At 37.8% G+C, this 142,081-nt stretch overlaps 3 protein-coding genes across 15 annotated transcripts in view; 2 read left to right on the top strand and 1 right to left on the bottom strand.

Annotated features, from left to right (window-relative positions):
* Window positions 1-7,069, bottom strand: part of ppp1r12a (protein phosphatase 1, regulatory subunit 12A) — an 81,607-nt gene extending 74,538 nt beyond the window's left edge. For 4 of the 13 annotated variants that reach the window (XM_069192247.1, XM_069192250.1, XM_069192248.1 and 1 more), the window contains exon 1: window positions 6,761-7,069. In XM_069192247.1, coding sequence (XP_069048348.1) covers window positions 6,761-6,997 — 237 coding nt within the window. In that variant the 5' untranslated portion in view covers window positions 6,998-7,069. The remainder of the gene's footprint in view (window positions 1-6,760) is intronic. The other 9 variants (XM_069192255.1, XM_069192257.1, XM_069192251.1 and 6 more) reach the window with 3 other exon arrangements.
* A 51,153-nt stretch (window positions 7,070-58,222) lies between these two features.
* On the top strand, window positions 58,223-61,814 carry rps16 (ribosomal protein S16). The gene is made up of 6 exons (XM_006633540.3): window positions 58,223-58,277; window positions 58,364-58,415; window positions 59,285-59,386; window positions 59,850-59,946; window positions 60,903-60,950; window positions 61,588-61,814. The coding sequence occupies exons 2-6, from the start codon at window positions 58,368-58,370 to the stop codon at window positions 61,731-61,733; spliced, it is 441 nt and encodes a 146-aa protein (XP_006633603.1). The 5' UTR covers window positions 58,223-58,277; window positions 58,364-58,367; the 3' UTR covers window positions 61,734-61,814.
* A 5,194-nt stretch (window positions 61,815-67,008) lies between these two features.
* Window positions 67,009-141,726, top strand: otogl (otogelin-like). The gene is made up of 57 exons (XM_015352926.2): window positions 67,009-67,363; window positions 68,274-68,316; window positions 69,212-69,260; window positions 70,246-70,327; window positions 71,332-71,424; window positions 77,749-77,903; window positions 78,676-78,797; window positions 80,320-80,525; window positions 81,892-82,016; window positions 82,718-82,824; window positions 86,019-86,125; window positions 88,900-89,025; window positions 89,490-89,598; window positions 90,135-90,181; window positions 90,495-90,640; window positions 93,187-93,319; window positions 95,661-95,838; window positions 97,918-98,042; window positions 98,261-98,470; window positions 99,534-99,699; window positions 100,280-100,354; window positions 100,823-100,866; window positions 101,427-101,598; window positions 103,885-103,992; window positions 104,949-105,087; window positions 106,854-106,988; window positions 107,899-108,045; window positions 108,919-109,038; window positions 109,712-109,828; window positions 110,412-110,568; window positions 111,015-111,041; window positions 111,802-111,969; window positions 114,245-114,523; window positions 117,943-118,060; window positions 118,360-118,439; window positions 119,213-120,276; window positions 121,160-121,337; window positions 123,235-123,377; window positions 124,179-124,202; window positions 124,289-124,381; window positions 124,477-124,666; window positions 125,359-125,576; window positions 126,311-126,452; window positions 126,785-126,970; window positions 128,551-128,763; window positions 129,776-129,880; window positions 131,082-131,189; window positions 131,366-131,467; window positions 131,644-131,748; window positions 132,069-132,109; window positions 132,347-132,410; window positions 132,868-133,046; window positions 133,154-133,258; window positions 133,641-133,760; window positions 134,757-134,802; window positions 140,537-140,616; window positions 141,084-141,726. The coding sequence occupies exons 1-57, from the start codon at window positions 67,288-67,290 to the stop codon at window positions 141,282-141,284; spliced, it is 7,998 nt and encodes a 2,665-aa protein (XP_015208412.2). The 5' UTR covers window positions 67,009-67,287; the 3' UTR covers window positions 141,285-141,726.
* The last annotated feature ends 355 nt before the right edge of the window (window positions 141,727-142,081 follow it).

Here is a 142,081-nt window from a genome sequence, read left to right as displayed (position 1 = left end):
GTTCAACAAAAGAAGCAATACAACTCCCAACATATAACCTCGTAGTGATCTCTTACGATGATCTTAACTGTAAAATCTCACTCACCACTGTGCTTTAAACATTTAAAAACTAGAGCAATATGCTTCTTAAACTCACACTGATGACAGACGTAATGTCGAAGTGAACAAACATGCTATTCCTGTCAGTCAAAGCACCTGCAGATTTTCCAAATTGCAGTTACAAAGGTTTAATAACGACAATGCAATTTGTGGGGGCATCTTAAGAACCTGCTAGTTCTAATTTTAGTTTGGCGGACTGAAGATTTTTGCCTCCACCAATCTATTTTACACTTTTCAGTACAGTGCAAGCCCTGTGGCACACTGCCCTTCCCATTGAACCCTTTGTATCGGGTATTGTCAAGACTGACAAGATCATTTAAATACTTGTCAACACCACTTGCCAAAAAGCGAGAGCTACTCAAAACCCACAGAAATGAGGGGGCCTCCCAAGTGGCCCGGCTTGAGCTCTACGATCCAGGCGCCATGGGTTCGAGCCTGGATCCCGTCACCACACAAGTGACCAGGACTTCCACTTTCATACAACTGCTTGAGCGCTGCTGAAGGCAGGGTGGTTATAGCTGGCTGTCACCGAGACGGTGACCCCTGCGGTCTTGGGTACTCCTAGTCGAGCGGTTTTGCTGGTGACAGGTGCACTTCTTCTCCAACTGGTGCCGCTACTCCTGTACGGGGCTGCGTTGCCTGATATGTGTTGAAAGATGAGCGGTTCAACAGTAGTCTGTCCGATGTTCGATATGGAAAGAAGAGGAGCATTTCAGTACTTATTAAAAACGTCTGTATGATTTGAGCAAATGGAAGCAATTGTATCAAAGTGGAAAACTACAGCAGCCTAAATGAGAGCAAATCCTGATGTTAAACACTCAAACTGACAAACCACAGCACTTTTATGAAAGTTTCTAGCAGCCCCTACAATGCCCATTCAAATTGTTATGAGGTACAATTGAATAATAAGTTCGGAATATTACAAAAGCCATATTTCTATAGCCGATTTTCTGAAAGTGACTGCTGGGAAAAATTATATTTCGATTTCGTAGTTTAATCAGCCAATGACAAGAAATAGATTTCACTCCTAAAAGCATAGCGTACATCACATAAACGGCAAACCTTTTGTTCAATCAGAACAAAGTGCAAAACCAGAGCTCTGTGGAGCTAAAGGAGACAAACATTAACATGCAATGTCTGGATTCTCTTATGTCAGAGACACTACAAATAAAACTTTAAAGTGTGAAGAAAGGGGGCTAGTGCAGAGAAACCAGTCACAAAAATGTTGTGGGGTCTAGCACTGTTCCTATAAGCAGGAATGTTATATATAATTAATTTTAACAGCTTGCAAAGCAGCACATTTCTGAGCTTCTCCCCCTGCGGTAATTGTAATCATAAAGAAGCCAGCCCTGAACCATAAATATTCCACAATTCAGTTTTGATAGTTTGCTTCCTCTGCACACTGTGGTGCAGGGAATCACAGAGTGGTGTAAAAAGATGACAGCTGAGGAATGCCTCCTCTCCCATCCATGGTTTCCACTGAATGTCATTCAAGGAATGTTCACTCCAGACAACGACAGCCTGGAATGCACCCACCCATCAAATATCACCACATCTTACCGTCCTGCTCATTCACAACCTGACGGCCCTAACAATTCTTACATCTCCACTTTTTAAGGTCTGTTAGATCTGTAAGGCAGAGCTACTCGAGATGGTCTTTCCCATCAGTACGCAGCCCCCACAGCAGTGTAATTCAAAAGGTACAACACACAAAACTGAATTGATGTTGTATTAATCACATTAAGGTGAAATGAGAAAAACCTACACTGCACTTAGAGCTACTGAGCAAGCACTTTTACCACCACCATAAGTAGGTTTGCTAACTTAAGATTAGTTTAAATATAATGCTCAAATGTTCGTCTTTCAACTAATGGTGAGGAAGCATTTGTTCTAATGGAAAGAAAACTAAGGATTTCAATATTAACAATATTACCAGACTTTTATAATAATATATTACTACAACATTCTTTTCATTTAAATTTGTGCCTTTTTGCATAAATAAAATTACCACGTAAAAATGTAGTTTAAAAGTTAAACATTCTGTGTGCATACTGTAATTGACTTTTTTCCTATTCCAATACAGTATGCTAACATTTCTGCATCATTTTTGTGCTCTTTAGGGAGCCCCTTAAAAGGCACAAACATCCACCAGTCAACTAATAAACGCAAGCATTTTGCAAAAAACGAATCGCAAGTAAACTTCAGAAGAAGATACTTTAACTTCCAGTAATTCAGTCCAGTATTTCAGTTCCCACTTCAACTCAGCCCTCTGAAAACACAGCTGAAGGTTCCCATCCCCATTCCTGCCCCGCCAGTAAGCACAGTAGCCGAGGGAGATGCAGGAAGTGCTTAATTTACATCTGAATTAAGACCATTTCAAGTTAGCACCATTCCAGATGTACTTTCTATTGGGAATAATTTTATTTCTAATAACATTTTAGCTAACACAGAACAGAAGGGCACGACCAGCGGACATTACCTCTGGGCCTGTGCCAGATTTCAGCTAGAGGGCTGCTGAGAATGTGCAGTGACTCACAGCGAATACCAAACTTAGAGCGATCTACTGAATCAGACTCTAAAGGGGTACTTCTGAAGAAGCTATTTATAAAACTACACTGACCAGTACTACAGACCACAGTGTGCTTTTTCCACAAAGGGGCCGTTTCTTTAGGAGAGCAAGAAAACAGAACAGAAGAAAAATCTGAAACAGTATTCCACCTGTTCCTCAGCAGCGAGTGAAATCTATATCATTGTAAGGTAAGAATCAGGCCACAAGTCAAACATCAAGTTGTATTAATATTTATTGGAACTATTCAACACCTAACTTTACAAAACTAGGGAGATTCACAGCTTTTAAATTTATGAAAAACAGTTTCTCAGGTAAGAGCTGACAAGAAGTTCTAACATTCCAAACCATATATAGCACAAAGCACTGAACTCATGGTACTAATACTACGAGCCTCACACTAACGGCAGCACCATAAGGGATTCTGTACTGAGATTCCCCACAATGGCTGACACTATTGACCACTGAAGCAGGATTTCATGCAATTCCGTCTTGGATAGTGATTCTTGAATAATTAAAAACTGTGCAACATGACTATAAACACCTTTTACGCATAAAAGTTGTTTATACTCAATTGTCAGAACAACAAATCCTGTCGCAATACTCTACGAATTAACAATATGTAGTAAATATACCACTAACATTTACAGTTTGCAGAATTATTCATTTCAATTAACACACAACAAAGCAGAAACAGTATTCAGTGCAGATTAGCTGGGGTATTCTACACCTCTCCTGTAAATGAAGTTCCAGCCACTTCTGTCTTGAAACTTACAATTATCTCAGAAGAATAGCCTATTTAAAAGGAACGCCTCTCATATGAAATTCTATCAGGTGCAATAACTCTATTAGTAGTCAGAGCACAACAGCAAACCTAAACTCCACAACTATTCACTGCAAAGGACATTTGTGCACTAAACTTCCCCCCCACCCCAGACAAAAAGACCACTGGCTAAAGGATTCTAAGAAAGAATTATAAATGACTCCAAACTGATTAACGTGAGGAAGTTCAGTTCAAAAACATGAATAAGAAGACTGCTTTTTCTTAGCACATCTTAAAATCTAGAAATCTAGAAAAGAAGCTTATTATTTTCTTTACATCAATTAATAGCACAATTGCTGATATGTTGGAACCTGTACTGTGAGGTGAATGTAAATGCAACAAGGCACATAAACCAAAATAAAATAAATCAAGAGATCCGGCCCTTCACTAGAAGAGACAGAATGCGTAGCTGTGCTGAACTTCAGATCCAGAAAGACCGACTGAAACTCACTAGTAAGATCCTTGCTCCTTCCACACAATCCCCCAATGATTACAACAAAACCCTGTGTTTCCCCTTTTCTGGTTTCCCAGACTGCACTGCAACCAAACCTGCCCTTATGACAATCTGACAGAAAGGTTCAACTCTAAACAAGGTTGAGAAATCAATTTAAGTGGTAGTTTATGAAGAGATGCAGAGCTTCCAAAACTAAAATGCTTAATATGCCGATAAGGCACTTGCTTTTCATGGATCTTTCAGTGCAGGATTTTTTACATTATTCAAAGAAAATAATTTATATGAAAAACCTAATGATTGATAGCATTTGAATTATACCGACGAAAAAATTAACATGAACACTAATTCTGAAGGTTTTTAAATTAAGACATTATTTTGATTTATTTTAGGGCAAACAGCAAAAAAAAAGGACTAATGATAAATAAAATCCATGTCTCCATTAAGCATATAACAGCAACAACAATTTCCAAGACCTGGGGTTCTGTAGTACATGCCAACATCAGACAAAGAACCTGAATGTCATAAAGCGTACACTATTGTATGATTAACAGTATCTGTTAAAACACCCAGCAGTGGCCATGAGAAATAAACCATGATTCACGGCCCAGAGTTCCATATGAGTAAGATGAGATCATTAACGAAAAGTCACTGTTTAAACAAGTACCAATGCAATGTAAAGAAACATTATCATGTGCATCAATATAATGACTTCCATGAGACCTTTATAGGCTAACAGAGCAAAAGCCTATATAGTGTTACCATCACTAATCCCAAGAGCAAATTTGACACAAGGAAGAAAAAATATTAAGCCTTAAGCTAGTTAACAACGCGGCCAGTGATGTTTATGATAGATCACAGCCTTCCATAAGACTTACATACAAAAACTGACCGGGTTCTAAATACGACCAGTTCACACTGTCAGCCATATATGAATGAGAAACTCTTTAAAAAACAGAAAACTGTGGATTTATACATCAAGCTACAGGGACTCAGGTATATAAAACAATTTCAGGTATTTGTATATAAACAGAAAACAAATAGCCTTTACAAAAGCATGTAAAGGTTTTTTAAGCTCAGCAGAGTATTAGGGCTTATACAGAAGTGAAGATATTCAGACCAGTTTTTTTTTTCTGAACAATGTTCTCCAAATCTCCACAGTGATTTTAGACATGTATTATTTACCAGCTTCACTATTATTGTAATTAAGATGAGTATTACAAAAAGTGCTGCAGAGAACTCTACTTTTTTCTTCTTCCACAGACACCAATTCCAATCGTTCTTGGGTTAGCTTGGACCAAAAACTTAAATTTGCCTTGTTTCTTAAACCTGCTGAAACAAGAAACCTAACTTGACCTCCTAAATGTGCCCTTTTGTATCCTATACTGATCAAGACGGTATCATTTAAAGGATTCTATTACTTGGGGCTCATTTACTCATTGACCACCAGCCTTATTAACAAAAGGGGCAAATACATTTTTAAACAGCTGAACCCAGATTCAGGACAACACTGAGGCTAAAAAACACGCAGACGTATTCCACACAAGAAGACTTTTTAAATGCCAATCAAAGTATTTTTTTTATCTTTTCTGTGAATAACATCAATAAAGGTGCCATGAGCTCTGAGCCCTGTTGATCAAATCCGTCGTCCGTCAAGATCTGCAACACGAATAAAATAAACGCTTCTATATATTTAGTAAAGATGATTTATCAGAAGGGTTGGAACAAGAACAACTTTAAATCAAGGGTGAGCTGGAGGTCTTAGCAATTCCAACCCTGAAATGCATCTAACTGTTGACACTATTTACAAATACAGAAACAATGTTAACTGAAACCAGGAGACCACCCTCCCGCACAGAACCAGCTACGCAGAAAATCTTCCCTTATCGGTTGTGTTGTATCTGTTGTCTTGCTTTTTGTTCAATCCAGACTGCGGCACAGCTAGAAAGCTAAAAATATTGTTCCTGGTGCAACCCCCCGCCCCTAACATTAACACAAGATCAAATTAGAATCAATTGAGGGGGACAAGGTTACAAAAAAATAATACTTTGGAGGTGAAGCATAGAAGAACTTGATTTTTTCCCGAAGAACAGTAACGATTGTCTCGCAATCGACAATTTTTATTTCCACCGTATACAATATCGCTCTGACAGGCTTGACGTCCTGTCGCGTTACGGGGGAAAAAAAAACCCATCAGCGTTGGAATTACGTAACAAAAATCAAGCGCAGCTAAGTTAGACCCTTCTTGATCACTTTCTTGAGGGCTTTAGGCAGGAATTATATTTAAAAAAAAACCACCCAGCTCATCGGCACTTCTCTGTGTTGTCAGTCTGGCCAGACTACACCACCCATCGCTGTCTGCCTTGCAGAGCTCGGCTCGCATTTGACACGAATGATACTACAGCCCGGGACGTTTCTGCTTGGACTTGTAGCGCCAACAAAAGCAACACCAGCAGGACCCAAGAGGAATCGGGTAAAAAAAAAGGAAAAACCTAAACGTTTTTTCCTCTCCCCCCCCCCTTGTAGTTCAAATCCACCACCTCCACCTCCCCTCCCAACCCTCCGGACTGAACTCCCTTCACCCCAACACAACACAACAAGCTGCGGCTCCGCCACCGGCCCTCTGGTTACACCGCTACAAGCAGGGCTGGCAGAGGAAGAACGGCTCCCATTTTCCCGTTTTTCTCCTAATCAAAAGACTCTTCCTGATCCTACCTTCTCTTCTCGGGGATGGAGGCTTTTGTTTATTTTCCCCCCCAAACAACCAAATCTCGACAGGGGAAACGCCAACGAAAGGAGAAGGGAGAGAGAGGTAACAGACCTGATGGAGGGCGGTAAGCCCGTCCACATTGGCGTAGTTGATGTCAGCGCCCCGGTCCAGGAGCTTGAGCACCTCTTCGGTGTCGCCGCTGGAGCAGGCGGCCAGAAACACGGCGCCGTCGTCGAACTTCACCTTGGTCTTCTTCTTCTTCAGGATGGGCGGCTCCAGATCGGTCTCCGAGCCCAGCCATCGCTTCAGCTGCTCGTTCCGCTTCTGCTTGGCGTCCGCCATCTTCATCCCCTCCTGCCTCGGCTTTCTTATCTCTTTCCGAGGGAGGATATACTTTATACTGCCACTATCCCACAGCGCACTGGGGCGGGGGGAGAGGCGGGGGTGGCGTGTGGGATTCTGCTTTCCATAAGCTCGCGAGAAGACGGTGGTGATGCCGCTCTGCAGCAGAGCGGCGTCATCGGCGTGGAGGGGCTGTAAACATTGCGTGTGCGGGCTTTTGTCAGGTTGCTTCAGCTAGTCTTTCTGGGTTCCTGCTTGCTCTGCTACAGCGCGCCTCCAACTTAACGAAACTTTCTACACAGAAGAAATATTTCCACACAACGTCTTCTCCCTCCAAAAAGACGTTTCCCTGTAATTTAAGCGTTTCAAGCAATATGATGTACGGTGCACATTTGTTTCACAAGATACAACAAAGATTAAATTACGAAGGAGAATATGACTGATAATAATTTAAATTATTAAATGAATCTAAATTGTCAGAAATCTTTCAGTATCAATAAAAAAAACATTCTGTTCAGAAACGCAAATGTATCTACAACTGGCGTTTTTCATTTTTTTTTGATTGCAGCTGTCACTGCATAGTTCTTAGTGTATTAAAAAAAACTATTGTGACTGAGAAGAGTTGATGTGATCATTTACGTAACGTGTGCTGTTCATGTCTTCTTTCATTCCTCAATCCATAAAAGGGACGGTAAAGTATGCAAATGTTTTCCTGAGTGTGTAGTTCAATGGGAGCAATCATGCTTTTCCATTGCTTTTCCAAAGCAAAATGTTAGTTTGTTGATCTGGACATCTTCCTATCCTCTTTTCTTACCGTGTCTTTGTGACTTGTATATTTGTAAATGTAAACTTTTAGATTTTCTTTAGTGCATGCACATGTCAATGTGCAAGCAAATTCCTAAACACAATATTATTCTACAAAGTGAAATACATATACAATTCAAGGTTCAGTTCACAATACAGTCATATTTTGTTTCAAACTATGGTACATTCGTTTGATGAGTGCAACGTTCTTCCTTTTCATTTTCTGTGTTTTTGGATACGTCTGACTTTGCTTTTCATATCCAACTTTTTTCATGCCTTTTTCAAAGCAGGATCCTGTGGCATATTTGAATTTCTAGATAAGTGCTTTTATGAAAAGTACAATAAGGCTCTAAGAAAATATTCTTTTATTTTATATTCTATTATCATGGATGGGATGTGTGCAGCACAGATGGGAAGAATAAGATATGCTGCCAGTATGGTCCTCTCTGAACTTTCAGTTGACAGAATTCAGTGTTCTTTCCTTTCATTCCAAAGTAACTACAGTATAATACCATAAATCATCTAGAACAAGTGCCTATTAGTATTATGCTTCCATGTACAGACCTCAGTTTGTATCAGTATAAAATATGGTGTGCTTTAAAAGCACACTTTAAAAGATAGGACTCTCATTACAATATATCTCCTTAATGTAGTTTGAAAATCAACCTATATCTTGAAAGAGATGTAGTTCTTTTCACCAATGTTGAATGTCATGTAGCTGAAAAATATGGAGAAGAGTACCATATGTACTCTTATATGTGAATAATTTTTATTTTACTTTTATTCTTCACTTTTTATGAATTATGTTTTGCAAAGAATATTTGGTTTTCTTCTGGGGCACCCAAGTGTGGTGGCTCTGTGGCTAAGGATCTGTGCCTGTGGCTGGAAGGTTGCTGGTTTGTATCCCGCGGCCAGCAGAGGAATCCTCTGTGCCGTATAAATGGCTGACCCTGCGCTCTGATCCCAAGCTCTTAATATAAGAATTTTTATATGGCCAATAAAGTGACCTCATCTTTTATCTCTTATAGAATTATCTGTAAGTCTTCTATGTGAGAGACGCATTGTATTCTTTATGATTCCAGTGCTTGATTTTGCATACGTTTGGCAGAGCAGTGTGTATACTCAAGTCATGTGACGCCAGGGCCTCTTAAGCATCTGATAGCACAGAGAGCTTGCCATCAAACTCTAAAACCAAACAGCTATAGTTTTTTTTCTATAGTATCTCTCATTTGGAAGAAGTTAGCAGTTCACAACAGCCTTCCCATTTGTCGCACTACAGTAAGATTAACCTTGGAGGACAGCAAAAGTGATAGTAGGATTTCCACCCTGAAGTCTGATCAGACACTCAGCGAGGGTGGGCCTCTATCAAAAAATCAGGTTGCTGTTGTACATGCTGCTAGTAGACCAGTTCGTGGCACTCTTCACTCTGAACCAGAATTTTCGGAACAACACCAAAGTATGATGACCACGGACACAAATCATTTTTGCTGCGATATCAAAACCAAGTCAAAGACAATTGGTGTCCCGTCCAGGGTGTACCCCCGCCTTGTGACTGTTGCTTGCTGGGATAGTCTCCAGCTCCCATATGGACCTGTATTGGATAAAGCAGTTCTGCATTGCTTTAAAGATTAGGAGCATTACAGAAACAAATTACTTTGAATAGCACTTTTCTTCGCAAGGATCTCATAGCATAACCCTTATGTACTAGCTAAATTATACCTTGAGCTTTACCTATTTGGCATACCAATTTTTCTCCCTTCATTCATTTACTAATTAAATTAGTGATGCCATTTCTCACTCTGCAGCTTAATTGTTTCATAGTGGGGCGGCTGACACATAATGGCTGCTGTGCATTACGCATTTGAATGCTGCATTTCAGTGGTGGTTGAAGTTGGTCTACTACTATATACTAATTATTATTACTGCATTTCGTGAACATTAAACACACATTGGCTGATATTGGGCTTAATTACCAAACTAACCAGTCCTGAAAAACAAACCATGGCCTGCTTCTACTTCTTGTCTATGGTATAATCTGTCTTAAACTAATGCTGACCTAGTCTCTGATTGAGCTGCAATATCTTTTAGATATTCAGCAAGTGAAACCATTTTCTTATGTCCACTGCTTTTCTTTTTGTCTCTGAAGAAATGGAATATGCACCGAGTTATAAATAAAAAATGAATGATTAGTTTCACTTGAAACCATGAATTAATGGTTTGCAATGGAAGCTTGATTTAATAGTTACCTTCGTTTAAATGATTTGTTTTACATAAGAAGACTTCGGTTTGTTGCCCTGCGATGGACTGGCATCCTGCCCAGGGTGTATCCTGCCTTGCACCTGTTGCTTGCCAGAACAGGCTCCAACTCTGCCATGACCCTGTATTGGATAGTTAGAAAATGGATGGATGAATGGGTACAGTTTGTACCTTAAATCTTGAGCTTAAATAAGGGGTAAAGTTATTAAACAGGCTAATGTCATTTCCTCAAGAAAACAAATGCTCAATGTCGACATCTTTGCTGCTACATAACTTTTACATGTCCAGTTACTTTAAAGATTGGACTTAATTGAACTAGGATTATATCTTAAATTACAATGTAAAGTTTTTAAACAGTTGTGTATGATTTGTTTGGATATTCTGCAATGGCCACAAAATCTCAGGAGGTAAACAGTAATTTATAGAAAAATGTAATGGAATATCTAGATGTGTTTTTTTGTTTTGATTGATTTTCATGGTAAAGATTTTATTTATAGTTTATAATTGTCTCACAGTAACTATAGAAATAAAACTAATATTCTGTTTTTTAAAGAGAAAAATGTCTTTACTTGTAGCACCAGGGAGATGCTGTAGATTAGTTATTAAGAAAGGCCTGGTTTATGGCAATTTAATACCCATGTTCTTTCCATGGGAATTATATCCTTTCTTTTCAAGAAGAGCTCATTAAAGCTTCAAGCCTACATAAAGAAGCAGTAAACATGACAGATAAAGAAAAAAAACAGAATACTTAATTGTTAACTTTTAAATTGAAGCAGTTCCAATTAAATAAAACGGTTTAGAATATTTGTATTGGTGCTTTATTCATTCTTTTGCAATGGAGCTTTTAACCTAAAAGCAGATTATCTATCTTCATTAGAAGCAGTATCACTTCTGATTAGATTATGTGCACTCATGCTGATATGACACAGTGAACACTTGAGTGTTTGCTCATAATTGCTCACACACAATTGCAGCTTTAATCCTGAAAGGGAAAAATGTCAGTACCAAACACTGCCTTCCAACAGAAGAATCCCTTCCAAACCAGCGGGCATGGATTGGGGCTGTTTTGTTGCCTTAGGACCCCAATGGTTTGCTGTCATTGACAGTACCATGAATTCTGCACTGTTAGCAAATTCTGGAGGAGAATTGCAGGGCATTCATTTACCAGCTGAAACCCAGCTGTAAGTGGGTCATGCAGCAAGACAATGATACTAAATATACTGTATAAGCAGAACTGCAGCTGAATGGTTAAAGAAGATGTTTCACAGTTTGGATCAGCCAAGGCAAGGGCCGCACCCAAATCCTGTTGAAATGTCATAGGAGCCCCTGAAGCAACATGGTCATGCAAGGAAATGCCCAGATATTACTGTCACAAAGCAGTTCTGTGAAAAGGAATGGGTCAAATTAATACAAGCCACTGAAAGATACTGATGAATACTTACAGGAAATGTGTAGTTGGTGTCACCACTGCTCAAGGAGGTGTCACCAATTACTGAATGGGGGGTTCACATACTTTTCCACATGAAGATATTTGTTATTGGGTCAGTGTTTGGTTTAAATAAACAAATAAAATATAATTACTCATCTTTAAACATTCTTCTCACTTCATACAGTACTTACATCTTTTTTAAAGAAGTTTGTGAAGATCTTTGTGAAGATCTATCCTGGAGTCCTTGCACTGGCTTCCGGTCAAATTCCGCGTAGACTTTAAAATCCTCATGCTCACCTACAAGGCTTTACATGGCTTGGCACCTCAATACCTGTCTGAACTTTTATCGCCCTACTCCCCACCTCGCAACCTCCGCTCTTCAAATTCTGCCCTCCTTACTGTCCCCCAAGCCCGTCTACATTGTATGGGCGACAGGGCCTTCTCCTGCTATGCCCTCAAGCTCTGGAACTCTTTACCCAAGGATATTAGAGAGTCACCTTCTCTAAACTCCTTCAAATCCAGACTCAAAACTTTCTTCTTCAGTAAAGCCTTTACTTAACTGGTTCCATTCTTCACCCCTCTGCTCTTCTTAATACCATCTTCCACGGTCTCCTCTATTGTTATTGTTGTATTGTTGTAATTATAATTGTGTCCTGTCTTGTGAAATTTTCTTATTTATTGTTGTAGTCTTCTTATTTATTGTTATTGTCATCCTGTAAAGCGCTTTGAGAAGCCACCTTTAAAGGCGCTATATAAAATAAAGTTTATTATTATTATTATTATCTTATTATGGGCAAGACAGAGCGGGGCTAGGGATTCTGGTCCATTGCAGGGATCACACACGTATTCAAAAGCACAAGCACACAGGTGTAACTTAGAGGTGCCAATTAAACCAGCGATCTTGTCTTTGGAAGGTGGGAGGAAACATGAGCACCGGAGATCTATATGGAGAAAGAAGGGCTAATATTTATTTTTTTATCACAGGGCAGTAGAAGTAGAAGGTCTGCAATATTTTCTTTGTACCAACCGCAGTGTATTAATCAGATTGCTTGGAAGTTCAATGAGAGGGGAGTTACAGTAATTGATTTTTGCAGACACAGCGCATGAATCATGATCCTGGCATAAAGAAATTACAGCCAAGGTACAGTAGCAGCACTTTCAGATGGTAGGAAGAGAACTGGCACAGTCAAGCCAACGTAAACACACAGGATCAAGCCCAGTTTGTCGTGATTTAAAGTTAAATTAGAAGCTTATATTGTGCCAAAGTACATGATAAAACCAGTCTTCTGCTTATGTCAGAACATCCTCAATAAGATCATTAGCATATCTCTGAGGTCATGTACAGTATGGTGAATGACTTGTGACTGACAGCGTGCTCAGAGCCAGCAGCTGTTTTGTCTGGTCTTTATATATATGAGTATATCAATATGTACCCATAATTTTATAAAAAGTGCTGTTACCCAGTGCCAAAAAATACTGCATGATTCCTGCAGGACATACAGTATGGGAATAGAAGAGGTTTGGTAAAATTCAATATACATTCTTACCCATATACGTAAATTCTTCAATTTTCCTAAAGAACTCCTTTAAAATATAACATTGTTATTTTTAAAATGATTACTTCAAAATAATTTAATATCTTCTTATTTGGATTTTTTTTTCGCATGCAGAAACTTGAAACTCTTGGCTGGTTTGTTGCTGTTGTTGTTGAGTGGGTACTTTTTTATTATGCAAACAAAAACCTTAATATCATGACAATACAAAAGGTTAACACGTTTCATCATGTCCTAATGTTTCATAGTGTCGGAAGCATATACAAGGGTAGTATAACTGAACATGAGGAAATTGTTCTTCCTCCTACCACAGAGAACATCATTTCACAATTTGAGTCTCAGACTCAATGTTCTCTTTCTTTGAAAGAAGGTTACTATAAGTTGCATTTTATTTGTTTTTAGTAATAGAGAGAATTACAAATGCATGGGAAAAACAGAGAATTCTGTACAATTTCAGTCACCATGTTACAAAAAAATCTAAAGGAAAATGACCAGGCATTTTCCCAGTTTTTAACAGATAAGAATACGAGAATATATTGTAACGCTTACGGCCGACTATCACTGTGTGTAAGAGCCGGCGTACCAGAGCGGGTGACGTCACCGCCCTTCCCTGTGATAGCAGGACCACAGCTACTGGGCTGTAAAGAGATCTCTCTTTAGCTCACGGGGCTAGGTTGCTGCAGAGAGACGCGGAAGTCCCGGGTTCGAGCCTCCAGTCGGGATGGGGCCAACCAGATGCGGCAAGGGCGCCCGCCTGAGCCCCCGTTGCGTTACATTGGTATCAGAAGCGGGGTGGGATAGCCCTTCGCCGGGGACGGCGATTTAAGCGGGGGAGAGTGTAACGCTTACGGCCGACAATCACTGTGTGTAAGAGCCGGCGTACCAGAGCAGGTGACGTCACCGCCCTTCCCTGTGATAGCAGGAGTACAGCTACTGGGCTGTAGTGAGATCTCTCTTTAGCTCACGGGGCTAGGTTGCTGCAGAGAGACGCGGAAGTCCCGGGTTCGAGCCTCCAGTCGGGATGGGGCCGACCTGATGCGGCAAGGGGGCCTGCCTGAGCCCCCGTTGCGTTACAATATGATTCTGGTATTCAAAATTCTCAAAGGGAATCCCAAAATCAAGTACCAGGATGGATAGTGGAATACAAACCAGAGGATTCAAGTGTAAACAGGAGTGCAAGTGTAAATTTTGAGAGTGAGAACAGATTAGTTTTTACACAAAGGATTGTGGGAATCTGGAACAAACAACCCAGTACCCAGCCATGTCATCAAACTTGATTCTCTGACTTCCTTTGCAAAATGGCTAAATCACTACCTCAGATTAATAACCTACTAAACTTTTAACTACTAAGACCATACAAACTAGACATGCAAAATGACCTTCTCCTGTTTGTACCCTTTCTTGTATTCTCAGAATCAGAAAACTGATTGGGCATTCTTTTATCTGCATTAGTGACCTCACAAATCAAAATAAAACTTTATATATTCATTAATATGAAAAGAAGAGTTCAACATTAACAATATTCATATACCATCAAAACGTTTTAGTTTAAGGGGTAGCTTTCATTTGGTGTTTATATTAAGTTCATGTGATGAATTTGGATACATTTAAAAGAAAAAATCAGTGTTAGGAACAGTCCTTCCTGATTTTGATGCGTTAATACCATAACCCTCCAAAGCGATATGGGTTTAATGGAAATTTCAATCTAGATTGCTGAATTGGGAGAACAGAGAAACTCACTTAGAACAAGACCATGAAAGAGTTATTGCACTTCTATTGCTATTATAAACTACAGCTACTGAGGTGGCATAAGACTTGACTTGATTTACACCTCCAACTCAGTAATTCCAGGAAGCCTACAAGTGGTCAGTAGTATATTCTTAAGGATACAGGGGCCTCCTATCCAGGGAAACTGTCAACCCACTGTTTTGTGTCTGCAGCTGTCAGCACTGTAAAAGCCATTATTTGAATCTGTCACATGACCCTAAGAGGTAGTCAAGTGAGACCAGAGATATAACCACATCATTCACTGACACATCTAATTCCACAATGAATTCTACATTCATCAATTCAGTCAGGGATTGTAATACAAAATGAAAGGCATCCCATGAGTCACAGATTCATACAGTCACCTCCAAAATTATTTGGCACCTTTGATAAAGGCGAGCAATAAATGCTATATAAAACAAACAACACTGGTAATGAGCCATACTGTAATTTTCAGGCTTGTAGAATATATTTTACCTCTTAAAGATCTGATGAAACCAACCAAAATTGCACATTTCTCAAATTATAAATGTATTTCCAAAAAGATAAGTGGCACAATTTCTCAAATACACATGAGTTGTCTACAAGACCACCCATTTTTGTAATAATTGCCCTAATAGTGGTAAGTGGTATATTTTTATATTTTTTATTTTTGTATCCATTTACAGTATGAAGGTCATAAACCATTCATCTCTTTTCATGTGTAAGTTCTCTGCCTTGGATGATAAAAGGATTGTACGTGTTACCTCCTTTTTATACCCCAGTGAAACAGGAAGCCATGGAAGACCATAATATAGTTCCTTAAGACTGAGATGAACATAAAGAGTAGAATGTTTATGCAAATTTAATTTTGTTTGGTTTTATTAATATGAATCTTAATTGTGACAATAATTTGACACCTATCTTTTTGAGGAATAAAATTATTACTTGTTTATAAAGACCTTTTTTCTCTGAGCACTTGCATTAGAATACAAGAATACATTTTTTTCAATTTTTTCTGAGCAATAAACTATAGCTCATTACTAGTGTTATTTATTTTATACAGCCTTTCTTGTTCATCTTCATTAAGAGTGCCAATAATATTGGAGGTATGCATGAAAAGGTATGTTCATCCTCTCTATTTGTTCATCTACAAATTTGCACTTAAAGATATAGACCTCACATTCTATATCCTGAATATTGTGCAGTATTAAAAGCTGTGACTGCAAGATCTAGTATGAGTCTTCCAAAAGACCAAACTGTTTCTGTTGTGTTCTGGAATCCAAAATATTCTTCCAATTCAATGTCACACTTTCTCGAGTCCTTCCCTCTGATCTGCCTTTCAGCACCCAATTTCCCCTTCTCAGCAGATGCCATTAATCAGAGGATGTTCCTGAGCTGCTGACTTTAAGACTCCTCCCAGACACTTTCCATGCCAGGAAATTAAGAGGAAAAGTTCATTAGCCATTACATCTTTCCAAAAGTACAAAGCCTCAAAAATGGGAAAGGCAAGAATGGAATTGTATGTTGTTACAATTTTCCATCATCTATAACGTAGATGTAGAGATCATGAACAGTAATTTACAGGAAAGTTGGAAAGCTGGGGAATTATAAAGCTGAGATATTCCATTTCTGCTAAAGAGCACTGTCTGTCCACTGTCTGTTGTCACAGTACTGTATATCATTTCATTAAGAGTAATTTGTTTTGCTCTCCTGCCAAAATCACATGTTCTTATTTATATGTGTTAATATTTGTACTATTTAATACCTCATAATTGCTGTAATTGCTATGTTTTCCACTTGGGACAGATTATTTACAAAAAGGTGTTATTCAATGAGGCTATTGCGCTGAATTGATTCAATGTATAGACTGTGGTCAGTGCTTAGCATTTCTGCCAATATTAATTACTTTCCATTTGCTTATGTTCAGGATTATAGTTGACACACCAGTTTGATTGACGAGTGTGCATACTTTACTCAAACAAGCCATATGAAGAAATGTCTAGTCTGAAACTCGTCACCGGAGGTTAAAATTATGTGACACCTAAAACATAAAGAAAACCCATCTAAAATGTATCTTGATTCTGGGGTTGAGTTTCTAAAGCATTTCAATGTACTATGAAATCTGCACATATCCAAAATATTGGCAAAAGTAATCTACAAACAAGAGAGTATCCATTCAACTCTTCTTCTTTTCAGTTGGTTTATCTTTGATTGAATATTTCAACAGTACAATTAATCTTTATTGATTGACTGCCATGGGGGAATTCTGGTACAACAACTGCCTTTTAGAAAAACTTTCTAAATGTTAAATACATTGCAGACATAAAGGGAGGATGAAAACACACTAGCACAGGTCATGAATAAATGCAGAAGTCTGACTAATAACAAATGGAAAGCTGGCACTGGGAAGTGCTGATATTTGAGTGTATGAATCAAATTCTTCTGGATGACTTAATAGTTTAAGTCACAGTCTAAATGTCTGAAAAGTGTTTTTCTACATTTTAAGTAAGGCGTATTCTTATCTTGTAAAAATAAAAGTTTTGACAACTTTTAATAGCATATTGCATATTTCATTTGGTGAATTGTTCAAATAAGGCACAAATAGATCAGCATGTCTTTACACAATTTGTGCTGATTAATGAACATTACTGTCATATGAAGACATACTGTACAATAGATGTATCTTACAGAGCAGAAGGTTGTTTCTAAGTAATTATCTTCAATGACTACTGCTCCGAGAAAACACTGTAAGAGAAAAGGTGTGGGAAGCAGTCAATAAATGTGAAAGATAAGAAGTCAGGAAGTCCATAATGTCATGATTGTAGTCCCTCCCCCTTAAGGGCGCTCTGGCTTGTTCACTTTTTAGTTGATTTTGTGCTCCTGGTTCCTGTTCCTGCTTCCCTACAAAAGCCAGACGCTCACTCTGTTCCAGGCTGCGTGGGTTTCCTGTACCAGCCGAGCCCAGGACATGGAGCGCCTGGACCACGCCCCCCGGGGCACCTTCGTCACGCTCTCCCATCCCCCCCCCCGGTTCCTCTATCAGCCCAGTTCCTCGTCTCCTCCCTGTGTGTGTTCACTCCCTTCCGGATTTTGTCCTCTGCATAGGGTCCTGAAAGAACGCTTCCTAACAGATAAGCCTTGTTTTAAAGATAATACTATAAAAAGGAAAAATGAATATTCTCACAACCCGTCACCAGGGTACTGTGCATATTGAGATCAGAGAACAAATGGATATTGGATCTACCCATTGGTAGAGTACAAAACACTTTAGGATAAACAATACCAGTAAACTTTGCCATGTCCTTTCCTCTTGTTCGTCTTTGAAAGGTGTTTCTGAAAGCTTTAATTAAAAAAACCCTATTTGGTAATTGTAGACAAGTAATGGTCTAACCAGAATAAAACAACCTAAATGTTTAAATGCCTTAGCATCTATGCAGCCTTACAGTTTTGGAATAACCACATAAGATGGAATGGTCCAGTTTTTCCTCAACAATAAATAACGTAAGAAGGGCTACAGATGAGAAGAGGTCTTAGTTTGAAGATTCCAGGGACTCTGCTTCAGCAACACTGAACAATTTTTTCCAAAAAGCCAGATCTCATGTTTACTATTCAACTTGGTTCTAGAATCAGTGATAGGGAACATTGATATCAACAGAGGAGGAACATTACTGAATAGATTGGGACAGTGTTTAGCATATGTGGATGACGTCGATTTGTTGGGTAGTAACATTTGGACACAAAGAAAACTTTATTCAGCTGGAAGAAGCATGGCTGGGCTGACCATCAATATGGCGAAGACCAAATACATGGTGATGACCAGGAAGGGCACCATCACCATCGATGCACTGCTCGAAATCCAGGGCTACCAGTTTGAGAAAGTCAGTGCTTTAAATACCTGGGTTCGCTGATCTCAGAGAGAAATGAAAACATCCTGGAAATTAGAGAGAGATGTTTTCTGCAGGAAATCAATGCTACTTTAGTGTGAAAGGACCTGATGATGACCAGAAAGACTTTTGTCGAGGAGGGTAAATATCGATGATATATCGAACTGTTATCCACCCTGTGGTTGCCTACGCAGCGTAAACATGGGTGCTGACAAACTCCTTAATACGTGGGAGAGAAAGATCCTCTGAAAGATCTACGGGCCAGTCCAGGAAGCAGGAGAGTGGCGAATAAGAACCAACATCGAGCTCTACGAGCTGTATGAGGATCCCTCAATAACCGCTGAGGTAAGAGCGGCACGACTACACTGGCTTGGGCATCTAGAGCGGACAGACGACACCAGAGGGGTACGGTGAGTCTTCTGTCAAAAGCCGGAAGGAAGGTGGCTTCGGGGGCGTCCCCGCAAGAGATGGATGGACGATGTTGAAGGAGACCTCAGAAAGTTGAGAGTGAGAGGATGGCGAAGACGGGCTCAGGGCCGAAATGCGTGGAAGAGGGTTGTGGAGGAGGCCAGGGCTCTACAAGGGCCATAGCGCCATGGGGTTAGGTTAACATAAACATCTAACTTCCTTTTGTAAGTTGCTTCAAGAGCAGGACCTCCCATCTTGTCTATTTCTGCATGTCCTTCTGTATTTAAAATTTCCAATACCAATGGTATAAATATCAGCACTGCATTTTGCACAGTGTCTGCATCATTGACAGCATGATGGACAAGGCCAAGCCATCAGATACTACCATGTTTGCTTCTGTTCCATTTCATCCATTCTATTGTTTAGTATTGTATTGTATGTTATTTACATGCTAATTTTAATGACAATGATTGGGATAATGGCAAATCTATAGGCAAATGGTAAGTGCAGAAGATATGAAATATGTACTCTTTTATAACCCCATTTTCAGCTCAGGAGTTTTAAACTGACTATAAGGTGTTTTACACCGGTATAAAAATGTTCTTACTCAGGCTGAAGACTAATCCTGTAGAGCCTGCCACACCATCCAGTGGAAAATTTTAAAGCTATCTAAATCTGTGTTCTATCGTCCCTCTTATTTACAGTGCAACATGGCCAAACAAGGCCCTTTTTTCTGTTGCCATGTATTGCCATCACTCAAGTTTATTATACAGCTGCACCATTACTGAATCCTTTATGACTGCAAAGATAACCAGGATCAAAGGTAGGAATCTACAGTATGTTCTTCTGGTTTCTCTGGAGTCATGCTACCCATGTCTGTGAGGACATCTATTCTGAACAAAGCTGAATGGGCGAGGCTGCTTGTTTTCTCAGTTGTTTGCTGTCCTTTTAATTCCATTCTCTGAGGGATCAAAGAACCCAAAAACGCAAACCAGTTAAGACAATTGTACCCATGAAATCCCTGCTGTTGGCTGATTTGTAGTAATGCATTAACTACATCAATTGTACAAAATACCCCCTTACAATACACACCAACTTTTAAAGATAGCTCAGGTGGGTAGCTGCGTCAGCATGCGCAGGCTGCAAAGGAACAAGTAATAGGTTTATTCCATGCTGAAAAGAGAAGAAAGAAACACAACGTTTCGACCTCGGAGCCTTCTTTAGGTGTGCCTTCTTCACACACCTTAAGAAGGTTCCACGGCTGAAACGATGTGTTTTCTTTCTTCGCTTTTCAGTATGGAATAAACCTATTACTTGTTCCTTTGCAACTTTTAAAGATGTGCTTTATATCATATTCTGAACATTGTCCATATATTTCATTCACTTGTTCCTTATCCTGTGTTTTGAGTGATGTGTTGTGTTGTGCTATTGATCCTCGGATTATGATTAGATTCTGTTTTTGCTTTTTACTACTTTCCTTTAAAATTTGAAAGCAGTAATGGACAAAAGAACTTGGATCACCACTAAGGCCCTCCTGTCAGCACATGATGGATGCACATTTTCTTATAAAACATGTACTGTCAAGCCATCTGCCTTGTTTCACACAGCAAGTCCCACAGTACCTAATGATGGCCTTAACTGTTATTAATTCTGCAAACACAGGCAATCCATGAGATCTGGGTTTGCACGGCAAGAAAGATACTCTGTCTGGCCCAAGCCAGTGGCATCTAGCCAGATGTGAACTGCTGCTCCAAGAATCCTGCCAGCACTTAGCAAATAACACACACCAAGCTTAAACCACACGCTTTGGATTTTCACCATGATGATTAATGATCCATCCCTACGTCCAACCATTTTCTGCTACTTTATCCAATTAATGGTCAAGAGGGAACTGGAGCCCATCCTAGCAACAGTGGGCGCAAGGCAGGACACACCCTGGAGGGGGTGACATACCATTAGAAGGCATACACAGACACACACACACCAGGGCCATTTTTACCAGAACCCAATTAACCTATCAGCGTGTTGTTGGGCTGTGGAAGGAAACCAGAGCACTGACTGGAAGCCCACTTGAACATGGGATGAACATTCAAACTCTGCTCAAAAAACACATGTTTGGAATTAAACCCAGGGCCCCAGTGCTGCAAGGCAGCAATGCTAACCACTGCGTCACCATTCTGTTTTGATCATTATTTTAGACAAACAGCCATATCACCCTGCAACTCACTTGATGTAATGAAAGTGTTTGTAATACACAGAAGTTGATAGTCTCAAGTAGTCGATGGAGAGGCTAGAAAAAGAAGAGTGGTGGAGGATACACTGACTGTGAATTTTAGTGAAGGGTGAAATTTGGTGAAATGAACCAGGTATTACTGTCACTGATTGTAGAAGTTGGTACCAGCACTGGCAGTCATCGAGTATTGTTTGTAGAGATAAAAAAGCAAGCCAGTACAGGGGGCAAAAATCTATTCTTCCATTTGGCCGACAAAGATGTTGGCATACCATGGTACTATTTACATGCCCATGGCAACTCCACTGACATGTGGGTGGAAAAGGGGGTCAAAATGGTTTGTAGAAATGCATTCAGTGTGAGAACCATTGCAGCTAATCATACAAGGGTATGGGTAGGGGAATCAAGCACTGTGTGTTTTGTAGGTGTGTGCCTGAGGGCTGTGAGATCCTTGTCATGAGGAATGATGCTACAGAGGGATGTGATGACCATGGTGAAAATTAAACATTCGGGACCCTGAAATTGGAAACTGTCATAAATCTGGTTGGTGTTCTTAACATATGAAGGACACACTTCATAAGGCCATCAAGAAAAGCTGGTGGGGCAGGAATGTCTTTATTACTGGTGGAAGTACCCAATTACTGGTGAGCAGTAAGATGGTGGATATAATGTCCTTTTGGTAGTCAGTGAAAGGATCCTGTTGAAGAGGGCAGTATATAGAAGTTTTATTTTGTTGTCTAGAAATGTCAGCGATATAGAAGTCCTTTTGCCACACTACAACAGCACTCCCTTTGTTTACTGCTTTGATGACAATATCATTTCTGTTATGGAATGACTGGCGTGTCAGGAGTTCTCCTTTGGTGAGGCTGGACATGTGTTTCCTGAGTGTGGAAAAGGGTTTGGGAGCTTGGTTATTGCATTGAATGATTAAGTTGTCCTCTTAAGTACAACAGCCAGCAGGGTGAGTCCAACAACTTTGTCTGGGATTAATGTTGTTAATGATGTCAGTTACTGGGCTGTTGTCAACTGCTGGTGAGGGGATTTCATTAGAGAAATGTGCTCTGAGATATCCTGTGGTAAAAAACTTTTTTTTTATTGCACCACAGGGTACAATGATAAGGAGAAATCATATAAATAGATATCAAGTGTAAGTAGAGTATCATTTGGATTCTCTTTTAAAGGTTTATAATTTAGTAACAAGCAAGAGCCAAAGAATATGTGCTCTAGATAAGTTCAAACATAGGATTGACACAAAATATATGGAGCATAGAATTCTTTCACACACCTCGTTCATGCTCAGCTTTATCAAAAGTGTATTAATGAGTTACCATATAGTCTGGCAAAGAAAAAAAAAGAAAGAGTGACAGGCAGTTCACACTTCATAAAGGCACTGTTCTCCCATCTCAGCCCTGTCTATAGCTACAGTGAAGTTAACAGGTCATGTAATACAATGAGTGTTTGAATCACAACTGAACAAATGAAATCTGAGATTCAAGAAAGAAATCAAACAAAACAAAAATAAATCAGCCCTCTGTGAAATTATGATATTTTCACACTTTGTCTCAGTACAGACAGTCCTACCCAAATTATGTTGCAGTGAGCTTCATTCTAAGAAGGGAGATACGTGTATTTGGCACCTCTTTGGTAGACACAGAGATCTTGATGCCAAAAAGTGCGTGTGTCTGAGCTACCAAGCGCATGATACAATTTCACAGTATCCCCGTTGCTCAGGATAATAATAGCATCTTGACCTCCATAACAGTCACATGTGAGCAACTGCCATTGCCTTTATTGTAATCTAAATTGGTCCCAATAGAGCCATTTTAGCCTTTTTTAACAAAAACATGGAATCAATCGTCATGAACTTTTAAGGTTAAAATAAGAACATTCCAAAAATCTGAAGTTTATTAAGAAATACTGTACAAGGTCAATGGGTTTATTAAGCCCTGTGTAGCATTGAAAAAGTCCAATACTGTCTGAGTCCAATACTAGTCATCCGAGGTCTGGGAAATGATGCAAACATACACCTTGTACACATTCGGAAGGGAGGCATTCTGCTGAAAGAAGTTGTGGTTAAACTTTGACAGGCCAGGATTGGTTGTCCTGAATCACTTGGCTCTGCTGGCCTCTAACAAAGCAGCCCTTCCAGATTCTGTCTGACTCTCCAGTTCTCACTACCTCTTTGTTGGATGAACTCAGCGAGTCACCTGTCTCAGTTACAATGCTTGTATAACTCCCTTGCTTGCAAGTCACAACATTTTTTGCCTCTCGCTTTGTCCCCGATAAGGGCCCTAGCCCTCATCAATGTGAACCCCTTCTCCTATGAGTCATCCAAGCTTTGAACAGAAAATGAGCTCCTATAGACTACGAGCAGAAATACAGGGAGGGTTTAACAGGTTAACCCTTTACCATGTCTTCAGAAGCAGACATCAGATTCAGCCTTCTACAACAGCAGATCATGGATCTTGCCCACAAATCAAAGAAAAACTCATATAACCAGAAGTGAAACAGTAATTTAATTTACTGATTAACAACTTAACTTTTTTTAACAGCAAATAGCTTCAGTAATGGGGCGCCACAGTGGTTACATTGCTGTCTTGCAGCACTGAGGCCCAATTCCTATCTGTGGCGGAGTTTGTACTTTCTCCCTGTGCTCATGTGTGTTTCCTGTGGGTGCTCCATTTCCTCCTACAGTCCAAAGACGTATTGGTAAGTTAAACGACTTCTGAGAAAATTGGCGCTGGCGTGAGTGCATTTGTCTTTGTGTCTGTGCGTGCCCTGTTGGTGCTGGTGTACCATCTGCCTTGTGCCTGTTGCTTGCTGGGATAGTCTCCAGCTTCTCCTCAACCTTTTATTGGATAATACAAAATGGATGGATGGATAGTTTCACTAAAATCTGGGTCACCTTTCCTTCACCCCAGGCCAGTGTTTTTCAAGTCCTTGTCCTGGATTACTCCTGTGTCTTCTGGTCTTCATTCAATTTGAACTTGATTAGATTGGCTCATCAAACTCTTAAATCAAAAGTGCCAGATGCTGGGCTTCCCCCCCAAACTTCGGTTTCTTTCTTCTGTAACTTGTTTGAACTGGACCAACAGGCCTAAGCAGATACATCAGCAGTATAGTTGTTTTATTTTTTTCAAATTTAACAAGATTAAATATGGAAATTATATCTGTATTATAATTTTACTCAATTTAATGTTTTTCTTTGTTTTTCTGTTACCATGTGCATTGGATTTGGCAGGGTATCAGTATGTTTCTGAATGATACTTGGCTTGGTTCTGCAAAGCATGGACAAGTGGGCACTTCAGCTGCTCCGAGTTAGCGGGCACTGCGTGTCCTTGAATACTTGTCCAGAAGGTACCATATGCATTCTATTGGGTTTATATTAGGGCTTGGTGGATCTCAGAACTTTACTTCCTTTGTTTTTCCTATTTCACATGGTTCTCATTTTAGCTGTGTGGCAAGAGGCACTGTTTTCCTGAAATGTATGAGTAGGTAACTATAAACCCCCAAGAAGATGCTTTTGTAAAATAACGCTATAACCCGCAGCATTTTAAATAACTATGAATGGGAAAAATCAGTGTTTTAAACTATGCCCAAAATGCACCCCACACATGACACTGACACCACCAAATTTGACAGCTCTCTGCAAACAAGGAAGAGGGAGGAATTCATTTTCAAAATCAATACACATCTATAGGAGCTGAAGATCTGAAAATGGGATTCAATGGAAAACTCTGCTGTCCTCCATTATATCTCAGGATGTTGACTCATTTCCCTATTACAGGAAAATTGTTATCTTTAATGTTCTGTAGTCAACCACAGCTTTTCTCCTTGCTACACACCTTTAGTAACCAAGCTTGTGAACCAATTCTCTTACCTGCTGTTTCTGGAACATTTGACAGGCTCTAATAATTGCTGATGCAGAGGAGATCAATTTATCTTTTCAAACTGGAGGGCAGAAGAAAAGTCAAAGATAATACCAAAATCTATAAAGAAATTCAAACCAAGACTAGAAAAAATGCTGACACAGATCCTGTCTGAAAACAGGTAGTTTTTCATAAAAATGTTTAGAAGGGATTTTATGTAAGCATGTGAGTATGTTTAGTCTCTTTCAGTCTCCCGGCTCTTTGCTTCGTGAAGTATTTGGAGGGCCATTTGGCACTCAAAGTCCTACTTGCGGTTGCTATAGTAACAGTGACAACTCTTTCAGCACAGGGGATTCTCTCTGAGAGTGTATTTACCTTTTTATTAGCAACAATAAGTACATCTTCTTTTTTATTTGAAACAGTAAAAACAATCACAGTTACCAACTCACATCAGGTTATTTTTCCTACATTCTGCTTTGTTTTGTCAATTTTTTGTGCTTTATCTATAACTTGTCATCCATTGGCCATTATTATAATATTTGTATGGGAATCTTTAATGACATGTAATTATAAGACTAATTATAAATACTGTTTTCAGACTAATCCTTTCTTGCTCTGCAAATGGTTATTTGATAGCCTCTCCATCTTGCTGATTGATGATTCCAATACAAAAACCTATTTTCCTGCAAAAGTTTGAAGGGGGTTGTATTTTTCCTGACGTGAAATTTATTATCAAGAAGACTTGAAACATTCTGTTATTTAACCTTGTGGACTTTGAAAACGCCATGTTCTTTGGACGTTTCCCCTGCAACACCACATGTCATTTACCGGAGCCAACCTGGCAAATGAGAGACTTTTTGACCTATCTCCCACCATACATAAGCTCCATCTGTTTGTGTTTATTGTGGTTTTTTGGGTGGGGTGTCGAATGACAATGTCAAGATCAAGATGGTGTTTTGAATAAGAGAGATGTTAATACAATAGATCCAGCCATGGTTTCAAGCAACAATTTGTTGTGATACTGGGCTCAAGAGTCAGTTTGTACATGAGCCTTTTATTGGAGAGTGTTGAAATTTCCTGGCTAAAAAAAGCAGAACTGACTCATAGATACATGATGATTTTAGTAATATTCCGAACTAGGAAATCATAGTTGATACTGGTACTGTACAATGAAAAAAATACTCTGTCAAGTTATTCATCTTTTTCCATTATATTCAGATATTTCAGATGTTATTAGTGGAGCTATCTACATGGTAATATAATTGAAGATAGGTTATAACCTTATTTTGCATTTTAATAAATACATCCGACTTCCCCTTCTAGCAAAATCAGGAAGTTAAAATATGCTGTGAGGCTATTCATGTCCTGCAGAATAACACTCCAAAAAGCTGTCATTGAAACCTGTTCACCTATGCAGAACATTGATTTTAATCACACCGGTTGCCAATATTTGTTTTTGAAATGCAGTCACGCTACCTTTGGATCTTTTTGACGCTTTATACCTATAGAAGCCTGTTTTGAGTCAGAGGTCTTGCACTTTACACAGGAAGCCTGCAAGCTGAAGCGACAAGTGTCTGCAAGATGAAGCAATTCTCAAAGTTATAAATAGAGATGTCTACTTTCAGTACATTTATTATTGTGTTCACAGTGGCGAAGGAGAAAAGCTGAGCACAATTTCATTATACTGGCATCCTTTTTCTTAAAAGTGTGCAAATGATGGTCAGTTAATGTTAATAATAGTAAAAACAATGATAACAATACCCAGTCACAGAGGGACACAGAGGTATATTAAAGCTAATTCTGTTTAGTTTTGAAAAGAGTTCAAGTTAGTTTTGGTTGCTAATAGCTAAGTTTGTTTAGCTAAGTGATCCACATATATCCATGGGAGAGACATGTGGAGAGACTAATCATTAGAACTCAGATTTATATCGCATTTGAAAAATGAAGCGTAATAAGTCAAAATATTGTGTCATCCTTTTAAAAAATAATAATGGCAGTTAAAGTGAACCAGTGACACAATGAAATGTTGCCCCTTATGAAAACTATGTAGAAAGCAGGACTTCTTTGCTGATATCAGAATATGTTGATGCAGCCATGAACGGTAAAAACACAGAAGCTTATTTCAATCGGCAGATGGAGACAACACTGTCAGATAAAAATATGGTCTCTGTGTGTCTCCATGTTTCCTGTGTGTAGAGGACAGGCTTCATTTTACAACTGAGTACAGAAAAAACCTAATTGCACAGAAAACCTGTTTTTTCTTAATATTATTCTGTTCAGGATGAATATAGACATCAGATCATCCCTGATTAATCATTTTGTTGAAACATCAATTATATTGTTTGTGACATGGCCAAAATCATTACTATACATTACTTATATTACTAAAATATAAGCAAAGTACTAAGTCATTTCTGTCTCTCCTGCCCTCCCTCTAGTAAGCATAAAGGAGCATACAGGAACATACTTCAAGATATGGAGACAAACTTTTTCTCGTGAATTCTACGTCTACCACTGTCATGCACTGGTGGGGTTTTTTTGCACACTGCTTGTGCTGATTTTTATTTCTTTTGGGTGCGATTTATCTTATTGTTGCTACTGTAGTTCTGTGTATAAGATTGTTTTTTCCTTAATGTCTTTGTATTGGTGTTTACTGTACATACAAATGAGCATTTGTATACATACAAATAAGCATTTCATTGCCATTGTGCATATGACAAATAAAGTGAACTGAATGATTTTGCACATTTAAGCTTCTATATTTGTTGAATATTTTATTCAGGTTTTCAGTAAATTATGTTTTAAATTGCTTTAAGAAAAAAACACTCTCTGTAATCTGTTTAAGAATGGTTTTAAAGTCTGTTTAAGGGAAAGAATGGCAGGTTGTATTATTGATGATATATTTCATTATGATTTTTAAGATGCTGAAGTTCAAGTAGCAAAGCAATCATAAAAGATGGACTGCTAAAATCAAACTCATTAAACTGAACAATTAAAAAAAACTATATTACACCTCATACTCTTTGAAACATAATAATTTCATCAAAACAAAAACAGACTTTAAATTATGTACATTTCTAGTAATTGGTTTGAATTATTCTTCTCAATCAGAATTCAATCCTTCTGCAGACACATACAACATGACAGCTATGATCAACAATAATTAACTTTGAGAACAATATTGTAGGTTGCTTTTATGTGGGAGCACAAGATCTGCAGCAATTCCAAAACATGTCTCTGCCTCAGGCATGTTTACTGTCACTGCGCTATAAATCAGTAATAGTGACTGCATTCAGAAGTCATCCCAGATAAACACTGCACCACTAAGCATCTATAGTATATTGTTTTTGAGTTAGGATTAAAGGTATATTTTTTTAAAAAAGGAATATTTGATCACTTTGTAGTGGCTGTGCTTGGGTGTCTTGAAATTGTTGGTTTCCATAAAGGTCAAGAAGTCATCTTTCCGGTTTTGCACTGTAAAATTAAAGCAACAAAAACAAACAACAAACTCAACCTGCTCCTTATGGTAGAATCCATTCAAGTGAAGGGTAAAACTGCAATACATTGTACAATGCACATGATTATACATTTTGGTCGTCAGTGAAAAGCATCAAGTTTTGAAGATTAATTTGTTGGGAAAAATACCAATAGTAGCAGTATCAAAAATGTGTATACACTAGAATGGCAATATGCAAAGAATAAAGTTTTTTGGCATTGATTTGTTCATCAAAATTGTATCCCTGTTTCTCAAAATATTAAGAGTCAGACCTGTACACAAAACATTCTACAGATGATGTCAAAACTTATTTATAATCCTGACATGTTTCAACAAGAGATGTGTTAGTCATGAGTGCAAACCATAGACATCTCCTACACGGCAAAAAATGTAATTTATGGTTTTCCAAAAGAGAAACTGCAGACTGCAGGTGTCTGAATCACTACTGGAAACCATACCTAATCCACAGGCTCCTGGTTTTTTCAAACTCCAATTCACACTTGCTGCCCTAAATCACAACTAGGATCTCCAAAAGAAGTAGTCATGAATTGTGAAAACTTTAATCTGGGTAAGAATACTTTTTTGTATACTGCTCTAACCACAGTTTATTTGTTTTAATTTATTTACTTTGTGCAGATAACACTTCCTTCCACGTGTGTTAATATTGCATCTCCTCTAGATAGGCTAGGCTGTCTATTATGTGGAAAAATGAGTACAGTATGTGAGAGAGGCTCTGAATAACAACAGACCACTACAGAGCCAATCTGTCCTTGTGCAGCTTGTTGCTTACGAGTCCATTTCTCAAGTGAATCTCGCAGTTGCAAATGAAGAAAGCCAACTGTTTTTATATCTCAATAAAATCTGGTAGTTTTACATACTAATTAAAGTGTCTTACATTCACGGCTTAAAATAAAAATGAAACATTGCAGAAGTGGCATTAAACCATTTTTTTCTGATTCATAGCATGACATCATAATAACAACTCTAACAGAAGGCGAAAGCTAAAAATAGAAAAGACGTCAACTTACTGGTACATATATGTCCAGAAAATGTGAGCAGCATTCCTAAGATATCTGCAGATGGTTCACAGATTCTGTACTGTGAAAGAACAACAGCCTGCACAGTTTTAAACAGCTCTTGTAAACCATTAGGTTTAGTACTTTATCTATGTTATTGCCCCTGAATCACAATATTGTAGAAAAACTGGTTTAATAATAGGAGCAGCTTAGCTTTGGTTCGTCTTATGGGTTTATCACCATAAAATTGACTTTCTCTTTAACCCAGGTAGCCTTTTCAGTTTAGTTTGGTTTTCAAAATGTATCTACCACTGTATAATACATCCTCTATGAATGAATTCTGTCTTAGACAATCATAGATTCCCTTGGTTGCTTCAGAATATGGAAACATAGGCAAAGACAAAAATATTCATCCAATAACAATATGTGGGGGCAATGCGTGACTATAAATTAATTGCCAAAAATATTAATTTGTAGTTTTGTTAAATGCCTATAGTTTTGCTGAACATTTATGCAAATACGAGTGAAGGAATGAGTCAGCTAGCCAATTATGCATGACATTAAAAGGATACCACTGGTCTGTCATTTTTAGAACCAAAACTGAAAGAAAAGATATGTTCAAATTATAATTTCCCTTACATGATGTTTTTTTCTGATATGAGTGTGTCACATGAAACAGTGCCTTCCAAAAGTATGGGAAAAGTAAAATTCAAAATTGGATTTTTGCTATGAACTCTAATAATCATTTCTCTTAAAGGAAACAAAACTTGACTGATAAGTACAACTCCCAAGCGGTTTCTTTTTAAATAAAGTCAATTAAATGTTAACACTGATTGTGTGGAACTTCCCTCTTCCAAAGAAGCAACAGCACCAGGAGAATAGGCTGACAGGTGTCTCTTGTTGGTCCAGTGCTTATTAATTGGTAATTATGCACTCACAGAAAACCTGTGGACTTCATTTAAATCTTGCTTTCATTCCAATGTTTCAAAATCTTGCAAAATTAAAATCAAAGTGAAAACAAAGAACTTCCTATTAAAGAAAAACAGACAATTCTGAAGCCAAAAGAAAATAAAAAAACCATCAGCAACTTTCAGAATGCGGAAAGTTTGCAGAAGACCGAGAAAGCCGAATTGGAAAGGCCGCATCACAATATATGAGCCTTTCATCAGCACCTAGAACAGAAAAGCCAGACTGGAGTTTGCCCAGAGGTACAAAGATGAGTCGGGAGAGATATGTTTTTGGACAGATGAGACCGAGACCAAATTTGAATGATTTTAGCATTTGTTTATATAATCTGCAAAATGATGGAAATTAAGAAAGCAGGCTCTCAAAAGAACACCCCCGGATCCGTGAAGCATGGTGGAGGTACTGCTAATGTGATCACCTCTGTACCAACTCACTCTTCTTTCTTGATGATGTACAGTAACCAAAAGGCTGGCAGCAGCAGAATTAACTGTGAATATAATTGAACTGAACTAGAAGGTGCAATGCAGAAAAAGTTACATTCACTGTGAAGGTATTTATAGTAGTGTAGACCAAAGGATTCAACCACTCTTTGGAGGGGAACCCAATTTTGCACTCTTTGGTCTCTGCCATTATAGGTTTGAGTGATGATTTCTCCCTGGTATGATATTTTCATTATACAGATCCAGTCAAATAAATGAAGCAAAGTCAAGTAAAATGCATTTAGATTTTGCATGACATTTTTAGAAACCAGACAAGAGCTAGTGACAAAAATCCGTTCTAGATACAGTGCCATTCAATGTTATGCATACCCCTGCTGAAAAAGGAACACAAAAACATCAACTAATGGAATAACTAATGAAAACCAAAGGGTCTGTGGAGTTGTTCATCTATTTTCACTCTGCATTGTTAGAACCTCATAGTCACTTTTGGAATATTGTATTTCCTTCCAGAGGAGGGGTGTGAATAATTGTGACCATTGTGTTTTCTGGACATAAAATATTTTTTATGGCAAATATGCTTTGCATTTTTATTTTGTTGTAATCAGGAAACAGTATCATCTGTTATTTGATGAAACAATCTGGAGGGCACTGAAATCTTTATACCGTACTGTGTTCCTAAATTGTTGCTTTATGTGACAAATATAACATTTGGGCAGTAAGTATTATTAAAGGTCCAACTCTACTTCATGTGACATAGAAAAAAAAGAAGAGTGGGTACAGCAACAACTGCTTGGGACCCCCAGAAACCTGTTCTCTTCTAGTGAATAGTTTCATTTTACACCATTATGTGCTTACTTGATACGAGGTGGTGAATATTGATAGTAGATTAAAATGTGTGCATTCCAGTTCAATTTACAATTGAAATCCATTTAACTAAAGTGACAATAAATAATGTAAATCCTAAACTATCGAAATCTAACCCTAAAATCATAGTAATTTTCTAAAAACAAAGAAGTGAGCAAAATACATTGTGGATTTCTTGTATGACTTGTATTATCCACCAAAAGGCCTTGACTTGAGAGTTCCAGCTCTCTGCTGTGGCCCTAATGTCACTTTAAAAAAGAACGGCAATGCCAGGCAGATTCAAAGAATCTCACAGACATGGACTGAAATCCATGTCAGGTCTTGTAGTAGGCCCTATGCGATGCAGTAAGAGCTGGGAAAAACAGGAGGTGTGGTCAAATGAAACACACAGGGGTTTAATAGTGCACAAAATAATAGTGATAATCCAGGGAACGGGGAAGGCAAAGAACGGCATCCAAATCCAAACGGGTCCAAAGGCAGGTCAGGGTACAGTCCGAAAGTCCATCAACGAGAAATCCATCCTGGGACGTGACCTAGGTTAAAATCCCCGGAAGGGGGAACACCCGGAGCGACAAGACATGGAGGTCCAAGGGTGACAGGGTGAGATCCTCCAGACCCCGGGCTCAGGAACCGGGAGGTGTCGGGGATAAGGCCTATGCCCTCAGGAGACGGACGTAGGGTTTCCTGGTGCCAGGCGGGCCTCGCAATATCCTTACCCTAATGATGAGCGCCGAGGACTGGAGGAGCTTGTCTTTAAATAATAAAGCTAAGAGGGTACACCTGGGGAGCATAACAATCACAAGGACAATAATGGGAGCAGTGGTGCGCCCTCTAGGGAGGGATGTCGGGCGTGACAAAGAACTGCCCTAATAGGCTTTAGTTAAACTCCACTTTAGTTAATTACGACTTAGCTTCAGTGGCTCCATGGTTAGAATGGGAGAAATGGCCTCCTCTCATTTGTAACCTTTCTTTTTTGTTTGAATTTCGGGAATGCAACATTGTGTCACGAAGCGTTCTTTCAGGACCCTATGCAGACAACACAATCCAGGGGGGAGTGAAGAAAACACAGGGAAAAAGGCATGCAAGGGGGCTGGAAGGAAAACAGGGGGCGTGTCCATGGTGTGCTGGTGTTTGAGGGAGGTGTGGCCGAGGCAAACAGTCCAAAGGAGTCCGAGGCAAATCCATGAGTGAAGCAAATGTCCAAGAGCAGGTAATCCATCCTGACAGACAAACAGAGTTAATAGCCGGAGTGGGATCCGGCGGAGGGTCAGGGGAATAAAGGGGGTAATGGGACAAGACGCTCCCTAATCCCGGACTCAGTAGGTCAGGACCCCATGATGAAGCCTATGCCGTTGAGACGCTCCTGGACTCGCCAGAAGGCGGGCTTCTGGAATGTCTGGATTAAATAGCAGTGCGGGCTGGCAGGTGTGGGAGATGAGTATAAAACAAGGAAGGCTGGAACGTCCTTAAGAGGAGGGGTTTATGATCGTGACACATTGTCCAAACCAAATTCATTACAAACAAATACATTTTGCAGTGCGTTTTTACATGCGGTGCAGTGTGGGGTGGTGCGGTGGCTCTGTGGCTAAGGATCTATGCCTGTGGCTGGAAGGTGGCCGGTTCGTATCATGTGGCTGGCAGAGGAATCCTACTCCATTGGGACCCTGAGCAAGGCCTTTAACCCCAACTGCTCCAGGGGTGCTGTATAGATGGCTGACCTGCGCTCTGACCACAAGCTTCTCTCCCCGTCTGTGTGTCTCAAGGTGAGCAAGTTGGGGTATGTGAAAAGACAAATCCCTAATACAAGAAACTGTATATGGCCATTAAAGTTATCTTATTATGTGCCACACTATATATCCTTATTATAACTGTTGCAAAAATGCAGTATTAAAATGAAATCAGTGAAGCCAGACACCAGTTAGTGTTTTACTGTAGGCAAAAAGGCACTGCAATCCAAGAAGCAAGGCTCTTCCTGCTGGCCCAGAATACAGTGCTCTCAATGACTCACAGGGAGGACCCTCAATGCTCTATTACCCTGCTAGATCAGCCAGCTCAGATATACCTGGAAAAAAACAATGGAAATGCCCCTTGTGATATATCATCTAGCCTGCAAATCCTGGCTCAACGCCTCCGTTTATCCATGATCATACTTTCAGTGTAATTTTGTAGTCCAAAATAAACCCAGTAATGGAACAGAAATGCAGGGCCTGCAGGAAATTTACAGGTAAATGAGTTTCTCTTCTAACTGATCTCTGTCTGTTCCAGAGTCCCCAGGAGAAAGAAGGTGATGATTTCCCCCAGCTGTCCAGCAATGTGACACACATGGGATCTTCAGGGTCCTAACACAAGGGACTGAAAGGGGATGGGAAAGCTGTGGTTGTAGTGAGAATTTGGGAATTACAATAGAATATTAAAGGAAACCTGATTACCTTTTGATATCACACCTGCCTCATAAACTTAATTATATATGGCCATCCACACTTCAGTATTTAACACTCCTTGTGAGAAAAGAACACATTTTTTTTTAATTTATGGTAAATCCTTTAAAATGATGAGGGTACAGTACTCTACATACAGTTCTACATACAGAAGGGTATTTTTTAAACAGTCAAAGGGTTCAAAGAATTCTTGGTTAAGTGGGCTTTAACTATGCAAAAGTGAAACTGTTATGGTTTCCTGTAAAAATGCATGGCTCAGTGCCGAAACACAGTGGACATGGTTCTCCTGACTTATGTTTAACCTGCACATGATACTTGTGAAAAAACATTCTTGGAAGAGGGGAGGGTGGGTCACATACAGAAGCAGCACAGAAGTGCATTCTATTTGAATTCCACAAGCTGAGATAGGTGCTGATATTTGTCATATTAATTGTGCATCGCATTTGGGAGAGCAAGAAGAACTCAATTTTTTCCTAGTTATGACAACCTACAGTTTAGCCAATCAGCTTCTGTAAGCACAGCTGTTGCTTTTGCAATATTTCCTTGAATTAAATATGCTATTTTATCCCAGACGTTAAGATAACAACACAAATTGCAGTTATAGTGCCTTGCAAAAGTATTCAGACCTTTCCTTTGGAGTTTGTTTTTGTCATTTTAATATTTTATTCAAAACCTGGATGCACAAACTCACGTCTTCTAAGGGTAAGGTACTGTAATTGCCAGCAAAAACCAAAGAGAAAAAAACTGAAATAGTTGATTGCAGAAGTGTTCAGACTCATGAGCTCAATTTGGAAGCACATTTAGCAGCAATGACAGCTATTAGTGTGTTTGGTTAAGTCTTTACCAACTTTGCACACTGACTTGTTGCAATTATAGACAATTACTTGGTCTATTCAGGTTGCTTGGAGATCTCATATGTACAGCAGTTTTCAAGTCTCACCAGAGATTCACAATAGGAAATAGTCGTTCTTATTCTTAAGTCAGTCCAGTATAGCTTTGGCTTGTGTTTTGAAACATTGTCCTGATGAAAGATTATTTCTGTCCTAGCTTTAGCACTGAAGCAGGTTCCTTAAAGATCTGACAGTACTTTGCTCCCTCTATGTGCCCATCAGTCTTGACAAGCTGCCCAATCCCTGCAGATGAGAAGGATCTACATTACGCTGCCATCACCGTGCTTGACAGTACGGATGGTGTTGGCTGAATGATGCATTATGGTAGATTTGCTTCAGATGTCAAGCTTTGCCTTCAGAACAAAGAGCTTTGTCTTGATTGATCACAAAACCTGTGTTTGTAGTATCACTTATATGATTTGATATGGTTTTTGCATTGTGTTGTGCATCGGTGTGGCATGGCGGAAACTCAGGTTAGTTGGGAAGCTTTTGTTCTCAGGTGAATGAGAAACCATCAGTCTAGTACAGATGCCAAGTGGTCCAGCTAACCCCAGGGAAGAAAAAAACAAAATAAGCAGTCAACCCCCTTTCTTGAAGTTGTGCCTTCCTTTTTGTGGACAGCAAGAAAAGTCACAATAATAAAATCAACATATTTCACAGTAATTTACAGCAGCATGTTTAAGTCTAAGATATTATCCATTTGTGCTTTTTATACCCTATTACCTGAAGCCATTATGAAGGTGAAAAATGGTGAGCTTGTGTCTTATACAATAGCCAGAAGAATATGAAACTTCAAACTGGTACAGAGCAAAGGAATGAAATATGATGAAGATAGCTAAATCGGGTACCAGAGAAATAAAACACACATACAAGCATTTAGGATCTGACAAAGGGGATTCAAATTAATGCAAATTAAATGGCAACAAGACCGCAGCTTTCAAAGATCAGAATTTAATTGGCTAGCGAGTATGGCAGCCATGTTTTATCTATTGTAACAAACATGCTTGTAATTTATTTCTTCTAATCTTCTATATGTTTTGCCAAGCTGTACGTTGTTAAGCTGCCACATCAGAGCGGAGGCTCAATATGGCAATTCAGGGAGTCTGTACATTTCTGTAACACAAACAGGGGCTATATGATGAATTGCTTTTTTTTGTGCCAGCAGCAGAAAAAGAAAAAAAATGGTGGCTGAACTATTGGGCATTCTCTTTCCCATAAAGGAGTACATGTGCAAAGCCATTCTTGGGTCTTGGAAAGGTAAAGATAGATAGCATCTTTGGAATCCATATACAGATGCATGACTCATCCAAATATTTTCAGTGCCTACCTTTCCCTGACATTTATAAGAGCGCTGCTGAGTCGAAAGTGTTTACAGTAGCCGCTTCAGGAAGGGCCACCTGGGTTGTTTTAATTACTGTCACAGCCATCCTCAAAGCTCAGAAATATGTTTTCATGTGCCTTTAGGTATTTTTATCTTTCGCTGACACCCTTGACTGCCCACACAGCTCACCGCACAGACCCCAAAACAGTCCCCCTGTATTGTGCACAGTCTGAATCACTGTTACAACGAGTCCCTTCCCAGTCCGGCCTGGCACCGGGAGCTGCAATGGCATTGAATGGCATCAGCTGTGGCTGGAGCCAGGTGGCATCTTTCTGCTCCTCTATTTATAGTGCTTTATTCCCGTTAAGGCATACACACCAGGAGCTACAAGCTGCCCTGCCTTTGTTTTGCATCGGAGATCTGCTCCATGTTCTCCCCTCACACCACTACCCTATCTCCGGTCTAACCCAGAAGAGCAGATCGACTTGGGAGTTAAACCACTGCTGGCCCAGTGGGTTTGGATAAGCAGGAGTGTTTTAAGACCTGCTCACTGAAACCAAGAGTTATTGCTTAAGATGTTCGTGAGAGAATAACAGACTGCAAGACCGGAGTGAAGAGGCAGTTATCTATCAAGTGTCGATACCTGGAGCTCCACAGCTGTGAAATAATCATGTGTCCTCAGTCCAGTGGAGGCAAAGATAACATTTCTTTCAAAATTAGTTTGAGACTTTTGCATTTTTATTTATGAAACTTTATATCTATTAAAATGTAAGCAAGGACTGGATAATTAAGGAAACGTGCAGTTACATGCAATTTTGAAAGCTACAAAGTTGAAATTGCTGTTAAGATTTTCTTGTGGAACGTACTGCAATTTAATAAATGATATACGTACATGAGATCAATAGATATTCTCCTTAGAACAAAGGCTGCTCTGAGATTACCCTGTTTGGTCTAGCAAGAACATGTCATATAAAAAACAAAAGAATGATGTTAAAGGTCCTAATTTTCTCTGTGAGCGAACTGCCCACTGGATAGAAAAATAATTAGATGGGCAACGTGCCGACAGTAAGCCTGGAGGGGAAATGGAGCCAAAAGACATTTAAATTGAAAAAGAACAGTATATGTTGGATTTCCTCTCAAACGCTATATGAGACTGATATGTTGTAAGGACTCTCAAGAATTGTACTACACATTGTTAACAAATATCATAAAGGAGCGAGTGGAAATGAAACCTGACTAATCAGCTTCTAAGACTGAAATACTCCTGGAATGTCTTAAGGTGTCAGGACTCACCAAAGACTTAAGTTTATAAATAGTGATTGATGTATATGTATATAATTATAAGAAAACAATGTCCATTTGAAATCCAAAGGATTTTCACCTTTTGCTGTATTCTGTAATTAAAGCTTATCCAAAGCTTTTGGACATGTGTGACAGAGAACAGTAGAAATTAAGTACTTCTTGTAATCTGAGTCTGTTGGATTTTAAGAAAATAATATAAAGTTGTGAGGTTTCGTCCTGAGAAATCTGAATAATTGTCACAAACCAAAACAATTGGAACATGAAATGTTTTTGACAGGATGTAAGCAGTAGGAATTTACTATGGAAAAACATTAGTTAGCTCAGAAGCATTCTTGATCAAATAATTTGACTCAGAAAGAGAGAGCACCAAATAAAATTAAGGGTGATAAAAGTATCATGTTTAATTTGGTTTAGCAAGACTTTCGAAAACCTGGCAATGAGCATGTTTCGTGGAATAGTTTCTTTTGCCCTCTTCAGGCACTTGGCAAATTCTGTACGATAACATTTAGAGAAACAGGATAGTTTGACACTTTCCTTGAAATACTGAAGGAGAGTTTATGGCTGTTTTCCAAGCTGAGATGACTGCCTTTGTTTTTTTGTTTTCTACTTGCATTGCACACACAGTTTCTGTATTCATAACTGTCAGGCTCTCGGTACATTTTCCAGACCTTGCAATCCGCCAAATGAAAATGCTCTCAGGTTACTGCTTTGGGTATGGTGTTTCACAGAAGTCTTTGTGGTGTACAGAATTTCTGCCCGCAATATTACAATCTAACTTGTTTCATTAGTAATTAGCTGGTGAAGGGCATTTTGTACTTAAACAAATGAGCAGTAAACCGTATTTACAGGGAAAAGGAAACATCTTGTGGAGAAAAGGCTGAAGTTCACAGATTGTGGTAAATGTCACAAGTAAAACCCTAAACCTGACTAAAAATCCTACCATATATGTCTTCTCTGGCAGACTGACTGTTTACACTGAAACACTGAATGGAAACGTATCACCTAGAGCTGTGACCTACCATCCCTAAAGCCACAGTCTTTTACTTGGTTTGGTAACCTGAGCAGGAGAAACTTGTTCCAATTTTACACTTAAGAGGCTGCCTTGCCTTATTAGACTTTGTTTTATTTGACCATGATAGGTTTCATCCTCATTAAACTATTGCTTGTAATTTAGGTTTTTCTTTGTATCTTAGACCTATCATACGTGGGTGCCGTTGCCATGGCAATGTGGAAGCACTCTTTCGGCTGCTTGTGAGCAGAAAAGGCTGCCATATCCCAAGGTGGGTAACTAATGCGGTGTAGCAGTATTAACTGCATCTGGCTTTTTTTAACTGAATCTTGTAAAGATCTTGCAAAGTGAAAAGTTCCAATTCAAAAGATGTTTTGTTTTTTTAAGATAACATGTTCTAACTTAATGAATGAAGTACTTCTTCCGCACTGAACCACTACTCCTGTGTCAGAAAGGGCTGTCAGAAAATACCGTGAGCATGTAAACTCAATGAACTTTTCTTTTGACTTCATGCATTGTTTTAGCGGGGCTTGGTCTTTTTTGTAATGTATGTATCATTACAAAGGCTCCAGTACGGTATCTGGAGTTTGGAGTTTGACCCCTGAACATACAGTAAAGAAACCTAATTTAGAATTGACAGAATAAACATTTCTGTATGACTTTGTGTTATTAGTTAATTATTTTGAGATTTTTATTATTTTACATCCTGTTGTTATGGATTACAGACTTCTGCAAAGAGAATTTTATATGTGGTTTACATACACAATACTGGTTAAACCCACCGTAGATATCCCCGAGGACAGACACGTGGGTTTAATTGTAATGAAATACTGTATCCTAATAGCATGTACTGTAAAGGCAGGACTGGATATTGGACACACAAATGTACTTTCTTTGTATTAAATAAGTACTTAAAACTGTTAGATATTAAAACGGCTCTATTCTTCCATAACAAAGTAAGTAACATTGTGCCATGGCAGCTGTAAATATTGATGATGACTTTGTGTATGACAGCACACTGCAATAGAATGTGGCCCAGTATTGAACTTGTTGGATATGAGCCCTTCCATTAATTTAGCTATTTTAGCCTACATTCATCTCATTGCAATTCAAAAGCAGCTGTCTACAGAGCCTGCACGCGTGGGTGTTTTGTCTACTGACTTTCATCGACGGTAAATCTAAAATGTATAAGAGACAGGTCTGGTTTAATGTAATTGTATGTCTACCCCCTATTGCTAAATATGTTATATGTTATCCTTGTATATCATGCTTGACATTAATCATAGTCGAGACTGTCATTGCTACGAGGGAAACAAATGAACTGCAAACCTCTGTCTTGGAAAAAAAGGAGAATGTGTATTTTATGTTATTCCTTGTTCTAATTTATTATTCTTAAAACTGCCTTTTAAAGACATGGGGAAGGTAGGGCTAAGTCCTGGAGAGGATGTAGGAAGAAGACATTATTATGTAAAGGAACAAGTAATAGGTTTATTCCATGCTGAAAAAAAGAAGAAAGAAAACACAACGTTTCGGCCGTGGAGCCTTCTTCTGTGAGAAAGACAGGGCAGTGGGCAAAGGTAATGTAGCAGGTAATGTAACCTCTTGGTAAAAAAGGTTATTGAATGAGAATGCATTCAGTGTGAGAACCAATTCTGCTACCCACCTAAACTACTACAGCCTACACCCGCTGCGACCCACTATGCCTTCCTCCAAATCGTTTTCTAGATACCTTTTCTTCCTTCCTGGGCCACTTGCCCGCTTCTCTCAATAAACCAGCATTCTGGCTCTTCACAGCTACCTGATTCAAGACCAGGCTTTCTAACCACCTTCTATTCCTTTACAGATGTTGTCGACATAATATCATTCCTAACGGGTTTCACCTGAAATTTAATAGCTTTTCTTTTGACTCTGATACCACCCAGAGTAATACTCAGAGACTTCTAAAACAATTTTCTAGGAAACTAATGCTTTCTACCATTTTCTCCCTCAAAAAAACGATTTTCCTTTCTGACAACAACATCAAAGAGGCTAAGGAATTTCTACGGCAGACAGCTCCACATCATCTTCCCTTTATAACTAACCTCATTAGATCTCTCAGCTCTAAACTCTACCAGTTTCTCACTACAGAGAAGGACAAAAAACTGAGTCATCTTCTACAGAAGAAAACCATCAACACCCCAAACACTTTCACCAATCCTAACCTTGTTGTCACTATACCTTCTGACCTTTCCCTTTCACAGGATGAGCGATCCCTCTTCAGCAAAGGCCTCAATTTTGTACCAGTTCACAGGAAGCTGGACATCCCCCAGACCAATGTCGACCTTAGCTGCTTTTACAGCAGGATCCGTCACAGGGCACATTTTGCTGACAATTCTTCACAGACAGCTGACAACAATCCGGTTATTGATGCCATTAACAATATTAATCCTAAACAGAGCTGTTGGACTCCCCCCTCTGGCCGTTTTCCACCAGTTGATTATTTCATTTACCAATGCACCAATCATGCTCCCAATATACTCTCTTTACCCAGTAAACACAGGTCCAACCTCACCCAAGGAGAAATTCAGGTGCTCCCGTCTCTCCACAACAGAGATGATATCGTCATCAAACCAGCGGACAAAGGAGGCGCTGTTGTGGTGTGGCGTAAGGACCTTTATATCTTTGAAGCCTCTAGACAACTAACTGACACTTCTGTCTACTTCTCTCTCCAACAGGACCCTACCACTGACTACCAAAAGGAAGTGGTATCCACCATCTCCCTTCTTATCAGCAGTAAGGAGCTCCCCCAGGAGGCGAACCGGCTCATCATTGAACATCTGCAGGTATCTCAATTTTGTCTCCTCCCCAAAATCCACCCCTGGACACCCCATCGTATCAGCATGCAACTGTCCGACTAATTACATCTCGGTCTTTCTCGACACCCTCATGAGACTGCTCGTTGAAGGTCTTCCCTCAAACATCAAGGACACCAACCACGCGCTCCAACTTTGTAATGATTTCCAATTTCAGGGCCATGAATGCTACATTTTTACCATAGACATCACATCTCTTTACACCGTCATTCCCCATAATGACGGCCTTACAGCCCTCAAGCACACGCTGGACAAACGCACAGTGCTTGATCCACCCACCCATACCCTGGTACGCCTTGCAGAATTGGTCCTCACACTGAATGCATTCTCATTCAATAACCTTTTTTACCAACAGGTGAGTGCAGTTGCCATGGGCAAAAGAATGGGACCCAGCTATGCCAATATTTTTGTCGGCTGGGTAGAAGAACACTTCTTCGCTTCCTACACTGGCTATGTCCCTGACCTCTACAAGCGATACATTGATGACAGCGTCAGTTCCGCCACATGCTCCTACGACCAGCTTGAGCACTTTCTGCATCATTTCACCAACTTCCACCCGTCCCTCAAATATACAGTTAACATATCTTCCACCACTCTTCTGTTTCTAGACATTAACTTCTCCATCAACTACCCCCGACTCTCCATTCGGTTTATTACAAACCCACTGATTCACACAGCTATCTCCTGTATAGCTCATTTCACCCCAAACACACTAAAAACTCTCTCCCTTTTTCACAGTTCCTTCAGCTATGACAATTATGCAGCGATGACATTGACTTTCAGAACCAAGCCCTCAAAATGTACTTTTTTTTCATCAACAGAGGATACCCCAGCAGTGTTATTGACAGGGTCCTTGCCCGAGCAAAAAACACCCCTCGGAGCACCAACTCAATCAGGAACTCCCGCCGTAACAACCGCAGTCCTTTGGTGCTTCCCTACCACCCCAACACACTTCCTATCCCCAGGATTATTAATGACAACTTTTCCATCCTACAGGATGATCCCTCCATTGGGGCCCTCTTTTCTGACCGCCCCATCATCTCATATCGCCGACCACCTAATCTGCGTAACCTTCTTGTTCACAGCTCCCTTCACCGCCCTCAGCAACCATCCACACCAGGCACTTTCCCTTGCAACAGAGCTCGCTGTATCACCTGCAAGTACACATCCAACACCACACTCATTCAAGGCCCCTCAGGACAATTCCGGATCACCCAGATGGCATCTTGTACCTCCAGCAACCTTATTTACTGTATCTCTTGCAGTAAATGCCCAGCCATCTACATTGGAGAAACAGGAAGGAGACTCGGAGACCGCTTCAGAGAACATGTTAAGACTGTGAAGATTCAAGATCTCTCCAAGCCCATTGTTTCCCATTACGTCCACTCTAATCTCTCCATCTGTGTTCTCAAAGACAGTTTTCCGAACTCATACATCGGAAAGACTACAGAAACCAAAATTATCCTGTAGCTAGGATTACACCTTCCCCCTTCTCTTAACGACAGACTACTTTTCTTCTAAATTCTCTCTATTCATTGTAGGTTTCATTTCACACCTCTTTTCACCTATCCTGACTTCACACCTCCTGATTGACCTCTCTTTCTGTGCCCTACTCCCTCCTCTCGCTCCTCCTCTCTTCCAGCTTTTGTTCTCCCGAATTAAATCTGACACTAGTTTATGACAGTAAAAAACAGCATTTTTAAATCACTTATGATGTTCAGTCATACCTGAAATTCAGATGAATAAAATAAGATGTTATGAAAATCACTAAACATGAAAGTAATAGTCCAAAGAATGAAAGTAGTCAAATATCTTTAAATACAAGTAATAGGTTTATTCCATGCTGAAAAAAAGAAGAAAGAGAACACAACGTTTCAGCCGTGGAGCCTTCTTCAGGTGTGGTATCTTTAAATACGTATGGTCACTTCCTAAAGAAAATGTTAAGGAACACCACAAATGGTTATAAAACGTAATTGAAAGTTACTCTGTTATCTATTGTAAAAGTTAGGACTATATTGAAATGTAAGGACTAAAATCCACTTTTTGCATCATTCTGTTGAAATAATACTGTTTTATTGCATAGGCACAGCACAGAGCAGCTGTTAGAGCTCAAGACTCCTGACTAGAAGACTGAGTGCGGTGTCCTTGAGTAAAATAATTTAATCCCTGTTGCTCCAGTCCACCCAGCTGTAAAAATGGGTATCCGTTTTGCTCAGAGTAACTTCCAATGGACCAGCATCCTATCCAGAGGGGAGCTGTGTACTCTCAGACCACTTTGCACTACAAAAACCAGGTGGAGCTCCAGACCTGATGAGTCACTGTTCTGAGGTCCGCCAGAACGTACTAGCTCTAAATGTGAAATTACTTATCCAGTGCTTTTAAACTGGCACTTTAAAGAAGTAAAAATAAAGTCACTTTTGTACATTATTTAGAAAAAAATAACATTCACTTTTTCAATATTTGTAATACTCATTACATACAACAGACTTCTCTGAAAATCTGACCACATAGCCAGAGTGGACAGCAGGGAAATGAATCAGTGCAGTAGGGGATGATGGGGATTTTCGTTCACTGTTTGTTTTCTTCCTGGGTGGTGGGTACAAGAGCTAACAGGACAAACAACCCAAAGCCTTAGAGAAAGCTGGTTTTCCACTGTAAAGCTAAAACTTTGACTTTATTTTCCAAATAGGATGACTAATCCAATTATCTGATAAGTAATGTTTTTTTGTGATAATGAATAATGAATAAGAAAATACCTAAACACTGAAAATGGAGTAATTTATAATAATAGCAACGTTTGTTTCTGAAAAATCTGTTATATAATGTTACTTTTTTAATTACTTAAAAAGTTTAATGAAGTGTGTCCAAGACCCATTTATAAGTTGCTTGAAGCATATTGCAGACATGCAATATATATATAGTTTTCAGTTGTTTCTTTTTATATTTGTATATTTTTAAATTAATTTCACAGTGGGGTTTTTGTAATTCTTTGTTTTTTTCCTTTTAGTCGCTATAACATCTTTGATATTGAAATAAAATCTCTTTTCTAATCACTCCTTTTTTTTCACACTTAACTACCACTGTTTATACTGTTAAATATGTACAATATGTTAAAAACTGCAACCTGTCATTTAATTTACAACTTCTTTTGTATTTTTCTTTTTTACAGTGCCAACTGCAACAGGAACATCAAATACAAAGATGGAAGGTTAATCTGCAATACCACTTTTGTACTGGTAATGCGAAGTTGTTTTGGCGCATTCGTGAGCCATTCAAACACTTTTTTCAGATATTCAGATACATTTCCTTTATTTCCAAGAAAATGTATCCGGATATCTTGTGTTTTCAGGAACTAAGATGAAAATTTAAGAAATGTATCAGGTTTTATGAGAAGCTTCTGGATCAAACTATGGCTGTGTTCCTCTTTCCTTACAGACAGCTGAGACTGAACAGAGGATGTCTGTGCCAGAAAATTAGGCCAATACATTGCTTTAACCACAGCAGGACTCCTTAAAAGGTGCGGTAGGATGACACAAGGAGTTCTGAAGGCATCTTTTTGTAAAAGAAGGTTTGTAGGCAGTGGAAACTGATTATCCACTCAAGAAAAATAACTAGCACAACAGTGGTTGTTTACAGAAAGCACGTTCCCTACAGCAGTAGTGTATTATTGGGGCTACAAAGAGTTTCAGAATTGTTCAGTCTTTCCTCTCCATTACCTCTCAGTTACTTCATCAAATCAGTAGTTCCCTTAATTCAAATATAACAGAGTTTGGAATCGGACACTGCTGCCATATAACATGTGAAACATTGAATTTAATGCAGGCATTTATTTCAGAAAAAAAAACTTTTAAATTGTTTGATAATTATGTGATGATGTAATATATTCCTCAGTATTTCCATACCTGGGTCATTTACCGTTCTTCACACTTTACAGCGGTAGCAGATAGGGGAATATTGAACTGAGTGTTGGCACAGTTGTACCAATAGTGTCAAACTAAACCTATGATACAGTGCTGTTTGGTGAGTAAGCAGTTTGGTACTGTAGATTTGGCGCTAACTTGATTGACAGAGTAAACGACTGCCTGTCCCTGAGGATAAGAGAGTGTCAAAATCCAAAATCCAAACACCAAACTCTCCTGCACACATACTAGCACACACACGCATCAAAGGAAGCAGGGATATGAAATGATGGATGCTAGGAAAAGGGCACTTGTTATTCATAATGTTACTCAGCTGGGGGCTGTAGGGGTTGTCTTTAGCTCTCAAACTTAAAGGCCAGATTCTGGAAAAAAATATTTGAACCTGGTTTAAAAGAGCTTGCTGTTCTGTAATTTTAGGAAACCCTGATTTCTTGTATAGGAATCCGTGTGCAAAAAAAGTTCTCTCTTGATTAGTGGATGCTTTTTTTGAATTCAGAGATAGATTCCTTTTTGCTTCGGAAGCATCCAGATTTCTAGGAAAAAAGACTTAGCTCTGTGTTGTATTCTGTATTGCTTAGGACCTAGGTTTATCTATCTGCGGGGCCTGTTTAGTACTTAGTACTGGGATAGCAGTCTGGGTTTTTCTGGTTGGTCAGGACATCGGCCTCTGTGATGCCAACTCTCCTGAACACCCCGGACAGAGAGAGGGAGGGACAGGAAGAGAGTGAGACAAGGGGAGGATTTGTTTTATGTTGTGTTTCCTGCTGTTTAGGTTTTAATAAATAATTGTTTATCCCAGTTTACCTCTGATTTATGACTCTTTTTCCAGAGCTATGCCAGAGAACAAAAAAACTCAGGTGCCTCTAAAAGCTTTGAAATATTCTTGGCATTTCTTTAACAATTTGTGGGTTATGATTAGTTGTTTTAATTATTGATTTCCCTCCTTGATATTCTCTAATTTTTTAACCTCTCTATTTGTTACTATATATATGTAATGATATGCCCCCAAAAGTTATCAAAATCGTATATGTTGTTACATATTATTTTTGAAGTACTGTATATATATATGTATATATTATCAACTGTATACATACATTTTTTGATGAATACATATTTGCCCTTTTAAAAGTAGATTTGCACAGGCCTAACTTAGGCAGAATTTGGCTCCTAAAACCAAAATCCAGAAATACATTTTTTAGGTAGCCCTTAAGCAATTTGAGATGCTACTTCTAAAGGCTCTATATTAAAGTTGAAAAACTTCAGTAAAAAAGCCTTTACACTTTTAATAAAGTGAAAAATAATTTGGCAGCTTGAGATTATTTAATTTTACAAAATGCAGACTGGGAATAAAGACGACCACACCGAAGACAGACTTCAGGTCACAGGTTATGCTAATTCTAATAATACTCCTTCTCCTGTCCATGATTAGAATTTTACAAAACATAATAAAAAGATATTGCTGCTTTGGAATCAGTACAAAGAGGATCAATCAGATGCATTCTGGGATATTAATGTCCTACATGTCATGGGGGCCGCTCCTGACTCCCATGAAGCGTGTAGTAAAGACCCCATCCGTGACGGTATAATCCAGAAGTGACTGGAAGGACACGGCGAGGAATGGACGGGATGACGAACAGGGGACGGTGTAGACAGTGATCCGGTGCTCAGGGGGGAGAGTCGAGAGTGAACTAGTCCAGGAGGAAGTCCAATAGGGGAAATTCAGGTGCAGTCCGAGGTCCAGGTACCAGGAGATCCATCCAACCAAACACGGGGGGAAAGGAATCCAGGAACATAGAAGGTTAAAAACATAATGGAGCCAGGCGCTCCGAGCCCCAGGCACGGTGGTCAGGACACCGTGATGAAGCCTGTGCTCTCGGGCTTCTCCTGAGCCCCGTGATAGACGAGCTTTCAGGAGTCCATCTTCCAAAGCTGAGCACTGAACACCGGAGACGCAAGACTTAAATATTAACAGGTGGAACATGGGACAGGTGCACGTAATGACAAAAAATACAAGGTGGGAGAGCCCTCGAAAGGGGGGATGAACTAAACATTTTTATTTTTAGAGAAGACTGTGAGGGGACGTGACACTACAATTCCAAATCCTCAAAGGCATGGACAGAGTCAACACATCAAATTGCTTCAGAATGAGCAGTGAAACTCAAACCAGAGGACATACAGTATGTGGAAAGTACATGGAAGAGCATTTAAAACTGAGAACTAGAGGCACAGGTTTACCCAAAGGTTTGGGAGAGTAAGAAACAAGCCATGTGGGTGAAGCCGATCCTTTGACTTCCTTCAGAAAACAACTGGATGAAATCTTTGGATCAATAAGCTACAATATGAGCTTCCAATTGAACCAGATGGCCTGAATGACCCCATCTTGTTTGTAACCTTTCCTATGTTCCTGCTATTATGGGAACCTAGCGCATTTAGTTCCAGAAACTGGAAACAACCAGTGGGAACACCCCGAGAATAATGGCACAAAGGAACTTCAGAAACGCCAGCCTTCCAAAGCCAGAAACCAGAGGCTGGTTAGAAAGAAACACACTTCTGCCCTGCAGCTGTTTTTTTAGATATTAATGACTAGCTTTGTACCAGCTGCAATCTTTATTATATATAAACGTACATGTTGTGCAGAATAATATTGCAGAAAAATCCAGGCAAGTAGATTGTGCCTGTTCAGATCAAAGGCGTAAACACTACGACAAAAAAGGAGAAGTTCTTTTCCCCATCAGTGTCCTAGAGTTATTTTTAAAGAAGAGATGGTTATCTGTTCAGGCGTACAGATATATTACTTATCCATGGATTACAGATGCTTCTAAACTTTAGAAAGCACTTCCTGACTAGGGTAAAGGTCGGTTAATACTAGAATGGAACGCCAGAAAACTCAAATTACAAATATATTGTTGTACATTTTCCAACAACTTTTATTAAGTCGCCAAATCTTTTCTGAACATGGAAACACAACTGACAATTGTTTTTGATCAGTGATGATAGCGAGGTGGTGGTGGGGTGGTGGGGTGCTTAACAATCACTGTTCTTGCAGCTTGGGTTTGATTCAGGACTGGGGCACTTTCTGTGTGGAGTTTGCATGTTCCCCATATGTTTTCACAAGGTGCTCTGGTTTCCTCTCACCTCCCATAGCAGACTGGAATTTGAAATGTAAATGGTGTGTCTGTGTGTACAGTATGTGTGCAGAAATGATGCATCATCCCCTAGCCATGTGAGTAGTTCCATGCTGGAACTGACAGCCTTCTGTTAATGATGGATAATTGTTAAGAAAAGTGATTTAATGTCAGTTGTTTTGCCACACCAAAGCGATGTTTGTATTTTTTTTTTAGAATAAGTCGGCTTATTGGAAATCACCAGTTATTTCCGGTTTTATGCCAACCTAATGCAGAATCATTATTTGGTAATGAATTATCAAGTTTTCTTCCTAAACTAGAGAGTGAAGAAAATGAGGACGGCTGCTTTGAAAAGACTCCCGCATTCTCCACCTACTGTATTATACAGATTCAAGCTCTGACACTGCGATCTCCACAGTGACTCACAGGAGGGTGAGCATGACTGGTGGACTGAAGAATCTCTCCCTGGCATTTCTGCAAGCTCTCAGGTCCCAGGAGGCACTGTTGAAACAATAAGCTAGAAACAAAAACAGAACACTAGCCCATCCAATGTTTGGCCAGTTGTGCAACACAACTTGGGAAATGCTGGTTATAGCTTGGAAATGGCACAGCTCAGGCTTGAAACAGAAATGTCGGGGCTACGAGGCTCAGCCAACTCTCCTAGGAGATTCATGACCGCGCAGTTTTTTTTAAATAACATATTATACAACGCTAAAAGCATCGGTGACAGAATAACAGAGTGCAACAAGAGCTTGGGAAAGATAAAAAGTTTTCCAGAGTAGGATGAAACAAATAGAAACATAAAGAGAAATAAACACAGTCAATTTTGTTGCTGCCCAGCGAATGAGAAGAAATAGGGAGCATGCCAAGCCGAATGCAAATAAACCTGAAACCTGATTTGCATACACTGTTCATGGCTAGCAAAGAAAAAAAGAGAAGAAAGTAAAGAACTCTGCTGCACCATCTGACATGCAGTGAAGTATAAGAGTGAACAGAGCTTGTTTTGATTGCTATGCTTATTTTTAAAGTTATTTTAAATTAAACATTTGATAGTACTGAAAAAAAGTAACACGTAAAGAAAACATGTGAAATGCTTTAGCTAAAGTTAAACAATGCTGTTTGTTTTATGAGTCATAGCACAGGTTTCGTGCTTCATTGTATGCAGGTGCATTTAATGCATTTTACAGGGTTGCATTTACAATATGTGTTTTTTCACAAGAAAAGTTGCAAAGGGGTTTCTAGAGGAAAGCTCAGAAGAATCAAGAAAGTTGATGACATGAGGTCAAAATGAGGATGACAACAACCTTGTATAAATGACTGAAACTTACAGCCTATGAGATTCCAAAATGTATAAACTTTCCATTCTTTTAGCACTATGCCAAACATTTTAAAGAAAGCTCGTCACTGATTTCATTCCAAAGCTTTTACCACTCGAGCTATCGTAAGCAAAAAATATATGCAGAAGCAAATTACAACCTTTTTTTATTTCACATTTGAAAACCAGCGTAAGAACTTAAGATTCAGTATAGAGCATCATTGATATTGGGAAGGCAAAGTCAAAAGTAAGGTTTGTTTTACAGTTATTTGTCATCATTGAGATTAATATGAATAATATGGACATTATTATTTATAGTTTGTTTCTGGAAAATTTAAAACATACATTTAACCATATTAGAACAAAAACGCACTAATTTCAGGTGTCCGTGAGTAAGTATTGAGACACTTTCAATTTAATTTTCAGACTGTGAAAGTCATTGTTTGGTTGCATATCACTTTTTGGAAATAACAGCATGAAGCCTGAGACCCATGGAGCTTACGCAGTGTTTTGTGTTAACATCTGAGTTGCTTTGCTGAGCCTTTGCTGCAACCACTTTGAATTCCTGCCAGTTTTTAAGGTTTGGCTTTTTTTTCTTCACCATATAAAATGCATACTGAAATGGACAGGATATATTCTATCCTATATAAGGAGATTGACTTGGCCAATCTACTTTTGTTTATGTTTTTTGCTGGTGAACTTGCTTGCGTTGGCTGTGTGTTTTGGGTCAGTGTAATGCAGCACAGTGAAGCACTTCCTGATACATATGGAATCATCCTCTTTTACATAAGAAGACAATGTTTCTAAAAAGTTCAGCTAATTAATAATATTAAGTCTAAACTGTGCCCCCTGAAAGCATTTAGACTAGAACATCTAAAGTGGGGTTTTCACTTTGAAGTCTAATAAAGATAATTAGGCAGTTGTCAAGCTGAAAGAAAATAAAAACCCATTGTGAACCACATCTCAGAAATTGGGCATACCAAAATCAACAATTTGAAATGTACTGAAGAGGAAAGAAGCCGCGGGTGTAATTCAGAATCAGCCACGTGTGACCAACCTGCATCTGATACAGAAAGAAATGATCACACTGGCAAGGGAATACTTGAAACAACTGTCGGGGAAATTGACAACCTCCAGAGTGCAGAAGTGAAGGTAACAAAATCCATAGTTTGCAGTACAGACAGCAGAACTACAAAGACTGCATCACACGATGGAAACCTTTCTACAGCACAGAAATTGTACAGAAATGTCAATTAGAATTGTCTCAGAAGTATAAAGATGAGCCAGTAGAATTCTGGAACAAACTTTTATGGTCAGATAACACCAAGATAAACCTTTATTGAAGCAAAGGAAAGGGTTAGTGTGGAGAATGAAGGTAGCTGTGGGGGCTCCAAAGACTTCCACCTCATCTGTGAAGCATATGTTATGCATAGTTGCCTCTAGAACTGTTTAATTCCTCTCTTTGGAAGAATGATGGCAGAGGCAGACCTAATTGTAAATTGTACAGACACCTTTTATCTGCTTATGTATTAAAAAAATGCTTCCATAATTATTAGTTGGCTCTGCACCATGTAGCGTGACAATGGCCAAAACCTACAGTCGGTACAATCAAGGAGTTCATCAAGAGAAAAAACTGGAAAACATGGAAATGACCATTTATCCAATAATCCAATAATGATTTCAGTTTTCTTACCTTAAGAATCAGTTTTGTTTTATGTCTTTTAATGACACTGATGTAATTTTACTTATGCCGAGCGTTCAAGTTAAGCTCAAAGCTATGTTCTAAGTCTATTTTAGCTCTGGGGATAGGTTTAATGCTCAGGACAGGATTAAATGTCTATAAAAATACCTAATACTTATTACTTGCTTGCTTCTTTCCTTCTTTACATAATTTAATACACTTCTGTACTTCTAAGCAGGGTAAAGTATGAAGCACATATTGTGCTTCAAGTTTTACAGCTATGCAAATCTGACTCAAACCCAAGTCATCCGAAGAGTGAGCTAGTTTTTCACAGGCAAAGGTCCCATCATGTAACATAATTCTAGTAGAGCCTTAAACAATATTGCTTTGCAATGTTGAATATGAGAAAAAAGGCCACCCAGAAACTGACACAAAAGCAAATGTTATTTATTTTTATATACTGTACCTCTGTATTTAACTTTTAAGGTTAGTGTTAGGATAGGTTGTTAGATGTTGTTTTTAATTATTTTAAAAATGTTAATTATTTGCACTTCGATCTCTGATCAGCTCTTTCTTATTCTTCCTTTAATTTTCTGAATGGTTTGTTTTCATATTCAGTTTTTGGTGAGCAATATGTTTGGTACAGGTGTCATCTGTGACTTGGGTTGCTTTACGTCCTCTCTGTGATATGTCGCAGTAAATTTCCTAGTTGCATATTTCTTTCTCTACCCTGACCTGCTGTGTGTGCATTGTTTCTGTATTATGCTCCGTTATTTAGCTTGAGTAAATCAATGAGCTTTGATATTATGTGCATAGTTTCTCTGTCCAATATTAGACATGTTATACTGCTCTACTGTTGGCACTTTACTGTGGGCAGGGATGTACATTTACTTTTGGTGACTATCTTTCTCTCTTATCTTATACGATAGATAGGAACAAAATGACAAAAAATGCAGAAACACCTACAGCATTCCACAGCAGAGAAATGTGAAACTCAGTATTTACCATTCTTCGATAGAAGCAAGTATTGAAAGGACCAGAAATAAGTAATATTCAGGTGACCCGTCTACCTTCAACATAGTGCAGTTTCATTGGCTCAACTATCCAGGATGTTACGTTACTTTCCCCTTGATGTCTGATACCTGATCCTAGACTGAACTTGAATACATAGTTTATTATTTGCCAGATTCTAGGCTTTGAATTTCTAACAAAGTACCTTGATTTTAAAGTAAAGAGAAGTAGGAAATAGTTGCTTCTAAACTAACAGGGTATATATATATAATTTTTTTGCATACTTCATCCTTGTTACTTCTGTGAAATATTATGTTTTAACATTTTGGTTGTAAGTTTGAAGGATTCCCCTACTTGAAAACATCAGAAGTCATCACAGTGTCCAAAGTCTACTTTTTTACCAATGGTGTATATAATGCTTTTAAAATCTACTTTATTGGAGACAGGCTTATGAACTGAATCGGAAACATTATTTCTTTCCCTTTTAGTTCCCCACTTTCACTGTACTGCAGTGCAAGAACATTTACCAGGACAATAATGAACGTCTTTATGTGGAAAGAAAGAAGCGTAGCCAAAAAGAAATGATGTATCGTGATTTACATAAGACAGGAAAGCACTCAGAGAAGCTAGTCCAGTATGCACAATTGGAACAAGTAGAATCTTTTTGCTCACATAACGAAAGAGAGTCTGCAAAATAGCAGACAGAATCTGTTTACGTTAGTATCCGAACAGTGTGACAAAATGCAGTGTTTCAGCGATACTCTCTGCATTTTCTTTTTTTTAATTAAATTAATGCAGGACAAATGGTGCTAAATACTGTGTAGTGGAAAAGGGATGTCTTTGAAGTATGTTAACAGTTTATGGTTCTTCTACAGTATAACATGAATATAAATATCATACAATATCATCCTACTGTCATCACGGGTTGACTAAGTTCAGAAAATAGATGCTCCTCTGAGGTGCTGAGCTATGGTAGTCATTTCAAAGTCTAATATGATAGCATACAGTGCAGAAGAGTGTAAGGAATGAAACTCAGGAGCTCCTGTGTTAAGAAGATGAAGAAAATCTTAATTTCTTCATTAGGCTGGGTACTTAAAAAAAACAATGAATAAAGGTCAAATGTGGCCCAATGTATAAATTGATAATATGCAATTGCTATGCCCCCAAAAAGTTTGTCTGGAGTTTAGTTCTTCCAAAAAAAGAGTTCTTTACTTATAGAGACTAATACATTCTTTTGTATCCTTTAAAAACAACTACATGATCGGTAATATTGCAGGAAACTCGCAAACTCCAAAAGATTCAATGCAAGAAAAAATGCAATTTGATATTTATTTATTAGCCATTATGAGCTTTTCAGTTTGGCATGGCTATGTTCCATATACAACTAAATCACACACATCGAATAACATGCATTTAAACATTCGTACAGTATTTCTCCTGATAACTTGGTCCCATACAGACATCTCGCTACTAGGACATGTGATCATATATAGGAACCGGGACTCCATCTTGTGGTCGGCATAAGTAAAACACAAGAAAAAGAAAAAAAAAAACTCCAGGACTTCGTAGCACCATTAGAGTAAAGCAGTATTTGTCCTTACCAGGATGCAATCTACACACATCTTCGTGCCCCATTTCCTTTTCTCTCATAGTACATTGCAAACTTTATAAATGTCCCTCAGTCCGCCCCAGGCTGTGAAAATAATGGTACAATTCAAGTACAGGGAGGACACTTCTTTTACTAGAATTCTGGTGTTATGGTTTATTTGGGCTCATTTTCTTCCAAATACCACTATACACCCAACACTAAGGAACATAGTAAAATGTACAAACATCTATTTCTCGCAGTTATTTATTATTTTGAGAAATCATACGGTTCTCATAAATTTTGAAGAGTAAATACACAGCAGTAAGGTGCTGCTAGACAAAATCTCTCGGATTGAAATTATTTTCTTTCAAATTTGAAAGTAAGACTAAGGTTCTGTGTAGTCTTCACACTATTCACATAATTGCTTTGTATATAGCGACATCAGAGTGAGCTTCCATTGATATCTTCTACTGCCAGTTTCCGCTAACAAGTCAGAAGAAAAAAAAGGGAGACATTTTTGTCAACATTGGCCTGTTTTGGGGCTAAACCTGAATCTTCTGTTTACAACTGCTGTTCTGTTTACAACGGGTGTGCAATAAATGGAAGTGAATTTGCAAGTGATCTATAATTCTGTAATATATATCTACACTTGTGTAATATGCTTGTGGATTGTTCAATATATCTATACTGTGCAATACGTCTTCTTTGGACACTGTACATTCTGGTTTATTTTGGTATGTTCTGTATTATTACATTGTACTGTGCTGTGTTGATTGTGCCTGGCTGCTGTTGCACTGCAATTCCCCTCACAGGATTAATAAAGTATGTATCTATCTTGTTTTATCCTTTGCTGTTTTTAGTTTTCACAATTACAGCAAGCAAGAGTTGTAGTCAGATAAAAAATAAACTTCTGTGACACTTTTTGAACACTATTTATATGTAACAGAGTTAAGAAAGTGTGTCATACATTAACCATTAAGACCTTGTAGAGAGCCTTAGAGAAGAAACTGTAAAGGGTGTCTTACCCAAATATGGCAATAAGCAGGGCCAACAGAAATATGTGTAGACACACTTTATTATTCATCAGTCATTTGAAGAGCAGCTGTGTCTCTTCATTTGCTGCATGTCAGAGAGAACAAGCACTCTCAGGGGCAGGCTGTCTTTGTACTTATCAAGTTCAGGCCAAAACCTCCATGGTTATCCCAGTGTGATGAGTGAAACAAGGTTAAAACAAAGCAGTGCTAAGTGATTGCAACGATCTTAAACAGAAGCACTATCTCTTTATCTAAGACACTCAATTTGTTTTGATGGTAAACATTAGAAAACAGCAGAGTAACATATAAAAATCTGTGCTATGCAACATAGATACCTTTTCATCTTATGTAATACTCATCAATCAGCTTATCTATTACTCATTAAAGACTGTTTACACCACAGTTTCCTAACTCTGGACTTCAGGGTTCAGAATCCCCAGTTTTTCTGATTCTCTTTAAAACATCAGCAGCTGAACGCTTTGGAGAAGAGATTTAGTGGTCCAGTCAAGCCTTGATTGAATCAATGTACCCCTTATAACTGTTTATAACTCAAGGACACATAGAACAGTTGCTGGATTCCGGACTCCGAGAGATGATTAGGGGAGTCTGCAGTTTACACCAGGTAAAGGAAGGTACTGAACACCAGAACATAAAAAAGGTTATAAAAGAGTGAAGGCCTTAAGCCCAGCTAGTTTGTTAATGTGGTAGTAGCTGATCTGTAGCACAGCACCCTGCAACTTGCAACTAGCAACCCACTGAAGCTAAGCAGGTACTGTATGAGCCTGGTCAGTACACAGCTTAGAGACCTCCTGGGGAAAACGAGGTGTTAGTGGGGCCAGTAGTGGGTGCTCACCCTGTGGTCTGTGTAGGTCCTAATGCCCCAGTATAGTGACGGGACACTATGCTGTAAAATGGTGCTGTCCTTCAGATGAAATATAAAACTGAGGTTCTGACTGTGGTCATTAACAATCCCAGGGAGTTTCTTGAATGAAAAGAGTAGGAGTCTTACCCTGGTGTCCTAGCCAAATTTTCTATTAGCCTTTACAAGTACTGGTCTCCTAATAATCTCCATCTATGAATTGGGTTCTTCACTCTGAAAAAAAGAAGAAAGAAAACACAACGTTTCAGCCGTGGAGCCTTCTTCAGGTGAAGAAGGCTCCACGGCCGAAACCTTGTGTTTTCTTTCTTCTTTTTTTCAGCATGGAATAAACCTATTACTTGTTCCTTTGCAGCCTATGCATGCCGACGCAGCTGCCAAACTGAACTGACCTCCCCACTGATAGCTGGTGTGTGGTGAGCGTACTGGCGCACTCTGGCTGCTGTGGCATCATCCAGTTGGGCCTGCATATTGGTGGTGGTGGAGGGGTGTCCTCATTACCTGTAAAAGGGCTTTTAGTATAGTGTCCAGAAAATGACTATGTAAGTGAAAGGAATTATTATTATTATTATTATTATTATTATTATTAGTAGTAGTAGTAGTAGTAGTAGTAGTAGTATTAGTAGTAGTATTGATCCAAGGATCTCATCCTGTCATTTCCAAAACGAAGCTAGGATATTGTCAATAAAATTACTGGGTATTTTGTTCCAGAATCCTATAACACTGTAAAACAGTGCTTCCTTTTCTCAGTTTTAAAAGTAATTTCCCTAGTTTCCTTTCTGCTTCTTCTGGTTCACGTTTTAATGTTGTTCCACGGGCAGTCAGATAGCAAGAAAAGATTGTGCATAGCATTCATATGTTGTATATACAGTACAAAACTCATTTTTGAGAAATTAATCACAAGGAAAAGGAACACACCTTCGTGAACACATCGCTCACCGGAAAAGCTGTGATAATACATACAGTAGATGGTGCTTCTGAAACCCCTGCAATTAGATATACAGTACATTAAGTTACAGAGGGTTCATGGCCATCTGCAAAGTGGGAAACATTTCACTGTCCATGAACGAGGATTATTTAGTTACGAATTTTCTAAAAATACGTATTTTTCTCAGATCCTTGTACTGTACATACAGTAAAACATCTATGCACACTTTTCAATCAGTAATTCTTATTTTGAAGTTATTGAAATATATCTCCACCTAGTGGCAAATATGTTTTCGACTGCATTTTACATGCAATACTCGTGTCCCCATTTATGGTACTGTTGGGTTGGTTTTCAGGTAAGGTAGAGTGCGTGATTACGGGTGATTTATGTTTCGAATACTTGATATAATAATGCCAAACCTGTTTTTTGGAAATCTTATTTCAAATTGCTATTATTTGAAATAGGTAAAATACTGCTACCCACCGAGTTATTGGACAGCACACGAACACAACCATCATTTTCTCACTGCAAGTAGGACTAGACGTTTTAAACAGGCTAAAATGTTGCTTAGGTATAATGTCATCTGGGGATTTTAAAAGATGATTCAGTACACTTAAATTCTAGAAAAATTCTAGATTTCACTTTTAAAACATTGCATTACATTGTATGAACTCAAATGTTCGCAAAATTAACTGTGGAGGAGTGTAATATGTCTTATAGTGTTAAGTATATTGCTTCGGTTATTATACCACATTATCATGAAAGCTTATACACAGACCTTTGCACCGTGTTGCCTTTTACAGTTCCATATTTTGATATTCTAAAAAATCTTAAGATTTTGATAACTTCGTCTGTTGTATCAAGGCACAACCTGAAAGGCAGATAAATCCCTTGACGGAAAAAGTCCACAAGTGTCGTACTAATGCCCCCCCCCTTGCCGTAAAGTAATACGGCAATGTCGCGCTGCAGCCCGTGATGTGTGGGGTGTGAAACCCGCTCGGTCTTTTCCTGCGACTCTGCATCATAACCTGGTATGGCCGATTGAGCGCTCTGTTAAAACATCCCGTTTCTGAGTCTAAATAAGTGAAAAATAACGTTTATGTGTTATTTCTTTTAGGAACATGCCGGCTAAAGGTCCCCTGCAGTCCGTCCAGGTTTTTGGACGTAAAGTGAGTGAAAAATTAGTTTATTCCTTACACGTGTGTAATGAGGATCTCTTCGCTAGGCACCCACACCGATTGAAAATTACTGTAATATTGTACATCAATTACAAAATCTGCATATTTACTTTATATCAGCTCAAGTGGTATGTGTCGCCAATAACTTGAGCTACGTTATGTTGTTAGAAAACATAGTAATAACGTGAAGTTTGTCTGCGGCCTTGTCATGTTGTAACTAGAAGGGATCGGCTTCTGTAAGCAGCATTGTGTGGCAGATAGTTTACATTTCTGCCACAGTTTGATCCAAAGACGTTTTTTTTAAAAAACAAAACATTGGGTTGTATTTTTTTATACCTCGGTAATCCGCCGAGTGTGAGCACAGAACCATTAGAAGTATATATCATCGTGGTAGCAAGTCTGGTCATCTACATCGTGTAACAGGTCTGGAATTCATTAGGATTCGGTATTTCATCTTTTGATTAATTCAGGTTTTCGATCTCTGTACGGTAATCAGAATCTATACCGAGCAGATTTGTAGAATTGGAACCGGATGTTTTAGGAAGACATCTAATATCCCGTGGATGAGGAGGTTAAAAATTAGGAACCCTGATGTACTGTATCGCTCTTGGTGAAATAAATTAACGGCACATCGGTCATATTGTGGTCGTTTTGTGTAGCACATACCCGGGCCTAATTTGTACAACGTTACTCTATTTTCATTTTAAAGTGTTTTAGGAAGTAATAGGGTTTAAAACAATTACTTAGAATATTATACAATGCGGAAATGGACCCATTTAAATAGCATTTATATGATTCATTTATTAAATGTTTACTTTAGTTTGAAGTAAGTTGTAACGTCCCCGTCCCCCTCCCAACAGAAAACAGCCACTGCTGTCGCTCACTGTAAGAGGGGTAATGGCCTCATCAAGGTGAATGGCAGACCTCTGGAAATGATCGAGCCAAGGACTCTCCAGTACAAGGTAACAATGTTGTTTTAGCACCAGCTGTATTTTGGCCCACTTACAGCTTGTATTGAAGCCTTGGATCATACTGCGTACACGCACCTGGCAGGGAGCTAGCTGTCAAACTCAGTTTCTTTTATCTGTGTATGAAGCAGATTTTTATTCACCCAGTGAACCCGGGCTCATGGGGCATCGTAGAGTAGTAATTCGTGCTCTGGGCCTGTAACTGTAAGGGAGATTATTCCTGCTCCAGACATAGCTGTATCTTTTGAGCAAGATGCTTTGCTATAACTGTCAACTAAGATATAAAAATGGATACTAGCATTAATAGGAGTTAACCATGGGTGTTAATTTTTCGCATTTATGCGATTTAAAAATTTATTTTCTAAACATTAGTATTAGTAAATTGGTACTGGAATTACTTGTATTCAAGGTATGGTGAATCCATTGGCATTGTAATGTTAACTGGTTTTCTTTTCAGCTGTTGGAGCCAGTTCTTCTCCTGGGCAAGGAGCGCTTTGCTGGTGTTGATATCAGAGTTCGTGTGAAGGGTGGTGGTCATGTTGCACAGATCTATGGTAATGCAAGCTTGCCTTTTGTTCTTAAAAGTTCAGCATTGCTGTTTGCTTAATTCTGATACATTTGTAATATCACATCTAATTCAAGATGAATGGTGAACTAGCTGAACACCAGAAAATATATTGATTTAGATGTATTGTCTTATGCACAATTTTTTTATTAAGACGTTTTTGTGTTTTGCAGTGTTACTTTGTTCCCTAAGGTTCTGTATTGGCAGTATAAATGACGTTTTGTGGTTCTGTTACCCGATGCAGTTCAGTGACAATCATTAATGAGACCCTTTTCAGTATTATCTGGGACTTGTAATTTTAAGGGTCAGGATCCAGTGTTGATTATTGCTGCTTCTGTAGGACCACAGGTTTAAAATGAAGTTACCTGCATGAACAGTAGACTGAATTTGTGCTGGTTGCTTGTCGATATTTGTTTATGCTATTCCTCCTTCATGTAGTCACTAAAGTGAAGTTTATGGAAGAGATCAGGATTCAGAAAGAGTACAACATAGTCCTGCCCACCAGAGATAAAAAATGGATCATGGTGGCTGCCTGTCAGACAAACATACATGACCACCATATAACAACATAACATCACTTTATTAGCCCTAGACAATTTCTTGCATTAGGAATGATCTTTTCGCATACCCCAGCTTGCTGTCCATGAGACACAGACAGGGAGAGAAGCTTGGCGTCAGAGCGCAGGGTCTGCCATTGTACGGCGCCCCTGGAGCAGCTGGGGTTAAGGGCCTTGCTCAGGGGCCCAATGAGTAGGATTCCTCTGCCGGCCTCCAGATTTGAACCGGCAACCTTCCAGCCACAGACGCAGATCCTTAGCTACTGTACATATACAGGCAGGAACTTCTCGTTTTTGATTGAGTGATTAGCCTTTTGATAAATGTATAAAATTCATGACACTGGATGATTTCATTTTGCTGAATTTGTTTTTTCTTTTTCCTTCACAGCCATCCGTCAAGCCATATCCAAATCCCTGGTTGCGTACTACCAGAAGTGTAAGTTTTTTGGTTTTAGCACGGAGTTACCATTACATTCTTTGTAAGTTACAAACTAAAATTCACATTAAGTGCATCCCAAGATTCTCAAAATGACCATGTAAAAAACTGCGTGTTGGTCAGCAAACATCTGGTAGTTATTTGTATCGGGAAACTAATAGGTTCTTTTCTAAACGTTGCCCACCTAATTCCTTGCATCAGAGTACTTTTTTAATTAATTTGGTGGCTTAGATGTTTTTTTACTTTGTGCAGATCAGGAATTCTGAGAGAGTGCTTTAAATATGGGATTACCCACTGATTTGCCTTTTGGGTTCTGAATTTGTGTTCACGGGCAGATTAATGACGTATGTCTCAGTGTTGTCTTCGTCTCTCCTAGTGTTGTGTAGGGGGTCTAGTGATACTTTCCCATTAACTTGGATTTGGTTCTGAACCAATGACTACACAAGCCAGTTTTCAATGTTGTGAGTTTTAAGATGTGTGGGGCTTCAGAAATGTTCTGGCTGAAAGGCGTTTCAATTAACATTAAATTGATGAATGAGAGGACACTTTGTTTAATGCACAGCATTTTGGATATCCCTTTGTGTCCCAGACCTTGATGTGCCTGACATCTTGTCAACATGGTTCTCTTCTTTCGTAGATGTGGATGAGGCTTCAAAGAAGGAAATCAAGGACATCCTTATCCAGTATGACAGGACCCTGCTAGTTGCTGATCCCCGTCGCTGCGAGTCCAAGAAGTTCGGTGGACCTGGTGCCCGTGCTCGCTACCAGAAGTCCTACCGTTAAACTTTGTGTGTACATTTTCATCAATCAATAAATCTGGATCCAAAACATCTTGCATTCTTTTTATGTAATATTTGTGTCTGTTTGTAATAAAAGAAAAGACCCTTAATTTTAATATTTCAGACTCAAACCAATTTCCTTTTCATTTAAATGCATTTATGAAGTGATTGTCAGTACTGAGGCACAGTGCATAGTATGAAAGTATTTTTGGAAAGAGTGGTGTGTTCAGCTAAATGTGTTCAATACTCATGATGGAAAATGTGTAGACGTTACTTTGATCAAGCGGTTGACCTGATAATGCTGGATGCATAACTAGTAATGAGTGACACCTTTTCAATTAGACTTTCTTAACAGCATGTTGTCAAAGTTAAAATTTGAATTTTAACGATCCACAGTGTGCCATTTTTATTACTGGAATGGTGTTAGGCAGCTTTTGTTTCCCTGGGGGCTCTAAGCAGTCTGAAGACTCAACAGCTTACCCAAACCACTGATTGAAAATAATATGATTAGCTGGTGTCGTTTGCAGTAATATAAAGAGATTCCTCTGTCTTGGTTTTATAGGCCATGCTTGTTTTTCAACAGCATTTGATCGATTTCAGCAGTTTAGGTACAATGACTTTTTCACTACTGTATAGCTTGGATGAAGCTGAAGTTTAGTTTCTGGCAGCTAGTCAAAAGAAGTGTGGGTGTGAAGGCTCTTGTGCCAGAAACCATTTCATCATTGTTAGACAAATGTTCTTACTTTTTAGGCAGGGACGTCTTGCTAGTACTGCAGAACCCCAGTACAGTTAACCTTATTATCCTAATTCTTAAGTATTTTACTGATCAGTTACAGGTAAGTGTGCAATTGATTCAGTGAAGAAAACTTGTCAAGAACTTCTGTTCTATTTTGTGTTGATGTTATTTGTAAATACTAAGCTATTAGTAAAATAATTACAAATCTTTAGTCATTATTTAGAGGCTCCATATAGTGTCTCGTAAGAGTGCACAGATTTTTTAGAATATTTCTTAATCAAAACCCAAATGCTCTACATAAATGGGTAAAATGTAGGTGTGCAAAACCTGCAAATCAAAAATCTAAATACTGATCCAATGAGTATTCTGTATCAGTGTTGCACACTAGCATAGTGCAGCTTTTGCATCCCTGTCTGTTGTATCAATTGATTTCTTTGTGGTTAACTCCACGAAGGAATATGATTTTTTTGCCAGTTGCTATAACTGAGTTTTTCAGAGTGACTGGGATATTGACTCATTTTCCACCCCTCTCAGCCATTGAACTTTGTAGCTATTTAATGTTAGCCTCACAGGTGCATCCCTTACCAGTTTCATCCTGACTTCTTTTGGAGGCACAGCTTGATCTAGGCAGTCCCTGGGTATCTTCTAATTCTTAATGACTGACATCACCATGCTTAAAGTGATGGTATCTCTGCAATTTTTTTATTACCCTTCTCCTGTTCTGTGCTTTTCGACAACTTTATCCCTAAGCTGCTTTGAAAGCTCCCTGGTCTTCATAGTTGAATCTTTGCTTGAGCTAACTGATGGTGATTACAGAGGTGTATTTATTTTGAAATCATGTGAACCACTATTACTGCACACTGAGGTTAATTCAGTCAGTCATGACCTGTCCAAGTTAAGTGCACAGGAACTATTTATTTTTTATAGCAAATGCTAGTGAATACTTAACATTTTGTTGATTGATTTTTCTCCAGTTTAGCTGGCATTTAACTCCTTTTACCCCTAATAGTGTTCAGTGTGAGCAAGGTTTGCTCACAAATATTCACTTTCCGAAAAGTGGACACCTTATTAGTACTTCAATACAATAATACATATCACCCTGCAGCTCTCAACTGGCTACCTATTGAAGCTAGGCAGGGTTGACTCTGGTCAGTACCTGGATAGGAGACCTCCTGGGAAGCTATGGTTGCTGCTGGAAGTGGTGTTAGTGGGACCAGCAGGGGGCGCCCACCCTTCGGTCTGTGTGGGTCCTAATGCCCTGGTATAGTTGCGGGGACACTATACTGTAGTGGGTGCCGTCTTTCGTTAAACTGAGGTCCTGACTCTCAGTGGTCATTAAAGATCCACGGGCATTTCTTGGTAAGAGCAAGGGGTTAATCCCGGTGTCATATCCCCCCTCCTCCATATTGTCTCCATGTATGATTGGCTTGCACTTGTCCTGCGATGGATTGGCGCCCCGTCCAGGATGAACCCTGTCTTGTGCTCGTTGCTTGCCGGGTAGGCTCCGGCTTCCTGCGACACCGAGCTTTGCAAAATCAGGTTTGGAGACACCTGATCTAAAGTGTTTTCTGTGTCCACGAAGTACAGTAGGTAGCCCGTCCCCAGGGATGCTCTATAAGAAGCGCAGGCCCATTAATAACCACACTGCCTCCTTTCCTGACTCAGTATTAAAAACCCAAGTCAACATTTTTTTATAAAAATATAATCATACGAGATGCGTGGAATGTGAAAGACATTTTTCAGTGTTATTTAATTTTATTATATGTTAAATTTATCTTATTAATTGCCCTTTATTGAATTTGAATGTACGTCTAAGAATATAATGTTTACTTTCACGTTATATTCTAATGGATTTATGAAACACTAAATCAAGTATTTTGGTTACTTCTGACAATTGTGAGCTACAATATCTCGCATTTTTATTAACAAAAATAAAAATAGAAGAAACAGAAATAAACGTAACGACTTGATAGGGATTGTGGGGTCTAAACAGAATTCCAGCTTGCTAGGAGCTATTTTTAAAATCAGATTCAAAACATGTTGGAATTTCCATCTAGTTCGTGTATCATGTGTAACGTTCCTGTCTTCTGTGATTTTTTTCATAGTAGAATTAAATTGTGTGGTCATTTGGCAGTATTACGACATTGCCATATCAAATTTAGTTGTGTCACCTGAGTGAAGATAAAAATAACCACAGGTAAAATGTGCCTTCCATTGTTGTGACGTCGTACAGAACCCTTGTTATATTTGTCCTCAGACATTAATTAAGATACAGCAAAGTACCCTGCAATGGGCATTTTACAGAACCGAAAACCACGGCATCTTCTACATCCGGTAAGTGCTATATTTGACAACTGCTTCTTAAAAACACGTATAGTTGGTGATAAAGTGTATTTTGGTTTCTGCTCTTATTGAATTCAGATTAATTTTATGCTCGTCAGTGAAAGAATCTAACTTTATCCTTAACGTTCCTGATAATATAATACCCAGACGTCCCAGACGAATATGTCCTGAGATACAACTGATTTGATCCTCAGACTCATGAGGGCAGTATTTCCAAAGCTTTGCTACCTGTTCATCAGAAACCTGAACCTTTGATTCGAATGCTAACAAATTCAACCTTAGTGTATTTTATTTAGATGGTTTTTTTCCATGCTTAAGTGTCTCTGTGTTAAATTTAAATATTTACAGCTACCAATGACATAATTAGTATATAAAATATTGGTATTCTTAAACCCATCATTTTTTGGAAAGCGGTGTTCAAAATGCACTTACAGTAAGAATATAATAATAATAATAATAATAATAATAATAATAATAATAATAATAATAATAATAATAATAATAATAATAATTGCTTACATTTATATAGCGCTTTTCTGGACACTCCACTAAAATCGCTTTATAGGCAATGTGTGGAAAAATACCCTTAAAGCTATCAATGAATTTGCACAATTAAGGCTAACTCAGGCATTGAATACATGTACAGTATTAAACATTCATATTTTACTTCCAAAACTATTCAAGCAGTTGCACAGCTTTTTGGAATACCGTTTTAAAACGTTTCCCATGGAGAAAATAGCTTCTGGGAATAAATTATAGATAAATGCTTTTTCTGAAATTCCAAATTTAAGTTTTCATTTAATTTTGCGTGGAGCAGTGATTATGATTCTGCAATCGGACTGGATAGTCGCGGCTTGCAATTCGGGCAGGACTGCTGTTGTAACTTTAAGCAAGACATTTCACTCATAATTGTTACAGTGAAAATGCCCTGCTTAACAAATTAGCCTTCAGATTGTCATAGTTAAATTAGATTTTTTTTCCCCAGCTGACTTTCGTGGTAAAAGGAAAACGGTTAAACCTCATCAAAACATAAAACCCGAAAAACACTTAAATTGGACTCACTGAGCCACTTCGTTGGTATGATAGGACTACATTAATGTCTATAATGATTTTAAATATCACAATGACTAGGAATAAATACTGTACAACACTGCACCAAAAAAGAAAAAAAAACACTTGTGGTTCTTACATCTCCGCGTTTCAACTTAAAAATATTTTTAAAAGGTCGTGGGTGTCTCCGTAAGTTCATGTTCTAAAATGTGTCCTTGTGATGTCCGTGATTTATTGTGAAAAGGTCGATTGCAAAGCATAAAATGAGCCCCTTAAGCCGTACTGACAATACTTTTTATTTCTATTGATATCGAAGATTTATCTTAATTATTGAAAACAATTAAAATATTGTATCGATACTGTATTGAAATGTGAATTTAGCAATTATTCAAAATGTATTGATTAATTATTTGTATCCACTCTTCTGTGCTTTTATTCATGCATCTCGTGTGACGTTTTCTACTTAATGAGATTGATCTCTGCCTGTTAAATTTATCACCACTGTTATGCTTTCTCGTTTTTATGAGAAGTTAAAGATTTAAGGTGATTTTAACAATAACAACATGACATTTTGATATTTTGAACAATAATATATAATTCAAGCCCGTAACTCACTACTTACATTAGACAGTAATTGGTTTGCCGTGTTCAGTTGCAAAGACAGTAGATCGTAACTCATTAAAAAAAAAACTTCACCTTCGAGACAGTGGTTGCGGTGCTTTGTTGAAATTTTAAATAAATGTACGGAAATATATAATGTGATAAGTCCCAATTATATTAAAAACTAAATTTTGTATTGCAATGTAAAAGTCTCCATATTTTGTGTACTGTTGTATACTATATAGCTCTCTCACGTTGTCTTTGCATACGACCTTGTGTCATGTATAAAACGACAAGAACAAAAGTGGAAAAGACTTTGACTTTCTTTTGCTGGGGTGTGACTTTTCACACATTATTAGGCCTATATGTATTGGAATTAGTTCTTTTGTCCTCTGTCACTTAAAATGCACTTATATATTCAGATATTTTACCTTTAAGACCAGGATTGGTCGTCTCATTCATAGTTTCATTGTGAAAAAAAGATTGCGTTTTCATTTAGCATGACGCAGCACAATTTTTCAGTTCAACAACACGTTATTTAACCACGAATGCAGCCTGCAAATAAGAACAGATAGACTTTACATGTGTTATGTGAGGCAGTGTAACTAATCCACCCACAGGTAAACGAGTCACTATGCATTGCTAATGAGAGGGAGAAAAAGATTTTCATGGAAGATTTGTCAAGTCCTCTGAAGACTGTCGGCGAAAGAGTCTCTGCTGCTGCAGAACAGCTAAACCTGGAACTGCACAACAAAATATTCTGACAAACGAATGTACTAAAATGCCCTCATAATTTTGATTGCTGGTTTCAATAGGACGCAGCCCTGAAATGAACATAAAGAGGAACTTAAAATTAATGATTCCTTGGATCGTAGTATTATTCTGCCAACTGCTTCTTTTTCAAGGTAAGGTTTATTTTTCTAAAATTATTGTTCGTTTTCTAAACGTCTTCGCCTAATTGTTGCTTGACCGCATATACATTTGATCTTTAACTAATAAGATGTGAAAAATCCATTACAAGAACAGACGAGTTTCATTTTTAATATTTAATTGTAAAGTTTTTTTGCCTCTCATTATACTCAAATACAATTTATTTTCTTTAGAAAACTAAGATTTGTAAGAACAAAACTACGCAATGTGTTGTAGAATTGAAACTCAGTTTCAATAATTCAGTATAATAATTCTTGATTATTATTAAGTTGATGCCTGATCTTTGATTTTATATCAATATCTTTGATATCAGTATTTAAGCATTATTTCACATAAATAAAATATGGCTGTAATTAAGTGGCAATGAGTTATAAGATGAAACTAACGCCAAGAAGTATTCATATTCAATACCATGGAACAAAGCCGTCTGCCGATTCAAATTGAATAATGAAATAAAATTAAAACAACTTTATTATAAAACAAATGTTATGCCTCCGTATTCTTATGTGTTCAGTATAAAACATTTTACATAAAGCAAAAAAAGAAAAATATATGTATAATATTAAAATACTTACCATGCATTTGGCATTGCGTTCTGTATTCCTTTCTGACCCCCCTTGGCCGAAACAAGGCAGATTTAATACACTTGTATTTGTTTGTAGACACTGAATGACATGATTTATTGTTAGAACCTTGAATTGTCAAAGAAATTGCAAACAGTGTTTTAAAATAAGTGCGTGTTAAGCTCTCAAGAGACTACATTTTAGTAACGGCAGGATTTTTTTTTCTTCATTTATTTATTGAAAACCATTCCTGTGTTTTAAGAAGTAAAGCACTGCTTCTTGTGCCATGGCTATTAATTTAGGCTGTCTCTATGTTAATCAGGATTTAACTGCCAGTCTACAGATCCACAAAGTAGAACACAAAGGTAAGTTTATTTGAATTGAACATATATCCATCATTTTGTACTCTTAATAGATTACCATATTTGTGCAACTTTACTGCATATTTCTTGTATCACATACAATAATTCTTAATCCTACATATGTTAATAAATAATTACTATTGTATAAATTGCAAGTATTATAAAATATGTGCACTTACAAAAATGTAAGTTTATAGCACTATTTAAAGAACCCCATGTACTATCAAAAACATAAATGAGTTGTTTTATAAACATAGTTTTCTTTACTACAGGAATGTGTTCATCCGTAAATTTGTAGAATGTGGGAAAAACTGATAAAGCATCAATTTTACAAAGTTTAAAGTTTGTCACTTGTGTTTTACTGTAAAACTGTTTATCAAGTTGTGGTACCACTTGTTGTATTGGCAAATTATTTGAAAGATAGTATGTTATTTAAACAACTCTGTAGAAGACACAATTCAGAAAAAATGAATATTATGGAAAGTGGGAGTGGGAACTAATTTGCAGTTCAAGAGCTTTTTAATTAGAATATGACTGATAAAAGTTGTGTATCCTTCCAGGGGTAGGGAGTGTTTTTTAAATCAGCTATACAGTAGTCCCATTTTAGCCTCATCTGTGACTTATTTTATAAACAAATGTAACTGTCCAGACCCTGTTGATCGTAACATCTAGTTCACTGATTTGCTGTGGAACGACATTTTGAGTTCATTGTGTGATCTCTGGTTCAGCTGGAAAATTATTTTTAAATTTCTTCAGTATCTTTTGAAATCAAAGATCTTCTTAGAGAAGAGGTGGGCATGTAGTATGTGTATGATTCATATTGCATGGTAGGTGCCTTAGGTTTCTTAAAAAGCCACCTTGCCCTCTGATAATACAAGTTGCTTTTTGTTCCTTCCAGGAAAAGGTTTAATGCACTTCGGCAGAAACGAGATCTCTTCGGAGAAGGGGTAGGTATACCTAAGAGAAAGGAGAAAAAAGGGCACCAAAATATTGAAGCACACCTGATTTTACAAAGAGTTCTTTGTGTGCAGCATACAAATGGCCGAGCTGCTCAAAGGATGGTTCTTGCAGCCAGCTGCCTCATTGCCACTGGTTCCTGGTCAACAGGTGCCTACAGTCATGTTGATCAACTCTCAGATGACAGTTATAGTCTTCACTCTTGAAAGCTTAAGATGAAGCCTTTCCTGAATGGAATCCATGAGAAACGTCTGTGGTACTACAGTGTTGTCTCCTAGTCATTCCTCCCTTCAGTGCAAAAAACGACCTCCGTGCTGTTTCAAAGGAGTGGCGTTTTTTTATTTCCAGTTTACATTGACTGCTACGTGCCTCAATGTTGGGTGTTCACAAAGTGTTTTTTTCCTGTTTTGTAGACAGATTTCATTATAAGATATGTTACTGGCTGGTAGTCCATAGCACATGATTAAATGAAAAAAAAACTTTCTCTTCAATTGTTTTAAAGGAGAAAATAACAATAACTGTACTAAATAACTGCAACTCTCACTTAAACTCATAACAAAGTTATTAGCATTCCATTTATAGTAATAAGCCAATTACACATGAGACCAATCTGATATGTCTTTATAACAATGCAAATAACCGCTACTGGGGGTTGTTTCCCGTTGGCTTGCTAATATTTTATCAATTTATTAAAGATTTTTTAATCTTAATTTTATCTCATGATATATGAAATTTCTAAAATTATTTTGCTGTCCTTTTAAACAAAGTGTTCCAAATAAAACATATCACAAAAAGCAGAATATTTATCCCCTTTTTCTCTTGTGGAAAAAAAAAGTTTTCTATCCTATTTAGTACAGAATATAGTTGTTTGCTATTATTATTGGAATATAATACAGTATAACAGGTAATATCTTTTGTAAAGTGTTTTTTTCCTGTGAAATGTCACTTCCGATTTCTGTCATATTATTATTGCAGACGATAAGGCCACTGCTGTCTGAACCTGCCCAGCAAAGAAGCATCATTCATAACCGGTCTCTGGCTCGCGACGCACCGTCAGGTGTGGTTTTCAACACTCTCTGCTAATCAAGAAATTATTTCATATATTTGTAAAACCTGAAGAACTTTGTTATGTAAAATATATTTCTCTGTGGCTTTTATTTTTTTCATAATAGTCTGTTAGCTGTGGGTGGTCAATTTATAAGATTAATCCAGCTCCACACCAAGCGACCTCAGGCCTCATCCAATGAGATCACTAATGTATCAGGGATTAGCAAGGAAAAGTTTAAAACAAATCTGCTTAAAAAAACAATAGATGTGAGAATCTATATAGCATACTTTTTGTTGTTATTTCATAACATTACAGAAACATTTTACAGAAATACATTAATCAAGAGAACATGTTTTGCAGTCCTCCAGAGAAAACCTGTTCATTAGAAAGAGAGACTCCTTTTGTTTTACAAGTGACACAAAATCAGGAGACAGATTGTGGACTAGAAAGTTAAAAGCATTAATTACCACTGACTTGCACTCACCTTTAACAATGACCCTCTTTTTTCTAGGTTTTGTGTTTCACTGAGCTCTGAGGTATTTGCTTAGTCTGTGGAGTTATCACTGGAAGCTCATTTGCTTTAACTTTATTGTGTAACAGCAAAAACTGTTTTTGCCATGAACAGAGCTTTTCATTAATTTAATGAAGACTGACTAAACCATTTACTTGTACGTAGGTGGATATAAAGGTTTGAGTGGGATAGTGTATCTCAACTGATGTCATCAGTGACATTTTAATTGCGGGTTTTAGCATACCTAAAGGCATCAGTTCGGTCATCTTAAAAGTCTGACTGTTTGGATAAATTGTTTTCGGGCAAGAGACAGTTGTAATGTGGAAAACATGAAATGCCACGTGGTGTGAAATGAGACATGGTGTATGTGTATTCAAAATGTTGAGAGTAAATTAAGGGTATGTTCAAAGACACAATTCGGTTTGTTCTAGAGAAAGTAAAGGCTAGGCTCTTGATGGGAGCAAGTGGAGTCTGACAGTCTACTGATTGTACTGCCTTTCAGAATCCTGCAGTTGCCTGAATGGAGGCTGGTGCATGAGTGGTGGTCTTTGCGAATGCAGCCAGTTCCAGGCTCTAGGGGACCGTTGTCAGATCAGTGAGTACCAGTATTCATTTTGTAACAATGAGAGGGATGTACACGAATGCCAAGAACTGCACTTTGTGTAGTACAAAGTCAGCATTTTCCTCTTTGAAAACCGTGCGGTATTTGTTACAATCTTGCCTTGAATTCATTCAGTAGAATAAAAATAAATTTGTGCTGTTGTTAAACGTCTTAGTGATACTAATTATCATGCAGCCTATCGAACCGAACAAAACAATGTCTGTCCCCATTTCAAAACTTCCTTTTCTCAGAGACAGTAAAGAGTTTATTAAACTGGTTGCATACCTACCCATACTACAGACTGTATTGTCAGTAATTGCATATTTTTCCTTCAACACAATATGGTAATAATTGCATTGTGGGGTTTTGAAAATCAAGTGAAAAATGATTCCGTAGTTTAAAGTGATAATTTTAGATTTGAAACATCCCAATCATGTAGATGAAATCGAGTTTGCAATTAACTTTAAAAGGAAATCCATTACTTGATTTCATGAATAGCTTCAGAAAGCAGCCAAGTACATAATTACTGATCATATCAGCAAGGAGAGCTCCAGAGAGCCGGTGAATATCCAAAGCAATAAACAGAGAACTAATAAAATCTACTTAATGCAGGATAGAATCATTAGATAATTCTGTTGTATTCTCAGATTTTAGGTTATTCCTTTAACTGTAATATAAGTAACTACCTCTTAATATGTATTTAGTGTTAACAATTTCATAGCATTTTAAGATTTATCCTCAGTAAATTGTGTCATCTTAGGCCATGTGCTTTTCTGAAATGGAAATGGAAATCGTAACATGCTGCTCAACTTCATGAAAGGCCTCATCTTTATTGATGTTTACCATGAGCATTTTCCTTGCATTGCAAGTTTTTCTGCAATTGTACCATGTTAATACCATACAGTTTGTGTTGCCATAGCCTCCCACATTTTCCATTGTGCATTGCCATAACACTATATTATTCACCATGCTTTTACTGTGCTTTCACTGTGTTTTTTTCTCCCCATTCTGCTGCCCTGATTTTCACAGTAAACCTTTGTAAGAGTGGTCTTGTGGTAAATTACTTCCTCACAGCAAAAGTGATTGGCTCCTGTATTCTGGCCACCTTTCACATTCGGTCTTTTCAACAGGACTCAGATAATCAGATTGTCTTAGGAAGTATATTCGAAGATTGTTTGTCATCTCAGCACTAAGAACAATCACATCCTTTCTTCAGATCCTTAAGTGCCATTTCCATTAAATGCTAAAAAAATTGTAGATGTGTATTTTGGTCTTGGCATGGCTTGTTATGATAGAGCCAGCATTTTTTAACAGAGACAGCTTTTAGTGTGTTGGCAGAAGAGATTTGTCATTTTGCCGTGCCCGCTCTCTCATGAGTACTTATGGTACTGCTTATTCTAGTTGTATTTCTATAGTTTTCATAAGAGCTGACATGGGCGGCTTGTAAAGAAATTCTTATTATGAGGTCAAACATATTTATTTAATGTATTGTAATACAGTATACTGTATAATTAATGTATACTGTATTGCTCATTCTTTTTTTCCTGTATTTTGTTTCTGGTATTACCTGTGAACATAGGATAAAAAAACCTATTATTTAACAGAAAATACATATGATTGGTGCTTCCAGAGTTCTTAACCGGTGCGTGTACAGAGGGTACTAATTGTTGGGTAATCATTCTCCAGGGATGCAATGTCAACCTTCAACTTTGTTTCTGTCGTCAAACTCAAACCACACAACTTAGTACACCTTGAAACTCTTGAGTTGTTGATTTTTTAAAATATCATGCATTAATAGCAGAGGTAGGTGTCTTATAATTCATAGGTCCGGGGTTCAATTCCATGAGTGTGCGTTGCTGAGTTTTTTTCACAGCACCTTGGATTCCTCCCCATGTACAAAGACATGCTGACCAGGTTAATGCATGCATTTAGTAGGCAAGGGACTGACAAAACAAATAACGTATAGGTGGCTGGGTGGATCAAGCAGACACCAGACACACTGAGGCAAGTCATGATTTGAAACAAAACACATGTTCAACATTTAAACTACATTTTCATTTTAATTACATTTGCATAGCTATATTTTCAATTCAGTGAAAGTGGAATGATAGCCAGACAAACAGAAACTGCTCTGGTAGTCTCTCAGTTTCAGTTCATAGTCTGCTCCTTTCCTCTCTTACAGTTTCAGCTCATACTCTACTCCTTTCCTCTCTTACAGTTTCAGGTCATACTCTACTCCTTTCCTCTCCTGTAGTTTCAGCTCATAGTCTGCTCCTTTCCTCTCTTACAGTTTCAGCTCATACTCTGCTCCTTTCCTCTCGTACAGTTTCAGCTCATACTCTGCTCCTTTCCTCTCTTACAGTTTCAGGTCATACTCTACTCCTTTCCTCTCCTGCAGTTTCAGCTCATAGTCTGCTCCTTTCCTCTCTTACAGTTTCAGCTTAGTCTGCTCCTTTCCTCTCGTACAGTTTCAGCTCATACTCTGCTCCTTTCCTCTCCTGCAGTTTCAGCTCATACTCTGCTCCTTTCCTCTCGTACAGTTTCAGCTCATACTCTGCTCCTTTCCTCTCGTACAGTTTCAGCTCATACTCTGCTCCTTTCCTCTCGTACAGTTTCAGCTCATACTCTACTCCTTTCCTGTCCTACAGTTTCAGCTCATACTCTACTCCTTTCCTCTCCTATAGTTTCAGTTAACACTCTACTCTTTTTAATGTTGTTACTATAATATCTACTTCAAGACCTAGCCAGCAAACCTTATGATCACTGCTATTTCAGTATTGGCTCTCATAACACCTGCTTTACTTTTGTTCAGTCTGAATATTCAGAAAAGTTATGCTATATCATGAACTCATTGTGGCTGACTTGCCACATTGTCTTGTCTTTTTTAACTGAAACTAAATATATGCCAGCATTAAATTCCATCATTTAAAATCCAGTGTTTTGGCTTCCTTAATCTTTAAATATTGCAGCAGACAACAAAGGGAGCTTTATAATGTGTATTCTTAGAAAATGAGCAGAGCAGTGCTGGTTTCATTAAATTTGGGTATACCTTACAGATTAAAATGACTTTCAGCCTGATCTGAATAGAGTGTGGCTGAGGTAAAGCTACAAATATTGTGTTATCTCCTTTGCTGAATATAACAGTCCCAGTCAAATAATTACACAAAGGGAGGTGGTTACTACAGGATATCATGAATGCAGAGCGTTGCAAAAGTATTCACTCCCTCCAATGATTTCCAGTTTTGTTAAATTACAAATGATGTACTAGCAAAATATAAAATCCAGGCTATGTATAACAATCTATACAATGCCTGGCAGTTTTTGGCAAAGTTTGAAAGAAATGTATTTACATATTATGTTCAGTCCTTTGACTAACTATTATATAAAATGCCTAGGTATTATACAGTATTAAATACTGAAATTAACTTTGGCAAAGTGTTAGTAAGACAAACAGGCACGTTTTTCATTTTTAATAACAATATGTGAATGAAAAAATATGTACATAATACTCTTTGTTGTCAACAAATTGGTGAACTATTATTCAGCAGTATATGAAAAAAACTTAAATTAACTGAGACAAAGTATATATTTTTAATATTTCATGACAAAATATGAGTGAAAAATATCGACATAATGGCGTATTTTGCCAAAATATTAATGAGCTGATATTTTAGTCAAATGAATTAAAGAATCAAAATGATTACAAAAGTATGTTTACTTATTGCAGCAAGCAAAACTAGAATGGCATTTGAAACAAAAACATTTCATGGATTGGCCCTTTCTTTTGCACATGCACTTCACACAACCTTGTCCAATCCTCGTATATAGCTGAGTAGCTGCTGATCTGAGAGACATTTCTTTGTCCAATGGGATTTCCTCTAATCCTAGGAATCCTATCTGATGTTCTGTGAACTGTGATCCTGTATGCAGTTGTTTCTAAACTCCTTGTTTTGCGTGCAGCTGATAAAACTCATCACTCAGGAGCAAGAACAGTGAACTGCTACACTTGACTGAACTGGCAGGAATGGTTTTTCAGATTGTCTTTTCATTTTCTTTGCTTGCTGCTCCAGATTAACCTTGGTATGAACACATAGAAGGCACAAAACAAGTGAGCCGTTCCTTCTTTCTCCTCTTCCTCACTAAAATTATAGCCACAGGTAACATGAGCATGACCCCCGCTGAGGTGTCGAGCACACACAATAATGAAATCACTTGACGTACTTCTCACAGATGATGCATAGTTCTGAGAATTGTTTTTTTTTCCGTTGTTGTGCTGGGCTCGGGTTGAGCTTGGGAAACTGTTTCATCCACTGTCTCATCACTTATATTATTCTCAGTCAAGTCAACAATCTCTTCTAATTCCTCCTCCTATTCCAGATTTAAAAAAAATTATTGTGGGAGATTCAATGTGTTTTAACACAATTTTATTTTGCAGCCAAAAAGAGCTTCATAAGGTGACCTCTTTTTACCAGCCTGGTAGGCACTATTATTCATTAAGTGGACAAAATCTTAGACCTTCAGTCCAATGTCCATTTTATGCATCCTGCATCCTTGTCATGACCGTATTTTCAATATCTTGATTCACGCTTTTGACACCGCCTTGGCTTTGCTTGTAATGGGGCTTTCTGTGCATAAGTTTCAGTTTAGGTAAGTAATCTTAGTGGCTCAAAGAATACTGTTATTCAGAATTCATAAGGTTTTCCAGGTACACTAATGGAATCCATCAGTTTATCTTGATGGGTTTGAAAATCATAAGATTGACTTGACAACATTTCATTCCATGACAAAATAGGTTGATTGCATAAGTATTCACCCTCCTGAGTCAATACTCAGTGGAAGCACATTTGGCAGCAAGTATGAATCTTTTTGTTTAAGTTAACAACTTTCCAGACCAGGATGGAACATGTTTCACTCTTTCCTCTTTGCACGTTGTCTGGTAATTAATAACAATAATCAGGTCTTGCGTTCTAGACAGATTTTCTATTGGATTCAAGTCAAGACTTTGACTAAGCCACTTATGAACATTTACATTTGCCTTGCTAAGCCAATCCAATATAGCTTTGGCCATGTGCCTTTGGGTCATTGTCCGGCTGAAATGTTTAGGTCTTTAACAGATTGAAGTAGGCTTTTCTCTAGTGTATTTTCCTCCATCCATTTTCCCCTTAATCCTGACAAGCTTCCTTACTGATGAGCAGCAGTGCTACAACATGCTGGTACTACCATGCTTGACAGTAAGGATGATATTGAGTGGGTGATGTGGGTTCTGTGTTGGTTTTGACGCAGATGTAAAGCTTTACATTTAGACCAGAAAGTTCCAATTTTGATTTCATCTCACCCTTTTTGTCATTTGTTGGCAGTATCACGTAAAAACTTTATTGATAACTCCGTTTGGGAATAATGGTGAGTTTGACATTCTGCATACAGGACAGCTTTGTGGAAGAGCTGAGTTATTGTTAACTCATGGGAACTTTTTTCCCATGTCAGTCATCTGGGCTGCTCATTTTGGAGGGCGTTCAAGTTCATCCTGACATTATCTGGGTGACGTGATGTGGCTTCCACTTCTATATGATCACCTTCACAGTATTAAAAGGGATGTACTGTGTCTTTGAATTTTTCTATACACTTATCATGATCTGTGCTTTTCTACAACTTTGTCTGTGTTTTTTTTAAAGCTGCTTGGTCTCTCTGGTGGACAATTACATCATATTAAGTTTTGGATTTTTCTTTGCAGTTTTTACAAATAAATTCTTCATAGTTAACTTCACCCATATTCAGTTTGAGAATAGAAGTCTTGATTAAAAATACTCACTTGAAATATTTTTTACACCATTTGTAAATTAATTAAATGAGACTTAAAAGGAATAAATTTGTATAATTTTACAAGACACTGGAATGAAATGGCAGATTTGATTCTCTTCTGTAGAGTTAAATCCCAACGTTTTGTTTTTTGCTCCTATTTTTTTAAATCATAGACATTTGACATCACATACAGTACCTTACATTTTTTAGTAACTGGTAATTGCCATCGCCTGTTAGTATTGACTTTTTAAGTCAATGGTACAAAGTCATTGGAGCATTTATTGTGATTTGTAGAGCTTTCAGTCACATTTGTATGCTCTCGTGTGCCTAAGATTATTCAGTCTTCAATACTGTGGATTGTGTCTGAAAGTGGGAGGAGTAGATTTTTAAATGTTTTAATAATATATTAACAGACATATACAAGAATGCTATTTTCAGTGATCTCAGCTGCATTACTTTAAAAACATGCATTGCCAACTTCAGTAAATGTTTTTTTTATGTTTTTATTGTTTTTTCCAGTCCCCAACAATGGAGAGGACAGGGATGGCATCTGCAGATCATGGGGACAATACCACTTTGAAACGTTTGATGGCATTTACTATTACTTTCCAGGAAGATGTTCATACATTCTTGCCAAAGACTGCCACACGACAGAACCGCAGTACACGATATGGGTATATCCCTTATAAAGTTGAACATTTTTTGTTTCTAAAAAAAGTAGAATTTTAAAAAGCATTGAGACTTAATTTATATTTCATATAATTTTAAAAAATTGCTTGCTGAAGTCTTTTTTGAATATAATGACATTTCATTTTTAACTGAGGTTTAAACATTTGGACAGTTAAAATTGTAAAGCACTGCATTTAATTTTAACACTTAATAAAAGAAGGTACAGTACATGTTTTTTAACGCAGTCAAGCGGGCGTATGCTGAAACTTAACAGATTTACTCTGAGGAAATTTTTCTGTGTATTTTGGAAAGAATCCTTGCTACAAATATTCTGCCTGGGCTTCTTTCACAAGAAAGCGTGAAAGGATTTCTTATTTTTGAGGTGAACAAATGAAAGCTTCTTTATATCCTGTATTACCTACTGATATCTGGATGGAGTATTTCCTTTAAATTTTATTTTTAAAGAATATAATTACATCGGAATTTCATTTAATCTTCAAATTTTGGTTTATACCCTTGCAATTTATTTTTAATAAAGAGATTCTTTTTAGCATTTCCATAATGTGTAATTTAACAGCATAATCGACTAATGCACCTCTAAGGATTACAGCTATGTTATTATCCACATAAATGTTCTGTATATGAAGGATTCAGAATGAGGTGAACCACGCTTGCAGATGTTTTTGAAAGCACATCATTTTAATTTGAGCTGAACTCTAGAAATCCTCTGGGGTCCACGGATAATCCCCGGTAAATTATTTTCTCACTAATTTCCAGGTTCATAACAGCCGGCACTGTGAAGACTCAGTGTACTCCTGTCTCAGATCTCTCAGCCTGTACTTCCCCAACGAGGAGGAGATCCAAATTACCGGCTATGAAGTCAAGAAAGGTGGCATCAGGTGACTGCCAGGGAGAAAAGAAGGAAATGAGGAATCGACAGTTTTAGCAAACTCACAGAGGAGAAGAAAGGAGAAGGGATAAGGGCAGTGGCAAGGTGGTGGAGAAGGCTGTCTTCTCCACTTTTTCATTAAGACAGGATTGCTCAACTCGCATTTCAAAAGTAACGCTATACGTAAAATTACAGGATGAGTTATTTACAGTTCTAACCAAGTTGAAAATTACACAATTCATTTTCCACTATGGTTAGGCAACCAAATGTTTTTCACACCATTATTGATGATGATGTGCTGAGATCTTTAGTGTTACACACACAGCAAAACTATCAAGTCTCGACTACCTTAATTTAACAATGATCTAATGTTATTCTGTCATAAAAAAACATTTTTATATGTACTGTACATATGCGTCAGTGTTACATATTGATATATATATTCTTGTGTATATTAACATGTTTGTTTAATAGTTTGATGCCTCTTAGTATTTTGAACAGGCTCATTAGGTCACGTATGCATGAGCAAGGTTTTAAAAGTTATTTAATTAGCAGACTCAGTATATGCCTGCCAGACCTAGTTTTTACAAAAATAGGTGCAAGATATGGGATTAACCTTCCAGGTATTAAAAATAAACAGATTTATCAGTCTATGGGTATGAACTTACTTCTGTGCACTGAAAAGTGCCAAGATATTTCTTTATGAAAGCAAGCTAACGATCAAATAAGTTGAATTGTGAAGGTGCAGTGACCCATTTTGAAGGAGGTTGAGGATTTCAGTATAACTGTCTGCCCATGGGATTTCTTTGGTCAGTTCATTTTGCTGCGAGTAAGAGGAGTCTCACAATACAGCAGTATTAAAATTCAGCATTCCAAGAGGAAGTGTATACAGGCTTGGGCAAGAGAACAAATTGTATGTTCAAATTCCTCCTTTGACCGTACTTTAGTGAGTGACCCTGTGGGTGTCATTTGATCCCAATACAGAAAGCCAATGTCTTACAAAAAATTACATCAGCAAAAAATTACTGATTTACTCAAAAGACAGGTAAAATATCTCCGGTTATTTACAAACTCACATCAGGGAGCCTGATGTGGCTTTGGAGGTGCTTGAAATTATAACAGTCACTAATGAAAAAGTATCATGAAGTTTCTTTAATTTACACCTGTTTCCTAGTTTTCTTTGAAATGGCTTCGTAAAGTTTATGAAGATTCTCTTGGGTGTTTGTTTGCTCATGAGGGTAATTGTAGTAGTTGAAGCACCAAAGTAAAATAATACTAGCGGTATATAGCAAAAGTAGAGGCATACAGTATTTATAGTCAGCTGTATAGATAGCAAATACACACATTAGTGGAGCAATACATGTATGTTATTTACACTCCCAGATTTGTTTTAGAATGGTTTAAATCACATTACAAGGACTTTAGCAGTGAATTGAAGTGATCTAGTTACAATAAATGTGATTACTATGATTTTTGTGTTACAAACCTGGTAGTGTGGGTGCTTACCCTGTGATGATGTGTGTTTTTGACAGGCTGACATTACCCCAGACCATTCGAAATGTGTTCATTGAGAGACTGGCCGACTACATCCTGGTAAAAAGCACCTTTGGGTTTTCCTTGGCCTGGGATGGGGGCTCTGGAGTGTATATCAAAATGACAGAGGAGCACAAAGGCAGGCCTTGTGGGCTCTGTGGAAACTACAATGATGAGGGAACAGATGATCTCACCACCAGCTACAGTAAGACAAATAGGCCGGCAGTAGTTATCCATTCATTCATCACCAAATTGCATGCGATTATTTCTTTAGTGAGAATTGCTGTTCACCTGATTGAAATCCTGCATTTAAACAGATCATTTCCAATTGTCTTTGTTATGTTTGAATGATGGAGGGGAATGGTTTCATCCTAACCCTAGACTTAGGGCTGGGTGATATGGCCAAAAACATTATCACGATAAAGATTTTCATATCAGTCAATATCGATAATTATCACGATAAATAATTACAAATAATTATTTCTTTCAAGTTTAAAGGCAGATTTTTTTTCCTGAGTGAAAGTTGAAGAAACCAGACAGTTAATTGGTAAATTAAACAACTTTTTATTTTAAGAACACAACAAACACTTGCCAAACAGCAGAAACATTAAACAAATCTTTTAGCTGCCCGGTCAGCAACACGCACGCACACTCGCGCAGTATTTTGTGCGCATGCGCATACCATGCACAAAGTATAAACATATATATCAAACATTTATCAAACTTTTGTTAAAATTATATCGAGGGAAACTATATCGTGATAATTATCGTTACTGAATTATCGCCCAGCTCTACCTAGACTTAGTGAAAGTTGAGATTTACAGTTCTTAAAGACATTCAAGATGTTCTTTCTTGAATTAAACAAAACTGTTACAATCAGAAGAAGTAAAACAAAATCATATTAAATATTATAACTTTTGAAAGTCTGGAAAGCAATGGAAATGCATAGTTAAACTGCACAACATTATGGGTTTTGAACAGAAATGGGCATTCATTATTATTATTATTATTATCAACACTGGGACGGCACAGTGGGACAGTGGGTAGAATTGCTGCCCTTCAGTGCAGGGGCTCTTGAGTTCTGAGTTCATTTCTGGACCTGGGGTGCTATCTGCGTTGGGTTTGCATGTTCTCCCCGTGTTTGCATGGGTTTTCGCCAAGTGCTCAGGTTTCCTCCCACAGCCCAAAGCCATACTGGTTGGTTAATTGTCTGCTGGTAAAATTGGCACTGGTGTACATGCGTACGTGTTTGTTTCTGTGCTTGTGCCCTGCGATTGACTGGTGTCCCTTTCAGAGTCTGTCTTGCCTTGTGGGCATTGCTTGTTGGGATAGGCTCCGGGTCCCCTATAGACAATGGATTAATTTCACTCAGAACAGATGAAAGAATGCACAGATGTGAGGGGAATGGTTTCATGGAGATGTGGAAATGAAAAAGGAATGATAATTATGATTATAATTTGAAATAAATACTTTTTAAATGAATTTTCAGCCAGATATTCAGAGCTGAACTTTGTGTCAGAATGATATTTGTTGGGTGATGATTATTCAAAAGAATTAACTTTTTGTCACAGGTGTGCTGACAGAAGACATTGCCCAATTTGGAAATAGCTGGGCTGTGGAACTGCCGCATGACAATCACTGTGAAACCGTCGAAGAAGATTTTCCTAGTCCTTGCAAAAGGGAGTCTGATATGGAAGTAAGCTGTATTGGCTTCAAACACAATATATTGGCTTTCTCAGTTGTTAAACTGAAATATGCTCAATGAAAGACTTATAGAAAAAAGACATCCCATTCTATTTTTTTTTAATCTGGAAGCTCTGTTTGAATTTATTGCTACGCAGTTTAAGGAGGGCATTTTTGTCTGAAATCAAAATTACTGAAAACAAATTAGTTTAATTTATTTAGACCTTGTCTACAAAATGAGAACTGTCATTGATTTTATCCTTTATTCTCACTACCAATGCATAATCTTAGAAAACCAAAGTAATGTATTTTAATGTATTTTTTTATTTCTTGATGTAATATCGGGGCTAGCACTGATTGTGCCACTGATGTGCAAAAGATACAGCCATAGATGAAGTACAGTCAGTTTGCAAACAGACTGGTTTGCATGCTGGAACCAATAAATTCAATTGGGATGGATCTGAACACAAAAACATTTATACAGTCAAGCAGTATTAAACATCAGTAGTATTCAAGGGCTAAGGGTTCAGAAACCCAATTAATGGCATAACAGTGAGAGTCATCCAACACCTCCTGCAAGTTGCCATGATCATATTTGTAAGGAAACCTTTCAATAATAATGGTTAATCCTAAATAATCATCATCATTATCAATAATGTATAAATCCTTTAATTCTATTATTAAGTACTTGTCTGTTCTCTTGGTTTTGAACAGGATGCTTCTGAGAAGTGCAGTGCCCTCCTGTTTTTCCCCTTCCTCTCCTGTCATGACAACATTGATCCCAACCCCTATGTCGCCAGCTGTGTCAGTGACCTGTGTGTGTAAGTCAGCATATTGTTCTTAAGCCTGTTCTTTAGGCTACCCTCAGTCCTGCTTAATATTTGCTCCCCCCACCTCATCATAGTATTTTTTGAGGGCTATAACTTGTCATAGTTGTAAACTTTAATCTGCTCATTAATTAAAACAACCTATGTCCACCTTGTCTCAAATCTGGCTCCACCTCAATGCAGATATTTCCCAGGAGAGCTTTTTCCAATGAAGGGATTATATCTATTGAGGAAAATAATTAAATGGCCTCTTGGGCTGCTTCAAAGCCTGAAATCATAAAGGAATGCTAGTTTGTTGCTGATTGAAACCTTTTCAAAACGTCTGATGGCCGAAGAATGACTGAGAGAACAAAGCATGTGGAATTTGTGCGTAGACGTTTTAGCCATTTCTTTAGCCACGTTGGCAGTGGTCTGCGTCAAAGGTGTGGCGGCTCACAGCCCTGACAAATGAAAGCAGCCCAGGGCCCTCATCGGCAATGACCTTGGCAGCAATGTGAAGCCTAAATGAAAAGCAGTCAGTTCGTGTGCAAAAAAAAAAACAAACACTGCATACTTCTTTGAGTAGGTGGTTCACTCACAGAAGGGAACCATGCAAAGAGAAGTAGAGACAGGTCTTATATCTGCTCAGTGTGCTCTGCCTGCTTTGTGGATATGACCTTAGCTTTTGGTAGTTTCTTAAGCACTAAACTGTATCCCTACAATTATAAACTGACAGATGTAGAATAAAAAATAATACTGATAAACTAGTAAATAATGCAGTACTTAGAGAATATGTGCAGTGTTTTAATCACTAGACTTAAGGATTATAGAGACTGTCGGTGAAGTTTGTTTAGCACAAGCTCTGAGGCATTTAATAATAATTGCTTACATTTATATAGTGCTTTTCTGGACACTCCACTCAAAGTGCTTTGCAGGTAATGGGGATCCCCTCTACCACCACCTATGTGCAGCATGCACCTGGATGATGCGACAGCAACCATAGTGTACCAGTCTGCTCAACACACATCAGCTATTAACGGGGAGGAGAACAGAGTAATGAAGACTGTTCATAGATGGGGATTATTAGGAGGTCATGATTGATAAAGGCCTGGGGAAAATTTGACCAGGACAGCCCTACTCTTTTCAAGAAACACCCTGGAATTTTTTGTAATAGCCACAGAGAGTCAGGACCTCAGTTTTACATCTCTTCCGAAGGACAGTGCCGTTTTACAGTATAGTGTCCCAGTCACTTTACTGTGGTATTCGGACCCACGCAGACTGCGGGGTGAGCACCACTTACTGTGGTCCCACAGATCCCACTGTGGTCCCATGTTTGTGGGACCACCACTTAGTGGTCCCACTAACATCTCTTCCAGCAGCACCTTAGTTTTCCCAGGAGGTCTCACATCCAGGTATTGACCAGGCTCACACCTGCTTAACTTCAGTGTGTTACCAGTTGTGAGCTGCAGGGTTATATAGCTGCTGGTACATTTGTAAATGTAGTTCATTTTCTGGTCACATATAATCATGTTAAATGCCAATTTGCTTCATTGCGTTCGTATAATGGTTTGAATAATGGTTTGAATGAGAGGAGGCCATTTGATTCATCTAGCGCATTTGGTAGTTAGTAGCTAATAGATCCAAGAATCTTATCAAGTTGTTTCTTGATAGAAACCAGGGTATCTGCTTAAACAACTTGATTGTTTAGCTGGTTCTGTACACTGATAGACTTATTGGTAAAGTGCCACCTGTTATCGGTTTTAAATATACGTCCAAGTACAGTTCTTTTGGTTTGTCAATGTAGGTCATTCCCTTAAGCCCTAGAATATTGCTGTTCTTTGGACTGATTCCAGAGCAGTAGTGTCTTTCTTACAGTATATTGTGTTGATGAAAATTGTACGCTATTATTACTACTATATTATTACTATTATTGCAACTATTGTAGAACCTTTTAGTTGCTTCCCCACATTGCATAGAAGATTTAAACAATGTGTCAGTTATGAACACCTTAGTCTTTTTCATAAACACCTTCTTCTGTCTAAGCATTTCCATTGTATAGTTTATGTTTTTGTTACCTGCATGTAAAACCTTGCACTTGAATGCATTGTGTGTCATTTGCCAGATATTTTCCCATTCTTGGATTGTATTTATTTTTTAATTTTCTTTTTATCATGCAATGCAACTGTGTTTGCTAGTCCTTTTAATTTGGCACAAACGTAACTGAACCAAAAATAAGGTCATTGATATTGTTACATCCCAGTGTGTGGTTTGTGTGTTTTTGGTTTTTTTTGTTCCAATCAGACTGCATCTTATTCACTATATAACATGGAGGTTTTCTGAAGGAAGGGCCTTTCGTTTGACTTCGGTCCTGTTTGGTTTTGCTTTGCTTCATTTCGCCTTGGTTATCACTTCGTTTTGCTTTTGCTTCAGCTTTGTTGGTTTGTTGTTTTGCTTTGTGTGTGTGTATTTTCGTTTAGCTTCAGCTTTGTTCTTTTGTTGGTTTCTGTTGGTTTCTTTGTACTTTCATTTGTTTGTTTGTGTTTATCCTTGTTTTGCCATTACCTTGCCCTAACGTGTTACATGTTCAACCTTTGTGTTCTCTTGTACCCTGTTCCTGTTGATTACTCTCGTTTTCCCTTATTTATATTCCTAGTTCACTTGTGTCTTCGTGTGAACTTTTGTGTATAAGGTTAGTTTAGGTTGTTGGTTACATTCTACACACTTAGTTGATTTTGTAGTAGTCACACTAGTTTAGTACGGGTGAGTGCCATTTTGTCTTGTATGGTTTTGGGTAGTCAGTGGAGGTTAGCTAGGGTGTTGAAGACGCCGAAGACCGTGTGTTTTGGGTTTTCTTTTGTAGTCAGATTAGCTGTCCCTCACTTTCCTTGCCAGCTCCACTTAGTTTTTTTCTTTTCTTTGGCACCACTCTAGTTCCCTTACCCCTGTGTGTTATCGTGTCTTACCAGTCACTTGTTCAACTTAAAATCATCACTTTTGCACCCACCGTTGTCATCACGCTTCCTAGTCCCTCACCAGAGCCCACCTGCTTCCAAAATAATTATCCTAAATCTTACACCCCTGTACCCCTAGACACTTGGGGTCGTAACAGATATACATTAGGAAGAGCATGGGTACTAGTATAGATCACTTTGTCACACTGCTAAGGACCCCAATTTGAGTATACTAATCTCACAAACTTTTTTTAACAGGTCAGATGATGACGACACAATCTGTCGAGCTCTAACAGAATATGCCAGGGCCTGTTCCCATGTGGGCTATCCTGTGCGCGAATGGAGGGAGAACTTCCCTGCTTGCAGTAAGTAAATCATTCGCCATCCAGTCTGGGAAGACAGTGCTTTATGTACAGAAAGCTTTTCTAATAACTACTTGGTATGAAAAGTAACTTTCAAAGATAATTATTTTGTTGTCCATTGTCTTGCAACTAAAACTAGGGGATGCACATCCTGGCCTGGCAAGGAATAGTTGGTGAGCACTGAGATCAAATCAAAACGTGGAGATACTAGCACATTATTTTCTGTGTAAAAAATGTATTTTGAATTGATTTGGTTTGCTAATTGGGTGTCATGGTGGTGCAGTTGTTAGCATTCCTGCCTCGCTGCGCTAGGGCTCTGGGTTCTGTTCTGGACTGGTGGTGCTGTCTGTGTGATGCTGTTTGTATGTTTGTCTTGTGTTTGCATGGGTTTCCTCTGTGTGATTTGGTCTCCTCCCATAGTCCAAATATATTTTTTTCTATCAAAATACATTTTATTTAAAAGAAAAACATCTCACAATCAGTACACGTTCTAATAAAATATCAAACTATCATCAAATAAAAAACTTTCCAAATGAGGTGATTGTCCATTATCAATCAGTGCAAGTGGATGATGGAGCTGTATTTGTGCAATTAAAGAGTCTCTCCAACCCCTACCACTTGCTTTTGTCCAGGCCATCTGTCCTGGCTCTGAAACTGCAGAGCAGCAGCTCAGGGGACAGGGATTTGCACTCTTGTCCCTGTACAGGGCCCAAAGTCCCTTCCAGCACTCCCTCGCCGTGGAGAAACCCCATTAGGCGACGTCGCACTTCATCCTCCCTCTGAAGTCCGCTCCCCACTCTATGTTGTGCCTTGTTTGATCAGGGACACCAGCAGCCAAAGCAAGTACTGTGTCCCTTTGTCCAATCTGGTAGGTGCTAGCCCCAGTAGGATGCTCTGGTATCCGAGCACTGTTCTCACTCCCAGGAGTTGCATGGTGTTGTCCATTCTGCCCCACACCGCTTTGACCACTTTCCATCAGCTTTGGTGTTCCGGGGGCAGTGCGGATTCCTGGTGATCGAGTGTCTGTATAGAACCTCTCTGGTCACCAGCCTGTTGTGCACGGCCATCCAGTTAAGGTTCTTTAGTGTGTTGTCTAGTGCTTTTGGCTGCGTCCTTTCCCAGACTTCTCTGGGAACCCGCAGCCTTTCTCCGGTAACCAGCTGTCCACTCACCTCCTTGTAAAGCAGGGCTCTGTGGTTGGTGTAGAGCTCTGGCTGTCTAGTGGCCTCGTACCTCTGGCTCCACTTGACAGCATGGGTGAAGGCCTCTAGTCGCCTGTCTGCTTTTGGTCCGGTGTTTGCCCACTGGACCAGGTGCCTCATCGGGAAGGAGAACCACAGCCTGACAAAGTCCTGGTACTTGTGGCTGATGGGTTCCTGCAGCGCCCAGCAGAGGTTGCAGAATAGGATGGTTTCAGGGGGAAATGCGGCACATCTATTCCCCCTTCCTTGACCGGCTGGCACATCCAGTTTCTTGTGTTGTACTCGTACCTGCCTCCAGACGAAATTGAAGACCATCCCTTGCAGCGCTAGTCTGAGTCTGGTTGGCAGCGGGTACACCACAATCAGATCCAAAGATATACTAGTGGGTTGATTGGCTTCTGGGACAATTGGCCCTAGTGCATTTCTGTGTGCATGTGTGTGTCTGTGTGTGCAGTGTGATGTGTCCCATCCAGGGTGTATCCTGCTTTGAACCCACTGCTTGCCAGGATAGGCTTCAGTTCCCCGTGACCCTGTATTTAATAAACTGGCAAGACAATGTGTATGGTTTGTTAATTAAAACCACTTCTAATCATGGAATAAATTATTGATTAAACTGTTGATTATTCTGTCTCATTTGGAATACAGCTGATAACTATATTGACAGATCACATCCAAACCTGACTCAAATCTCATCATTCCTCCAGTAATGTCCATTATTATGGATTGGTTGTTTATATTAATTTTCTCTGCTTCTTTGACAAGAGATCGATGTTCTGACAAATATTATCTTAGGGACGTGAATGTTGCCTGAAACCCACAAACGCAATGCATTTAAGATAAGACAACTTTATTAGTCATATGCAGTTTCTTTCATTACGAATTTGTCTTCTCACATTCCCCAGCTTGCTCTCCATGAGACACACAGACAGGGAGAGAAGCTTGGGGTCAGAGCGCAGGGTTAGCCATTTATACAGCGCCCCTGGAGCAGTTGGGGTTAAGGGCCTTGCTCAGGGTCCCAACGGAGTAGGATGTCTCTTAGCCCAAGTGACTCCACTCCGCTCATTTCAATGAAAAGAAAACATCCAAATCCCAGGTGACAAGGAATGCTCTTCTCTTAAATAGGACAGAGGCCACGTACACAGCACTGATTATGGTGAACATGCAGTTGGAAAATGAACACCCCTAGGCCAGCAATCTTAAATTTCTGTTATTTGCAAGTATTATTTACCTCACCAACATATCCTGTGAATAAAAATAAACCATGGTACAATGAAAGTCCTTTACTTCAGAGCTGTGTACTTCTGCTGAAATCTATTAGTGCCTTGATCTGAATTTGGCCTGATTCGCTCCAGTCACCTTCTTTGTTATGTGATGTGTTCATCTTAACAGTAATTAGATAAACGTTTGTCTGTGCACTTAAAAAGTATGTTCAGTGTTTTCTTACAAAACCGAGGCGGGGATGCTGGAAATGTTTTGTGAACAAACTGAGCTTCATTTCAGTATGCTACTGCAATACACTATACTATTGGGCCTGAGCATGTGAAATGACAAAGAAATGATCTGTGAATTTTTCAGCGGATGGTTGTGAGGATAGTTTCGTTCACCGAGACTGTATCAGTTGCTGTCCGCCTACCTGCACATTTGAGAAGGAATGCCTGGGAAGCAATCTGCACTGTCTGGATGGCTGTTACTGCCCTGATGGTAATCATATCTCTTATTAACACAGCAATTCATAAATCCAAGACACAAATATGTAATGTATATACACATTTATTGTGGAATCCATATGTGCTATGAATTGTTTTACATAATTAGGAAGCAGAGGGTTAAATACTGTACATATATTTTAGGTGGCTATTTTCCAGTTAGTACCTTCACTCTTTAAAGTTAGTTGATAATTTTAGCTCAACTAAATAGTCTTTGCCTTTATGTGAACCTCAATACAAATGTTCTTACACTGAGAGGTCTTCACTAATACATAGAATTAGTGGTTAGAGTGGAAGCACATTAGATATCCCTAGTATTTGGGTTATATCAGAATTTTATGACTGTTTACAACATCATTGATAATATGTTAATAGTTCGTTTATATTGACAGATATAAAGGAGCATATAAGATATATGATTGCTGGATTTTTCCTGGATTTTTAATTGTTTTCTGCCAGGTCTTGTTTTGGAGAATGGGACCTGCATCTCAGTAGCAAATTGCCCCTGTGTATATCATGGTACTGCTTACCCTCTTGGACATATTTTGGAACAGGGCTGCAGCACATGGTAAGATGGCTCTTGAATGGATCTTTGCAAAAGCCTTCTTAGAAAAGACCCGTAAAGAATTAATTTGTTTTGGAACATTGTAGTCACACAATCACATCTGTATGCTGCAGGGCACTAGGAGAAATATAGAAATTGGACAGGGCTGCAATTTAATGAATAGTTCCAAAACCCCACAAAATTGCGATGGAGAAAAGATATGGCCATATAGGAATGCATTTCTTATTCAATGGGAAAATTATTGATTGTGAATTACAATGTGATTATAATTAGCTAAAGATCACATTTGGGGCTGAAATAATACAATAATGCTCAACAAAATATACAGTATTTGCTGAAAAACTAGTCAATAGGAATCTGCTAATCAGGCAGCTGTGCTACAGTAGGAAAGCAAAAAAATGAACATATAAAAACATAAGCCTTTTTTTCATACGTTTCAGGTGGAAATGGTAGAAACAATCTTTTATGCACACTCATTTTGATTTTAATTGTTATAAATGAGAAATATGGTGTTTTAATCACAAATGTCATGCTTTCAGCATTTGCAGTGGCGGTGTATGGAACTGCACAGAGAACAATTGCACAGGTAACAAACCTTTATTTCTTTCCAAGCATGTGAATTAATTGGTCCTGTTTTGCCCATAATAAGGTCTCATTATTTTAGAAAACATAAAAGACAAAAAAAGTATTGGCAATCATTGACTAACAGAACCTTTCGTGATTAATCCCAATGAGATTTACTCCCTACAGGCAGAATTGTGAAACAAATGGCAAAAGGCAACTCCCATCTCATGATGCAGTTAATGAATGATCAATCCACTGCAAGCATCTGTTTTTTTTTTTTACATAGTGTACATATCATAAAAACTTATTACACAGTGTACTGTCTTGTGTTGTAGCGGAGTGCTCAGTCACAGGTGACTCTCATGTAACCTCCTTTGATGGGCGGATCTTCATGCTTCACGGTAGCTGTCAGTATGTCCTGGTGAAGAGCTGGAGAACCTCCAAGTTCACTCTGACATTACAGAACATGCCCTGCGGTGAGGTAACACAAACTCATATGATACAATAAGACAAAAAATGTGACTCAGATTCAAACCATTGCAGTTTCAGCTTGTATGGATCTATTTTATTGTTTCTGAATAATCTATGCTGCTGTAACTAACATTAGTTTATTAGTTTATTGGCAGATGTGAATGTGGTAGAGACTTCCATATGTTATCAGCATTAATAAGCAAATCATGTGGACAAGACACCCAAATGGACATGTAAGACTAAAATAAATCTGTGATTTTCTTTTGAAAACGATCATAATAATTGCTTACACTTATATAGCGCTTTTCCTGACTATCCACTCAAAGCGCTTTACAGGTAATGGGGACTCCCCTCCACCACCACCAATGTGCAGCATCCACCTGGATGATGCGACAGCAGCCATAGTGCGCCAGAACGCTCACCACACATCAGCTATCAGTGGGGAGGAAAGCAGAGTAAAGAAGCCAGTTCATACATGGGGGATTATTAGGAGGCCTTGATTGGTGAGGGCCAATGGGAAATTTGGCCAGGATGCCAGTATCAAAATCAAAAAATGATTTTGATACTGGCATTGCAGGCCATCTGATAATTTGTCTGAGGCAGAAGATGTGTTTTTAAATACCAGATGGTGCATAGCCCACAGTGTAACACCAACAAATCAGCCAAACTCATTTGTTAAAATGTTTGCAGACTGGTGAAAACTAGGAACTTTATGTAGAATACTTAACCAAAAGGGAGTGCACACCCTGCAGTCTGTGTGAATCCTAATGCCTTGGTATACTGATTGGGACACTATATAAAATATATAATATAAAATATGTATATAAAACGTGCTGTCCTTCAGATGAGAAGTAAAATCAAGGTCCTGACTCTCCATAGTCATTAAAAATCCCAGGGTGTTTCTCAAAAAGAGTAGGGGCCTTAAACTGGTTTCCTGGCTAAATTTCCCATTGGCCTTTACCAATCATGGCCTCCTAATAATCCCCATCCATGAACTGGCTTCATTACTCTGTTCTCCTCCCCATTGATAGTTGTGTGGTGAGCAGACTGGCACACTTTGGCTGCAATCACATCATCCAGGTGGGGCTGTATATTGGTGGTGGTGGAGGGGAGCCCCCATCACCTGTAAAGTTCTTTGAGTGGAGTGTCCAGAAAAGTGCTACTGTTTATACAGTAAGTGTAAGTGTGAAGAATGATTAGTATCATTAAGAAGCTTGAGCTGCAGATGCATTGTCATAATAGAACTGCCAAGATAATATTATGTAGAATTGGCACAATAATAAAATATTTTTTGTGAATCAAGGTAGATGAATGGTCATCAACTAAAACCTAAATTATTTTGCAATAAAGAGGAGAAGCAAAACATTTGTGGTTTGTTTGGATGGTTTTGGAAGATTGGAACAAGCTAACCAGCAATGATAGAAAATCCAATACCTACATTTTTTTTCAAGAAATGATAAGAAGAGAGGGGGCAGCACAGTGATTAGCATTACTGCCTCATAGCACTGGGGCCCCGAGCTCAGTTCCTGTCTTCGTGAAGTGTGTATGTTCTTTCTGTGTTTGTGTGAGTTTCCTCCAGGTACTTTGGCTTACTCCCACAGTCCAAAGACATGCTACTAGGTTAATTGGCTTAGTAGGTTAACTGGGAAAATTAGCCAGTCTCTGCTGGTCCTGCCTCATGTGTGCCGTAATAAAAAAATAGTGGGTTTAAAATAGCAGAGAAACTACAGGTGCCCTAAAGATACAGGGGAAGATATATGCTTGAAATAACAAACTAAAGCAATTTCAGGTCTGTTATTGGTGAAGGTATGAGGAAACTAAAATGGTATTTCAAGTAAGTTTCAAAGTTTGAATGTAAGTAAATCAATCGTCCAATTCAATTTTTATTTACAGATTTCCTACTTTTATAAGTAATATTAAAGTACTTGTTCTACAGTATGTTATGTCAACATTTGTCTTATGAGCTTGGAATTGAAAACTGTATAATCAAGATCACTCATTAATAAGCAACCAGGTTTGTTTTTTATGACTTTCATTTAAACATTTTTTGTCTTGATTATGTAAAATTGTGCAACAATGTAATTGTAGATTTTTTGGAATGAATACAAGCATTTTTTTATGTCTTAACTTTTTTGAAGAATACAGGGTGTGGACATTTAATAATACTAAAGATTTATTCCATGAATAATTCTGTATCTCTTTTGCCTCCAAAATGTGTATTTTAACTGTTTTAGGAAAGGTGAAAGCTTTAATTGAGCCTGAGGTGTATTTAACACTATATAAGATTCTGAACTATCATATATCATGTAAAACTAAGATGTGTTACAAACTCCATGTGATGTAAATGCAGGGAATCATAGTCAGACTGCTTAGAATGTCATTAATGTCATATACAGTATTTATGGTGTCTTTTAATTTCTGCTGTTTCTTAAAAACTGCTGCTGTTCTGCTGTTTCTTCAAAACTAAAATAGGGGAAGACTTTTCACTTTAAGGAACAAAAACCTGATAAATGTGATATTTTTCTTTCCTTTCACGCTATTTTGCTTGTTTCGTAGTCTCTGGAATACTCTTGCATACAGTCTATAACACTGGTGGTAGATGAAGATGTGAACAGGCAAGTGACTCTCACCAGAGAAGGCGAGATTCTAGTTGGAGTTAATCAGGCTGCAAACCTGCCCTACTCCGATGGTAAGATACTGCTGTGGCTTCATCCTTTATGGATCACTGTGTCTCCAGTACCCTGCAGTAACTGCAGAAAATGCTGTTAGAGTAATAATAATCTGTTATTCATCACTCTGAGGAAAACACATCATCCTTGAGAGGTCAGAAGTTTAAAATGTGTGATTTTTAAAAAATGAGGTGTTCCAAAAGTAAATACTGTATGCATATTGTACAGTGTATGCTCTCTTCAAGGAGCACCTTCTTCATGTGTTTTGGGAATGTATAGATATTACATTTTACAAATGGGTGTCTGGCTCTCCCCTACTTCTCTCGTTAAGTGATAACTGAAGTCTTGGCCTCATGCGATGGCAGCAACACATTTGCTTGGCTGGTCTCACTGCTGCTGAACAAATGTTGGCACACTATGAAGAGACACCACATTCCCTCAGACATCCCTGGATCCTGCCCCATTTTGATATCTTTTGAATGGAGCTCTCTGCCATGCAGATCCATGGTACCAGGGAGAGATAGCAAAGACTTGGAGTCCTGCTACTGATGTGGTCAAATCCTTATTGCACGGTGCTTCTGTCTTAGCTGTCTGATTCTTGGGCAGGAATGTTATTGTGTAACAATTGGTGTGTTTAACAGTACTGTATATTAGATTGTGCTTTGCTCTTGTTTCATAAATTACATTAAAAGAGCCCAATTATGTGGATGCAGACCGATTAATATATAAAAAAAACACAATAGTTTTCTTAAAAGTGAAGAGCATTGAAATGCTTTTGGATAATTAATTATTTTGGAAAAGAAGTGTTCTTAAGGGAGAAATGTCTTTCTACTGTATAAGAAAGATCTTCAACCAAGGAGTGCTGTCTGTATTAACATGGTTTTGAAACCTGAATACAAAAAGATACAGAAACAGAAAACAGTTCATAAAATAAATGTAAGCTTGGATCAGTAAGAAGAGACAAATAATGAAAGAGTTAGAATGCTACAGAAGAGTAAGTTATTGGGAAAATTTGAGAAATTGCATGTTGTGGCTACAGCTCATTGTCTGCATGTTTACTTGCACATTGTCTATTGTTTGTTTGTACATTGTCTTGATGCACTGTTTGCACTTTGTTTTTGTTTTTTTTACACTTGTATTACAATCGAGAGACTTTCTGTAAGTAAGAATTCCATTGTACCAGCACCGGTTACATATGGCAATAAAGTTCAAGTTCAAGTTCAAGTTCAAGTTCATGTGGTTTGGGAAAAAAAATGCAAAAAATGCAAAATAGCCATGTTTATTATGGTAAAAAGCCACAGAAAATGATTGGATAATGTTTTATTTTTGAGAATTGGGGCAACACAGTAGCTTGCAGTTGGTACTGCTACCTCAGAGCTCCAGTACCCCAGGTTTGATTGGCTGAAAGCAGGTAGAGATGTAGGATTACAGCTTATATCTGTGTGGAGGAAGCATGTGATCACTGTGTTTGCCCACCCAATCTTGCCTTGGTAAAATCCGTGGACAGTGTTGGGCAAAGATCTCTATAATTCTACATCCCTACCAGTTTTCAGCCATGGATACTTTCTGTGTGTGTACACCATTTCAGAATTTCCCCTTCATTTCCATGATGTTGGGTGTTTTCTGGAAAATCCCCATTGTACAAGTGAAGAGATTAAAATGTCAATTGACTTTGCCACATAGCAAGCAAAATGGATTATTGTTGGACTTAGAAAAAACTGGAACATATCCCAGAAGACCAAAATGACCACAAAAGGTCATTTTCATTCCTAGTGTGATTTCATAACATGAAAAACTAAAGGTGAACCTCCCAGCTTCCCAGTCTCCCTTTCTCTCATTCAGCCATTGTGTTAACAATTCATTTTGGTGTAATAGTTATAATGATATTTATTAACACAACACACACTGAAAGGAAGATGGCGCAGTGGTTAGCATATCTGCCTAGCAGTGTGAAGGCCCTGGGTTCAATTCCTTTGTGGAGTTTGTATGTTTTTTTCTAGGTGCTTTTGTTTTCTTCCACAGTCCCAAGACATACTAGGAGGTTAATTGGCTTCTGGGGAATTGGCCCTGGTGTGAGTGTGTGTCTCTGCCTGCCCTGCAATGCACTGCTGTCCTTTCCAGGGTGTATCCTGCCTTGTGCCTGTTGCTTGTTGGCCGAGCCCCTGGCTCCTCTTTGATCCTGTATTGGATACAGAAGATGGATTGTTATTGAAAGTACCGTCACTCTAGAGATAATCTGTTTTCAACTTTTTGAGTTACATGTAGAAGCAGAAAGCAATTAGCCTTTTTGCAGCCGTATTCTGAATCATGATTTTTTATGTAATAACAAAAAAATACCAATTTGTCTGTTTTCTTGTGCAGATACCATCGAGATACGGAAGTTGACCGCCCTGTTCACACAGCTGAAGACTAGCTTTGGGTTACGGATCCAGTTTGACAGGAGTGGGGGGAGGCTGTACGTGGTGCTTGACAGTAGCTGGAAGGGTGGGACAGTGGGTCTGTGCGGCACCTTCAATGGGAATTTAAGAGATGATTTCCTGTAAGTCCCTTTGCGCTCTGAGCACAGTTTGTGTGGTTTTCATCCGGAGCAACTATAATGTCATTCCAAAAGTGTGAGAACAATGATTATTTGACATTATTTTGTGTGATCAGTCTACTGCATCAACGATTATGATTTGTTGTTAATCATGGATTTGAGTTGATGCTTGGAAAGTATGTTCTGTTGGTAAGAAATGACTAATTGCCTTAGCTAATTCTTACCATGAAAATCCTAATTTAGTTAATGGAAACTGTAATAAAGACTCTCTCATAATTCTGCAAAGATAAATATTGTCATTTATCTGGCATATTAGGCTGAACAGATGTTTTCTGAAATTCCTCAGAATATTTTGTTTTTTACAAAGCAGGTCATCATGTAATAATTATAATAATTGCTTACACTTATATAGAAAATCATAGCTGACCCCCATAGTTTGAAGCACTTTCTCTTCGCTGTGTGTTATTTGTACAACTTGGTTATCACTGTGTATCAACTGATAAGTGATAAGTGTATTTAAGGTTGATAATTGTATTTATACAATGTTTGCCACTCAATAGTTTGCCTTCATTTTACAGAAACGTGGTACTAGTAAGGTGAGCCTTGTAGTGCAAAAGACAACCTTTTGAACAAATAATTTTAATGATAAGAAACACCTGATGATGAGTCAGTGAGATTTGATTGGTAAATTGATTGATTATCTACATTTTATATTGGCTACTCATACATTGTTTATATTGAGTTGTTGTGAAAAGACTTTGACCAAAGAGAATTATAAATTGCTTAATGACAAACCTGTAATATTGATTTTTACAATTCCTCCTAATATTAGTTCATCAGTAGTTGTATTTTTAAAGGACACATTATATCTACTGATTTGAAAATGCAACTGGTTGAACTAATGTTTTAGATTAGTAATAAAAAGATACAGGGGCACAAAATTAAGTTGTAGTCCACGTATTTTTAAAAGCATTTTTGAAGCAATATAACATATTTAAATTGAAACTTGATGAGCTAAATAACTTTGAGGTAAATATTCTGAAAATGGTCTTTGATGTTTTGTGTTTTAAAAGATGCCTCCTTCTAGCAAGAAATTCTAGAGTTTCAATTGCGATTTAAAGCTTTGTGAGTTTCCTGTAGTGTCTCTATTAGTATTGTGACTTTATACTGGAAGTCTTTTCTGTTGTGACTATTATTTATTGCTTTATTTAGTGAAATACATTTCAATATTTAAGAGAAGCAATGATCGACTGAAATTAAAAGAGATATTAAGAAATAGAGCGGAACAAATAAGCTCCAACACCTACATTCTGAAAATGTTAAGCAATTTCTTCATAATCGCATGTAAAATGTTTGAATTGGCAGCAAAAATCATTCTATGATTAATCTTGTTGATTGGAGAAAAATTTAAGCAATGACACCTTGGACAATCCTCCAGATCTAAAAGAGCATTTTGAAAGCTGAGAAATCAAAGTGCCTCTTTACTGAATCATCTCCTGGCATGTCTTGGACACTATTCATATCAATGTCTTTGTCATTCTCCTTCAACAGCTCTTCAAAAATTCCTCTGGGATTCACATAGTATTTGATTGTCTTTAGAAAATCTGTAGGTCCATCTGGCATTTGCTTTATGTTTTTCCCACCATACTTATGGCTGAATCCGATCTTGTTCGTAATCCGACTGGTTTTTTAAGTGACTCACATTTGCAGTGGCCAAACACTTAAAAACAATGATCATTTAAACTATATATACAGTATATCTAGTATACTAGGTCTTCAGGGTCTGTACTAAATCTCAGCGCACTATTAATGATAAGAATGTGTGAATGTGTGTTTTCTGCATTTTTGAGTGTGTTTAAAATAAAAAAAATCAAGATGTTGTAGAGCTATGCAGCCATGTTACTGAACTTGATGTCCTGATTCTTGAGATCAAATGCCTATTAAGTGTAAAAGCCCCGATTTGTAACTGTCTTATGTTCTAATATTCTTTAATATTCTTTAATGTTCTTTCACAATACAAGCATTGTCAAATACAGTATGTGAATTGCTGTTAAACATAACTTGTATTTTAAACTGTTTCAGATCACCATCGGGAATGATTGAGGGTACTCCTCAACTTCACATCAATGCATGGAAGGTCTCGTCTGCTTGTACAAGCCCAGTTAATATTCCCATCATTGATCCTTGTGAAATGAACCAGCAAAATGGTACATTTTTAATTGTACTAGGGGAATATGTCTCTTTGGAATAAGTAGTTGCTCTTTCACAGAAGAACTGTTGCCCCCATTTGCTGGAGAAAAAAAATTACTGTATATTACAAACATTTTTAATATTGAGTTTATCTGACAGATGTTTTAAGAGAAAGTGGCTTAATTTTAAAATCTTAAGCTCTTAGAAGGCTTTCTAATAGCTGTGTGTGTTGTAGTTTTCTATGCCTCGCAGTGTGACTTCATCAACGAAGACCTGTTCGCCCCATGTCACTCCTACGTCAGTCCCAGCATCTATTTCCAGCAGTGCCGATTCCAAGCCTGCAGATGTGGGAGTAACTGCCTGTGCACTGCTCTTGCACACTACGCGTATGTCTGTGCCAAGCACAAGGTTGTCATCAAATTTAGAGCACACGTCTCTGAATGTGGTAAGTGAAACAGCTGGGAAAAAAGGCACAAATTGTGGATTGTGGCTTACCACTTCTGAACCCTTTTTCACAAAGTGAAATAACTAAAATTGATCTACTGTTTAATTTTGTACTGTTTGTACGTTACTGTTACACTTTGAGGATACAATCTATATTTCTTAAACTCCTATTAGTTTTTCATCAATTGATTTCATGTTACCATTGTTCAGGGAAAACTGCTTTGGTTTCTAATGAAGAATTCAATGGCTTGTGATCAAACAGCTTTCAAGACTGATGTTTAGCTCCAGCAGTAGCATTGCCACCTTGTAGCCAGAACTCGTCCCTGTTCAATACTGGGAGGGTGGAAATCAAAAGAAAACCAGCTTGTTACTGCAGGTGGAGTTGGTGGCACATGAGGTTTAACTATTCGATCTGCTGCAGCAAGATGAACATGTGCAGTAAGAGTTGCTGTCCTGCAGATGAGACGTTTAATTGTTTTCAAGGGTCCCATGACACTTTTCAAAACAGTAGTGGTGTTGTTCTTGGACACCTGGGTAAGCTCTACTCTGATCTTATACAATCTGGCCTCCCTAAATTTACCTGTTAATTCAACTGCTGAAATCTGTCACGTCTTTGTGATCTGTCTGATCTAATGTGTAGGAAGCTGCCGGTGCATTAATGGAGCTTTGAGATTTTTTGTAATGAACAGCATATATTGGGAACTATACAAATACCATTGGTTATTGATTATTATAATAATCTGCTGCCCTGTAGGAGGGACTCAGGTTTTCACTGGTTAGGATGAACTGTCAAAACTGAATCTATTCTTTTAACAGAAGTTTTAATTATATTACTTCCATATCACTGTACATTATTAGTACTTCAGTCTGTTACAGCAATCTGGAAATGTTCAAATGAATAATACTTCATGAAGGGCAATATTTAAAAAGAAAAAGATGGATGCATTCACGACAAGTTGCATAGATATACGCAAGCACCTTTGTTTTTGAACAGTGGACCATAACTGTTGTTACATTGGGCAAACAGGAATCTCTCTATCTTTGGTGCAATGTTCTGCATGCAGGTATGGTGTGCCTGGGTGGAATGCAGTATCACACCTGCACATCGACTTGTGGAAAGACATGCCAGTCCCTCTCTAGCGATGACCACTGTGATGAAGACTGCGCAGAGGGCTGCAACTGCTCTGAAGGGGCATACTACGATGACATCCGGCAGCGCTGTGTCACAGTGTAGGCATCTACAGCTTCCACAGAATCGCCCTCCTCATGTGATATGAACAGTAGTCATCTTTTAAGGGGATGTCACCATGAGAGTGGGGCCCAAGGATGTATACTGCTGACAGGAGGCATGTGCTCCGATCAGTGGTTTGTCAAGCATGCTCATTGCTGAAGTAGAGGGTACACTGGTTGGGTTTTGTAAAACACTGTTGGATTTAGTTGATAACCCTCTGTTGCAGTGTGTAAAGTTTATTTTTTCATTTGTTTTGAAAGGATCTGTGATGACGAGGCCTTTTGAAGACTTTAAAAACGTTAAAAAATGGTTAAAAAAACGATGGAATCAAAAAGAATATGATCATTATGATATTATGCCTGTATTTCAAAAATGTTTTTCCTTCTAACAGCACTTTATGTAAAAATGGTACAGGCATTTACCATTCCTGACAGCATACAGTGTCATGATCATTTTATCTAACCATTTCTTTGGAATAAGCGGTGAACAAAAGTATTAAAATTACAAAGCAAATTGCATAGCAGTGGAATACATTTTAATAGAACAGAGCAGAAGCATAATACTTCTTTTTGCTTGCAGTTCCCAATGCCACTGCTACTTCATGGGCTCCGTGTACCAGCCTGGAGAAGTTTCTTTCAGTGCATCCGGCCCCTGGTAATTAACGTTCTTCATGTCTAAAATATGATTTTAATGGCTTCATCCCACCTGTCTAATCTTGAATTGTATTCTGTATTATTAAACTTTCTGTCATTGTTTCATATAGGCATCATATTATTTAATAATTCGAGAATTATTGATGGTTGAGAATACGTTTTCAGCCCATTATTTTAATCACTGAAGTTTAGTATGCTGTGCAAAACAAATTGACTCTTAATGTTTACAGACCTAGTTCATTTTCTCATTTTCTTAGAATTGTTATGATGCCATTTACGGTATATGTTTGCACCATGTGTTTCTGGGATGAACTCTGAATTGCCATGTCTCTTACTGGGGATAAGGGATTTTCTAAAAATGGATGGATGGGATAATTGCGATGTCATGTGTTCATTTCTGTTGAGTCTCACACTTGTCTGCAAGGTGCTGTAATAGAAAAAAGTAAGCCAGAACTCTTTAAATCAACAGCCTCTGCAGAAATGGCCGGATGGAATGTGCACCTCAAGAACCGGGTAATGTTTTCCCTTACGTTTTTATTTCACTATTGTACACATGTACTGTAGCACTATTGTTTTACCCCTGAGAAGTGTTTAGAACCTAAGACTCCATGAATTTGAATCCACCTGACATGACAATGCTAGGATGGCTTTAGGACAACGATAAGAATAAAAATTAATAAATGAATGGCTGTGCATTGATATAAAAATATTACAAATAATGTGGAATATGAGGTGTATTTTAAGATTTATTAAAATACATCTTATAGATTTATTTATTTATTGTTTTGTTAATAGTTGCAAAAGGCAAACAAAAAAGGCACTGATGTCCAAGCAGTATTCTCAACTGTGAGAAAGGGTTGTATAAGGACCTGTGTGTACAGTATAAAGACCTGTGGGTACAGTATAAAGAACTGTGAGAAAGGGCTGTATAAAGACCTGTGGATACAGTATAAGAAACTGTGAGAAAGGGTTGTATAAGGACCTGTGGGTACAGCATAAAGACCTGTGGATACAGTATAAGAAACTGTGAGAAAGGGTTGTATAAGGTGAATTGAAGGCGCTGGTTGTTGCAGATCCGGAGCCAGGAGAGTGTCCTCCAGGAAAGACATATTTCAACTGCAGGGAGCACCAGCCTGGACAGCCCCGCACTGGCATCGCATGCGAACTGACGTGTCGCAACCTGATGATGAACCTCACCTGCCCGCCCATGACACCCTGTGTGCCAGGCTGCGGGTGTCCACCAGGGTAGGTGCTCTGCAGGCATAGAGCTGTTTCAGTCAGTCGCCAGCTTTATTGGCTGACATAAAGCAGTCACAGTTCTGATGTATTCAGAAATTCAGTGGAAATGAAAAGATAGTCATGCAAATGATGCCAAATGTACTGTAGATGGAATCTGGTTTCTTTAATATAGTGTCCTGATCCTTAAAGGGTTTATGAAAGCATAATACTATTGCTCTAACTTTTAAAGGGAATGCAATGCAAATTAAATTTAAATCACAGTCCACAGCACAGGATGTATTAAAATTACAATGTATACTGTACTTTAGGTTCCAATACTTATTTGTCATGGTTTTATATGCCCTCTCAGATTAAAAGCTGTGAAGCTGTAGTCATTATTTATTAAAATTAGTGTCTTTTGTGTTTCATTATAGCCTCCAGGAAATTAATGCTTTGTGAATGCAGGACACTTGTTTAATGTTAAATATTTTTAAATGTATTTGTGTTGTAGTGTCTTAAGAAAGCAGTCTAAGCAATCCTTTTTCAAATATTTTTAAATTCTACAATACTTCAATATAATATATATGAAGCATTATCAAAATGTAAGTAGTTTACAGGCATTACAGTGAAATGTTTTCTCTTTCATTTTCTTTTCATTTGGTGAGGCATTTTTAAACATTTTAAGAAAATAATGAACAAGTGAAACCTCATTGAATATATAATGCTATTATGCATATATAAAACTAACTATGTACCTTAAAAATATTCAGACCCTTCCTAAGCTGTTCCATTTTGTGAAATTACAAAATTATACACATTTATGCCATCTGAAATTCAATACTAGAATTCTCACACTGAAGACTTCTAGGGGGTAGGTACAGTAAGTTACAGTAAATGTCCACAGAAAATAGAGACAAAATGCATATATTGATGGCATAAGTATTCAGACCTGAAATTTGAAGTGACTTTGTCAGGAATTAGTCTTTTTGGGTCAGTCTCTATTAGCTTTGCACACTGGTCTGGTGTAGGTTTGGCCCATTCTTCTTGGCAGACTAGCTCAAGCTCTCTCAAGTTACTTGCTTTCGCTTATGGGCAGAAGTTTTCAAGTCTTTCCGCAAATTCTTTATAGGATTCAAGTCAGGGCTTTAACTGGGCCACTCAAGGACATTCACTTCCTTATTCTTAAGCGAGTTCAGTGTAGCTTCTGCCTTGTGCTTTGGATTATTGTCCTGCTGAAGGGTGAATTATCACACCAGTTTGAAGTCTTCAGCAGTCTATTTAGTTTGTTTTCATCTAAGATTGGCATGTAGTTTTCTCTGTCCTAATAAGCTTTCCAGTCCTGCCTGCTGAGGGGAAGTGTCTTTGTAGTATGAAGCAATACTGACTGTGGGTGCTGCTTTTTTTGGTTGTGCCAAACATAATGCTTGGAAAGTTCCAGATTGATGAGATGGATTTTCCACTCAGCCTCACAGGTTAACTTTGTAAAGTGACAGGGATATTGATGACCGATGCGTATTTATCCTCTTACTTATTGAACTATAGCTCCTTCCAATTATTGTCGTTAGCCTCACATTGGCAGATATTTCCTTGCCCCACTGCTCAGTGTAAATTGCCAACCTGATACAGGCAGTTTCTGGGTGGTACGATGCACTTTCCATTTCTTGAGTGGACTGTGCTCACAGGGATATTCAGAAGCTCAATATTGTTTGTATCTTTCTCCTGATATGATTTTTTAAACATTATCCCGGACGTGCTATGAAAGGTTCTTAATGGTTGAGTCCTTGTTTGAAATTCACTGCCTGACCAAGTTACTTCACAGAGACAAGTGTCTTTTTAATCCTTGGATCCACTATTATTGCACACAGAGGCCACTCAACTACAGTATGTGGTTTGTTAATGTTATTTTGTGCATTTAAATTAATTGAGGTTTGCCACAACAAATGGTTTGAATCCTTATGCAATGATGATGTTTCCTTTTTTTCTTTCATTTTACCTGTTTACTTTATTCTGTTAGTGTTTAGATTGGAATAGATTGAGTATGGAACAAATATCATGTGTTACTGGGGTAATTAATTTATAATTGCTGATGAGATGGAAAGAAAATAATAGCAAGTTTAACATTGCTGGGCCAGTTTTAACTTAAATCTAAAAATATTGCTCAATTAAGTGTCTCTAAAAATATGTTTGCTGAAAATAATCACTGTACATACAAATTTTGTTTTACAGAGTGGTAAAACTAGTGACCAAACCGACTTCGTTGAATTAGGTCAGCAAAAATGCCTTTTGTTCTCTGTTGCCTTTTTTTCTTTAAAGGTTGGTGAGGCACAAACAAGAGTGCTATTTTCCAGAAAATTGTCCGTGTGCCTGGCTAGGACAAGAGTATTTACCAGGAGAAATAGTGGCCACACCTTGTTATAAATGGTATGTGCAAACTTACTGTAACAGAAAGTAATGAATTGAAAATAAAAAAATGGATATATATATATATCTGTTTGTCACTAGGTGGACTTCAACTACTAACAAAATTACAAATAGTCATAGTGTTTCTGGAGGAAAGTGTACCCATACTTATTTTCACAATTAGTAGTTAGTAATTTATAGAATAATATCCCTTGCATTCAATTGTATTTAACTTGCTTTTATGCATGTGGTTATTGTGAATATGTTCCAGAGAAATAGTTTTTATTTATTGCAGAATATAGCTATATTTTCCTGATTGTAATGAACAAGGAATGACAGAAACAAACCCTGGTATCAGTGAAAAATGAAACTTCAACATGCCTCTTTTGGTATGAACTTTAACATTTCAACTAGACACAATTATTCGATGTTGGCTTTGTTCCTTGCTTTTTGAGTTTGGTGTTTTTCCACATTCAAGTTTGGAGGTCACCTTGAGTCATAGAACTCATCAAGAAAAGACTTTTCGGAGCACAAGAAATAGTTATCATTCAGTAACTTCATTTTCTGAGCGTTTTTTTTTCTTCTTTTGTTCTTCCCAGGACAATATCATTTTTCCACCACTTAATTTAAAAACTCTAAAGATTCTGTGTGAAATATTATGTGATTGTTGCAAATGTAGTGTATAACGTCATTTAAAATTTCAGGGTTATGCGATATATATATATATTATTATATTATAAATATATTTTAATTTCATATTATGTTACCAATATATTTGTGTATGCATTTGTTAAAAAGTAATTTTTAAGAAATCCATACAGAAATGCCCCCAGAATTATATGTTGTCTGATAAAGGTTTTGTTGAAATCTAAATTGTTTTTTTATTATGTTTGTTTGAAATTTGTTTAAATAAGAGCTGGAATAAGTACAGCAGCTTGTCTCTAACTAAACTGGGAAATTCTTTGTCTTGTTTCCAGTGTTTGCCATCGAGGGTATTTTAACTGCACCTACTATCCCTGCCCATCAGTTTGCACTGTTTACAGTGACCGCCATTACCACACTTTTGATGGGCTGGAATATGATTATGTCAGCGATTGCCAGGTCTATTTAGTGAAGGTAGGCTTTCCTACACAAACAAAATGATGTGTAATTTAAAATCTTTTTACTGTTTTTATCGCTCTGACTTAAAGATTATGGCAGGTGGAATATACATATACTAATAATTTGTTTTGTATTGCACATTTGTGTACCCTATAAAGTTATTTTGTCACATGATAAAACTAAGATGTACAGAATTGTAGTATTAAACATACAACTGAGTTGTTACCAGTTCTATAGCGTGACGTAGAAGTACTGATGTTCCAGAATATAACATTTTTCTACAGTTAGACATTAGCTGCAGTAATTTAATTGTTAATATATTTAGAAAACCCAGATGTCTATAGCTCTTTTTCCATTATTTTAATTTTGCAGAAAACAGGATGTACAATAAAGGGCACATTGTAAGAAAATATGGTGGTTAAGAAATTATTTTTTTCCACTCCTTTATTATTGTTCAGAGATTATTAGTCTATTAGACTATTAGTATGAAAGCCTGTTTTCTTGGGAAAGTAGGAAAGCAAAACAAAATAACTGAGGTACCTTGTAGTCAAGAGTAACTGGTGGATTCTTGGCACTTGCTTGATTAAACAGTCACACATGCAGCATTCTTAAAGGCATTGTGTGTAAGCATAAGTGAGTTGTGTATTTGTCAGTTTCTTGATGGTTAAAATTAAGTTTTTATTCAGTGCTCTGAATGTAAAGCAAGCAGTCAGGGCATCCAGCACTGTGGTGAGCTCTACACTCTTGATACCTCAAAGCAGTTCTCGGCAGGGTAGATTGAATCACTGGAAAACAGATATGTGCACATTTTCAAAGCCCTAATCTTGGGAAAATCAGAGGCATTTTTAATTAGAACAGGATTGCTGTAATGTAATCCAATGAAATGTCAAATCCATTGGATAAACAGGGCAAAGTCAACATACCAAACAAAGGCGAACTTGTTCCAATCAGTTTGCTGCTTCCTTTATTCCCAGACCTTCGGTGGCACCATAAGAGTGTTTTTAAAGTGCATTTTCAAATATATTATATGTACATTACGAAGAAAAGTCTGGGATGCAATTGAACAGGTGAATTGGTTTTAGCAGAACAATATACATCCATTGCTTTATGGCCGGAGGCTGTTAAATCAATTTATTTTTAAGTAAGCATGTATTCTTTTCATGACAACGGCCCAAGAATAGCCTCTTGTTTCTACTGAATACTTGGCTTTAAAGGCCAGGGGTTCCCAGAAGACCAGACGGATCTGCAGGAATGCCAGTAATCATCACTGATAATATCATTATGCACTAACAAGGCACATGTGACGTTGTACACAGATGACAGAAACAAAACATCACTTAAGACAGTACTGGGAAATTACAGCTTTAAAGAATGCATCATTAATGCTTCCAAAATCAGTGTATTTTGGTGTAGAATTAATTTCTCTACAAAAAGTTACGAAATAAATTAAATTGAGTAAGTAATTTAATTGGATAATGTTTGTTTAATGTATACATCAAGCGTATATAGGTAGTGTTTATTGTCCCCATTAAACTGAATTTCTTTAGCTTTTTTTGGGATACTTGAAACATGTTTAGGAATAAATGTACAATTCTTTCTAGACTATACACATTTCTTGTCTTGCTAGTGTGTTCTATCCAGGGATCTTCATAAAAGGCACTGTATAATTAGTTATTAATTATTAATTTGTCACGCCATGTATAGTGACTTTTTTAGCTAAAACAGGTGGTATGTCTGACAGTAATTAAGAGTAATATTATTGTCTTCTAAAATGATTCCAGAGTATCAATGGCACAGAAGTCTCCATAACAACTCAAAATAAGGATTGCTATGAAAGCAGAATAATTTGTATGAAATACCTGGTGATTTATGTTGGACTCACAAAGATCTATTTCAGTGACAACTCAGGAAAACCGGTCAGTACCTCTTAAGTGTCATGCACTTGTTAGATGTAGCAATAGATTTAGCAATTTTGAGAAAAGAGGGATAAACCCCAAAACATCAGACCTGAATTCTGTTGAAAGGGCTTTCACTGCAAAGTATGCAAGTGTAGACAGTGTATTTTTGTAGTTAGTAGTATATAACAAGTTACAGCTAGACAAACCAAAAGGACAAAAATAAACTTTTAAACTGCTCCATGCATGAATGTTATTGTTATTTTATAATTAATTAACAATACATGAATCATTTCTACAAATGTGCAGTGTAATATATAGTATTACACTAGATACCACACAATTATATCTTGAGGATGCTGTATTATTAATTTATATGGCACTATCTTCCCATCAATATTGTATTTGACATGGGAAATCAGTTATAAAAATTCAGTGTGGGGGAAATGTGGTCATACTGTAGGTGTGATAACCATTTTACAAAAATACATTGCTGTTCTGGAAATCGTCAAAAATAAAACCAACAGATATACTCCCAGGCTGAAAGAAATGTCTTCCACAAACAGAATGAAAGATCTGAAACTTTTCAGTCTTGAACAGAGAAGAATTTAAGTATTAAAAACCCTCAAAGGCACTGGCAAGGTCACCCTAAAGGACTTCAGAATTAACAGTGAAACACGAACAAAAGGACACTATTGAACACTACAGGAAGGGTCATTTAAAACTGAGAACAGGAGATGCTTTTTTTGTACAAAGAGTTGTAGGAGTCTGAAACAAGGCATTAGATGAACCAGATGTGCTTGATTTAATCAGACCAAAAATCTCTCAGAAACCTAAATGGGTTTAATGGCCATCTCTCATTTCTATCTTATGTTCATATTTGAGGCCTCTCTCCATCACTTTCTGTATTTTGTGCATGTTTGTGTTACAGAGCTCATCTACTGTAATTGGGAAAGGTTACGAGTTTCAGTTGTGGAAAGCTGGCTACTACTTAGTGGTTCACTTCCCAAAACAGGAGATCACCATCCTGTGGGACAAGAAGACCACAGTACACATTCAGGCAGGACCTCAGTGGAAGGTGAGCATCGACAGCAGCCCTAATTTCCCTGTAATGTTCTGGGGAAACACTTTATACCTGTACATGTGTGTAGTTAACAAAACTCAGTTCAGTGATTTATGACATCCCGACCGAAAACACAGTCATGCGATCAAAAATTGCCTGTGTTTTGTGGGAAACCTAACCCTTTGGATTTGGTATATGTTAGGGTTAAGATTAAGACTTTCTTTAAAGAATTTGCACAATCATCCACTGCTCTGAGTGGAAAATATCCTTCACTGAATTAATTACTGTCATTAATACTTATAGACTCTCCAAGATTAATACATTCCTGGCAATGTTCGGCAAGTATTAATTGCTCTTAGGATGCAGCAGTGGTACAGTGGGAAGCATTACTGCCTCGTAGCTCTAGGTCCCTGAGTTCAAATCCTTTGGTGCTGTCTGTGTGGAGTTTGTATGTTCTCCCAATGTTTGGGTTTCCTTCAGGTACTCTGGTTTATTGGATAAGGTAGTTAGAGAATGGATGGATGAATTCTGCTGCATGAACACGAACATATTGCTAGACTGTAGAACATACTGTACATTTTGAAGGGCACCAAATGAATAGTTCTACAAGTTCAGTAGTCATCTTCATGGGCTTTGTTTAGAGTAAATCTTATCCTTAATAATGGAACAGAAGAAAGTTGAAATGCTTTAACCAGAATTTTAAAATGTCCTATATTAGCAAAAAGAAATTTAAAAAAGCTTATTTAGCCATATAAACTATATTCAGAGTATGCTTTTGTAGCTTCATTATCATATCATTTGGGGCATATCATGTAAAAATTATTATTATTATTATTATTATTATTATTATTATTATTATTGCTACTAATGCTCTATCCTAAACCTTAGGGTCTGCTGACTGGGATGTGTGGTAATTTTGACAAAATAACAGTAAATGACATGACTACATCCAATAACATGGAGGTGAGCAATGCTCAGGCTTTTGGAGACAGCTGGGCCCTTGGACAGGTAATGAACACAATGGACAGAAATACAGTGTATTCTGTGTATGTGTTACAAGGTGATATTAATAAGCTGGGAAACCACACATTTTGGTTTTGCTGTTGGAATAAAAAAATAATTAAAAGATGTATTATTATTAATCATGCTTCCATGCAAAGTAGTGTCTTTTACCATGATTATCATCGAGATCAGGTAATACAGGAGTTCAGTTTCTGAGCTGCTCAGTCCAGACAAATTGTGTTCATCTTAAAAATTCTTACAAAAAGGGGCAGTCTATTTTATGTTCTTTAACTGGCCATCATTGTAACCTGAGTATTTAGTGTTATCATGAGTAAACTGTGAGGTACAGGTAGATCTTGTTCCCTAGACTTCAAATCAACCCACTGATACAAACAACAGGCTTCGCACAGACTCCTAGGGATACCTTTTAATAAATATGAATTTAACAATGTGTTTCTTTTTATGGCCTTACAGTTTAATCAGATTAATTGGGTTTTTTCTCCCCGGAGTGATAACATGTACCTACTTTCTGACATCACTGGATTAAAGTTCTTGCTTGCTCACTTGCTCTTAAGTTTGCTATATGATACCTATAAGAAACTGGATAGCAGGGCTGGAAAGGTGGACTTTCAAAACACAAAATGTAAGAGCTATATAGTCCATGTTTTTTTTTTTTCAGTGTGCGAGTGAATTTGTTGTGAAGAGACCATGCGAAGGAGACCTGAGCAGGCAGCCATATGCCAAAAGAGAATGTGCAGTTTTATACAGTGACGTATTTGCAGCCTGTCACAATGTGGTAGGTAGCCTGCTACAGATGTTATATTTCAAAAAATATTTTAGAGTATTTTCTCAAGTATAGGACCTAAGTAAAATGACATTTTTAAACAGGTTAGACATTTAGAAAGAAGTACATTCACTTGACCACTAGATGGTAGTATTGCCACAGTTTTTTACTTTGTGAACAACTACAAGCTTTAGCCCGTTGAAGTCCTATTGATTGAGCATTCCAACACTTTCCCTTCTGTCAGCTCCCAAAGAAGGCAGAGGATTATGTCAGTTGGTATTAAAATAACATGGGAGAAAAACAGCCTCACTAAAGGTTTCAACACCCTTATTGAGCAAAAAATGAAAAAAAACTAATTTTTGAATGCAAGTCTACATACTAATTTTTATACAAAATTAGCAAAAAGTTAAACAATGTTCTTTTCTACTTATTACTTATTACGTGTTCTGTAAATGTAAGAGTTAGGCTAACAAATGGTGGCCAAATTATGGTAATCTGATTCTTTAGGTCAAGATCTCAAACTAGTTTGGAAAGCCAAAGATTTGGAACACTGTATTGAGGGTCGACAAGTAGAAGTTGATGTTTTGTTTTCCAGGTTGATGTGACATGGTTCTACAAAAACTGCCTGACTGACACCTGTAACTGTAACCGGGGTGGAGACTGTGAGTGTCTGTGCACCAGCATAGCTGCCTATGCTCATAAGTGCTGTCAGCGGGGGGTAGCTGTTCATTGGAGGTCTCCTACTGTGTGCTGTGAGTAGCCTGTCCATACCAAGGCATGTCTGTCCTGTGGCTGCTGTTCTTTGTAAGACTATATACTGTTTCACTGGCAAATTCTGTTCTAACTAACCACATTGATCTGTATATAAAAGAGGGCACCCACAAATACACTTGACTTATTTAGTGAAGTAATTAGGTTGCATTCTGAGTTATATCAGTATTGAAATGAGAAAGTGTTGTTTAAACATGCAGCTGTGATATCGTGGATGCATTAAGCTGAGTGCTTAATATAAACGGTAGATTTATTGTGATTTATAAAACTGTTCCAATTCATATTTTTCAATAGTGCACAATAACCTGAAGGGCATTTCTAGAGTAGATCACATTGTAATCAATTTGTAATACATCCCTCATGTGTGATGAATGGATACTCAGCCTTTCTGGATATGTAATTCTCTGATTTCTTTATTAATTTGCAGCCTTTGACTGTGAATATTACAACCAAGGTATGTCACAATTATTTGAATTCATAAAAATTAAGCTATTATTTGAAATATACACTGTATCTATCAAGTAATATTGAAGTGAATGACAGTTGAAAATCCCCAGTTAACATTAATTATCTGCATTTGTATAATCTTCTACAATCCAGCAAGTCTCCTAGGTCTCTCAATCAAGTTTTCCAATTGATCTTTGTTGAATAGATAACCTGTGTTAGTGGCAACTAACATCTAAATGTCATCTGCTATCCATATGCCAGGATTTTCCAGTGTGGGAACATATGATGTAATTAGCCTTCTACAGTTAGAAGAATGGGTATACAAGTTTCAGAAATAAAATTGTGCTGTTGTTGCAGATGAATTGCTAACAAGCACAAGACACATGTTTATTTGTAAAGAGTTAAAAGTAAAAAAAGATATAGTGAGATATAGTGATAGAAGGATGTAAGGAACAAAACGTTGTGTTTTCTTTCTTCTCTTTTCAGCATGGAATAAACCTAATATTAAACATGTTTGTTACAGACGTATTCTAAAATATTTTTAATATTTATTTTCTGCAAGATTAAATTTCCATATTTTAGATGAGAAGTGTCAGCTTCTTTTTATACATTTCTGTTTTTAAATGTAGGTTTTGCTAAAAGTAGTGAAGTGCTTTTTCTACCACTTTTATATGTGTATTAATATATTTTTTACATTATTAGCCATTTTACATTTTTTGTGATAAGGGATTCCTCAAATGATTCTCAAAACTGTTCATTGTTTACAGAGCTTGGTGAAGGACCTTATATTTTATTTAATTCTGCATACAATGATACGGTTTTTGGGGCCAACTTGACCAGTGGTGAAGTTTTTCCATTGCCTAAAATAAGTGCTGAAGGCTCAGTTCTGTTTAACTTCATGATAACTGCAGGACTTTATAAGGACAGATTTTCACGCAAGTATCATTTTTTATGAATTTCTTCTTTGTATTCTCAGCAGCTAATTTACCAACATTCAAAGATGCTGTCTGCATTGCAAGATATTACAGATTTATCTAATACCTGTCTCAGTATGTATGGCAGAAGATTCTTTGTTTTTTGGACTGTAGGAACCACATATTTACCCAGCTTTTTAAGCCTGTTCTTAAGAGACCCACTGGACATATACAGTAAATATCTATAGCACAACAAATTCTGTTTACACAATGTTTCTGAGCTGTCACATGAAGGTGAAAGTAGTTGCATTAAGCAGTTTTATTTATATTTTTGTATAAGCAATGAGAAGCTGTAAATAGGATCTTGATGAAAGTTATCTTCCATCCATCCATTTTCAATAACTACTTAGGCCAATAGGGGGTCTCAGCGAGTCAGGTCCTCACCCACCCAACAATGGCCTCAAGCCAGGACGCCAATCCCCTTCAGGGTACATACATAGGGGACAGCTTAGAGAACCCAGTTAACCTGCACAGCATGTGTTTGGACTGTGGGAGGAAACTGGAGCACCTGGCGAACACCCATAAGCAGAATGCGCAAAGGCCGTGCAGAAGTCACTCCAGACTGAAATTGAACCCAAGATCTATGAGGCAGCAAAGCTCACTGACGCACATCCATATCCATTTTTTTCTAAAATTTGAAAACAAAATGAAAAAAAAATTGTTCTAAAAGAAAAAAAAGAATGGTAATTTGCAGATCTTTTATATAGTTAATTCAAAACAGTGCTTTTCTAGTAGTGTCATTTTACTGGGATGACCACTCATTAGTTCTTGTTAGTTCATTTTGCAATGAGTCATTACTCCTGCATGACTCGTGTCAGGAAAGGCTTTTGTCCGGAACTGTGAAATGCTTAAAGAGGCACAAGAAAAACATTGACATAAACTTAAGACTAATTATATTCCTTGTACCTTGTACATTTCCAAAAAACTGCCTTTAGGAAAATTCAGTTTTATTTTTTTTCCAAGGTTTTTAAGATCAAGGCCTCTGTCTAAACCTAAACAACCTCTCTCTAAATCAGTATGACCCCAGTCAGGTGTCACCTTCCATATCTGTTACTGTGTGTGATCAGTATCAGATATAAAGACAAGTTTTAAATTTCCATGACCCTTCACAGATGGCTGGATAACACTGGACATGTAGAGAATATGCAAGTAGCTCAGCAATTCAGTTTCTGTGCAAGTATTAATTTGATAAAAGAATACCCTCCAACTGTGCACTATAGTAACGTACAGTACATCAGCCACAACAATTCCCTGTGGTAACATTATGCCTCCAAGTGTGGATTAACGTGCCTGACTGCCTCCTCCTGTTACACACGCTGTGTTATTTGGAGTCTTTATCATATTCTAAAACAATTATCACACTGATAACTGATATGATTTCAAAAGGAAGCCAGTCAAAGTGCTGTTCAGGTATTTTTGTGCCAATGAAACCTTGAAAAACCACCATTACCAACTGTTCAAAAGCTGAAGGAACTTTGTCAAAAAGAAAGACAAATGTCATTTATGTTTCCCTGACGTAATAAAACTAAAGTAACATTGCAAGGATGTCTTCCCATATTTGGAACCATTTCAAATATAAATACATTATCCACAGAGTAGTAGTTTAGTTTATTACAAAAGTGTAATTACTGTGTTCATTCCTTGGAGTGAGAATGAAATCATGTGATTGAAGGGTTCGTCACAACATGGGTTTAATCACATAAAACATAGTTATATTTATTACACAATAATATAATATATATAATAGTATAATTGGATACAGGGTGGCAGTGGTTAGCATCGCTGCCTTGCAGACTGAGAACCTCACTTCTGTTCAGGACCTGGGGTGCTAAGTACATGAGGTTTGTATGGGTTTCCTCCCACAGTCCAAAACAATATGAGTGGGTTAATTGGCTGCTGGTATGTGTGTGTGCCTGTGATTTTGTCTGTATATCTGCCCTGCGATGAACTCTGCTCTTGTCCAGGGTGTACCCAGCCTTGCCTGTTTCTTGCTGGGAAAGTGGCTCCCCCGTGACCTTGAATTGGGAGAGGCAATTAGAAAATGGGTGGATGGACAGTTGGACACTTGAGTAGAGGAATTTATACATGGCGTAAAAGTTTTGTTTTAGGCTGAAGTAGAAATGGAAGTCACATTTGAAGACGTTCATCAAATAACTTGGTGAAACATCAGCGTTTAGCTGACAGAAGATTGACACTTGCAGTTTGATTGAGATGTATTGGTCATGTCCTCCTGAAGGTCTCCCCATTGTCTCGTTTGAATCTGCCGAGAGACCGAACTACTTCCTGTGCATCTCGGAGAGCAGGACTTTGCGGCTGGAGCAGTGGAGCGCTGGTGAGGAGTTCCGACGGAGAGCCACTTTCTTCCACCACCAAGGCCTGTGGCTCCCAGGCTACAGCTCCTTCGAGCTCTACAGTGAGAAAGGCTTCTTTCTCACTCTCACCCGGACAGAAATAAGAGCAGTGGGTTATGACTATGCTGAGGAGTTCAAACATATTAGCAGCTTTACAGTCGAAGGTAAGCAAGTCTCATTTACTCAATTTCCTTGTACAGTGGTCCAGATATAGGCTTTACAGCACATAAAAGACTTACTTGTTCTTGATGGCCTTCAGTACCTAACTTAAGACTTTCTTTTCAATTTATTATGACTATGTTGTTGTATTATTCTTTTGACTGCTTCTGTGCATTTTTGTATGTAGAGTTTATGTAAAGTGTCTTGACAGTGCACTAATGGAAAAGCACTATATAAGAATAAAATTGATTGAAATTGAAATTGTATGAAAGAAAAGAACATGCACAGTTTAGATAACAAGCATTATAATTTTTACACCACGGAATGAGAATTTTGGAAGTTTGTGGTCAGTATAATTTGAATAACTCAATTTCCATCTCAATAAAAAGAATGTAAATGTCTCAATGAAGGCTGTTCTTAATTGTTCTTCACGTTTCATTGAAATGTATAGTGGCTCCTGCTCGGTTATTGGCTATCAGTTTTGGGTTAGTCATTTCTTTTACCTCATATGAAGAGAACCGTTTCCCTTATTTTCATTGCAGCTGTTGTTTAGAAGTTAGGATGTGTTGACTGCAATTTACAGAATTATCCTTTTTTTTTGTCTTTAGCTCTTAATTACACAGATTTCATTAACATGGGGCTCTTGCACAAAAGCCCCTAAATTCGGCATTACTGTACTTTATATCTGCTGTTTGTACTATAGCCTCCAACAGTGCTTTGCAAAAGTATGTATTCAGGCCTTTTTAAGCATTGTCACATTTAATATTTATTTCAAAACCTGAAAGCTTAAACTGACGTTTTGAATTACAGATGCATGTTTATTTGGGTAGTTCTCTACCAGATTTGCAGAAGAACTTGTGTTCTTCTTGGCAGGTTTGCTCCATCACTCTAAAGTTTCTTGGGGATCACTTACAGACAGCAGTTTTAGTCTTTACACAGATTCTGAATAAAATCTTAATCAGCAGGAGACTTTCAAGGACTCTTAGTGGTGTCACGAATTCGGGTTCTCAGGCCTGTGCCCTCGCTGCTCCCGGCCCAGTTTGTCCCTCACCGCATGGGATTGAACCTGATCTCTGGGCGTCGCTCAACAGGGGTCCTGCCAGCTGAGCTAAAGAAGACCTTCATCAGCCTGGGGGGCCAAGATCCCTGTTATGCGCAGGGGCGAATTTGTTACAAGTGGGGTCTCTAACCAGATTCCTTATTTTGAAATCTCCTTGTTTTTCATATTTGAATCTTTACTTGAAATTCACTACCTGATTGAAGGATCTTATAGAGTATTTATTCTGAAATCATCTGATCTACTTTTACTGCACACTCAACAATTGTGTGGGTCGTTAAGGTGGTCTTGTCCACCTGGATTCAATTAGAGTTTGAATACATATGCTATCATGACATTTCAGTTTTTCTTTAATATTAATTATTTCTTCTTTTTTGTTTTTTGAGTGTGTGGAAAAGATTGCAGTCATGACACTGTTTCAGAATGTCATAATGGAAGTTTCAAAGCAACAAAATGTGAAAACTGTACAAGGTTCTGAATACCTTTGCAGACACTGTATCTGTATCTCATGTAATGTGACGTTTACCTCACTGTTGTGCAAAAGTACTGAAAAATTGAATGAACAAGTGATTTTAATATAATTATTAGTTGGCATTATGGTTATTAAAGAATGCTGGTTTAATTAATCTGGCTGGAATTCCTGCCTTCTAATTTTTCATAAAACAGCTTATCAATCTTAGAAGCTGTCTCTGATCCTCTAAGTTTCTTGCTTTGTTTGGAAAAACCTAAGTTTGTGATGCAGGGAAGCCTGTTTCAGTGAATCTGACATTCGGTTTTTCCTGTAGTGCAATGTAGTCTTAGATGAAAAGGGAATAAGGAATTATTTTTAAATTTGTTCGAAAATCTTAGCTTGCAAGGGTAAATATTAACCACTTTACTGCACTTGACTCTTGAAAAGTTGAAATCTTGAACATCTGTGTTGTTTCACATTAGGAAACAATTAAGAAAACTAAACTTTAACTTGAGGTTAACTGGAAATGTACATCTGACCATCATACTGCAGTCCATTTAGATTTGTTGCAGCAGGGGGCATTTTCTTGATCTAGTCAAGAATAAAACAATTAAACTTGATGTCCTGTAACATTTGTGTGAGATATATGTACAGGCCGTGGCAATGAGCTTTTTGGAAATGAGAAGTCTGCAAAAAGGAACTGGTCAGACGTTGTCCTAAATAATCTAATGCTACTGTGGCATTTTTGGAGATCAGCACCAATGGTCATGCGGGATCTAAAGAGAGGACAGTGAAGTCAGGGTTAAGAAAGAAATATTTGTTTTGGATGAACAGCTTAATCCCTGTCTCTGAACTGGCAGCACTCCATGCTCTGTCAGCTATGAGCTTCATTCCATCTCTCTAAGCTCTACTGCTCTCAGAATGAACTGGGGTGGTGCCAACCATGTCACTGGCACCAGACCCCAATCCAAACATAAGTGCCCTAATCAAGGGCTTCGTTCCCTGGTATTTTAAACCATGAGCGTGACCAATCCAATCATCAGGCAAGAACTCAATTTAAATGAGAAAGCTGCCCACCCAAATTTTTTTTTGCTAAGGGACTAGCTAGCCTTTATACCTAACATTTCTGTATGGAAAATACTGTTGGTTTTTATAAAGAAGACTCAAATTTATTATTCAGTGTCGCCCTAATGATGAAACCATTTAAATTTAAAGTGATTAATTTAGCTTTTCTGTTTCTGTAGTAGTACATAGTAAAGTGTTACTTAATAATGTAAAGTTACATTCACTGCTTATAATAATAAATTATTATACTTTATAACATACTTTACATACAATATTTATACTTTACAACTTCTTTACTGAATGTTTAATATATGGAAATCACTAAAAACACATTTACTCAATATTAAGTTTTGATGTTTCATCTAAAAATGTTTTTTTCAAGATTGACACTTAGAGCTGTTCCTGGGAAATGTTCCAGATCTTGTATGTCGTTGTATTGAAATATTGTGATTGCTGCTGATGCACAAATCCTGCCATTGGCTTCATAGGTGGTGTCAACATACATATATTCATAGAAAACAACCTCATGAAACTTCTAACACCATCCTTCATACAAAACCTTTTTAACATGTTAAGAAAACCTTCTAAATGAATCAACCACAGAAACAGTACAAGTATTAACCAAACCAACACTCAGAGAATATGGCAGCAGAAATCAAATACAAAATAAAAAGGCAAAATAATGTAAAAATGCTTTGCACATTACAAGGAATAATATGAAAGCTGTGTGCTTTATCGCATTAAAATGACAGCTTTGATGAATGTTTTTAACAGTTTTTAAGGTTTGCAATAACTGCATTTTAAATGTGCTCGGGTATCATGTTATGGATATCTACTCTTTTCTTTTTCAGAGAGCAGTTTTGTTATTCCATACAGGATGATGTGTGAGTGGAAGTACCACCCCTGTGCCAGTCCTTGTGTTAAAACATGCAGTGATCCTGATGCTGCCAGTTGCAGTTTTCTTCCCCCGTAAGTAAAACTACCAATATTGAAACTCATTTTTAATATTTGTTGCAAGCGGTGTGTAGTGCTATCACTCTGGCTAGTAAGCTGTAAGCCAGCTCTTCCATAGATTCAAGTTCTCTATGAGGCAACGTTTAATGAAATTAATGACAATAATTCTACAGCCAGGCATGTTTAAAATGACTTAAAATGAGTGTGTAAAAATGTGCAGAAAAAATAAATCCTGGATTACAAAAAAGGCCAAAAATAGACACGGGAGTCAAGCTTTAAAGATGTGTTAACAACGCTTGTGATTCTTCACACAGGGTAGAAGGCTGCTTTCCACGGTGTCCTAAGAGCATGATCTTTGATGAGGTAACAAGAAGATGTGTGTACCCCGAAGATTGTAAGTATACGATTTTCAGTTTTCTCCACAGAGACAGGCCTTTTCATGTTTTGATTAGCATTGTTATGTAGGCAGTGGGGGATTAACATGAGGTAGATTAAAACCAAAATAAAACAAGTTCCAAGCAGGGAAAAAAAGAAATATACAGTATAAATAGAAGGTCATTCTGTTATCAATGTGACACCCTACTCAGCATGTTGTAACAGGATCTTTGATTGGCAGGTCCAGGAAAGCCGACGCATACAAATACAGCTGTAAGGTTTCAAAAGCTCTTTTTTATTTACGACACAGGGAAAAATACACAGCCACCCAAAAATACAACAAGCAAAACAAAATCTTAGCCACTGACTAGACTCCTTCTGTCCCTATTAGTATTGCCGGGCAGCTAAGCTACTTATTGGCTTCAAAAACAGCTCCTCAACACAAGTCTCTCTCCAACACCCTCCACGAATCACTGTTTCATAGTCCCTTAGTTAGTCTCTCTTTCTGCCTCTGGTGATTTATTTTTCCCCTGAATAGCAAATCAGACCAACACAGAAGCTCTGCTTCCTGGTTAAATTGTCACCTGACTAACTGCCTTCTCACAACTGGTCAGGTGACAGAGGGCAGCCAAGCTGACTAGACCTCCATCTTTTCTGAACCCACTGCCCTCTCATATCAACCACTGTTGTTATTCTGATAACATGAAATATAATAATATTTTGTGTTTCTATACAATAAATGTTTAAAATATTTAAATAATTACATAGGTAATGTTTTTTTTATTTGCGCAGGCATTATTTTACCCCCAACGCCAACCCCTTACATGTTTGTGACAAGATCCAACAGAACTACAGCTGCTTCAGCCACAACATCAGCTGCCACCACTGAGCCAAGCACTCCGGCTAGAACAGACCACCTGACAAATATGACATCATCCACTGAACACATTGCAACTGACGAACCCACTACTGTGGGCACCATTCCAGTTCCTGCAACTCCTCTGTCGCCGCTGACCACTCTGTCTACTTTGCCGCCAGCCCCCAGCACACCGAGTGTTCAGACTTCTGCTCTGACTGAACCCGCTTATACCATTCCTTTCCTTACCACGACTGCTCTCCCAACACTGGCCACTGGACAAACCACAGAAACTACTGAAAAGACCACAGAAGTGACGACAGCTTCTTTGGCACCAGTGACCACAGCCACAAGTCAAGTACTTAGTACTTTGCCAGCTACATCCATGACCACGTTGACAGTCACATATACAACTTCACAGGCCTTATCTACCTTTTCCACTGAAGCACCATCAACAGCTCACCCTGCCCTTAGTGCTGAAGCAACCACAACAAAGATTTTGGGGGCAACTACTACACGTCTGCCATCTCCCTTTACCTATGGAGGCCCTGAGAATGTTACAGAAACCTCTGCTCTTACAAAGGAAGCTTTGACTCCTACCACAATGGCCTTGCCTTCATCCACTGAGCCAAGATCTACTCCTCCTATTATCACAGTACATCAGATATCTACTGGGGACACAGGATCTACATCAGAGCCTTTGACTCCAACCCTAGTGTCAACTACTGTTCAAACAATACAGACTACCTCAGCTACTTCACCTACTGCCGTAACTGAAACTAAATTACCACTGGCTTCCACAAGCCCTTTGACCACTGCTGAATCCACCCAGTCCCCACTGAACGTTACTGCAGCTTCAGAGACTGAGGCAGCTACTCACGATATTGTGACAACTACACCACGGTTCATGAGCACTGAATACTCAGCTACCTCAGCACCTGACTTAGCCAGCCTTGGGACAGTGATACCTTCAGTGCTGCAGCCAACATCAACATGCACTGTAAGAATCTACTTGATCATACTGTTTGTATGAGTGAAAACAAAGAAGGGGAATGATACCTGTGTTAGCTACAGTACACAAGCACAATAATCTGTTTTCCTAATCTAGCCTTTTTTCAAAAGTATTAAAAACACAACTATACATTTCAGGAACCTTTCTGAGGGAACCCTTGGGTAGTCCTGAAAATTAATTTTTCCCATGTCCCCAATGAGGTGGTCACTCCAGGACAGGAGTTGTAGCACATTAGCAGGAGATTTAGTGTGGGAGCTATTCCTCCCATGTGGTTATACTGAGGGGCTCGGTTTACAGCGCTATCTGACTTGCCCTTCACAGTTACAAAGCAAATATGCCACCTTTTGACATTTCAGAACAAGACTTTCTGCTAGGTCTTAGCGGCTTGACTGTGGTGGTTTTGATCAGCATAGATCAAAAGTCTTTGCTATTAATCTGCATGGCTACTAAGCAGCACTCTGTATGCACAATTCATTATTACTTTGAGCAGTTTGACTACATCTGTTTTAGATCGTAACGAAATAATTACCTGTTGAAAGGTCCTGTAGATTTTGTGACTATAAATCCTCATTGGATAGATATATTACTTCATATATTTCAAGGGAGAAGTTGGGGGAGATAAGGTTGGAATTCTACGAAGCTTAGTCTGTAAATTATGAAAAACAAACCAAAATACAAACCACAATACAGGAAATCAGTCTACTATGACTATGATACAACAGTTGTGCAACACAGAGCGCACAAACAGGAGGCTGACGTTTCAATATACTATACTGTATGCTGATTGAGCTGTATAAATGTACAGTACATGGATGATAGCTGAATGTAAGACATGTATTTCATGCTGTTGTTTTCTTTTTTCTGACTTCAGCCTCCATATTCTTACCGTGTGGACGAGTGCAGTGAATATATCTGTTTCAACGGGCACTTGATGTTCCATAATGCCTCTATGCACTGCCGAAACAATGTATCTCAGCCAAACTGTGGGCTCCTGGGAATGCCAGTTCAGGTCAACAAGGATTACTGCTGCCCTCAGTGGGAATGCCCTTGTAAGAAAATGCTTACTATATATACAGTATATAATACTGTGCTGTGTATACCTGTGCTGTAAAATGTCTTCTTCTGAGCTGTTCTGAGCTTCAGTGCCACTGAGCATAAACAATGTTTTTCAGTAAAAATACAATTTGCAATAGTATTTAGACATTTCCTGTGGTGTCTTATTTGGTGAAATGCCCAAATTATGTAAAAATATTTTGAAACTTAATATTTTATTCAACATCTGAATGCTCAAACTGAAGGCTTCTAAGGGTAAGATAAGTTACAGTAACTGTCAGTACAAACTAAAGAAAAAAAATGAAATATGTGGATTGCGTAAGTGTTTAGACTTGTGAACTTGATATTTCGTGGAAGCAACTTTGGCAGCAATTAGAAGCTCAAGTGATTTTAGGAAGGTTTCTACCAGCTGTGCATACTGTCTTGTTGCAACTTTTGGCCATTCTTATTGGCAGATTTGCTCAGAATCTCTCACCTTGCTTGGGGATGGATTATGGACAGCATTTTAGACTCTTTCCACTGATTCTCAATAGGAGTCAATTCGGGACTCTGACAGGGCCTCTCAAGGAAATTAACATTTTTTATTCTTAAGACACTGCAGTGTTTATTTTTTAATACCAACTCTTCTTGACAGATTTGTTCAAGATTTGTCAAGTTACTTGGGGATCACTTATGGACAACAGTCTTTTCACATCTCAATAGGATTCTTGTCAGAACTTTTGACTAGGCCACTCAAGGATATTGACTTTCTTATTCTCAAGCTGCTTCAATGTAGGCTTTAGCCTTGTGCTTTGGATCACAGTCTTGGGTTTGAAGGTGGTATTCCTCTATAGTTTTCCAGTATTCTGCTCCATCTATGTTCATAGCAAGTCCCTCTGAGGAGAAACAGACTTATAACATAATGCTGCCATCACCAAGCTTGTAGGATTTGTGTTTACTGAGTGATGCACAAAGTTGGATATGTAACACTTTGCTTTTAAAACAAAGAGTTTAATTAGTTTTCTTATCTGACCACCTTTTACCATACTAATATTTGCGGTATTATATGCTTTTTGCAATTCCATATCAGGCCCTTTTGTGAAGAGACAGCACATAGTTGTTGACCCATGGACCAAAGAGTTCTTAAGTCACTGGCCAAAGTCACTGTTAGCCTCACAGTGTCACAATCGTCATCCCTCCTCTAGAGGGTGCTCCGACCCTTTTTGTATTTTAGTTTCATTATTACATTCACCTGCCCCTTGTTCCGTGTGTATTATTTAAACCCCGTTCCTTGGAAACTCTGCGCTCAGTTTTGGAAGATGGATGCCACAAGGCTTGCCTATGGATGCCACAAGGCTTGCGGGTACCCCGAGGGCTGGTCTTATTCCCCGGCGTCCTGACCATCTGGGAGGTTTACCCTTGCGTGTTCCTACTTCCTTGTTCCTGTGTTAGTCTCGGATGGATCTCCTGGTAATGGATTTTTGGCTGCTTCCCGGTTTCCCCTTTCAGATTGTTTTGGACTTGTTCGCCTGCGCCACGCCCCCCGAGCACCGGAACACTGCCGACAATGCCCCCCTGTCAGTCATCCCATCCTGACTCTGTCGTGTTTCCCTGTTGCCCTTCTCTAGTCTCTTCCGGATTTTAAAGTCTGCATAGGGTCCTAAATACGCACTACATGGGAGTCAGGACCGGCTCCCGTTACACAGTTGCATTCATAGGCAGATACTGTACCTCCTTGTCTGGGGGCTCAGTTTGGAGAGATGGTCTGATCTAAGCAGTGGTTGGGTGCCTTGTTCTTAATGATTGACTTCATCATGTGCAAAGAGATACTAAGGGTTTTTTAAATGTTTTATACTCTTCTCTGTGCCATTATTTAACTATGCTGTACATATATATATATATTTTTACTTGCAGGCCGCTGTTCCATCATATCAGATCTTCGTGTCATTACATTTGATGGCAATAATGTTGCCCTTTATGACAATGGGTCTTACATATTGGTTCACCTTCCCAGAGAAAATATTGTGGCTCATATTGAGAAGTGCCCAACCAGTGAGGTAATATTGCTGTTTGTAATAACGACACTCATTAGCATGTTGCTTGATTTATGGTCCTAAAGTCCTGTTTACAAACAATTCTTAAAATTCAAAATGACGTGTGCAAACACCATGCTTTGTATAAAATTCATTCAGCCTTAAGTAAGACTATATTCACAAACACAAATACAAAGACAGGGGTAGTTATCATAGAATTAGCACAGCAAAACTCATATTAATAAGAGTTTGGAGACAGCAAAGTGTGGACAGTGGTGCACATGCTTTTCATATGCTGCTCCCCTTTCTGATCATAATATTTTATTTGACTCCCCATCCCTCAGTATTAGACATTAGGACTCAAAGACGTCTGAATCTGGTGAGTCTAGAAATCACTGATTTCTTAGACTCCGTGATATTTTTTGCTCATTCTGTATCATCAAACATACAGTGTATAAACCTTGATGTAAGTGCTTCATATTGCATAAAATTGTTGGTGAATGAGGCCCTAAATCTCAGCAGTGCTCATACAGTATGTTATATCAAACCATTCTCAAATATATCAAACCATGCTTACTAAAAATTTCAAAATTGAATCCTTAATTTTGGATAATAATAGCTGGTTTTGGTAAAAATAATTGTATGACTTATGTGATGGGAGTTCTGGATAGTGAATAGTAGTTACTGGCTTCATAGTTGTTACACTGAATAACTACAGTTTACTTCATATCACATATTAAAATAAGAAATATTAAAAATGTCAAGTGTCTTTTCTGTAACATCAGTTGTTTTAATGATTAATTATTATTTCCTTTTTCATTTCAGAGTGTTAATTATATAAGACGTCCAGTAAGTACATTCTATCATTATTATTATTTTTATGTGTAGTAATAGTAGTAGCAGTAATATAATTCTTTTCCTCCTTTTCTCCGCAGACACCAACTGGAGGGACATCTGGACTGTGTTTTAAGAAGCTGAATATAACCACACATTCCTATAAGATTCTCATTAATCGGCTGGACAGAAAGGTGAATAGCTGATGGCCATTGTTTAACTCATTTTAGTTTTCATCCTGTTGGGATGTTGCCCATAAAATAACTTGGTTTATTTTTCTTGCTCACAGGTTTCAGTAAACTTCATAAATGCAAGGCTTCCATTCTCACGTCAGAATCTGCACATTGACGACACAGGCACCATGTATTTAATCAACACCCCCGGGGGGGTCAGCATCCAGTGGTACCACAGCACTGGCATCATGGTCCTCCAGTACAGCCCCCCTTTCAACACTACTGGAGGAACTCAGGGCCTGTGTGGTAAGACTGTTTTTAATAAGGGTCATTGCTGATGGACAGTTAAATTGGCTAGATTCCTACATTCACAAGAAGGATATACAAACTTTTCTCCTGGAGGTCAAGATCCTGTCGATATAATGTAAATGAGCCCTGGGCAGCTGGTCCCACTATGCCCTCATACTTGGCTGAATGCTGCTGTTTGGGAAATCCTATTAAGACACGACTCAGGCTTGAAGCCTTGGTAATAGAACTCAACCTGCATTCAGGTAGGGTAAGTGCCTTTATCGACTGAGGCATTTAGGAGGCAGAGATGGGTAATCCTGGTAAAACAAAAAATTAAGGTCTCAAGAAAACACAAAAATAAGAAAAAATAATAAGAAGTAAGGTGGCCCTCAAAAATTAGTAAAATGAGTAAACAAGTTCTGGTTGTAAAAAATGCTAAATTTTTGCAAGGTTTATTTAGAGTAAAACATTGTGAAATCACAAAATCAGATATACTTAAATGATTCATAATCTTTTGTGACGATTGAGAAGTCATGTTTGTGTATGTTTGTTTTATTCTGTTAACCTCATGGGCATTTTCCTTAGCTCCTAGACGTTCACACATATTCTCCTTTCAAGTTGTTGTGCTTTTTGGGTTTTGCAAGACTGAGGTTGATGAAGTTACAGTATGTAATGATGTGTACTATCACAGCGTTTTTTCTTGTTTTGAGGATGCTGTGATGGAAACCCAGCTGATGACCTGAAGCTTCCCAATGGGACTATCATTAAAAATGTGGAAGATATCCCTGTCTTCTTGTACAGCTGGATGGTCGATACCTCAGAGGAAACAGACTACTTCAGGAGAGTGGGAGATAACTGCACCACTGGCAACTGCACTAAATGCTTCCAGATGTTGAATCAGAATCCTTTCACTGTGTGCCATAAAAAAGTAAATCTGTTTTTTTATCAAGGGGTGTTCAAAATGTTGGACATGTAGGATAATTTTTCATTTTTAATTACAAGACTTCATTCTATAGTAGATACTATGAATGGTGTCTTGTTTTCACAAATGCTTGTAAAATACTGTATATTTCAGTTTTGATTGTGGTCAAGAATACTGTTTTTTCACCTCTCTACACAGTTTACACATTTGATTAACCTCTGCTTGTTATATGTCTTCAATAAATTCATAGCTAGTTTTATATAGTTTTCAGATTCCTACAATGTATAATTATATAATAATATATAGCATTTTGTTATTTAGTTGAGTTATTTTCATTCCAAAAACTTAAAACCTTAAGACATGTTACAAACATATGAGTAAGATTACCTCTTGATTTACCACATTTCCAGCAATTACAGTATCTGTGTTTTGGTATTTACATCTGAAAATCTGAGTAAAATATGCGTTTGTTAATTTGAATTCAAAATGAAATCCACTTCTTCTGCCTCTGTACCAGACACTTAAATTGAAGCCTATATCAGTATTATATTATTGTACAGTCTGTTTCCCCCCAAAATATTCAAAGAATAATTAAGTTCTGAAGCTCAGAATTTCAGTGCAAAATAGATAGGAATATTGATTTCTGTATACCATATGTAGAAATATTAAGTTTTGTTCTCCAAATACAAAATTCATTTCAAATTTAAACTGTGTTATTTTGAATTTTGTGCTATATATAGGTTTCACCAGAGCAGTTTTGTGATAAGATCTGGGCTGGAGATCTTCATTACAAAGATCATGAATGTGATTTCCTCGCTGCTTATGTGGCAATCTGTTACACTCACAACCTCTGTATCAACTGGAGAACACCAGAGTTTTGTCGTGAGTATTATCACAAGAATTCTACCACTAACCAGGAGAGGTTAAAATAAAGGAGTAAATATAAAGTTGTTCACACAATCTCCAAAGAGCTTGGACTGACCAGCATTCTTGTAGATATTTTTGTAATTATTGTGCTGGTTTACAGCCTTTAACATTTCATTACTGATAACAATTGAAACAAAGAAACTGTTAAGGTATTATTGTAGCTCTTCATTTAAAGTGCTTAATTGCAGTATATTGAAAGTGGGCAAAACAAAGCTTGATTTTAAAAAAATATTGTAGTAAGGCTATTGTAGGAATATGACAACATATTACATCTTTACCTCAAATAGCACTGAAGTGTCCTCCAGGAAAGGAGTACCATCCTTGCGTAAGCACCTGTAAGACAAAGACGTGTCAAAACCGAGAATACTACGAGGAATCCACCTGTTCCTATATAAGAGAGGAGTGTGTGTGTAAAAGTGGGACCATCCTTCACCGAGCAGACTCAGCTTTCTGTGTCACAGAGGAACAGTGTGGTGAGTATGTGGTACAGTACTTACATACTGTACAAGTGAAATATCATGACCCATGTTTCTGCTTCAGCTTGACTGCATTATTGAAAGCCTATTGTGGGAAGGATGGTAAGAGAAACAAGGAAGGGATAAATTAATGCACATAATTTACTTTTTGCTGAATGTTGTAGACATTTTTTCTATTAAATACTTTATAATATATAATAGTTTAAAAGTCAATAAAGAAAATATTAACAGCCCATCATGCAAATATAATTTTACATAGGTTAAACCGTAACAAGCTAGCTTAAGACGTCTAATAATGACACAGTTATTTTCTGTTTTCTGGACACCACACAGATTAATCAAATGTGAGATAGGCTAAGCGCAGCTGATCCACTTGAGTGAATCTTCAGATGGGTCAGTAGGCTGCAAGTGTTAAATATCCAAATTAAATCTGCCTGAACCTAGAGGATAAAAAGGTCACAGAGTTCAATAACAATGCGCTATAACTAGTGTTCTTCCTCTGAACCAGGGTTGTATGTTCAGGGTCGTGGAGGGCCAGAGAGTCTGTAGGTTTTCTGGGTCTGGTTAACAGCAGCACCTGAAGACTGTGGGGGTCGGGGGGTTAAATTGGTCCAGTCACCCTCTGCATCCGTTTTAGTTCTAAACTGGGTGCCTAAGCTTAGTTCAAATTAAAATGGAATTAAAAATACCAGCCCTCCAGAAAACTGATTTAAATCCAAAACTTTAAATTTTCTTCTGGCTGTTTCATAGTTAAAAATGTGAAACCCATGAAACAAGTTGAGCTGCTTTACACTGGTTATCACAGCCACTGGGTATTTTGCCTTATCTAAACCTCATACAAAGTTTACAGGTGACAAAAAATCTGTACTCTTAGAGCCCATTTCTGTCCCGTAGTTTACTAACCGATATATGTACAGTATATATTGGTGGGACATTTGTTTTCACCACTTGAATGAGGCATCCAGCTATCATTTTAAACAGAATGGAGATGGGTGTAGTATGCAGTAATCACAATTATATTATTACACAATTTTAAATAATCATGAAAAAACAAGAATAACATCCAGTACACAGAGGTAGTGAACAGGTTTTGCTAAATCCAGATCTCACAGAAACTGGATGCTACTTTTATCTTGAAGTTATGTTGTAGCGAAATATACGCCAAATATACTTGAACCTCAAGTGTTAACCAAGTTAGTTCAAGTCACTTGATCATAAACGGGCCCTCCAAACTCTGTAACATTAAATACTTTATCCCTCGTCAACCTCAAGGCTTACAATGGTATTTCATTGCAAATAAAGTATGTTTCTGTGAAGACATTTAATTTAATTTAATTTAAAATCATTTGATTTTATATACAAGGGCTGTGGGAGTGTTCTGCAAGTCTCTACTATCCCCTATTTACCAGGGGATCTAAACTAGACATGTCTCTTCCAGCAGCAATAGCAGTGTTAACTGGCAGACTCACCAGATATCACACATACATGGATCAGTACTCTGACCTGCTGATGTAGAGCTTTAATAGATTTAATTGAAAACTGGAATAGGCTTGTGAATATTGCCGTTTCACCTCCAGTGTGCACTGACAATGAAGGACGTCCCAGGGCACCGGGGGAGGTGTGGAATGGCTCTAACAAAGGCTGCTGTATGTACAAGTGTATGGAGAACGGGAGCATTATTGCAGTGGAGCCAGACTGCAGTGAAGTGCCCTTGCCCATCTGTGAAAGAGAGGGAGAGTATGTATTAGATGTTATCGAAGAAGGAGCATGCTGTCGAAAGAAAATCTGTGGTAAGTTATTGAAGGTAATGGTATGAGACCAGTGTTAGACAATGTAGGCTAAATTATAGATTTAGATATAGATGTGACCCTCAGATAGCTTGTGAAGGTGTGGTTTGCTAAATGTCCCAGAGCAAATATCTAGAAATAGCAAAAAACATCAGTCCTTAATTTAAATATGTAATATTTTGGATGCCTTTTGAAACTCTTGTTAGTATGTTAGTATAAAGCACCAGCAAACTAGTGGTCCCCACACTGACACTGTTAGCATCTCACTGTTTTTTAATTTTTTTTAAATGGTCAGTTGGTGTCTTTCTGAACCCTTCCAGGATTGTAATTCTTAACTGCTAGTCCTCTCTCAAGTAATACTGTACAATTTACTTGCATTTTACTCTGTTCCACTGACTCACAGCTAACACTAATGATTTATGAACTTGGTTACATCTAGTTTCTTAAGCTGAAGAGTATTCTCAGTATTCTCCCTTCTCAGTCAGTTATAACAAAACAGCTTTTCTCTCTTAATCTTCAACAATCACTAGATCTTCACTAGCAAGCATTGCAATTCCAATCAGACTTTCCTAGCTGATCCTCTATAACAGAACTTGCATCCTTGACAGAGCAGCAGCCAGACTGTTGTTTTCTCATACAGTGGGGGCTGTCCTTTACAAGAAAAGGGAGTTTCAGGACTCAACACAGACTGAAACGCTTTTCCTCCTAGCTTGTCTTATAAGGCTCTTAATTAGGTTAGAGGAATGACCAATTACACACTGATTCTATCCCACCAGCTCCCTTACCTCAGTGGAATTTAACTCCCTCTGAGCACTAATTATTCATTCAGAGCAGCTGTGTCTCATTTAACAGGTTCTCTCAATTAACAGCCGAACACCTTGACATGGTGCCAGTAGATCTGAATATTTTGGATCAACGATATCATAAGAAGTGAAATTAAGAGTTACTTTTTCTTTCAGTAGATGAAAAAGTGATTGATGTGACAGACCAATTCCCCAATTTGTTTTGTTTACAGAGTGCAATTTAACAATCTGTGACAATGAGGTTCCTGCCTGTGAAAATGGAAATAAACTTGTGATCGGATACAGCACCATTTCCTGCTGCCCAGAGTACAGATGTGGTAAGCCTTCTGTTACATAGCTTTATGCTCCAGTTACAACTGAATTATTAGAATACTCCATTAATCATATTTTGGAATAATCATTTCTAACACTATTAATAATTGGTTGAAGGGATAAACTGCTGGACAACAGTTTACTCAAGAGAACTTTAGATTGTAGACTTTGGCTTAGACTTGGATTCCCAAACCTTGATACTTTGTTTGTCTGACAAGTGGGAAGGAGAGCAGTATCTTGCCACTCTCACTGGTTGATCAGTCAAGCAATTCAAAATGTTAATTGGTAGAGGCAACATTAAAATCCCTTCTTTGCCATTCACTGGATGTATTTGCTTATTCATGAATAATATGTGTATCAATTACTCGTTCTGTGGTGTGATGCCACATGTTACAAGTGGAAGTGACCTGACATATATGGTTTGTGTATGCCAATATATGGTTGTATGCAAATGGAAACATGAGCTTTCTACTTGAAGCATTCTTTCCTTGATACTCAAATAGGTACATTTTCATTATGTGTGGATGGAAATACAAAGGAGGCTGTAGGCATAGATGTTAGTATGTAGAGTCAATGGAGTACAGTCAGGCATAGATCCCTGCAAGCCCAGTTCAAAACTAGTGTTAGAGGTAAATCTAAGGTTAGGGGTAAAATTTAGCAAAGGAATCATGACATGGTTTTGTTCTAATAATTAGTTGAATGGAAACATATACTATAATCATGCTCGAGTCATTACTTAAACCTCCTAGCACTTAAATCGATCACTCAAGCTCTTCTACTGTAAAATAAGTGTCTTAAAACTGAACTTATCTTTGTTCAGTCAACAACACAGTTTTTGTTTACCTTAGCCAATTTCATCTTCCAATATAATTATGAATAAATGCCTTTAATTGCTATAAAACTTGAAAGTCTCAAAGCACCATCCTGGAATAAGTAATTTTGCAGCTGGTCTGTTTTTGTCTTTTCAGGAAAATAAACAGACATGAAGCCACAACGATTTCAATTACTTTTTTATGCTTGACTGGCAAATTGATACCATAGAATTTTCATTATTTTCACGTGGTGGATGTCTGTGTATCAGAATGATCAAAATCTTAATAACGGAGTGTATCTAGTATATCTGTATTATTACTTTTTTACAGCTGATATTTTAGGCATGTCATAAGCGATGTGTTGTTGGCTATAATTAACCTTCTTGTTTAACAGAATGTGATACCATGGCTTGTCCAACTGTGGTCCCCCATGAATGCAGAGAAGACCAATTCCTGGTTGAAGTCAGAGAAGACAAATCCTGTTGCTATTCCTTTCTCTGTGGTAAGTAAAAAGAAGTCCCAATTTAATCACTTAATAAATAAGTAAATGTAAAATTGTTCATTGTTCTGGACTGTTAGTGTGTTAATTTTTATTTTATACTAGTTTCAATGTGAGGTTCCACGATACCAGTCACATTTCTGCAGCCATTCCTGTTAAATATGTCTTATTTCTTCCAGTATGCGAGTCCTGCATTGAACCAATTCCCTCATGCAACGATGGCGAAATTCTTGCAGTTGATCTCAATTCCACTCAGCGTTGCTGTCCTCAATATCACTGTGGTAAACCATTTACCTTCAGATCACTTCCAATTTAATTTTCAAGACTGTTAATTTGAAAGTATAATTTAGTCTGAGTTTTTCCCTGAGAAACAAGTTATCAACAAGTTCTAATCTCAATTATGAATTCAGTACGTGAAACACAATTGACTTTTACTTCTTCCTTTATTTTCCTTTAGTCTGTGATGTGAATCTGTGTCCAGTAGCTAATATAGAATGCACTCATGGAACTGTTCTGGTGAAGGAGAATGTCCCTGCACAGTGCTGCCCAGAATGGAAATGCGGTATCATTTTGAATTTTATTTTGTAAGAAAATATGGAAAAATAGGGTACTTTTCTTAATTATTGAAAGGCACACAAAATGAAAGCTGGTAGTTTATGGCCAAGGTAAACATTCTGAAGTTGTTTTTGATATATGTTCTTAGAATTTATGATTTTATGATAACAAATGACAAATTATATATTCCTTTTTAGTGTTTAATTGCAGTTTTAACTTATGATTTAAAGAAAATTTCTGAGGGCTGTTTTTTAATTTAATGAATAACCGTCTCTTTCTTTAAGCTATAAAATATGGTCTTCAGGTCTCGTTGTTTGTTTTTAACAGAATGCAGCTGCCAAAATAGTTCTGTCCCGTTTTGTCAGGTGGTAAGTGCTTGTTTTTCTTTTTTGGGGGGCCTTTCAGCATTAAAAGCAGTAGTCATAATACCAGTTTAACCACTGTGTATAATATATTATATTAAATTGTATTGTATTGTATGAGCACAGCACTGTAAAGATTTAAGAAAGTTATAATTAAAAGTGCTGCTTTAAGACTGTCTATATCAGCAACGTGCTATGTATCTAAATTAACTTTTGTTTTCTCCCCCCCTCCATAAAAAACAGGGAGAGATTCAAGTTGAGGATCCTAATTTTACCAGTATCTGTGGCTGCACTCAGTACTTTTGCAGTAAGTTTACATTGCAAGTAAAATCAAGGTTTAGCAGCTGAGCCGTGTTGATCACAGAGGTCACAAACAAAACAGCCACCCCGTCGGCAGGAGGATACATTCTTGCCAGCACAGTGTATTTCATTGTGAGACAGCAGTTACTCACTTTGTAATAAACAGAGATGGATGAAGTGCTATAAATAAATATATGGTGGAGAGGGAAAGGAGGAAATTGATCAGCCAGGTGTTCAGGCCTCTTGAGTCTCCAGAGTTGACAAATATGTTTTCCTCAGAGTTCAATTTTGGATTTAGATTTTGAAAACTCATGAATGAGATAGAAAAATCAATTGTTGTTTTGTTGAATTAAGCATAAATCGGACTGAACACACCCAGAAATAAAGAACCGTCTGAACAGAAGATTTGGTACGTGGTCTTATTGAAAGATGAATCAGTTTTGCTGTGTATTTGTTTCTTGCAGAGAAGGCAGATGTGTGCCTGTTTCAGGGAGTCACCGTGCTGAGCCCAGGCCAGTCCATGGTCCAATACTTTGAAGGGGACCTCTGTTACACAGTGCAGTGCTTACAAGCAATAGATATTGCCACGGGTTTCCATGCTATGGACGTGTTCACTGTTAACTGCTCGGAAAAATGCGGCGCTGTATGTTCACATCATTTTACAGTTACAGTTTTAAAACTTTGTGCTCTTGATTTTTGCCCTTACTGTTCTCCAACTACTGTCTTTTCTGACTTTTTCCTTCCTCACAGCACCAGGTGTATGTACCGTCTTCAGATCCTCACATATGTTGTGGTGGTTGCAAGAATGTTTCCTGCACTTTCGCCAGTGAGAATGGTACAGTTGACTTTTACAGGGTAAGATATTTCCCAAAGAAATGTACTGTATATACTGTATATAAAATAACACGCTATAAATAGACACTGCTGTATTGTATATAATGCCTGTTATATTGTATGATTAACTTTATGTCTCTGCCAAGGTTTGCAATTTCATAAAATAAATAAAACTAAAACAAACATGAAATAATTGCTAAGATACAATTTAACTTTTCAAAGTAATCTCTCATGTTGCCTGTAATGAAATTACAGTATATTTTTCCTTCAAAACAATGTTAAAGTGCCCAGTTTAGTGGAACAAACTTGTTTCTACATTGGTAAAGAAACCACTGAAAAACATTCCTAAAATTAGCAGCAGTTATTCCCTTCTGTAACTCTGTGTTCTTCTTTTGAATTGTAGGTAGGGAGTACATGGGTTTCAAACTGCACTAGATATGACTGTGTGGAGACAGCAGTTGGGGCTGTGGTACTTGGCTCAGGGGTTGTCTGCCCACCTTTCAATGAGTCTGAATGTATACAGGTCTGTACTAAGGCATCAACAGATCATTTGAATTTTGACGGAGCTTCAGTTTTCAAGGTTTTTTTGGACTTAACAATTTCACGGCCCTCTAGCTTGATGATTTGTAATTGCTGTTGTCCTTTGGTTTCTGCTTGAAAAGTATTATTTTGTTTTAATTTGTCACTCCAGTCACTCCTGTCCTGTCTTGTGTTTTTGCCATTTAATGAAGACCAAGTGGGAGGATTCTAGATACACAGTGCTGAAAAAATATTTATAACTGCTTTCTTATTTTTATCATTAGGAATGTTTTATTTCACAATGTAATGTCTGCTCTTGCCTCCTTTTTGATACTACAGTTGTGTATACAAGAAAACAAAATTGGCCAAAAACTGTTGTTTGAGGTGAAATTTTAATAGTGTATCTTGCAGTGCCATCTAGTGTTTAAATATCTTTGAAAGAACTAAACTTTCTAAAAGAAAAACTGCTCATTAGCAGCTGGGAAGGTGTATTGCTTAGCTTTCCTTAACCTTCAGTGAATGATTGAAGAAGACAATAATGCTTTCAGGTTCAATACTTTATTGCCATAACAAGTAGCTGGACTTTGGTTTGGTAATCTCATACAATTAAAAGACATTCAATACAAATATACAGTACAACATAAAGCCAACAATAGATTGCATCCATCCAGCACATCTTCAAATACTATACTCAACGCCCACCAGTAATAAAATAAATAACAGTAAGAACCGATAGAATAACAATGAGCCATGCAAAAATGTCAAAATGAAAGCGCAGAATTCCAGAAGTACTGTAAATCATAATAATGGGCTTTTGTTCTGTCTGTGTTATGTTGTACCTATTATACGTCCCACATAATATTTGCCCGGATACCAGGTCAGAATAAACCAGCTTTTAAAGTGTTAACTGTGACTCCATGTTGAAGTTGGCATGTGTCTTTTTCGTGGCGCTATACTGGCACAATCTTCCTTGATATATCCTCTTATCCTCTTGTTCCAGAATGGGGGCAATGTACAGAGCTACATCGATGGCTGTTGCAAGACCTGTAAGTTACCCAGGACCTTGTGTCCAGCTTGTTTGGCTTCTGGGAATGGAGTGCTGCGTTATAATTAAACTCAGTGGGTGGGGGTTCAAATGAGAACAAAAAAAAACGCATGTCGCATCCCAATCAAGGGAGGAGTGCAAAAAACACTGACTTGATAAGAACGACATGGCTTATTTGTGGCTGCTGGTGAATGCCTGTTGCAGACTGCTCGTGTGATTAGTCTGACCCCCGTTATTCTGGAGTATAACTGTGTAATCATCACCACACGTAAACCATTTCATACTGTAGGTGCTCATTTCAGCTGTATTCCGAGTTTTAAAGACTCTAAACGTCTTCTTTTGGGAAAGAAAAAACATTTGACATGACGCTTGTTCATTTGATGTCTGCTATCTGTTAATATAAATGTCACATATGGAGGATTCTGGTAAAGCAGAGTACAGCTCTACAGTATGACTCTGTAGGTTATAATCAAGTTGTTACGTTCTTTAGGAAGTTCTAATACATGTTTCTTTTTTAACTATAGTGCAGGGTTATAGGCAAATGTAACAGAACACAGCAAGTATGTCTAATAATTAATACTTTTACATTATTCACAACATCCGCTACCACTCATCAGACAAGTTTTACCCTTAGGTTATCTACTGTCTACTGTATGTTGACGACATAACCTAGCCCTAAACTGTCTATCTGACTTTTGTATGTTGCATATCATGCCTGTTAGTCTGGTAAAGGAGATAAAACACCTCAATTTATAACCATTTTACACATCTTACAGATATTGTAACACTTTACCAGGGTCTCAATCATGTTTATTATTAAATGGTTATATCATGTTATTATATAGTTTGAAGCATACGATTATTATGCAAACATTTTAGACAAATATAAAAAGTGACCTCATTCAAATAAATACATTTAGAAATCTTAAGAATTTTGGGAGGAATGGACAAATAAATCTCACCCTGTCTGATGAAATCATGAACTTATAAAGAAAGATTAAGATTCACTTAGGATTGTGAAAAACACAATTAATAGAATCATAATGGAATACAAAGTCCAACTGTAGGGTCATTATCCACTAACAAATGTCCTGTTTTTGCATTATTTATTATTTTAAATTTTGAATATGTTATATATTATTTAATGAAAATACAATGCACAGTTTTCACTGCTGGAAAAAAGAACGGTTTGTGTAAACAAATTTTCCTGTTTTAAGTTGAAAAACAAATATAAATAGGCTGATGTTTGAGTCTGTAAATGACTACTTCATCTTCAAGAATTGGATAAGATATTTAAGTTCAAAATCAAAAGTTTAAAACATAGAAAACTCCTTTGAATAAAAGCATTTTCATCTATATCAGCATGTTTATATTGAAAGACTGTTATACTTCAGAAAAGGTTTTAGCTGTGGATGCTAGGAATGTTTTGCACTATCTCTGAATCTCTTGCTAACCTGATGTGCTCAAATACGCAATGTTTTAGAGGGGTGCCCCGCAAACTAAAAGCATGTGCTCTTACTGTGAGAATTAAAAATTAAACTTTAAAAACAGAGCCTGAAAACAGCTTCTGCCTTTTGGCATTTTATGTAAGCAAGAAGCCTTGATTTTAATGCATGCTTGAATGAGCTGATTAATATATTGTGTAACCATAAGTATATAACATGTTTTCTAAAACACTGCTATTCCTGATAATTCTGCCAGGTTCTGGATTGGGTATATTACCATTTACCATTAGCCCAGTAGCCCCAACTGGTAGTACTAATTGTGACACAGGTACTATTACTGTTACTGTATTTTTCTCTTTTTTATAATAACAATGCATATTTAAAATGAAGGAATGTAAAATGATTTCATTATGATTTATTATGCCCCAAATTCTAACGCTGACATTAACAACACAGTTTACCACAAAAAAAATATTTGACAAATTATAATAAAAAAATAATCAGATGATTCTGTGATTTAAAAATGTAACCCAGATACTTTCTCAGAGTTACAAAGTTTCAACTCATTTAAGTTTTCTCTTGAGTTTAAAACACCTCAGAGAAAGTATTAATTCGTGAAATTTACGGTTAATGCCTTCTAACTATGACTTTACCTCAAGGATCTGAGATATGTCTTGAGCTGGTGTGGTGTTATATTCCTTGAAAGACTAACACACACCTGCATGTACAGTATGTGTGGGGATGTGAAACAGTAAAGGGCCCTCAATATGAAGTATTGTTGTAAATATTTGGTACTCTGGTTTGGAAACTCAACATTGAGATTACGGCATTGCTCAACATTGAGTAAAATAAAATAACAAAAATGTTTTTGTCACTATCTCTGACCTTCAGGGAAGTGGTACTAAGGAAATTACATTTTGCGATCTTCAAATAATCATATTTTTGCTTTTATTTTGTTGATATGTGTTATTTGGAATGATGGATGTTGTACTCCCTATAAGATATGGCATAACTAAGCATTTTTTCTTGGAATGACAGATTTAGAATTTACTGCCTTTAAAATATGTAAGATCAACTAATGCTTTGAGTCTAAAAAAATGTTTTACACCCTAAATGTTTCATTTTTTCACATTGCCCTTTGGAGTCTTTTAAAGATTTAAACATTGTAATTCATTCTTTTAAGAGATAATTAGAAAATAAAAAGTCAAGCAATAAAAAAGCAAATTGGAAGAGGCACCAAAATCTATCATCACAAGATTGTGAAATTTCTATTTTTCAAAGCACCTGTCTCCGTCGAAATTAATACACATTTTAAAAAACAAAAGACACAACAATTTAAGCAGTAACTGTTCACTAGAACAATATAAAACATTGGAGATCCCTTTCCATTATTTTCTAAAACCTAGGCATGATATTCTTTACTACTGTAGTGTTCTACAGGTTTTTCTGTTAATAATAATAATAATAATTGCTTACACTTATATAGCGGTTTTCTGGACACTCCACTCAAACCGCTTTACAGATAATGGGGACTCCCCTCCACCACCACCTGGATGATGCGACGGCAGCCATAGTGCGCCAGAACGCTCACCACCAGCTAAATTACCCAATATGTTTCCATTACTTTGGTTAGAGTGTGGCAGAAAAGATGTTGGTGTGTTGTTTGCCCTTCAGTGCCAGTCACATACAGTACTGTACTCTTGTGTTCCCAGCAAGAACTGAAGTGAGAAAATTATCTGAGATCATTTCAAATAATCAAACACAACCATACATCAAAAACGTCAAACGCATCAGAGGCTCCCAATGTGTTGCACTGGTAAAAGCCTGTCTGACATTACTGTAAAATGGATATACAGTAATTTTAAGTACTGTGGCTCAGAGTGCTGAGTGGCTGTTAATTCATACCTGTGTTTGTGTGTGCATGTGTAGGGAATAGCCTGGTAGTATGAAGTACAGTGGGGTGTGTGACACCAAGCCACCATAGCAGCTGTAAAGGCCTGCTAAAATCCTCAACAGCTGTGAAGGTAAATAAGTGCTAAGAAAGAACATGATCCCCACTGAGATGAGATGCTTCTTGGTCAGATTTGTGTGATAGCTGGTGTGCCTCAACCACCCCATTTTAAAGAATGTCTTCCACTGTTGGTCTTATACACTCCAATGTATAAAATGTCCTATGGTGACCATTAGTCATGACAGGAAAAACAGTGAAATTTGGAATAAACCAGGCCCAGTAAATAGGCTGCACTTACAGTATACGATGGTCCATTCTGTAACTCATCTTGTTAGTTCAAATTTTGAATGAGTCAAGAGTATAATTTGATAGCAAAACTGTACCTGTGACTAGCTGTCCTCTTTAGAAGGACTCTGTTTACACTGTTTAAACCAAGAAGCAGGGGGCAAGACGTGCTGCTCCAAACATATTCATTCATCATTCATGGACTGGATTATGGATAGTGAAGTCTGGGACAATCAGGACCGCCTCGACCAACCCCAGTAGCAACTGTTCTGTGAACCTTATTGCAATTATTTCAGTGTCCACTAGATTGACCACTACCTTGTCTGTTCAGCTTCACCTTGTGCCTAGAAATATTCAATTCAACCTACAACTCATAGTCAACCTGTGACAGTACTCAGCCATCCACAGACACAGATTGTCCACAGTGCCTGGCCTGGTCTACCATCTTGTCCACAATACTTAACACCTGTGAAGAGTCAAACATTGGTTTGACAAGCATGACCAGGAGAGCTAATGAGCCACAAGTATAATACTTTCTTTAAAATGGAAGCATTAATATGTTTCAAAGGAAAAGAAACAGACAGGTACCTGAAGGATGAAATGAGCACCGATAGCATCAAAACTAGATGTTAGGTGGAGAGAAATACAGAAGATCTCACCAATTGGCCCATTCACTCAAGGGCCATTTGTTCTGGGATCCAAAGACAGAGGGGAGCTCATTAAGCATAGAGAGACAATGGCTCCAGGAAAAAAAAAAACACTGATTTACAGTATCTGCCGAATAATCTCTCTACTGTCCGTCAAAGGAAATGTAATTGCTAAAATCTTCCTCAGCAACCTTATCCTTGCTCTCCTTGGTTCTGTTGTAATGGGATTCATTTACAGGACAGAAAACTGTTCAATCTCCACCATCTCCATTCCAGAAGCAATTTCAACCTCAGTCGTCAAAGTGCGTAGATGCAGGTTGAGCTTTGCAAGCCTCGATAATGTCACTAGCTGACTGTGACCAGGTTTAACCCCGTGCTGGAGTATTATTGGGTAGGAGAAGCCAGGGGTTGGCTGAGATTAAAAGAAATTGGATGGGTACTTGGTAAACTTAATCTAAAAATATATATTTTAGAGAATAAGCCCCACGCTAAAACAGTCTGTTCCTGGTAAACCTGTACCATTTCCAATGAACTATAATATAAGACGAGATCCTGGAATTACTTTTTATATTTTATGTAGCTGCCTATAAATATAGGGTCGTCATCAATGAGAATGCTACATTAAAGCAACTTAGCTTTAGAAGAATAGACAAATTCTTTAAATGTTCTCAAACGTTCTTGAAAATTACATCAATATTAACTTATTGGAGTCCCTTTCTCAAGATGGCTGAAGCTAGAGAAGATGCATCCAGAAAAGCTCTGAGCTTTTGGAGTGTCTTAGACAAGAGTATATGTCGCACAAGCTACAGAAGGGAGATAAACAACACAAACCATGTACTGTACCCACCAGTCCTGTCAAGCACCACCTGCCAAACCTCTGGCAAGAGTGCAGACTGTAGATCTCGTATAGTGCACGCCAGCCAACTCTGCACTCATAGAACTCCAGTAAAAGCAAGCCTCACTTGGCTTCAATGGAGAGAGACAGACTTACATTCAAAATGTTGTTTTTCATTTAGAAATGGCCTGACATGCATGTTGTGGAACATGGGGGATGTACTCTTTCAGTTTCTTGCTGAACAATGGTGGGCAAATGATTTCCGAATTGGTTATTAATAGGGGCAAATTTAGTGATGGATGAAAAAAATATATGTTCCGTTGACTGAAAATAATTTAAGGGCAGTATATAATAAAGACTGAGTTGTAAGACATTGAATAATCTTTTTTTTTTGTCTATACATTGTGTTATAGTATAATGCCATGGGTTTTATTCAGATGAATTTATGTTTTTAAGTGAGTTGTGCTAAGATGGTCATGTTCTTTAGGTTCCAGACGTTTTCTCAAGATTTCTTTTCCAGCGATAAAAGGTTTTCCTTTTCAGTTAATTCTGTTATTTCTCTGTATTATCAGGTAAAGAGGACGGTAGAGCCTGCAAAAGAGTGACAATCAGAACGACAATCAGGAAAGATGACTGCAGGAGCAGTGCACCGGTGAGCGTTCACAATGTAACATTGACAACATAGCAATTCTTATAGTCATCAGCAAACACCACAATATTGTAAAATCCTGGGTTCAGTTAGGGTTGTAGGCATTCAGATGAAGGAAAACAGAGCTTTCACTGAACATTACCAAACTTTATTGGGAACCAAAATAAAGAACAGATTAGAATTAAAAGAAGAAGCATAACTGACACAGCGTGAGCATGCATTCTCTTCTCAACCGTCCACACCTTGCTTCCCCCTGGGTCAGAAATGAAATAAAACTTCTCTCACGCTACACAAATTACCACAGTAAAAATAACCTACATAATAACATAAAATACAAAATACTGAATATGTTAATTCAAATATGTCTCACAATATGGAGAATTTCAAGGGCTTATTTGTTTGTTAAAGCGATTCACCTTCTTCCCCAATGTGCTCTTGCATTATTTTCATTGCTTCCTTTTTATTTTCAGATAACTGTATACTCCTGTGATGGGAAATGTCCTTCAGCAACCATTTTCAATTTCAACATAAACAGCCACGCGAGGTTCTGCAAGTGCTGCAGGGAGAGTGGGCTCCAGAATCGCACTGTGCAGCTCTACTGCACTAGAAACAGCACTTTTGTTGACTATGTGTTCCAGGAGCCCATGGATTGTTCTTGTCAGTGGAATTAGTCTTGCAAAACGATTATTTTTTCAGGAGATTGAGAATTGCTGAGGCACTTACTGTTGCTCAGCCCTTATTTTATCTGGGATCAAGTACTACAATGTTACTAATTACACACTTACAGTAGATCTTCAAATATATATATATATTTAGCCAGTCACTAAGTTATGGGTAGTATTTTTTTTACTCGTAGTAAAATTCTCTAATTTTAAATTGATTTGTTTTGCTAGTATTATCATTGTCAATAATACCGCAGATGCCAAATATTTTTTTAAAATATACTTAATTGCTATTGGGTGTATTTTTAAATGACTTGTAAAAAACTGATCTGCAGCTCTATTCTACAGCCCTATGATATACTGTACTACAATATTACTCTTCCACAATGATGTTTCTGCAATCCTTCTATTGGTGTTTCACACATTCTTTCAATAAAAGTCTTCCAATGAAGCTTAATGTATCCTTCTTTTACTTCCTGCTCTGAACAATTCTTTTACATTGTTGGAACTTTTTAGTATTTTGGTATCTATAGGCTGTTTTCACAAATATAAACCCACTTTGTTTTTTAAAAAAAGCTTTAAAAATTAATGCTTTTGGAATGTTTTTTTATCAACAATATTAATTTCTTTAGACCAAAAGCAAAATTGTCATAAAAAATGTTCAAATTGTGTGTTTTTAATCGTTTTACTTTTCTTTCACCTGTGAATTCATAACAATTTAAACGTCTTTTTCCTGAATTAAAAAATAATGCTTAAATCGATTTCTATTATATTTGCCTCATAATTTTGTCAAGGCTCAATGTCTT

This window comes from Lepisosteus oculatus, chromosome 7 (assembly GCF_040954835.1).
Source record: "Lepisosteus oculatus isolate fLepOcu1 chromosome 7, fLepOcu1.hap2, whole genome shotgun sequence".
NCBI classification, from domain to species: Eukaryota; Metazoa; Chordata; class Actinopteri; order Semionotiformes; family Lepisosteidae; genus Lepisosteus; species Lepisosteus oculatus.
This window is presented reverse-complemented; position numbering and strand designations above follow the sequence as displayed.

Coding starts and splice junctions, on each gene's coding strand:
- rps16 (XM_006633540.3), top strand. CDS start 58,368: ATGCCGGCTAAAGGTCCCCTGCAGTCCGTCCAGGTTTTTGGACGTAAA. Junction 59,387..59,849: donor CAAGGACTCTCCAGTACAAG/GTAACAATGTTG, acceptor TTTTCTTTTCAG/CTGTTGGAGCCAGTTCTTCT. Junction 60,951..61,587: donor GGTTGCGTACTACCAGAAGT/GTAAGTTTTTTG, acceptor CTTCTTTCGTAG/ATGTGGATGAGGCTTCAAAG.
- otogl (XM_015352926.2), top strand. CDS start 67,288: ATGAACATAAAGAGGAACTTAAAATTAATGATTCCTTGGATCGTAGTA. Junction 120,277..121,159: donor AGCCAACATCAACATGCACT/GTAAGAATCTAC, acceptor TTCTGACTTCAG/CCTCCATATTCTTACCGTGT. Junction 121,338..123,234: donor CCCTCAGTGGGAATGCCCTT/GTAAGAAAATGC, acceptor TTTTACTTGCAG/GCCGCTGTTCCATCATATCA.